This window comes from Lutjanus erythropterus, chromosome 2 (genome assembly GCF_056507025.1).
Source record: "Lutjanus erythropterus isolate fLutEry1 chromosome 2, fLutEry1.hap2, whole genome shotgun sequence".
In the NCBI taxonomy this organism is placed as follows: domain Eukaryota; kingdom Metazoa; phylum Chordata; class Actinopteri; order Lutjaniformes; family Lutjanidae; genus Lutjanus; species Lutjanus erythropterus.
This window is the reverse complement of record NC_139318.1, coordinates 3,219,986-3,364,164: the sequence shown is the minus strand read 5'-3', so window position 1 is coordinate 3,364,164 and position 144,179 is coordinate 3,219,986. Positions and strand designations below refer to the sequence as shown.

The following is a 144,179-nucleotide window of genomic DNA, read 5'->3' as shown; positions in this document are numbered from 1 at the left end:
AGATGAAGACGATGATGTTAAAAAAAATAAGGCAGAAAGAGGCAAACTGACACAGACACTGGAACTGTCTGTGATGCTGGAGTGCGTGTGTGTGTGTGTGTGTGTGTGTGTGTGTGTGTGTGTGTAGGTTGGTGGGTGACCTATATGTGTCAGCGCAGTGTGTAGGAGACCCCTGGGCTTGGGTTATATTTGGTCATCTCACATTTTAACTCAACCAGGAAGGAAACACACACAGACCAGGGGTCAGTGACTGATTACTGCCATCATATAAGTGCTTTAGTTTATATACTGAGGTTGAATACACCTGATTTAGTGATTCCTTCATTAGTCCAAACTGCTTATCAGTCCAGTCAGAAATGTTAATGTTGTGCACGTTATGTCATGTGGGACATACAACTATTCTCAATTCATTCAGTCAGTCAAGTTGTGAAGTTGAGAAGCATCAGCAACTATAGTTACCAAAATAACCCAGTACCAAGTCATATCCACAGCTTTATTTCTATTTCTACAAAACCTGCCTTCAATCCTATTTGTACCCAGATCTAGAAAAAGCTGACTACTGTTATGGTTTGCTCGCAGCCAATAACAGTGAGCATTATTCAATTTAATTCGATATGTGACTGGACCACAACAGCAGCTACAACACATGCAGTCGGTGGTGTGGTAAAGTTTGACGGCACGGCAGTTCAGCATGTGGAGTTGCCTGCAAAACGTCTGAAAGTATGGCTATAGTACACAAATGAAGTCGAAAAAGAAAGGTATCATATTAAGTACTCACTTTAAGGGTACTAGTATTGGTACTGGTATTGTAATTTTTAGGGAGGCACGATATGGATGTTTTTTTTTAGCCAATACCAATAACCAATAATCACCTTAATTTGTATTGAAGAAGAAGTTGATATAACATGTGGTTTATGCACACCTGAGACTAAAAAGGCTCAGATGTAGTGAGAGAAGATGGATGATTTAATATGCCACAGCTCTGACTGAACCACATCTAACTGTCATCACTATGACAACCAAAACAAAAAACAGTACTGACTCTTCAAATGTTCGCTTAGTTTTTCTACCAAAGTTTTGACAATCTGCCAAATCAGATATTATTATAGGCTAGGGCTGCAACTAACAATAATTTTCATTATGGATTAATCTTGGTCCATAAAGTGTCAAAAAATGGTGAAAAATGTTGATTACTGTTTTCCAAAGACCAAGATGACATCCTCAAATGTCTTGTTATGTCAAAAACACAAAGATGTTTCATTTACTGTCATAAGAGGACTAAAGAAACCAGAAAATATTCACATTTGAGAAGCTAAAATCAGAGACTTGGGGAATTTTATCGTAAAAAATGTCATTTACTAATTGATCAATCATTGCAGCTCTATTAGAAGCAATATTTATCAGCTAATATTTGCCCATACTGATACAGACTGATGTGCATACCAAGTAAATTTTGTTCATGATAGTTATCTGTAGCTTAATATACCTGAATTCCCTGATTTGAAATGGTGGTTAAACAATGTCTGAGTTGTCTGTTATGTAACTTTGTGAGACACCTGAGGGATACAGTAGAACCTCTGCTGGGTATATTATATGAACATTATATTGATTTTTTTCTCCAGGGTTCCATATACAGCAGTGCTCAACTGAGAGTTATGACATTTGAGGCCACAAAATGTTCTGTGTGCACAGTTGACTGAACTGTGGTCACCAGCAGACAGCACATATAGCCTGAGTGAGTGCTCTACAACACACAATTACATTACATGTGTTAGTCTGAATGGCATTAGGTGAAGGATCAGTCTATTAGGACTGACCTCCATCACTCACACACCGTTAACCTGTCAACACTGGGCCGTGGCTGACCGTCTGTGTGTGTGTGTGTGTGTGTGCGCGTGTGTGAGTGTGAGAGTGCTGAAGGTCACAAGCTGAAGTTATTGTATGGGTTTAATGTCCTTGACTCCTCTCTAATCCCTACCTTGGCATTCAATTTTGACCTGCCATGCTCCACTGACTTCAGATTACTGTACACACAGGACCACTGCACTACAAGCACACACACACACATATGCAATGAAGTTTGACACAAATTACCTTGTATGCACATTAGAGGTGTAGTCAAGTGTGTACTGGAAGCATGTATCTGTAGAAATCAGAAGAAAGAAACAGTCAGCTCACTCAGAAACACAGAAACAAGAGACACAGTTTTATATGAGAAATTCTGAAGAGCCTGATTGGTTCATTTCCAGTGGTTACCACAACAACTTCCCATATGTTTTTGGTTGAGAACTACCTGGTGAAGACACAAAGTGGAAACATGGCAGCAGATTTTTTTTTGTCTTTCATACCAAGACAACAACATTATTGAAGACAGGGTGTGTTTTTGATAATAACTGTTAAATAGTAAAATTACAAACTAAAAGCCAGATGAATGTCAAAGGAAAACCCAACACAAAGACAGTTTGTAAGGCGTTGTTCCACTGAGAGCCTTCAGAACAGTTTCTAGGTTCTCTAAGTGAGTGGAACTCACTGGAAGGATGAACAAAAGCTATTCCCTCATTTAACGTTTTGTGTGAATCCACCAATCAATTCATTTCCCTTCATTTCATAAATCAACTAAGGTAAACACTTATTTCCCCTGATCTACTTTGTTTGAACCAATCTGACAACATTCAGTCAACTTGCTGGAGACAATCATGAAGACATTACTGAGCTCCAGCTGATCCCAAAGATCATTTCATTCAGCATTTAAACCTGCACAAAATTAAGGAATTACACTTGGTGGAGAGTCCATAATGACTTGTTTAGGAGTAAAACTCAGAATTTAGGAGGACTTGTCAGGGATGATTTAGGACTAGGGTTGGGCGCTGTCTGTCAAACTGGCAACATCAGTGGTTCACCACTTACCAACACTTCCAGGGCTCAACAATATTAAAGTGAATACCACTGTGTTATAGACTAACAAAACAAAACATTTAAAGACATCACCATGGACTGGGATGGACATTTTTCACAAGTTCCTGATGTTTTATAGATATTGCTGCACTAGATTAAACATGACAATTAACTTAAGTCTTTGATGTTATTTGATATCTGCTAATACATTAAACAATCTGTACAGAGGAAATTAAAAATTGACTTCATTTCCAACTAACTAGTGAAAAAGAACATTCACGTTGAACCCTGGCCAGAACTTCCCCCATAACTCCTGCCTTATAGCACGTCTGAGGGGACACACTACCTCAAATTCAAAAGGCTTTTAAATCACAGTGTTACAATGCTAGAGGGCTCAGTGGTCTGTCAGCCATCGGGGATGGACGATGGCATCTGGGGACTGACTCGGGACTTGGCTGTCTTGGCTTGGCGTGCAAAGTATTGAGACTACTGACTTGTAAAACAGTGAACAGAACATGAAACATTTCATTCACATTCACATTTCATTAAAGCATTCAGTGAGCCCTCTTGGCCTGTATGGAAGCATTTGGATTCATCATGTTTCTCTGCTTATTTATTCAGTTTGGTACTCATACTGGACCGATAAGTCAGAGTTACTATAATGACTGTACATCGATCTATGACTGAACAGTAGTGCATTTGAAAACTGATAACTAAACATTCTGGCTGGACTCCTTTTATAGTATACCCACTCTTTTTTCTTTAGATAACACTCTAATATCTATCTTTAATTTAAACTCATTGCCCTTTAACATCATGGTGATGAACTTCAGTAAGGTTTTGTCATGATACAACAGTCTACCATGCCTTTATAAGCAGCTATAGTAACACATCAGTCAGTGTATGTTTCTTCATGCATGCATTCACCCCAGCTCATCTCGAGTATTCCTGTCTGTCTGTGTAGTCTAACGTTCCAATCAGCATCCAACCAAAGACAATTCTGAGTGCCCATTTTCCTCAGGAGTACGACCTTTGAGGTGATTGGCCGTGCACTCTGCCTAGGACAGGGCCCTGTCCAATCAAATTAGCGGATGGCCTGGGCCGACTAAATTAAGCGCATTCAGATAACGAGGTCCAGGGGATAATTGGTGGGCGAGGACCACAGGAACAGACGGGTGACCTCCGGACAACTCATCCGCTTTCATCTCTCATCTCTTCCTACATTCATCTCCCACTCTCTCTCTTTTCTTCCCTCTCTCCATCACTTGCTCTGCCATTCATTTGTCACGTTACATTTTTCAGTCTGTCTGTATATTGTCAGAGGAGAACACATTAGGTTGTGATTTATTTGGGTACAGGGTGACCAAGGATTCATACTTTTTAAAGACCATTTCAGTGCATTTTCCCATATCATTCATAAGGACTGCTCTAAACAAATAAAGGCTGCAATTTCCATGTCCCATATTTTCATGGTAAATGGGTGGTAATTTGTGGGTAATTTCCAGGAAATTTCAAATATGTTACTTGGTTATTACCACCCACTACATGAAAATGGTACTTGCTAATTATTCCATAATTAAGCATGAGACTTGGGGTAGTTTGGAGGTAATTTGTGGGTCATTTCTAAGAAATTTCAAATATATTACTTGCTAATTACCACCCATTTACCATGAAAATATGAACCTAGAAATCATATAAATCAAATAAATCATCTGCCTGTTTTTGTGTCTCTCTCAGCCAGACTTAATGTCAGTCGTTTGGGACAAGACTTACTTGGACTGCAGCAGGGACCATTACCGTTAAGTACTGCCCAACAAAGGCAGTTCAAAAAGAAACTGCTTGCTGGGAAACCATACAACCATACAGACTTACCAGTCAGTTGTGACTCACCCTGACCCTCAGCCTGGTGAGAGCAGATGATGACTGAATTTTAAATTTAAGATGAACAGTTCCTGTAAGACCAGTTCCCTCCTGAAAAATCTGCCTGAGGCAGCATCACATCAAATGACTGTACACACGAAAAGCAGCGTTTTAAGATCTCTGGAATCACTTTTTTTTAGAATCAACCCTCCATTCATCAATATTTTCATTATCAATGAATGTAAAAGCCTGACAAAGTAAAAGGGTAGTTCTTATGGTGTCAATGTCCAAAAAATGTCAGAAGCATGTCATAAAATAGTAAGATGTTAATCAATGTTTCCCCAAGTTTAAAATGATGTCCTCAAATGTCCTGTTTTCACCACAACACAATGATAAATCTAATATCAAAGAGGACTACAGGAATATGCACACTAGAAACACTGAAATCAAAGAATTTGGACATTATAACTTCAAACAATGGCTCAGACTGATTAAGCCATTATCAAAATAGTTGCCAATTAATTTGATCGCAGCTCTACTAAGAATTATCACCCAGTTCTGCAGGTCAGTGGAAATTGTTCACCTCTTTTGGCTCATTGTTTTGGTTTTGTGGCACATTTACTGTACGGTTGAATCTTAAATCTACCACTGTAGGCAGCCCCTTCCCAAAAAAAATAATCTCTCACAAAACCCACTGTGTATTACCTGCCCAGCACTAACAGTTAGCAACTATGGTGAAGAAAGTCAGAAGGTTGGTCAAGACCAAACCATGTTAGCCATAACAACTTTAGATGCTGGCATTATGTGGTGGCTCCGTACATGTCACAGGTTGTTTTAACGCCTTTATGCCCCTTGTGGCCAAAATTAATCAATGACGTTTTAAACTATTTTCTTAAACACACTTAAACAATTGTTAAGAAAGTGCTCCACTGATTTAGCATTGGACTGCAAAATTGTCATACACTGCACTACCCAAAATTCAACTTGACTATCGAGTCAACAGGCTGATCTCACGCACAGATTATTAGTGAGCTATAGAGGTGTGGTAAATTTTACCTCTCAAATGACACGACTTTTCCCATTTTTAATTTTGTGGTGACATCACTTCATCAGACTCCTCACAGCTCCCTCTTGAAGCACTAAAGGATTTATACAACTTTTTCACATATACAGTAATACTCCCCAACATCAGGAAAAAGACTCTGATGCATCAAACTGGCACACTACCTTTAATTTCTTGCGAGTGAACTACCCCAGAGACTATTTATTGCTCTTTAGATTATTCAACATGCTGACTGACTCTGACAAGTTAAGTACTAAATTCATAATCAATATTCTACATTTATTTGTATGTTAAAGTAAAAATCTATAGTGTTTATGTCTCACTACTTGCTACCACCTTCAATTTTGTTAGATTTAATTGTGTGTCGTTCTCTTAAAGCTTCCAATTGACATCTGCAGAAAACTGTTGAAGTGATAACATGTCCTTTGAAATATAAACAGAGGGAAACATGTAAAAGTTAAGGCAGATGAAATTACCACAAAAGCAGATTGTTGATCAAGTTTTACAGATTAGATTGACATAGATATCTGTGGTTGATTGTTTCTCTCTCAGATAATTCACTTTATAACATCATTAATAGCATTTCAAAGCATATAGGAATGTCCTTCTCATGTGCATACATTGCGAGTTACAAAACACTATGATGAGTTATTACAGTTTTCCCTAGTGTGGTCAGAATCTTTTATGTGACTAACATCTGCTTCACCAAGAGTCTAGTTTAGCATTTTTTATGATGGTTTGCCAATATAAATTAGAAATCGCGCTAATACATTTAAAAGTCATTATTCTTAGTTTACTGATGGAACTGTAGCCACTTCTCTAAACAGACAAAAGTGTCAGAATATCAGTGCTCTTCAGAAAGCAATAATATAACGTTTAACATATAAAATTGCGACAAAATACAAAAAAAATGCAAAGCAACAACCATTTAACAGTAAAGGAGGAGATAAAATAAAATCAAGTGGGACATGAGGATTACCAATTTGAGCATGTAACCCGGAGTCCATTCACACAGATTGCCATGACAGCTCACTGCCTGAGGCCAGACCGAACGTCTGTCACTCACAGCACTGATACACTCCCTGTGCACATATGAATACATAATGAAGAGGCATGAACACAACTAAGAGGGCTGACACGCACGCACACACACACACACACACACACACACACACACACACACACACTGTAGCCCCTTGTGACTGACAGCACATCAGCAGTGATAGACCAGGCTAACAGATTAGTCATCAGATTAGTTGCTGAGTGAATGAATCAACCCCACTTCAAATTAGCTCAATGGCCTCTTTACTGTGTAGGAGGCACTTCAGTAATTATGCACAAGGCTTAAACTGGGATTAAAACCTTAATTAATCATAGAATCATTGTTTGGCCTCCATGTAGAACTTGGTGATTATGGTTCTGTGGGGAACGCCGTGGTCGCTGTGGTTCAGATAAGACGTGTTCAGTCACAGTAATCAAAATTAATGCCCAACTCTGTAGTTCTCCATCAACACCTGCTCCTTCAATGTAGCTTTTGAGCTGGACTGAGAGGAGTCGAGCAATAATGCATACACTGGGGCTGCACAATTAATCACAATTGCAATAAAATCACCATATGGCCAAGTGCAATATCAAAATCGCAGAACCAGAACCAAATCAAATTTGTTGAAAATGGATAAATGTATGAGAAAACAGCATTACAATGAGGTACTGTAGCTCTGCAGAGATGACCTGACCTAAACATCTTCTTCTGCAGATGAAAGAAAACATCTTTGTTTGGTCCAGACCAAAGTAAATATCATATCATCACAATTTAAATAGAGTTTTTTTCAGTGAACATGAAAATTGTAATGCAAAACTGATCATTTCCACTAATCATATCACAATTTCAGTCAAAATAATTGTAATATGACTTTTTTACCGTGTCGTGCAGCCCTAGTATAAATGTTAGAATAGTTACTGTAAATGTTTTAATCTGTAAATCTGCAGCTTGAATCAACATTGAATCAAAGTATAATATTGTGTTGTGTACTTAGATTATTCCAAATGACAAATCTGTAATCCATTCAAAACACACCAAAACACAACTCTATAGAAAATGTCTGATATCACTGTGATGTCAATCTGAATGAATGAAATAAAATGTAAAATCATTTTGATTACAAAATTTAGTTACAAATTGGTTACAAAATAAGTTGTGCAGAGAACACAGGAAGGAAAACGGCGTAAACTGGATCAGTTTGTTTCAGTTAATGTCGACACTTTGAACCACTTTTGAACCAAAAACATAATACATATTAAAGAAAGCATTATACAGCTTCAAAGCAGCTGAGACAGTAAGAGGCATTCATACTGTAGAACAAAATGTGAAATATGTTCAAGCTTATGTGAATAATAAGTCCTATTTTCTATTTAAAAAAAAATCCTATACAAGGAATTATTGTTGCTAACAGTGAACAGCTTGTAACAGTTTTCCACTGACTAATGAATATCATTTCACTGCTGTGGAGCTCTCACATGCCTGTTTTAAAAGATACTATAGTATGATTCTCCACAGCTGAGCACACAGTAATCTAAGGAGCTTTCAAGCCCTTTTTCTAAAGGCAACCTTGAAATTAGTTGCGGAACAGCTGCGAAGCAGAGTGACAAAAATGCAGAAGACTATTAGACAAATCAATGGATGTAATTTTCTGACCAGAAATGACATTGACTCTAATAATGGGTAATTTACGCTTCAAATCAAAGCAGACAGACATGTCATTTAGGTTGGTTAAGTGTTGTATTATACAGCCTGAACGAAACTAAGACATGGGATACACACACACACAGATACACACACATTCACTGTGGTGCGAGTTAAATGAAAGGGAAATCAGGCAGACAAATCAGGTCTGTAGTGAAAAGGCATTCAGCCTCAAAAACACACTGAGAGCTAACGAGGACTGTAGAGATGTGTGTAGAGGTGTGTGTGTGTGTGTGTGTGTGTGTGTGTGTGTGTGTGTGTGTGTGTGTGTGTGTGTGTGTGTGTGTATGCTGGCATTTGTTCACAGAAAACAGTGTGAGCCGTAGTGAAGCCAGGATTTACAGTATCAGACAGATAATTCTTTTGTATCCCTAAAATGTCTAAATGGGGAAAATGTGAGCAGTGACTGCAGCTTCATGGCATGTTCATGCGTGTGTGCATGTGCTCCTCCACAGATGGAGCTTTGTTGAATTTGGCAGGGTTTCTTTCTTTTAAAATGTGAGCAAACTGCATCTGTGGCCCGGACCAAGCCTGACTCCTCATCCTGGAAACAACATCACACATGGCATCTTCTGCCAAGCTCCTGTGCAATCCAGCAGAACATGAGATGATGTTCAAAGCACGAGCATTGATCACACGCACAACTGTGTACAATAATTAATAAATAATAAAAACAAAAGGCCTGCATTGATGAAGACAAGTCTTTGTGACAAAATGAAGGCTTGTTCATCAAGATTAGGCTAATAGTGGTCTTGCATCTCAGACCGTTCTATACAGTTCTCAGCACTGAAGAAAGGTCTGGCTCCATGCACGCACATTTCGTTACAAGGAAAGATATGCTGCCTTGTTTGAATTTCTTTAAACCAATCACAAATGTGCTGTGTGGCACTAAGCCTAGGATGCAGCGACAGTGCTGATGCTAAATAGTGTCGAGGGGGAACTTGTTTTGGTGGAACATTGCACATCAGGAGGTGAACTCTGGCATTAAAATGACTACAACACTGCAAAAGAAACAGTAACGCTGCTAGCTGAATGTTATCTTACATGGCAGATTTTCCTCAGCAACTTAAATATTAGATTTTAGCTAAATTGGTTAACTATATGCCTATTCACAAATCCGGTAGCCCATTCTGACTGCTGATGCTTCACATTCTTTTTCCTTGTGAGATTGTGGTGCTCTTAATGTTGTGTTATAGAGTTTGAGGAACTCTTTTCATCACTCTCTACCTCCCATACTTGCATGTGTCACTTCTGGCTACTCATCATATACAACTGTTATGGCAGCACTTTGAAAAGTGAGTGGCAAACAAGGTCAGAGTTGATATAATTTGAACTTTGAGTGCACTGCTGAATTTGGGGAATGAAGTTAGCTATCATTAACTCACAAGGTGCATATCAGCAAGAACTATCTAATCACAGAGCTTAAAATTTTGTCATGTGCATCACTAACGGTGGCGCAAAGCTGACAATTACACTGAGAAATGATTAGATAATCTGCTGTTTAAATCAGTAAACTGTTCATTTTGGGGTCAATTTTGTTTGAATTCAGCAACTATGGTGCGAAGTATTTTGAATTAGCCGCTGAAATAAAAAAAAATGTTTCATTGTCATCATGATATGAACATACGTATGCTATATGAACATCTCAAAAGACTACTGTTTATACGTTTATACGCCCCTATATATGTGCACGCTTTCACAGTATTTAGCCAATCAAGCTAGCTGACAGCTAACCTCAGATTAATTGTTGTCAAATTGGTAGTGACTGTGGCCTGATGGCAGAGGAAGCAGAAAAGAGATTGATGAAGAGAAAGTTTTAGATTGAGGAGAGACGAGCTGTTACAAAGACAGGTGTGTGTGTCTGTGTGTAAAACAGTGTGAAACATACAGAACAGTTATCATAACTTCCAGAGGAAACAAGCTAATATGTGACCTACTAATATTAGTTTTTTTATTCATATTTATTGCAGGTCATATGGTCATCGCAGTGCTGAATGTTATCTTACATGGCAGATTTTCCTCATCTCATGCAGGTCGAATGGCCACAGCTGATTGGTACTGTAGTATTCAGAGCAAACCCATATCCCAAAATGACTGATGAAACAAAAATTTCACCTGCCCCTTTGACTGAAAACTGAAAATAACCCAGATGAAGATGGCTGAAAATGCTTGAATAAAGCTTGGTGAACTGGAGAGAAGATGTGTGACATGTATTAGCCTAGTCATTACATTTACCTGTACTACCCTTTGCCTCTGCAAGTGTCGGTGCCCTACCTTGTGGTGAGCAAAGAGCAAATTTCTTATGATTGAAGGCAGCTTAACTCTACTGCTTACACAACCTCTTAATGGCCTTTATGATGGGGCTGCAACTAACAACTATTTTGATAGTTGATTAATCATCATCAATCATGGAAGCAAGTAATCGAATGTTTGCTCAAAGAATAGCCTAGAACTCATGTTTTGATCTCTTTCACCTAAGTTTGTGAAAGACATAGAGAGAGTTGTATCTAGAAGGGAACCCCAGACCGTTGAAAGATCACGAGAGTCTTTCAAATCAAGAGTTACCTTCTAGACATGACCAAGAGAGGAGCACAGCTACAAAAACAGAAAGTCGATTTGTGGTGGCTCATGTTTTAATTGTGTCAGGTTGCCACAAATAAATTGACATATGGGAAACGCTGGCATTCAAGCCATATTTTTTGTTCTTGATTCTGGATTCCTGCATGCAGATATAGACAGAGTTGTCTTGGCTTAAAAGCAAACTAGTTAACAAGCTATCTTACTGAGGGGAGTCTGCATCATCCACATGTCCAACATGCCTCTTCTTCCAATGTACTCCCATGATAAGAAAGCTCTGCATTACAAATCACGCAGGTATTGAGGGTGAAATGCTCCCAGAATTTAACCATTCTGCTGTGGTTTGTTTACCTGCCGCTTCCTGGTGCTATTGCCCATGTGCACCTCTCAGCAGAGATGGGAAGGAACTGGAAGATTACGTCAACTAGTCAGTACACCCCTACTTTATAGAGCTGTAAAAATGTTCCTCATTGTACTATAAACCAGTGTAAAGTGTTTTGCTGTCTGATTAGCCTATAATATCAAGGATGTATTGCTCAAACTGGACTTTATGGATCATACTTCATCTTATATTGTGTGGATTAAAATGCCCACAAACACTTGGAACTTGCCAACCGTCTAAATTCATAAGTTCTCTGAATGACTTTTATACATATGTAATGAGGCCCATGAAATGACCAACAACCAGCACAAAGCATCTTCCTGGTGTCTGTTACAGCTCTGATCACTGATTTATAGACACAGCACCTGCTTCTTTTTACTTTTCACCAACTCCCTCTATCTTTCCATTAACCTCCCTCTGGTATCCATATCTCATCTCTTTCCCAATCTGTTTCTTTTTTTTTTTTTTTTTTTACAAATCAACCCCCCCCCTCCTCCTCTCCCCTCCCTTCCCCCATCATTTCATCATCTCCCTGTCTTGTATTCATATAATCACACACCTCCTCCCCTCCATCTTGATTTGGTCATTTTTCCTCTCCCTCTGTCTCTCGATCACTGCCCCCATCTTTCTCAGCCCTCTGTCCCTTCTGTCCGCTGCTGCTGTCTTTCTTAACCCACTTTCAAGGCGAAACAATAGAAACAAAGGGGAGTGAGCCCCCGAGGCGATGGGAGGGGATGTAGATCGCAGGGCCAGTACAAGTATCAAAAGGCTGCTCCCCACCGAGAGAGAGAAACACAGAGACACAGAGACAGAGAGGGAGAGAGGGAGCACTACTGCCCATCTGCTGAGGTGCTGAAAGGGAGGAAGGGGGGTTATAGAGGCTGGTGACAGACTGCAGAAACAGAGTGAGGTGATTGTGGTGTGTGTGTATGGACAGTGACACACTCCATTCTCCCTCTCCCCTCTGTCTCTTAGGGTCCACATTGATGCAGTAGGGGTGGGAAATGGGAGGAGCTGCTGCTTCCAGAAGTATTTATTACCACTGTAAATGACAACTCAGAGTTTTCTTTGAAAGATTACCCTCGATGTTCCTCGACATAGATACACAAGAGGACACAGTGGGTGGGTGAGTGGGGGGTATATGGTGCTTTTGTATATGCAAAAATGTCACAGAGGTGCCCTGTAGAGTAGGCTTCTAGTGGAGGAAACGTAGTGAATTGCCTCTAGGGCGCCTTTCCAGTTGACAAAACGTGATAAAGTGCTGAACTGGTGCCCTTCCAGTGGAGAAAACCTGAAAAATCTCCCTCTTGGGTGCTTTTCCATTGGAGAAAATGTCATTAAGTGCCTATAGGATGCTCTTCCACTGGACAAAATCTGAAAAAGAGCCTTCCTGGGTGCCAGTCCAGTGGAGAAAACATGAGGTGGTGCCATATAGGCTGCAATCTAGTTGTTTTACTAGTCTAAACCTGAGATTTCCTTCAGTTTGGTGTGGCAGCTTCCGAAGTCACACACTAACAAAGTAACCAATCAAGGCTAGCAACTTCTGTGTCCTGCAAAGTAAAATGACTGTTTTTGGCTTTGCAGAAACTGATACTTGGCTTATATAACGGCTGTTTCCTGTCAGAAAGGGTTGACTGACAGCAAGGTAAAGCTGTGAGAATATTCTAAATAGAGCCTGCACTCAAATACTTGATTGTTTCTAAAATGTGTGTTGCTGCTGACCCTGTCCACAGTAGTTCATTACACTTGTATTCCTGCTGCTGCTCCTCCAAACTGGACGTGTATCAACCACCTTCATAAGTACATCATACAACCTCACTTCAAATAATCAGAACTGTCCCTTTAAGTGCCGGCAAAACTCTGATTTTGGAATTTAGCCGCAGTGGTGTGAACATGGTCTGAGTTTCTCTTTTCACTTCCATGCCATTGTTACCCATGGAGCATTACACGCCAGTCTCTGTCAGATGGACACACACACACACATATACAATGCATTCACTGCTCACTTTTCTCTACATTATATGCTTCTTTCAAATCGCTGCATTGAACAGAAAGAAAGGACCACAGTATGTCTTTGGGTTCAGATGTATTGTCAGCAGTGCATTGTGCGTATCTCTGCATTGTGTGTGTGTGTGTACTGTGAGTGTATTGTATGTGTACTGTGGCGTATCAACACAGTGGAAGCTACAGTAGCACAGGCCTGCAGGCTACAGTGGATGTGGTGTTAATGTATGCCACAAGACTTTCATTGAATGTAGACACTGACAGTTTGTTGGCCTTCAAGGGAAACAGTAGAAAGATAGACGCAAGTGTTAATGTTGACCAGAGCTTTAAATTAAGACTGGGCCCTATTTGTGGAAGAGTTCTCCAGGCCATAGTTAGATTATTCACTGGGAATATTTAACTAATAATTATGGTCTGCCTCTCTTTAGGAAAAGAGGCTTTATAGCAGATCATACACACACACACATCTGCTCCATGCTAACATGTGGCTCCCTAATGGTGATGCAGATAACCTCTGAACTTACCCCATCAGTCGCCATTAAACTGCCTGCTAATGGCCTCTGTGTAGGGGGCTGTGATTCATGATTATCTCAGATGTAGTCCAAGAGAACAAATTAAACACACAAACATACACATACACTAAAAAAACTTGACCTTTTTTTAAATTAACATTAATAACATTACAGCAGCTTGTATGTGTGAAAGCTCCACAGTGGGACTAAAAGTAGAAATCATACTTTCTCTACCAGCATCATCAATGTTATTCTCTCCTTCCATCTCCACTAGTGTAATGCACCGTGTTCTAGCTCAGTCATGCAGCTGGAGTTAAAGCTGTAGTTCTGAATTCTGGAAGGCTGGTAAAAACTCATTCAGCCTGCATGTTAAAGGGATAGTTCATCCAAAAATGAAATTTCACTCAATATCTACTCACCTTTTTGCTGATGTGAGGAGCAGCCAAATCCAGTACCATTTAAGTGAATGGTGACCAGTTTTAAAATATACAAGAAGAACACAAACAGAACACAAAATGTCTCCATACTGTTTGTGTGGTGTAATCCAATCCATTAAAATTTGACCCAAAAAGACGCCATTTACACCATGTTTTTAGCCTAAATGTTACCTGTAGCCTCTCAGACTGGAGCCGCCTGCACACACCTGAAGCAGGTACACAAGTTGGGCCTTGTTTCCTCAATGTGGAAAGGACTTTGTGCAACCACACCACCAGGTTTCCATTGCTTCTACTCTGTATTCCGTGGCTACATGCAGGACTGTTTGAGCTGCAGCTGCCTTATCCATCTGAGTTCCTCGTCAGTATTTTCAAGCTCAAACAAATATGGCTGAGCAAAGAAATGATGTTCCTCTTCTGTCGCAGTCCTCTGACAGTTTCTTTTTTGTTGACAGTTGTGATACAGAGATGTTGACATTTAGGCTAAAAACATGGTGTAAATTTGGGGTCAAATTTTAATATCACAGCTTACAGACACTTGGATTACACCACACAAACAGTATGGAGACATTTTGTGTTTTTTTGTGTGTTTTTTTTTTACATTTTAAAACTGGTCACCATTCACTTCAATTGCACTGGATTTGGCTGCAATGCTGTTTTCTGCTGAAACTCTGGGAGTGTTTTGTGAACTGGAGATCTTCACCCATCCTCACATCAGCACAGGGGTGAGGAGATATTGAGGGAATTTTCATTTTTGCTTTAAACAATATGGGAGAATTCACCATCCCATGAGTTGCTGTAATGTTAACTATGCATGGTTGGTGAAGTGTCTGTAATATCCGCACATCCGAGGGCAACTATTTCAATAGACAGCTCAGCCGTGTGGCACTGAAATGAGGCGCCATGATCTGTTGTGATTCGGTTTGGTAGGTATTGTGATATATCTTAACCCTCAAATGTCAACTGCTCAACTGTTGTCCAGAAATCTTAAAACATATCAGTGAGCTACACTGTTGCACTGGGTGATATATTATTTACTTACCATGTATATGGTTGGGCCTATAAAAACAAGTTCTATACTAAGCCAAAAACTACCATACCATATATTACCACTAGGTGCCGCATGTCATTCAGATGCTAATAAGCACAACATAAGACAAGGCAATGAATGAGTAAATCTTTAAGTCAGAGAGCTTTCCACAAGTTCCTGCCAATGCTTCAATAAAAGTCTTGTAAAGAAATACAGTCTTTCTGTCCACTGAAACACCGGAGGCAGGCTTTCAGTGTCAAACAGATATGAGTGTTGACTTTGTATGAACAGTCTAATGCTGGAACTTTAACAGGTCCATCAAAACACGGCTTCATACTGACAAACTATAGCTGGCTAACTTGCTAACATAGCAAACAGAGGGACATGACAGTTGTCAGGTACAGGGTTATATTTAGTTTAACTAGAGGATACTGAAAAGACAAAATGATGGAGTCTTGCTTCTTAACCTTTCAGAGATGTACTTCACAAACTAGTTAGCAGCTTAGCATAAAGACAGTGCTTGACTTGACACCACCGTCTTCTCCGCTGTAACATAAACTCTGCTATATGTGCTCCAGATAGTGCTGTGAGTCTATTATGTTATGTCATGTCATGTCATGTCATGTCATGTTATGCTGCGAGTGACAGCCCACATTTCCCATCTTGCCCACTAGTGCTGGACTGAGTAGCTTGTTCAGTTCCTTTTAAATGTATATTTATTTCTCTTTTCTACTCATTCATTCATTTTTTCATTTATTATTATACAGGAAGAGATTAAAAGTAACATAATCAGTTATATTTAAACAGGCTTAAATCAGTTAAAACTGGCTTACAGCTGGTTCCTGGTCAACAGCTCATAAAAGACAAAATTACATCACAAAACAGAGACAGTCAACAAGAAACAAACACCAAAAGACAAACAGCAACACTGGCGGTTGCTAGGGTGTCCTTCCATCAGATAAGGTTTATATTCCTGTGTGAAAAATAACAGAGGCTATTATTCCAATATAATCTGAGATGTCATTCCAGAGTTTGGTTCCGTCTTGTGTTGTGTCCTGGAACAAGATCAGTGAGTACTGGACATGTGTAATTGTTTTCAATCTGATAATAAAATTTAATAGCTTGATTATTTGTGTAGTTCTGAAAAGTCATGATGTTAGAATGTGAAAGTTCAGTGCAGCGGTGAGTCCAAGGGGAAAGCTGCTGTGGATCTTGTGAGCTCTATTGTACAGTCTTGCTATTGGTTCAGTGATTTCCTTTGTGGTGAGGGACCGGATTGGGAGACAGTAAGACATTGTTGAAAGAATCATTGCATCCAGATATGTGTCAGTAAGATATGGTCTGATCGTGTTATAAACAGTTTCTAGTTGAGCATCTTCGTTATATTATAAATGTGATTTCCCAACAGTAGAGTGGCTCATAACCAGCTGAGCAGCTGACACATGAGCTTTTTCCCCTATTTTTGTCTTTATTTCTTTTCTATCAACAAAAGACTTGATGAGCTTTACTCACCCCAATAGCACCTTGTTGCATCTTAGGATTTGGGAAATAATGATTGATATTTTTCAAAACAAGCAATTATTAATTGATTAATCGAGACAATAATTGACCGATTAATTAATCATTAGTTGCGGCCCTAAACTCAAGGGCCTCAATAATGTTTTACATCCTGGCAACATCATCATCATCATCATCATCATCATCATCATCATCATCATCAGTGCGATCATCCATCTTTGTCTCCTTCTTGTTCTTGACCAGTAGCAACCTTCAGGTCACAATCATCAAGTTTCTCTTACTTTAACCCAGAGGTGCTGTTGTGTGTGTTTGTCTGTGTGACAAACCCCGCCCTTCCACTGCAGCTCTAAGGTGTCAAAGCCAATCATATCAGGTAACGGCTTGGATACAGTGTTATTGATCCAGCGATGGGTTAACCGTGATCAATAGAGCTGTGACGGCCAGTCAGAGTGGGAAAGCCCCGCAGGGTCACTGCAGTGTGGAAGGAAGACTGTCCTTTGTTAACAGGTTTAGGTGGTTCAGCTTCATCATGGAGAAAGGCTTTTGTTGCAGACACTCCTCACCTGCCTGCCAGACACACTCAATCAGACAGGGGAAGACACTGCAGTGCAGTGACAGATGGGATATATGGTGGGAAGAGCCCTTTAGGCATCCAGCTTTAGTTACACTCACACAAGTTAGAATTGGAAGATCAGATGAACTGTGTCCAACATACGGTGTCTTTTCAGGCTCATTTCTAGAGAAAGGATTAGCTGCAGCAGAGATTCAGGCCTAACTGAAGAATCATTATTTATTTAATGCCATTATTATTTATTCAACTCCATATTCTCATGACATATACACTATTTTTGTCTCCTTTTTTAAATACCTCTAATAGTGCTAATATAAATGACTGTGTCAGCTTTTACTTCTATGAAAAACTGAAACAGTGAATTTAACAACTTTTGCCAAAAACAGCAGCATGCCATCTAGTTAACCTAACACTGAGGAAACTAATGAAGAACAGCAAACAAATATAGAATGCAGAAACATAAGTATGCTAGAGGCAAAGAAGGAAAAAAATATCAAAACTAAAAGTGTAAAATACCACTAGTGACCCCTAAAGGCTGAAGTAATCAGAACGGCGGTTGTGGTTGTTTGAAGGATTTGGTGAATCTGTTGCCATTATTTTGTTCTTGTTTTGTCTGAATTGGTTGATATGTTTGAGCCGACTGAATTAAGATATGACCCACACTGATTATTTGAGTTGTGCAGTTGTTGCTTATATGTTTCTGATGATCTTGTTTGTTTTTGTCCTTGTTGCTTATATATTTTATCTTTTGCTTTGTGTGTTTTTTAACATGTTCAATAAATCGAGTAAACTAAAGTGGCTAGTACAAATTCAACAGAGAGTTTGCTTTTCTCAGAATCTTACCAGTGAAGCGTTAGTGCTACATTGTGAAAAAATAGTTGAGATGACTTAAAATTTAAAGTTTTGCTGACCTATAATCTTTAGTTGAGATAATTTACTTTTATTCTTTAGATAAACTTGAATCTTTGAGTTTTAGAAACAAAAACTTTTTAGAGCCTTTTTTAGTTTTGATTGAACATGTTCATTTTTTAACATTTACTTTCACTTCAATAAATGTACTCAATATTTTTTAAATACAATGTTTTGAATTTCTAAAATTCAAAGTATTGTGTTTTTCTAAAGAACAAAAGTAAATTATCTCAAAGATCAGTGCTTAGTAAAATGTTTTCCAAACTTAAGACTTTGAGTTGGGCTCAAAACTCAAAAAACTATTGCAGTGTGTTGCCTTGAAATTTAGGGTATTTTTTCATTTTTACAGTGTAGAGGAAGGATCTCATGAAATCAAAACACTCCATCAGAGTTCAGAGCATTTCATGACAGTCTGTTCTAGAATACACACCATGAAGGTCTTATCATCTCTTGACCATGAATAAAAATAAAATGTGATATAGACACATGCACTCTGAACAAAAAAAGAACATTGAGGGTATATGTAAACTGTTAGTACTGTGATTTATGACCCACTGCACACAGTGAGCAAAGAGAACAGAGACTGACTGATTAGCACAAAGTGGAACGGATTTGCACTCAACTAAAGGTGATAAAAGTGGATGGACTGAGTTAATGATTAACCATGGAGGCTTTTTAATGGGGCTCATTTCCTCTGCACAGCGCCAGCATCTGCTTCCTCTTTATAGCCAGAAGCTGTCTACAGGCCATCCTGTCACACAGTGAAAATGTTAGGTGTTTTTTTTTTTATTTTGTAACTTCAGCCTTGTCACGGTAACATCTGCCCTGTTTCAACGTTTCCCAGTGAAGACGTCCAAACTTGCTCTGTGCATCTGCAAACAGGCTAAGTGATGTGTTGCTAGTTTGAAAAAATGCTCTGTCTGAGTTGATTTTTGCCTAAATTTGCACTCTTGCTCCACCGTCGACCTGTTCTCATTTGTCAAAATTACATGGATATCCTTAAAAGGCTATTTGGAAGGAAAATGGCAAGATGTTGGGAGGTAGAGGTGAGCAGACTGAGAAACTTAAGAAAACTACATAAGTTGAGATTAACTGACTTACACATTTACTACTAGAAATTACTACTAGAAATCAGTAGTAGCATTGTTATGACATTGCTTGTAGTAGATCTAGAAAATTTAGCAAAATCCATCAGCTGGAGTGTGCTTGCTCGCTGTATGTTACACTGTACAACCTCAAATTAATTAATTTTAGTAAGTAGTGAAAACTTTCAATTTGTTTAGGGGACTACAGACTTGAAATGCTGAGAGCAAGAAGAATTTTCTGTCTTTCGTGTTTATTAAGCTCATGATTTTTGATTAATGAAGATAAACAGGTCCCTATAAAAGGTCCCTAAAACAAATATACACAACTATATACAGTACTATACTAATGTATTCAGATTCGTTAACTTATTGTAATGAGAGGAGTGAATGAAAATCTTGAGATGAATTTACTCAATCTAATATTTGAGTTGGTATAATCAGTCATTTATCTGCAATCAAAGAGTATTTGTAACACTAACTCCAAATATTTAAGCTCTGATAACCTCTGAATTTTATCAACTCAAGAAAACTGCAGCAACTGATTGCCTCGATTTTGCTGATTCATTTGGTTTTTCAGTGAAGAAAGCAGTGTAAAGGCCATTAAAGTGCTCATATTTCTGCTCTGAGGAGAGAGGAGGCCTTGTTGCACCATACCTTTAGACTATTTCATCACTTGTTTAAAAGTGAAAACAACAATGAATGTTATTCCCTATAAACAGGGCAAATGAACTACAAAGCTCCTGCTTAGCATGCATGTCAAGTTATGGAAACTTATCAGAGGAGAGTCTCTCCTAGTTTTTGTCCTCATCACAGCTGAAAAGGCCATGTGTCACTTCAGCGCTTGATGCATATGCATGACCTCATGTTGTACAATGCTGCAAGACACATGCTCAGACACATAGAGAAATAGAGGCAATACTGCAGTGTTAAAAACTGCAACAGTGCCACAAAACTGACAGACTCATCCTGGATTAAGGTTAAATTGGGCCCTCATAAGCAGCATTTATCAGAGTGATACAACACATAAACTGAGCCATTATTCTCCTGTTGTACATCCGCTCTGCCTCTGAATGGATGGGAAGAGAAAAAGCAAAGGGAAGTAAAGAGATGAGATATATGACAAGCTCGGTAACCCTAATGCACCACTTCAAACAAGCACATTTAAGGACACCATGATTACAGTGTCTGCACACAAAAGACTGTGACAAACAGCAGTATGAGAGAAAGTCAGCTCAAGCAATAAAGGAAGACACGTAAAGAAATGAAAGTGAGCCAAACAAAGCGGCCTAAACTTTAATTATCCTGATAACATGTCTGAATAGCAGCTTCTATCCAATCAGACGCTTTGTCTCAGAGGATCAGATGCACTGACTGTATTTTAATCTTAACCATGGAGCAGCAGCTACATTTGGAAAGTAGCCCGTGGCAAAGCTGTTAGAATATCGTCAGTGTGCATCGACTGAGCAGAGCCATGACCTTTGTCTTCCATCAGGCTTTCCTCACCACTCCTGTCTCTGTCTCCTCCAGCGTTACACTGATACAGGGCCAATACTCGGGTTTAAAAAAAGACGGATCTGGAACAGTCGGTGTGCTACACCTCTGATATGAAGCAGTCTGACTGATTCTGTGAATCATTTCACAACCGATCATCTGAAACTGGCTGTAGGGAATGATCACAACCGGAATTCAATGGAAAGATGCTTTAGGAAGAGACTCAACACATGCAGTCACAGCTGCAAATTCACAGTCTCCTTCAGATTTATCAATGATTTTGGGATGCGTCATGGCGCTTCTGGTGGAATTCCAAGCATTATCTAGGATGGCCGTGGATCACTCCAGCTGCCACACTGAAACCGTAATATGACACAGCCATGTCGGGTGGAAATTGCAGGTAAGAGACAAGACAGTGGACCCTAGCCAATTTGAATTTGAGAACCCTGATTTAAAAGTTTCACAGCTGTTAAGCTAACGTTTGCTAAGCATTAGCTTGCTAACTATGTTAATATTAGTTTCGACTTAATGTTCTTTGTTCAACTTCAAATGTCAAACGGAGTAGGAAGTTGTTGTGCCTCCGTCTGTAATTTTCAACCTGCAGGTTTTACACACTGCAATTTGATTTTTCTTGACCACCTTGTAGATTTTGTATGCATGTCTTTGGTATAATTTTTGTCCTGCTGGAAGTCAGTAATGTAATGTTAGTTCTTCATGGTTCTCTCCTGCAACTTGACTGGATGCTGTCAGATTGGTTCAAACAAAGTGGATCCGGTGAACTAAAAGCCCACTTGTTGAGAATGATAAGTGTTAACAGCTGATTCAGGAAATGAAAGGAAATTAATTGGTTCATGGACTTTACTTGTACTTTTAAATAACAGACTAAAATCCCTGGGTTCTTTTTTGATTTTGTCAAGTCAAGTCCAAAGTCATCAAATGTATGACTCGAATTTGACTTGAGTCCACACCAAGTTCTAATCATGATTAGAAAACTGGCTTTTTCAATCTCTAATAAATGGGACTTGCCTGAAATAACAAACCAAGATGACACCTCACATCAGTCAAAATCCATGATCAAAGCCAATACACACCAAGCACACACGCCTATTAGTTGTGACCAGTGTAAATATACTGTTTAACTCGAGATTATGGAGGATAAAATGATTGTTGCCTGGATAACTGAATTGTAACTCCAGTTATATACCACTGTGCTGTGTTTTGTTGTCTGACACAGGCTGAACTAAAAGATCTGTTACTTAAAGTGGACTTCCTGGATCACATTTCATCTTGTTACTGGGATGTGAAACAGACAGACAAACAGCCATGTCTGTTCTCTGTGGTGAGAACAATGATTACAATGGAACATTACTGAATTATTGCTTAATCTTTGAAACCTTATGGTCAGTGGTCTTGTTTTAATATCATTTAAAGCAGCAGTAATCCAACGATATCAGCAGTGGAATCATATCGGTCAGACACTCTCCTCCCCGTTCCCTGTTTTCTATTCATCCAGTCAGTGGTCTCTGTGGAGGCTGAGGCCTGGAGCAGTACCAGACTCCAGGACGCTTCCCTCCCTCCCTCTGTTCTCTCCATCCTCTATTTATCCTCTCCACCTGGCAGCCTGCCAGACAGCGCTGTGCCATCGGCCTTCACTCCAGACATTCACAATCTTTGTTTTTCTATTTTCATCCTTCCATCTTAGGATGTGCAACCGTCTCCCTTTTCCCTCTCTTACCACTATCTTTCCCATCCATCATCTATTCTCTCTCTCTCTCTCTCTCTCTCTGTCTCTCTCTGTGTCTCTCCTCTCATTCCTCCCTGCCCTCTAAGGAAACAGCAGCTTCTGTGAGGCGTTTAAAAATAGAAGCTGCTGAAAAGCAAAAAGTGATGGACACTTGAAGGCACAGCCCAGGTAACCTGAGAGGAACCGCAGACGGACGGGGGAGAGGGGAAATAAAAGGTTTTCCACTGAAGGACAGCTGTAGGGTGGGGTGATGTAGTGCATGCAGCAGGGACAAGCCACAGAGAAAAAGAAACACCTGTCTGACTGTCAAGACTATTTGGAATTATGTTTTGAAATGCAAGAAAAGATAAAGCTTAATTTTCTCACATCTGCATCACCTTACTGCACATAAAATCAAGCCCAAGAAGAGAAAGATGGGGCCCAAAGCTTTACATACAGACAGTATGTTAGACCAATCATTTCCACAGACTGGGTCGTGACCCACAGGTGGGTCACAGGAAATTATATTTGGGATATATCAATACATATTCATACTAAATATTTGAAATGCTTTCAATAGTTATTTTTCTCTCATATCGATACTCTCATACTGGCTGCACTTTGTTGCATTCTCTTCTCTTGGACAGCAAGTTGACACACACACACACCACTGCAGTGTCCACATAGTCCCGCCTCCTGTCACCTACCCACAGTGCTGTCTTCTGCCTTCTTGTCACTCGTGAATATTCTTTGTCATGTTATAGCCTTTTTCAAGTTATCTTTTTATAAAAAACTTAAATTTTATACCCTCACTGTTGAGTCAATTTTCCCCTGTGGTATCAAAAATGGTATCAAATATTGATATTTTTCAAGGTATTGTAACAAAATGAGAAATTCTAGTATCATGACAACACTATATGGGTTACCAAATAAATAATAAAAGACTATGGAAGAAATATTGCAAATTTATGATCTACAGTACATCTTTTACAAAGGATTTATTTGCTTTAGCAATAATGGGAAAAAAATACTGCCTAAATGCACTTATTTTGTCTCATTTATGAAGCATGTACTGCTTTTCTGATGAGAGAAGACCATATGGATTCTTATTCATAAAGTATTTAACATGTGGATATGTTTTCAATAACATGCATCAAGATAATATAAGGTGATGTGGAAATAGCAGTATAAATGGTCAGGAATATTCATTTATGCACAAATGAACTCTTCCCAAGGTTTAGTGATGATTCCTATTGTGAACTGGGTCACATTTAAGAAGTGGGTCCCCAGAAAAAAGTTTGGAAAATGCTGTGTTAGATAGCCTTTTAAATGTTAAGATTTCCAGAGCTCCCACACGCTAACACACCAAATTAAGAAGGTGATGGAATCAAAAAATATAGTTAATGATAACAACTCAGATCACCCATCAGAATGAGTGAATCGGGTATGAACTGGGTGCACTCTTTGGAATACAACACTTACAGCAAATGGGGCCATGTGATGCTTTAACTGGACTTTACATAGAGGGAAGTCCACACCAAGGACAGCTGTAACAAGAACTATAACAATAATGACATGAGCGCCTACACTGATGAACAATAATGCTCTGAAATCAGTGGCACCAAGTGCACACACCCCACATTTCAGCTGTGTCAGAAGCTTAGGAAAATGGACACTGACCTGTTACTGCTGTACACTGAACAGAGAAAGAAAAAGAAAACCAGAAGGATATGGGTTCATGAAAATCTTCAAAGAGAAGAGTTACAACAGGAGAATTCAACAATCTGTTTTCAGAGTTGTTGGCTTTTGCAGGCAAAAAATTGGTGGCAGTGCTGAGCGGCAAAGCCCTGTCTAGTTTTATAATAAGTCTAAGCTCAGTGGTTGATGACTGTCAGCAATCACTATGGACAATGGCATCATCCATCGGTCCAACCCAACTTTGCTGTCAGTATTTCTATCATTCCTCAAACCACTCTCAAAGTGATCCCAACAATATTTTTCATCACTGTTGTCGTCATGGTTGTGTTGTAGACTCCACCACCTACTTAAGTTGGGACAGTTTTAAAATGACATACAATTAAAATGACATGCAGACAGCTCTTGACTCTTATAAGAGAACTCTGTGGAAAAATATTTAACAAGCACCACTGAATTGGCAAACAGTAATGCAATTAAATCAGTGATCAGTGTGGAGAGCTGAAGCTAGATGCATAAAACTTTGTAGATCCACTTTTGTAGTGCATCTATGTGTACGCACAAAGGCAAAATATACATATGCATTCTTTTCTTTAGATTTATAAAGCCACACATATACCAGGCTCTGTTTTAAAAATTTCAGTCACTGTGAAACTGGGTGCACGTACACAAAACTTATGTCCAGTCTGAGAGTTCGTGATAAATGGACACTGATAATCTCATGTTTGCATGTCCACTCCACCACTCATTAGACCTGTCAGTGAGAAGAACAGCAAAGAAGAAGTGCAATACTACCGACGCATCACATCAACAAGGTTCTCTAACAGCATCAAAAACAGCTGACATTTCGCTATCATCACTGTCATATCTTAGTCATCATTATTCAACATCAGAAGGATGATCGATTATTGATTTATAGCACTCATATTGAAACAGACTTCACAAAGTGTTCCACAATTTAGAACCAAAGACAAACAGGGAAATGATGTCTCCAATATAAATAAGAATGATAGAATTAAACACTCATGAATGATTTAAAATTAAGTTTATAAATGTGCATGACATTTTGCAGACTGCAAAAATAATAATAAAATGAGTCAAACTGACAAACAACCTAAAAATACTATACTATAATTTATGTGTTAAATGGTATATGCATGGTCCATGAGGTCCTGACATCACCTCCAAGCTAGCTGCTGTTTCACTAGCCAATCTGAATTCTTAGAAGAATATTTACCACATATCTATTTGAAGTTGAGCCCCGTCAAGAAATTCAAGATCAACAACAATTTTGACAGCACTGAAAAGCTGCAGCTCATTGTCAGTGTTACTCTGCTCTGTTTCTCTGCTTATCCAGTATCCATGAAATCCACCCACACTTTTCTTCTACAATCCCCATCAATGGGACCCTGAAAAAAGGAGCAAACTGCATGACACACTGTTGAGAAAGCTTGTCACTGGTCTGGAGTTTTGGTAATTTCCCTTATTACAGATGTCAGTGTGATCTGAAACAGAGCTGGAAGTTTCAGTTACACTTTGGCTCTGTAAAGATGCTGGATTGAAGGATCAGCTCGGATGCAAGCCCGGCTAGTGGCAGCGACACAAAGAGGCACTTACAGAAGTTCACCTGGTTATACTTGTAAAACACAAAGTCATTCAGCAACTGTGGATTGAAGCTACACACCGTTGTCTGACTCCACAGCAGATCTGTCTCTCAGGCAGAGGCAGCCTGGATTGTGACCCGCGGTTCAGACCACATTTGATGCCAGGTGAAGAATTAAAACCCAGAACTGAACCCAGGAAGCCAGTCTTCTGCCAGGTGAGCAACACACACACAATACCTTCACAGACACACCATGCCAGGTGATCGGAGCGATGCCAGCGGGCTTCCCTAATGCAGAATTAATTTACCCATCACTGGGCACCGCCCCATCTTACCCACAATCCACCTGGCCTGGCTATGTCCCATCTGCACTGGCTGCTCCATTTAACCGAATGGGAGCCAGGAGAGGGGATCACTGGGAAGACAGCCACACATCCTGCTGCTGCTGCTGTGTACTACGTACTATGTACTCTGTGTTCTGTGCTTTCATTAATAAAGATTTTTAATAGGCTGATATTAATTTTTGAGCCAATATAAGATATTTCTTACATATTTATACTGATGTATTCTGTGTGTTCTTATCAGCCTCTGAAACAGCATGAACACCACCATGAGACACAAATGTTAATGTAATACTGGGGCTAACATGAATATGCATGGTTGTGTGAAATGAGGCCTCCCCTCTATTTTAACAACTCTTAACTGGGTTTAATCAGAGCAGTGTGTTGCTGCACACAAAATCGTTTTTGGCCCTACATGGAATAAAACTTGAGCAAGCAGGCAAGCCTTGTGGTTGAGCCCTGAGACGTTGTGTTTTTTTAATGTTACTTGGACAAAAGAAGAAGCAATTTAAAGATATCACTTTGGACTCTGGGAAACTGTGATGAGCAGGTTTTTCACAAAACTAAACATTTTATAGACTAAACGATTGATTGTGAAAATAATCAACAGATTAATTGATGATGAAAATAACTGTAAGCTGTAGCCTTAGTGGCAAGGTGCAGACTTCTGTTGTGGTTGTCCTTTATGTACTTTACTTGTACCCCACAGAAAACATCATTTCCAGTCATTAAGGAATGTGCAAACCTCTCCTGTCTGTTTCTAAAGCATTTGGGATGCACTGTTATGAGATGAAATGATGCAAAAAGGAACCAAAACAACTCCATGTAGCGGTGTAACTCCAGTGTAAATGTCCCACCTGTGTGTGTCTGTGTATGTGTGTGTGCACTCATGCCAGCATGCTTAATTGAAAGAAATAACCAACAAAATACTTTAACACGCAAAGCAACTTCACAAATGGACTGGACACACATGGGTGCACTCACTGAGTAACAGTGTGTCTGTGTGTCTGTGAGTGTCTGGAGGAAACAGTATTGTGTGTTACAACACTGGCATCTGCTGTCCAAACACCTGAACTGCAACATGGTTTGATTAAACAACTTCAAACAGGAGCCTAGCGTTCTCACAAAGAAGCTTTAGGGAAATTACTACAAGATTATGGCAACTTAGAAAAACAAAAAGCCCATGTTGATGTTAAATATGTTAAATGTTCTTTATCACAGGGTCCCAAACTTTGTCATGTAAGAGACCATTAAATGGATTTGGTTCAAAGGCCCAACTCAAAATTGTTCAATTCCCATTGGCAACCTAGAAAATTTAGAACTGTTTAATTCCAGCTTAACAGTCATCCTGTTATCCTGGTAAACTATTAGATTTTTTTAAAATAAAGTTTTTAATGTGAAATACAGTTATAGGCAGGTTGCTGTCTGCTACCACAGCGGCTGGCGGTGTTCTGTTCTGAACTGAAGTACAAACAGTAAAAAGACAAACAAGCAACTGACAGTGATGTGAAACTTTTCAATCCACATATACATGTACTGCACTGTGTCCAGGATCTGCAACAGCATAATAACTATGGCTGTGTATTGGCAACGACCTGCAGAGTACAAAGAACTACCACCAAATCTGAATTACAGGTTTGCTTGTTTATGCAATAACAGTGAATGTAGAGAACAATACTGCTATCTTGCAGTCTGGGCTTTAATCACAACACAAAATAAACCACTGCCATTAATCTTTGCATATATCATAATATCACAATACAGTGTTTTGATAATGAATACAGTATCACAAAACAAAATATTATGATACTGAATATTTTACTACTAATAATACTATATATTTTCTTACACTCCTGATAATAACTGATCAAGTTTGATCAACTTTTGGCACGTGTTAGAATAGATAAAGTAGTGTTGTGTCATCTTCAGATGTTTAGGATCCCTGACATGATGTAACACTGCCACATCAACCTAACCATCACATCATAGTTGAAACTGCCTGATCAGCATTCTAATGTACTCTAATTGTGCAGCTCTGCAACATTAAATATACACATGTGAGGATGTGCTGGAATGTGAATCCAAGCCATTAAAGCAACATTATGTAAGACTGATTGTGATTTTTACATTATTTATGTTCAAAAACTAAGGAATCGACAACTTTGCTAACAAAGCCAAACATCAAGCAAGTGCACTGTGACACAGGAAGCAGCTAATATTACTGACAGCAAGAAGGCCAGTTCATCACCTGTTTGTTAGTCTTTTATTTCCCAAAGCTCTCGCTAAGACTAAAAACCAGTCCCACATTTACTGTTGTCCTGCTATTTGCTCAGTCACTCTTTTTCTATTGTTAGCTTTCTCCATCAATATCCTCTTCACCTCTGCTGTGATGTCTATAGAGGCTGAGCCCAGGTACGTTCAACCTGGCTCTGGTTTGGACATAATACCAGAGCCACTCCCTGTCGGAATTCCCCCTGTCCTGCACCTGAAAACCCCCTCCTTCCACCAGTCTAAATCTAAACTAACTAGCTAAAAGTCGCTACATTTAGCAGGAGTTTGTTGTGGTGACCCAGCAACAAAAGTTATAAAGTGTCAAAACAGAAGCACCATTCACCCAAGTCAGTGTCGCATCAAAATGATTTTGAAGCTGTAATTAAGTCCAAAGACATGCATGCTAGGTTAATTGGTGACTCTAAATTGCCTGTAGGTGTGAATGTGAGTGTGAGTGGTAAGTGGTTGTCTGTCTATGTGTCAGCCCTGCAATGAACTGGCGACTTGTCCAGGGTGAACCCCGCCTCTCACCCAATGTCAGCTGGGATAGACTCCAGCCCCTTCAGGAATAAGCGGTTACAGAAAATGGATGAAAGTTTCGTCAGAGGAACCGACCATCAGACACAGTTTGAAAAACTTCCCCTGTGTTATAAAAGAGTAAACTACAGAGAATATTGGCAGGGTGAGCACCTTTATAGTTTGTATGTAGTGAGGTTGTCTGAAGTATTGATACTTCAACTTTTCAATACCAGATGGTTTACAACAATAAATAAGTTCAGTTTAGTTTCTTTTGTCTGGCCTGAAATTTGTCATGCAGTATAGCAAAACCAGGCTGTTTTCAGTACCAACACTGTGTGCATGTTCTTAAGTTAAAAAGAAAAGAAAAGAGGTCATCAGATTTAGACTGCCTATGACTATTTTTCCTTTTGTCATGGTATTGAAAGAGGTGTCGAGTTTCATTTTTTTAATACTAGTATTCGATCCAAGTTTAAAATTCTGATATCTTAACAACCCTAGTACGTAGTCATGTATTTGAGAAGCTGACTAGTTGCATGTTGAAATATGATGTCCTGTAGGCTGTAGGAGCCCCTGTTTTAATGTTTTCATAGAGGCAGTGGTGTCATATACATCTCACTGTTATATCATGAGGACAATATAGTCCGACTCACTGGATGCTGGTGTAGGTCCTGCCATTAGCCGCTCGCTTCAAGCAGCTTCCAGCAGCATCACACCATCCGCTATCTATGTTTTCCAAGTCCCCAGAAAATAAGAACAACCTCTGTGCTACAACCTGCATGCTACAAACAGCAAATTAGTGCCTGAGACGCTAATAGTACAAACATAAACAAGCTAATAGCTGTTAGCTTTTCTTTTGCGGTGATGTAGTCATTTTAATACAAGAGCACTTCTCCCGACGTGCAAATGTCCCACCACAATAAGTTTCCCCTTGACATTATTTTGCAGCAGCACTGTCGCTGCATCCTAGGCTTAGCTACACACAAGATGCCTGTGATTGGTTTAAAGAAATGCAAAAAAGGCAGGGTGTTTTGTACCCTATAGTAGAATGTGTAAGTGTGGAGCCAGACCTTTCTCCAGGCCTGAATGCTGTGGAGACACGTCTGGCTATGGCTTGGACAATATGACCAACATGCACAAGGAATCACAAAGAGTTTTCATTTTTGTTAATGCAAAAGTATCCTAACAAGTTAGCTTTCTGAGCATGTGACACTGTAATATAACAACATAACAAGATACTTTTAAAAGTAACCTTACCCAACAGTTAGGATGAGAAAGACATGCAAAACCATATTCTTGGAGAGACACTGTAGAGGCAGTGGGACACAACTAGGAGGGGGCTTTTGAAGCTGTGTGACCATTAAGAACAGGAAATGAACACTGCATTTATTCAGACTACACATTACAGAACATAGTTCTTCTGAAGCACACTGAGGCTTTAAGTGTCTGGCCTTAGGTCATTTAGAAAGTCGACATATTTGCAAGCAAGTGTCCAAAGCGTTCACATGCCTCTCTGCCTCCTCTCATGTCATTCATTAAAGGAAGTCAAACTGCTAACACCTCACACCCTCAGCTAGATCTCTCAGTGAAGGAACATGCACATATTGCCCTGCATCTGGATATGGGTTTGGCAAATTTTTAAGCTGGCCGTGTTCATCTTTCTTCTTAACCCACCAGATGGGTTTCAGTACGGAAACCACAGACCATGAAACCTCTGCTGACAGACGGCAGAAGCCCACTGGAGCCCACCAAACAAAGCCTGGCTCCAGGTCACGCTAACATGGAAGATGTTCTAACTGCCCTGACATCTTTAATTCATGGTGGAAAAAACATATTCCATTCAGAAGCAGGGCATGCTCTGGTAGATCTAGATCTGCAGCTCCCAGGGCGCTGTGGCCCATATTCTGTATGGAAGCCAAAAGCAGACAGGACAGAGGGGAATTCATCTCATTAAACTGCTTTAACATACTATATACAGTATATCTGCATCTGTACAGCTTTATTGTATGAAAATCTTCCCAGACAGTTTTTTTTGGGATTTCAAATGTAGTTTAGTTCTGTAATAAATAAAGGGAATGTATGCATCAACCTCCATATCACCTTGGGAGGAGAAAAGAAAGAAATAATCAACTTGTTAACTCCATATTGCACATGAATCCATATCCAGGAACTGGATCTTTTGAGGGACACAGTCTTCTCAGGATGGGTCCTTCAGAGGACCTGAAAGTCAGCCTCCTCTACAAATGGGACAGTCTACTTTATGGAAGTAAACTTTCAAAAATTTTCAAGTCTATCACCAGGAAGTTTCAGTGGGAAACTGATGGGCACACAGGGATAGTGAGAGCCACAAAAGATTCAGGCAAGGTAAGGCTGCATTTCTTGGTCACATGCGTTGAGGCAAGGATGGGAATCAAGAACCTGAACGCTTGAGAACCAGCTCCATCAGAATCATATGCCTTAGAGCGTATCAATTCCAGCATGTTTTTCTGACAGTTGCGCATTATAAAACATCGACATCAAGCTCATGCTTCTACACTGCTGGAAACCGCCAAGAAGATGGAGCCATGGTGGAGAGGAAGAAACAGTCCAAAGCGTGGTTTCATTTCATGAAGATGACAGCAGTGCTAGCCGTAATGTCTGTGAAGTGATCATTTCATTTCAAGGGTGAAAACACTAGCAATATGCTCCAACATCTTCCTACGCAACATGGGCTTAGATTCTACAAATGCCATGTATGACCCTCTACACAAGAGTGCCACTGCTTCCCAGGCGAGCAGCATGTCTGTTACAGAGGGTCAGTATACTGTGTAATAATATCAGCACCACACAGGCAGGCTGAGCAGATTTTTTTCTTTGACTAAGACAACCTAAATGAAAAAGAATGCTGGACAAATATTTTCTCATTTCATCCATTTTAGATGATGACAGACACACTGTTCCTACAGTTATCTCCCAGACGACAGCCAGCTGAATTAACTGATCAGGAATCAGTGAAGGAACAGATACAGAATCAGGCCGATAAGCAGAATGGCATTCATTGCAATAAAATAATTTCAATTCCCATTCCTACTCGCAACTAGCCACACTCCAGGCCCAGAAAATTGGTGTTTTGATTAATTTCCTTCAGTGTATTGCTATTATTTTTCAGCCACCCTTCCTTTCAACTGTGTCTGTCTGGAAATAAAGTTGGATGACTCACAAGAGAAAGATTGAAAAAACAATTGTCCAAATCTGTGCCGCAGAGGCAGAGATATCCTGACTTTTAATCCCTAGTATGCCCGAAAGCCCACTTCTTTCAAACTGCATTCCTTTGTTATTTAGGCTTTGTGAGACCAAGCCTGTTTTCACAGGAGCCTTTATTCATAAAACTGGTGAAGTGCACCATAGAGTTGTGTTTCCAAAACTGTCAGAAATTACCTATTCATTCAACGTTTCTGCCAAATGACAGATATGTTGCTGAATATAATTTTTAATATAGGAGACAGGTCAGCAAAACTACAGCATTACTCTTAGGCTATGGGTACACTACCATAAAGGTTTTTACCTTAATTTGCCAGAATTAACTTTAATGAATCCACATTACTGTGTTAAATTTACATCCGTAACAGGAAGCCAGTCTATGTAATTGAGCTGACACAACAATGACTTTGAATATAATGGGAAAATATGCTTTAATTCAAAGCAATGAAAGACAAAGCTCAGAACTACAGTATATCATATGTCATTACTGGAATCTGAGATCAGTCAGGAATCTCAGTGTTCTCGAGAGGCTGCTGCCTGGATAAAAAATGATCACTCCTCAAGTATCAACACAGGAAAATAAAGTTCAATCAGAGCTGGTAATGATCAGATGCATTTCAATGAATGGAACAGATCAAGTGAATATGTGCTGCAGCTCATTTCACTGATCAGTATCAGTTCAGCAGAAAAACTCTGCTTTAGAATCCAGAAACATCCTATTGGATCAATCTCATTAGAACTAAAGTGTTTCCACACTATGTTGATAATCATGATAATGGTGGTGTGTATTCATGTTTGTGTAGCCCTGCAGCCTCACACACAGCTATGCTGAGCAGATTCATGACTTGTCCCGTTATGTGAATAATGCTGACCTGCCAGCTTCGTCTTTACAGTCCTGTACAGCAGCAACCCCAGAGCTAACTCTCTGCCAAACTACTGCTCACATTAGATCAAGACCAAACTCACATCTCTACGTTCTGTACCTTCTTTGTTTGTGGTTAAGGCTCATTGCTTAACCAGTTTTCACCAAAAAATAACCAGATTTCTAAGAAAAAGTAGTATGATCGTATGTTCCCACATATCTGAAAGTTGGTGCATTTCCTTCAACAAGAACACATTGATAAAATACTACTGTTGGACAGAGACAAATGAGGCAAAACGCAAATGAATGTCCAGTTATCCCTCAGACTAAGTATGTAATGCAGGGCTCAACAACAAGGTTTGCCTGCATAAAAAAGAACACCATGACAGGCAAGTAAGTCTAGCAACTCACTTGCCCAACCAAGCAAGTGGTGAAAAAGAACTGAACTATGAAACTGCTTTGATTAATGATGGATAATTTATGGTTAAAGTCATTTTTAATGCAAAAATGTTGTTTTCAGCCCTATGGAGATTTCCTGCTTTCCTCCGTTGTTTATCATATTGAACTGAATATATATGGGTTTTAAACTGAGAAATCAAGACATTTTAAAACATCACCTTAAACATTTATTGACATTTCACAGACACTTCAGCCCTACATTAAACTTCACTTTGGGCTAGTAGATTTCTGACCAGTTCTGCCGACTGGGAAAGTGGAAAAAAAACAAACTTTAACTACAGTGTGTTGAACTGCCTGAGGCTTAATGCAATCAGATTTTCACCCAAATTTTTGAACTGCTGATTTTTTAAATGAACTTTCACCCACTTGGGTGAGTATCTTTTGATGAATGGAAAACATTTATAATAAAAAGTATTACATAAGGGGCACGATTAATGGTGCCTCTTGTCTACAGGTCTACAAACATATTAAACATATCATGTTTTGATGCCAATGTCCACAAAAAGCAACGGGTTACTCAAAATCTTGTGCATTGGCACATGACAATGGCAGAGTATGCCAAGCCTGGCATCACCAGACTAATTCATAAACATGTATCAAGTATCTGCCAGAGCAAAGGAAAACCTGAGCTCGACAGATCTGTCTGGTTACCAGGCCTGTGTGTCAATCTACTGTAAATTCAAGTGTGTATAATACTGTACGTACAGTTAGACTTTCATGTAAGAAACATTGTGAATGAAGTCAGTTCAAAAAGAAACGCTACCTGAGGTTAGGTTTAGTACTTGTTTTCAGAATAACTACCTAACAACTTTTACCACACTGGCAAAATAGAATTAAAGTCTGTGTTAATGTAAGGTTTAACTAAACAAGTTTGGCTGAGGTTAGTATTTAAGCTAAAAAATGCCTTTTAATAAAATTAGCTTGTAAAAACGTTCTGATTAGACCTAGAGTTGGTGTTGAATGTTATTACTAGATGAGGTTGGTGTTGAGATCAGCTAAACAGAACAGACCAGGCTGTACATGTGTGTGTGTGTCTATCTGTCTGTGTTTGTGTGTGTGTAGGTCCACCCTGTCCTATTCTTATGTAAGACCATTAAACTGAAATCCATCTAGTGTGGCCACACACACACACACACACACACACACACACACACACACACACACACACACACACACACACACACACACACACACACACACACAGTACTCAGTATGTTCTCTAACTTATGTAAAACAGGCATGTAAAAACTGACTGACATATACAGTATATATATGTAGATGAAAACCAAACTCAGATATAGTGCCACATTGGTTAACATTGGTTGGTTAGCTTCTGGGTGTTGCTTTTTTTGGTTTGTTTTTTTGTTTAACTCCTGCCAGTCAAAACTTAGTTAAAGGAGGAAGATGGGAGCTGACATCATGAAATCAATTTATCAATGATAACAATGCAACTATGTATTTCAGTATACAGTATTTAAAATAAAAATGCTACAATCAAATGTATATGAACTAAAAATAAGTTACAGGGAAAAGAAGAGAGAAAATTAAATATTTCCCAGTTTCATGGTTGATTCATGCATTTGAATATTATATATTATATTGTTCTAGATGTATTTATATAATATTGTCATTCATTTTTAGATTTATATTATATGTATATGTAATTCAACATTCTTTATTGTACATTTGTAAGATAAATTTGACACAAAAAAACCTTAGAGCCGTAGACATCCACAAACACACCATCAGTCAGTTAAGCACACACACACACACACACACACACACACACACACACACACACCATGATTCAATGGGAATCACCATATCATATTTAAGATGAATACACAAACTACTTAGGTAGCAACCTAAGTCAGATGAATAGCTGAGCTCAATAACTGTTCTGGATATTCAAACTCTTTAAGGGCATACCATGCAGACTTTTCCTTAAAACAATGTATAGACTGAGAGAGAAATAATCCCTTTCAGTGCACTCTGCCTGTAACCCCTCTGCCTGTGCTAATGGGCTGATGTTGTGATCCAACAAGGTGAAAAGCAGAAAGTGGGACAGATGACAAGAAATGAAAATGGAAAAATATAGGTTGTATGTAGGCTGATGTCAGAATAAAATGGCATATAACAACTTGACTGGAGCTATGCATAAGTACATTTAACACAGACGTGGATGTTAACCTGTGAGGAGAGTATGCTGCTGCTGCTAGCACTGCTAACGTTAGCCACACTGTGTGGCAGCTAAGGTTAGCCTCAGGTAAACAATGTCATATACAAAACTGTTGACCATGTTGCAGATGCTGTGATGTGACCTATGATGCTGTCATTTTTGTAGGATAATATGCAATGTCAAGTGCAAAGTGCCACACAACACAAATACTATTTGTTTTGACTGGTTTCTAAACTTTTAGACTAATCAAACAGCCTAAATTGAAATTTCTGTTTAATCAACAAGGAAGTAAGTCGCCAGGAACATCCCAGCAACCAGGCTGCATCACTGTCTCCAGCTCTCTTCTCTGCTGTTCTATGTCTGTTTCATGGATGTATAGACAGCTGCAGGTCTGAGTGTCTGTTTGACCGAGGGCGGGGCTGACTGACACACACACACACACACTAACAACTGCCAAACAGTGAGAAAATAACACTTTATTTCTCTGATTCACTGCTTTGTTCTCACTCATGCTGCTCCCTCTCTTCATTCCTTCTCTAGCTTTGAACAGTGTGTTGACACACAGCAACCAACAAAATCCTGCAAAGCAAAGAATGAATAAACTCTCAAAACTGATGCCTCAATCTACATCTCAAATGTCCTCTGCTAGTGTAGAAAATGGAGAGCCTGTCCTCCCTTTGCTGTATGATAAGCTTTATGGTGAACTGTTACTCAGCTGGGACACAAACATACAGACACTCACATGCACTCACATGCACTTTTCTCTTCCCATGGCTCGGTGCATGCATTAGGCTCTCATTACACAAGTCAATAAGAAAACCTTTCTATACAGTTACACAGTCACAGCAAAACACATGCAGGCCACAGCCCCTATATAAGAACACTATACATATCAAAGTCATATTAGAGAAGAAGAACTACTGCAAGTACAATAGGTCATCATGGAAAGTCACAACTGAGAACTACAGACAAGTTTTTATCTCATCAAGCTATTCAAGGTAGAACACTAAATTTAAAATGTCCCAGAATTTATTAAAATTTGATGTTTAAAATGAGTGAATCACATATTTCCTTTATCTATATCAACTCTGTACAGCATCAACAGTGGAAAGTAAATTTGAAAAGTAAATTTACTCAAAGTTGTGTGCAATATCTGTACTAGGGTTAGGACAATTGTTTTCTTTGAATATTAATCTGTTGACTATTTTCTTGATTAATCGATTAGCTGTTTGCTCTATTAAACATCAGAAAATGGGGAAAAATGTTGATAGGTGTTTCCTAAAGTCCAAGATGACATCCTTAAATGTCTTGTTTTGCCCACAACCCAAAGATATTGAGTTTACTATAATAAAGCAGTAAAAAACAGAAAATATTTACATGTAATAAGCCACAAGCAAATATTTTTGACTTTTTTTCCTTACTCAAACCATTTATCAATTGCCAAAATAATAATAATAATTGTACTTTACCAGAATGTTCCAATACTACACTTCTACCTCACTACATTTCAGAGGGAAATGTGATCTTTACTTCAAGAATGTATTTGACAGTTATAGTTACATGCCATTTGAAGATTAAGACTCACTGTAATAGATGAAACAATCATCAGTATATAAAGTAAAGTAAAATTAGCTTTGACTCAACATGAAAAATACGTTTTCCTTCTCCATGATTAGTAACTTTGATCCTTTGAGCACATTTTGCTGATTCTACTTTTGTACTTCTGCTTAAGTAAAACTGTGAATAAATAAGCACTACTTGTAATGGAGTGGTTAAATAGTGTGGCATTGGTAGTCTACCTAAATGTTCTGAATACACTATACATAAACTTGTCACTTAATACTATTTATTGTGATCATTTTAGATAATTACAAACACCAAGACACTTTGGTAGAAAATCTGAATGGTTTGCAGGGGATAAATCTGATGCATGACAGTACACACATCACAGATTAATATACCTACATGTAAAAGTATGGCTGCACAATTGATCACAATGTTATCAAAATCACAATATGGCCAAGTACAAAATCCAAATGGCACTGTAGTGCTGCAGAGATGACCTGGCCTAAAAATGTTGTTTGCCAGATAAAAGAAAACATGTTTGTTTGGTACAGACTGCAACAAATGTTACATCAACAGTTTTAATGCTTTTTATCATTGAAAATGAAAATTGTGGTGAAAAATGAATCAATCCCACTAATCGTACCACATATCGCACTTTCAGTCAATATAATCTCAATATAACTCTTTTTATCATATCGTTCAGCCCTACATAAAATAACTACTACAGTGGCTATAATATTACAGCAGTCAATATAAACATTAGGTTAGAAGAGAAGAAACACCATGAGGTAACATCCTTAAGGTCACTACAAGCTCACTAGTGATGACAAACGCCTTTGGAAACATTAGGACTGTAACACAGAGCTACTGTTGACACATATTACCTATCCATATTTAAGTGATTTAATAATGCAACTAAAGTGTCCGAGTGCAGACAGACTGTATGGTGCCATTAAGGGAATGATACAGGAATTATGTGATGACATAAGGTATTAAAATACCTCACAGTCCAACAAGGTCACCATGTAATGTACAGCAGTACAGAAACACATACAAGTCGCTATACTAATAGCACAGGAGTGGACTGTTTATGAGAGGCGTGTGTTGTTTTCAGGTGTGTGTCGTCCACTGGGTGACATGACATAACCGACTATAAATGCTCTGCTTTTTCTGGTCGCCTCCCTCCCTCACTTTCAGATGTGCTCTCATCCTCTTCCAGCGCTGAGACAGACCTGACTCACCCTGTGTGCAGCCCAGGCTGCAGCCCCGGGGCCTAACCAAACAAGCCCAACTTGACAGCCCTTTAAATGTCCCGTTCGCTCGTCCTCTGCAATGACACTTCTCCTCACACATCACACACACACACACACACACGGGCCTCTGCAGATGCAGACAGCGGGGCCGGGCCCGGTCATTTCCCCGGACTTTGGTACCTTTATGTGCGATTTGCGCAGAGCAGCAAAAATCCCACGAAACCGCAGCATCATCCAGAAGATGCGCAGAGAGAGGCGGGGGCCTGTGTGCACCGGCTGCCCGGAAAACACTGCAGAGACACGGGGCAATGCCGTTCCGATCCTCCTGCACGGAACCGGAGCCGCAGCGTTCCGTGCTGCTGTCATTTTCACATCCTCGGCTCTCATCACCACCCCGACCCGGCACCGCCAGAACCGGGACACCACCCGATGCGTCAGAGCGACAACAGCTCCAACTACAGCATCACAGCACAAAGTAGAAAGTATCCGCTTACCTGCGCCGCTCCGCCGCTCCGCTCCGCTCCTCTCCCCGCTGCTGCACCGGACACCGTCAACTCCGCAGCGGCATCAGAAACTCTCCTCCTCCTCCTCCTCCTCCTCCTGTGTCGGTGCTGTCGGCGGTACCGAAGCTCTGACTCCGTGTTTCCTGTCAATGCGGTGCAGCTCTCTCTCTTTCTCTCTCTCTCTCCCTCTCTCTCCTTCAGCTGTTTCTCTCTGCTCCGCAAGCGCGGCCCCGGCTGTTAGGCCGCGTGCACACGCTCCGCACGTAGCCAGGGGTGGCGGGCAGGTGGTGCGCGTGGAGGACATGTCATGAACAGGACCACTGTGGACAAAATATTAGCAAAATATTAGTCGTAAAGCTCTAGTTTGAGCTTATTTTAGGACAATTTTCTGATAGCAGGCATTAAACTAGACAGGAAAAACAGGTGTTTTTTAATTTTTAAAAATATTTTTCATTTTTTGTAGGTCTATAAAAAAGTCCAGACAGCCCAAAATTTCAAGCCAACATACTCCATACATAGTACATCAGTTTGAGCCCAAGTCAAATTCTTCAGGTTTGAAAAAGTTTTACCAACTACTGATCTTTTGTTGAGATAATTTACTTTTATTCTTTAGATACATTTAAATATTTGAATTTTAGAAACCCCCAAAATGTTGTATTTCAAAAATCATAGCGTAAACCATTTAATTTTAAGGCAACAAAATAATAACAAATAAAGTTCAGTTATGACCAAATTATGAAAAACCTACCTTAAAGTAGTTATGTCATATATTACTGTAAATTAGCGGTATATTAATGTAAAATTACTGTATTTAACTGTAACTTCACAGTAAATATCTATTAATTACTGTAAATTAGCGGTTTGTTGTAAAATTGCAGTGTCTCATAGATTACTGTAATTTAGTGGTATGCAATTACAGAATTGCTGTATAAACCGTAACCTCACAGTAACCTGTAGATGTTACACTTAAACTACTGAAAAATGGTGTAAATTTGATATTTTTACCATTTTTACCTCTTAACCCACCAGTAACCTAAAAACACTGAAAAATCCATTAATTCAAATAAAGACCAAAAACATGATCCATTTTACACATTTATTTATTTGATTTTTAAAATTAATTTCATCATTCATTTCATTTTCTTATTTTTTATTTATTAATTTATCGAGTGAAATTATTTTTGTTGTCAACACAGTTCATGATAAAAAATGCACTCACATAAGAGTAACCTTTCCCACTGCTCACCAGTGCAGCTTTTTTTGTTTTAACTTAAGACCAAAACTGAACAAAACTGAACAGTATGAAATTTCAAACATATTTTTTTAAACATTTAATATTCAGGTTGCAGTGTGCAATAAGCAGTGTGTCTTGCCTGTCACAATTCTACATTAAAATCCACTCGAAGTCAGTAAGTTTTCGAATGAATGTGCAAACTTGCTGGTTGATGGATCCTCGACACGTCTTTGACTTGGTGCCCCTCTTGGACGCCCAAGAAGCACCTAAAATCAAAAGAGACAAATAAAGCTGTTAGTTTCATTCAAGTAAGATGAAAAAGTTGTGTCAGCTCCCAAGCACATCTTATTAGTTTATTTATCCACTGCTGTCAGTGGGTCACTGCTCTTGCAGTGTGAGAAGCCATCCTTATATATTAGTTTACTTATCTTATTAGCTAATTTCACTGTTTATTACATTTCATTTCATTTCAGCCTTGATATACAATACAATACAACAATTATATTCAGTTTATTAAGGGCAGAATGGATTGTTGTTGGCCTGTACAAATCATTCCCACGGTTCTGCTCACGTGTTCTGCAAAATAAATGTAACTATAATAGTCTGACATACAGTTTTCCTGTAGCTGTTACTTTTTCAAGTTATAGTTCCTTGAAACTCAATGCAGAGTTGCAGTGAAAAGACACAACAGATGTGTGCTGTGTTTGACTCTGTAGTGCATGCACATTTTTCAGATTCTTCAATCTAAAAAAAAATAGTAGAGCGACTGATTTAAAAGTTGTCAGAACTGACCATGACTTGGGGCATTTTCAGCAGTGTAACTAGGAAAACTGGGCATTCTGCCATCATAGAAATCAATCATTACGTTGTGATGTTTATTCTAACTTTGGAGATATCTGCTGTAGAGATGTTCCTGATGACTACTTTCCATGTCGATTAAACATCTTTAATTTAGAGTAGTCAGCTAGTCTTACAGTAAGAAAACATCCAGAAAGCTGTTAAAATTGAACACCAATTGACATTGTTAAACATCTCCCGAAAAAAAAAAATACTGCATGTATGAAGATTTAAAATGTTGGCGGCGACATTTAACCATTTAGTTGGCTAATCGCACACATCCCTAATCTGCTGTCTTAACTTCTACACACAGCTCTGCTCTGCTCACCGGTGCAGATCTTTGTCTGTCTGCCTGTCTGTTTCACAGCCCTCAGTAGTGACTGGCCATTACTCATCTACTCTTCTAACCAATCAGATAGTGCTGTGACAACAGAGTGTAGTAGTGTACTGTACAGTGTATAATTTTATGTATGTGCTATAGTATAGTGTAACATAATACAGAATTTTGAGTATACTATATAGTAATATTATTATAGTGTGAACTTTGTTTTTAATAAAAATCAAGTGCATTTTCAAATTAATTTAACTCTAATCCCACCTTGTTTTCTTCTTTGTTGATCCAAAAAATGGTTTGATCCATGACTCAAAGCCATGATTCAATCTAAACTGTGAAGTTTATAAAGGCAGAGCAAATCGTATTGTAGTGCTGAGAGAAAGGACTGAAATGTCTAATGATGTATTGCAATGCAGAGCTGAAACAATTAATGAATTAATCACAAACTATTTTAACCATTCATTAATTGGGTCGAAAATTCTTTCCAAAAAAAAAAAAAGTAAAAATTCTGTGATTTCAACTTCTTAAATGCAAATATTTTCTGTTTTTTTTACTCCTCTCTGACAGTAAACTGAATATCTTTGAGTTATGGACAACAGACATTTGCGGATGTCATCTTTGGAAACACTGATTGACATTTTCTGACATTTATAGACCAAATAACTAATCAATTAGTCGAGAAAATACTCTACAGATTAATCGACAGTGAAAATAATAATTAGTTTCAGCTCTACTGTGGTGCCTGTATTTTGCAGAATGACCAGTTAAAGAAGAAAATAATCATCACACTTTAAGTGTGCAACAGCAGTCCCAAGCAAATCTTAAGGTAGCTCAGTTCAGACAAGGTGTCATAGGGCTGCGACTAACAATCATTTTCACAACCAAGTGGTCTATCAATTGTTTTCTTGATTAATCAATTAGTTTTTCTGTCCATTAAGTGTCAAAAATTGGTGAAAAATGTCAATGTGTATTTCCAAAAGCCCAAGATGAAATCCTCAAATGTTTTATTTTGGCCACAACCAAAACATATTCAGTTTTCTATTAGAAAGGAGGAAAGAAACCAGAACATGTTCAGATTTAAGAAGCTGACTTTTTTTTTTAAATGACTCAAACCGAATAATCAATTCTCAAAATATTTGGCGATTGATTTACAAATTAATAAATAATTGTTCCAGCTCTTGACATTACTGTGGTTCAGTTAACTGCTGCAATATATTTTCAACATGATGAAACTCTTCATGAAGTCAGTTTTAATTCATGTGGTAAGTTATAGTTGACTAACGAATGTAAAATTGCAACTGTAGGTAAAGTAGTTATATGACCTGAAACAAGCTGCACTTTAAGCATGCCTCTGAGTGCACACACGCATCATAGGTGCACTCCAACACTTTAACAAATAGTATTTAATAATAATTATTGTACTTAATAGGCCTTTTTAAAACAGTCCACAAGTTTGGAAAAGTAACGGCTATATAGGTCATAAAATAAATAAATAAAAAATTAGTGTAAACTCTGGTACTTTTTAAAAGTCTCTGTGTTCAGCCCAGTTTCCTCTCTGGCACAGACATACAATTTGAGCTTGCAACTGACCGGACACCATTTATTGCAGGGGGAGATGGGTGTTGTCGCTGGTTAGCTTCTGCTGTCCTGAACATTTTAATATCACAAGTCATCCAAACTCACTCAAACTCATTGCTGAAACCACCAAATAAAAAACAAGTGAAGTGATGAAGGCATTACCTTTGAATTCCAAAGTGCATGAGGCACCTTCATCATCATCAACATGGCACCCAAACCACTGGTGAAGTCATGGCGAGGTCCCAGAATAACTTGACCCTCAAAAGACAGCATCCAACCCCTGGTTTCATTTTGTCACATGAAACAAAATCAGAAAAGGAATCAAGAATACATTTAAAAAAGAAAATAGTATTATAACAGAAAAGAGCAAGAATAATGACCTATACTGTGAACTGGGTCTTAAATGATAATTACAATTAATTCTAAATGCTGAACCAATGGGTAAAAAGTAAATATAGTTAATTACAGACCAGTACAGTAAACATCATAGACCTAATCACTTATGACTTCACTCCCAGGTTTCAACTTACCTCCAAACTTACCATCTCCCCTCTTAAACTGTCTCTGCCATTGAGTTAAACACCTGTGTCTGAGGAAGTTGCACTAAAGTGTATTTCTACCAGATGGGTGTGCAACCTCAAAGAGACACTCACTACATCAGTACCAAAAGCACAACTTGATGCTATTAAATACATCAAAAATTAGGAACACATCAACATTACCTTAGACAATCAACCCAGGGGTGCTTGGCAGTTTCATAGTCCTCTCAGTGTCAACGGCTGTGGCACATGGATGCAAAAACATATTTTAATAAGACTCAGCTAATAACATTGTATACATGGTAGCACACTGTCAAGTCACAGAGCCTCATAGATTTATCGTAGATTGGGCAGTACATATTTGGTAAAGTTTAAATTGTGATCATGACTTGAATTATATATGAAGTAGTAAAAATATGTACACACAACTGGCGATACCACCATCAACCCACCTTCTCCCATCCTGTCCGGTTTCAGCTGGGAGATGTGTGCAAGCAGCGAATTCACTATGTTACACATGCTGCGTACGTTCACTACGTCCAGTGGACAAAATAAACTCACAAAGTGTCTACGAACTACATGTTTTCACACTTATTTTCCATTTTAAACGTAGAAATACAACTGTTCACTTTCTGAATTCAAGTTTCTCTCTTTTACCGAACTAATAAAAGCTTAACTGGCTCAAGGCCTCGGAAAACACACTTCATTTAAATTCGACAGAAAAACGTAAAACTCATCAAAACTGTCTTTGTTAGTCTGTCTGCTCTTCCAACAATCACCAACTCTGTTTTGGTCAAAATAAATCCTCACTTTACCGCGTGGAAAGAGTTTAGAGTCTGACTCTGCAGGCTGTTTTCCTCTCACTCGTCACCCAGCTCAGATCACTCATGGTCAGCTGAGTAGGTGTGAACTGCGCCACTGGATGAGAGCACGGTGCAGAGCACAGGCTGTCACTCTGCAGACTAGCTACATTAGCAAAATAAAATGACAAATACCGACCTAAGAATCGGGCAAAAACAAAAAAAAATCAGCGATGGATTAAGCCCATCATCGATAGACGATATAATTGTCCTGTCACCCAACCCTAATACAAACACTGTCACAGAAAAAAATTAAAAGTAAATTATTTTATGCATATACAGCTACAAATCACTGCAGTGCAGCTGTTGGTTCAATGGCGGGAAGACCGTTAACAAAGTAACAGTTAGCTATTTCTAAAAAATAGCACCATGCTGGTTATGGGGCAGACAAAGGTCATTGATGTCTCTCTCTCACATACACACACACCAAAGCAGGCCAGAAAAGTACATGCAAGCCTGGCTGATTTGAGATGAATTTTCTCTACCTTTGTCTAATCTATGACACTTTAACTTCTCTGGTTTATACAAACTGTTATCATGTCGATGTTTAGGCTACAACTCAACTTTTCACTCTATTTCCCACCCATCTTCACTTGCTGTATCATAAGTAAAGAAAGAGCTAACATTGATGCACTGCTACAAATATCAACCAAATCTTCCCAAGTGAGGTTCCAAAAACGTACCGACAGCGTAGCTAGCTGATGTCTAGCTAGTTACTAGCTAATTAACTTACACTTCAACCACCGTCCGTTAGGAGGTCGTTTAAACAGCGCGCTCAAAACGGCTTAAATGTCTGTACGCCAACCCCTCACTCCAACTGGCTTCAAAAATATTCAGATAGGACCTACAAGTAACGCTGTTTAGTTCATCTTATTAAATAACATTCACTATAATGTCGAAAAAGATGACAAAAGTAGTACATGTTTAAACATTTAGCTACTGTTACTTGATCAGTGGACGAGTCAAGTGAGTGACAGCTCCGGGAGAGAGACACAGCTCGAAAAAAAAAAATGCAGATTTCACAGTAGCTTCCTGTGATGGCCACACCTACAGTAATTTCACAATAAAATTCCGAACATGGTATTTTACTGTGAATATAACAGTTAGATCCTGTGAAATGATAATAATGTAATTTACTGTGAAATATCACAGTTACATATTGTAAAATCCTGGAAATTATTTACAGTGTATGGCTGCCAAAAAAGTCTTCAGGTAAAAGAGAGAATTTATTAGTCGTGGCTCCAGACAGATTTTTGTCCCCCTTTTTTGGCCAAAAATGGTTCTTTTGATGATAAAGGTTGCAGACCCCTGCTCTAGCGATTCCAATAGGGGCTCCAATAAGTTTGCAGCTAACATTAGTTGACTCTTTAGTTTGAATTGCAGCTGTTGAAAGGTTGGATGTTGTTACAAAAAACTGACTTAACCATGCTAGTTTCATGGTGTCAAAAAGCTCTCTTGGCTTTCCTTTGCTAAACTTATATCCAGCTGTTATATTTTAGGGGACATATGGTTAATAATATTACCTGTAACATTTCTTATTTGTCACTAAAGCAGTTAACTTAGCTGTTAACATCTCTACTAGCAACAAATATTGGTTTAGTTAGTTATATTAAACTTTAGTTTTTACTAGAAAAACTACAAGTAACCTGTCACCACAGAAAAAGCTGGGTCTTGAATGGAATGGAACCTTAATGATTATCACTGGTAGCACCTGTTTATTTTATGTCAAAATGGCTGCTGTCACAAAGGTCTAGTAGTATGTGTTACCCCAAAACTACTTGGCTTTACAAGGACATACAGCCTGATATACCATGGCCACAGATACAAGTATTTTCCACTCAGTCCCTCCAGGAAGTTGCAATGTTGCTGTGAATTCTGTGACCTTGCAATCTTGTCCAAACTACAACTTTTCTGCAAATTTAACCAAACATCTTTGCTTCTCGCGAGTTCCACCAATCATTGCAGACCCCTGTGCAAACATCATACATGTACGTCTAAACGAATAGACTCAGTGTTTCGTTTTATTATTCACTATTTTTTTATTTTCTCATGGATACTGAAAAGAACACATTTGTCATGGTTATTGACATTCATCAATGCTCTGTGCATTTTTAGCTTTATAATTCTGCACAAGTTTTTGTAATCCTGAAAATCCTGCAATCTGTTTTTGGTAAAGTTACTTAGAACACTCAGAATAGAATGTGGTTTTATTGTCCCTGGAACAAGTTGCCTTTAAATTTTACAAAATTTGTACTACTTTCATTTGCAATTTTCTTTTGCTCCTGCAATTTCATTGCAAAAAATGCCTAAAAACATTACAAAATGCATTGAAATTTTTTAGAAACACTGCTGTGAAATTAGGCTTTTTAGGTCACAACAATCCCAAAAACACATACTAGACACATTACATGGTTTGATGGTTTCTGCGGGGCTTAAAAAAACTTTGGATAATTTTTATTGCTTTAAATACATATATTGCTGACATGATGTTTGAATGTTAGATCAGAACCTGATCTGATTAAAAACTAAATTATAGGCCTAATAAAATTTGATGATACTTAATCTACAAAAAAATTACATAATCATCACGGGACAGCATCACAAAACTTTAACACAGGTTAAAGTCTACTCACAACCTTTCAGAGTCTACCAGCTTTAAACTGATGAGTCATGAGTCAGATTCATAGTAAGATGAAGGACTTAGTCACTTTCACAAAAAAAGCTCAAAATATATATTTTTAGCACAGTGTAAGTGTGATTCTCAAGTACTGACAGCAATGACTCAGTGTGGTAAAATAAGACCTAAAGTGATGTCTGACCAAAATGCCTTCACTCACTCACTCACTCACTCACTCACTCACACTGAATCAGTCAACAGTGAGCCTCCAGGAGAGGGCATGTGTCAGTGCTGCACACATCACATCGTTCATCTTTAAAGGGACACTTCACCCCAAAACCAAAATGACATATTTCTCCCCTGTCCTGTAGTGTCATTTATCCATTGTTTTGATGTGAGTTACAGAGTTTAGATTAGAGATGTCTGCCTTCTCTATAATATAATGGGACTAAATGGCACTCGGCTTGTGGTACTCAAAGCACTAAAAGAATACATTTGAAAAATTCAAAGTTAGTCTCTCCTTCTAAAAATCATGACCCAGTTACTCAAGATAATTCACAGACCTTGTTGTGAGCAGTTTCATGTAGGGACTACTTTCTTTCTGTTGTCAAATCTACTGGAACTACTTCAGGATCTACCAGAATTACTGTCCTTCTACTAGAAAGGAAATAGCTTCAACATAACACTGTGTACAACAAGGTCTGTGTATTATCATTAGCAGCAAGCCTGTTCAAAACTCCTTTGACCATATTACTGTACATGTCTCTGACTGTTAATACATTCAGAGCTTAAAAGATAGTTAACCATAAAAATAATCTGAGCATACTAGCTCTTTGGGGTACTCATGTCAATGAGAAATCTTAAATGTTAGGAGAATAGATTTTCAGTTTAAGCAATAATCATCTGTAGAGGTAGACAACATAAAAAAGAATCTTTCCTTCAGCTTTGAGAGACAGTGGCCAAACAATATATGTAGAAAAAATGTAGTTTTTGCTCTGAACATGTTTCCCTTTTGAAACTATCAAAAGTCTTGTATTTTATAATCCTCTCAATATATAAACATTATCGCAATTTTACCATTCATAGTTAAGTAGTTAATGACAAAATAAGGAAAAAGAACTTTAACATTGGAACATTTGATTAGCACTGAATCCAACATTTCAACTTGGTTAATGTATTTCTTTTTTTTTTTTTTTTTTTTTTGTTTGACAGAAATGGGACAGACCCAGTGTCTTTATATCTGTGAGCAGCTGAGAACAACCTTTCCATGCACGGAAATTTGTCCAACATAATGAAATTAAACAAAAACGCCTATTTCCTATACCACTATAGGCAAGACATTCACTATTAACAGAGAGCACAACTACATGTGATTGTGTACAGCCCAGTATCTCCAGGAATAATGTTAATTCTACAAGACTGTAATATAGTACATGATTTAGGTTCACCCCAAAGTCAAAAAGACACATTTGTCCTCTTGCCTGTAATGCTGTTTATCCTTGGGACCCCCTAAAAACTTGGTATTTCACCTGAGTTTGGTTTTGCAGGATGTAGCAGTGCACCTTTCAGAAAGCTCATAACCGAATTCTGTGATTGGCTCAGCCCACTCTCAGTACACAAATAATAGTTGGACTAAGTGGCAAAGCATTGGCTAATTTGATTGATTGATTGATTGATTGATTGATTGATTGACTGATTGATTGATTGATTTTTAAAGCTCAGACAATTAAGCAAACTAGATTGAATAATACACTCTACTGCACACTAACAATTATTTTCATCCTTGATTAATCTGTTGACTACTTTCTTGATTAATTGATTAGTTGTTTGGTCTATAGAATGTCAGAAAATGGTGAAAAATGTTGACCAGTGTTTGCAAAAGCCTAAAATGACGTCTTCAAATGTCTTGTTTCACTCACAACCCAAAGATTTTCAATTTACTGTAATAGAGGAGTAAAGAAGACAGAAAATATTCACACTTAAAAAGCTGTAATGTAGGAAAAAAGTGACTTTTTTCCTTTAAAAAAATGCTTAAACCAATTAATCAATTATCAAAAAAGTTGCCAATTAATTTAATAATTGATTATTCGATTAATTGTTGCAGCTCTAATGCACACATATAATATCAGACAATTATTTGATGTTTGTGAGCCTTGTAAACCTGGTTAGGTGAGATACACTGATATCAGAATACAGTACAAGTAATCTCAAGTTATCCCTCTCTTAAATATTACAGTTTACCCACCTCTGTATTTACCACTACAGTAATTATATTTTCCAGTATAAGATTATGATGAGCAGTTTAAGAATTCATCTACAGTCAGGTAAAAGTAATTTGAAAATCCGTTAGGACATCTGATGTTAATGAATATTGGCAGCCCTACAGTTACAGTTAGTGGAAATGATCAGTTTTGCATTATAATTTTCATTTTTAAACAAAAAATATCACAACTAAAATGGTGGTGATGTGATATTTATTGAAGCCTGTGCCAAATAAACATTTCTTCTTTCATCTGAAGAACAAGATTTTTAGGTCAGGTCATCTCTGCAGCACAACGGTACCTCATTATAATGCTGTTTTCCCACATATTTGTCCTTTTTCAAAAAATTATGATTCGGTTCTGGTTCTGCAATTTGGATATTGCACTCGGTCATATTGCAATATTAATGCAACAGCAATTAAGTGTGCGACCCTAATTGATGATCATGAAAATAAAAAAAAAATCCTCACTGCTTGAAGTTGCTGTTTGATGTGAGGTCTCCTGTAGGTTTGATCATAGGGTTAAGGTAATGTCTAGGTTAATAAGCAACTTTTTAGTTTATGATTGTGCCATCTTATCCAGAGAGTGATCAGACGACCTTAAGGGAGCTGACAAGAACACACGTCAGGTACACAACAGTCTGTGTAACACAGGATGTAAGGCACCACCCCTGAGAAAAATACCAAGTTTTTATGGAGTCCCGTTTATCCATGTAGATAGTTTTGGTGTGAGCAGCAGAGTTTTGGAGATATCAGTCGTAGAGATGTCTACTTTCTCTAAATGGATAATAATGGAACTAGATGGCTTTGGTGCTCAAAGCATCAAAATCCAATTGAAAAGTTCAGTAATGTCTCTCACCTCACAGAAGAAGCATGTATCTAGCCATAGAGAAGAGGCTTGTGCTGGTGGCAGTGCAGGATGTAAACAGTAATGGCCTCCTCCACCTCTTGTCCACGTGTAGATGCACGCTTCATTTCTGCACACTGATACGGTTGGTGGGTGTAATCCAGTAGAAAGAAAGCAGTTCCTACATAAAGCTGCTCACAACAAGGTGAGTGGATTATCTTGAGTGAATGGTTCATGATTTCTGTGAAGAGACATTGCATGTATGCAACATAATTTTTTTTTCCACTACAGGTAAGTAGAAAAATGTCCTTTTATTGTTGGCTGTGCACATAAATCATGTACTATGTTGCAGTATTTTAAAATTAACATTATCACGTTTCCCTCCTTATTCTGTAGGTCTGTAACATTTTCCTATAGACTCATTTAAACAGCTCTCTGCCTGTATTTCCTTATTTTTTCTAAAAAATGTTGGTATTTGATGTCCTGATGTGTTTAGGAACAGTTCAGAATAAATGACTGACTCTACCTTCATCATGTTTTGTTTGCCTTATTTTTAGTAGTTTTGTTTTGTTGACATTAATTTAGTTGCCCTTTAGTTAATTGCTTTGTTGAATCTTTTTTTTTTGGGGGGGGGGTAAACCCTTTTTTTAATTTATTTAAACCTTGTGTTTTCTTTATTTAGCTTTGAGTGTTTGGTCCACAGAAGAATGTGTCAGAAATTGAATCCAATATTCATAAAGATGTTCTCAGCAGTGTACCTTCACCCAGTGGCAGCTGGTGAATTTTTCTCCAGGGGGGGCTATAGCTTTTCATTTTCTAATAAGTAAGAATTGAGGCGAACCCTTTCCCTCAGTCAACACTTTGAAAAGTTCCATGCCTGCAGATCTCAACAATGTAAAAGACACGATTTTGGGGGGGGGGGGGGGGGGGTTGTACATTTATGTAAAAAATCCATGTGACCCCAACTTACCCTCAACTGTTGAAAACAGCAGAAGACCTTCTATACAGCAGGTCTGTAAAGTTGGCAGCCCATGGGCCCTTTTAACAACCTCAACCCACCTCTTTGATTATTTATAAATATGAAAAAAGTATATTATTTTGATTTTATTCTAATAACATGCTTACAACCTAAGTTTATGGGTGTTCACATTGTTTATTATGGCATCATCATTTTATTAGTTAGTTGTTCTGTATGAGCCCATTCGTTGGTTATTAAAACAACGAGCTACTTTTAATTTAAGATTACAAAGATGCATTTTTTCCTGTACTTTTGGACATGTTTCTTTTCCAATTTTGAAAACTACTAAAGTGGGAATAAACTAAGAAGTTTTACACTTTAAAAATCCTAACTTTACAGGTCAGATGGAGGAAATGTAAATGTCTGGCCCCTTGGCACTTTACTTTTTTCAACCCTGGCTCTTCTACAAAAGTAACTGAATAGATCTGCTCTATTGTATGTTTTTTTTTTCTTTTTGTTATTATTCATACAGGTGGTTCTATTTATAGTGTTCTTTATTTTCTAATTTGCGGTACCAGTAAATCTCCAGCAGATGACAGTGTTGCTAAATGACAGGGGTTGTAAAAAGAACAGTTATTTTCTCACCTTTCATGTGATGTATTCCATTTTCATATTTCTTTATTATCCTGCTCTTCAAGTTAGATATGCAAAAGAAATACAAATGCTGCCTCTGAGTGCGCACACATTTTGAAAAGAGGTGAAAAGACTTCTTTAACAATGACTCACTTCCATCAAGTCAGTGAGTCAGACTGCACCATAGATCCTTTTCACAGCAGCCATTCTGAAACAAAGTGGAAGAGAAAACACAGGTGTTACCAATGATATGAATTAAGGTTCCATTCCATTCAGGTTAAACAGAATCAGGGTGCTGCTGTTGCATTTTGACTCACTGAAAAGACTGCTACACTAAATGGAACTGGACCTTAATTAATATCACTGATAACACCTGTGTTTGTTCTACTATTCTGCTTCAATTTGGCAAACGTGAACAAGGGACCTGGCACTAGCTCACCTAAATGGAATGCAGCCATATATTAATTACATCTGTGCTTTTCCTGCTATGACACACCAAAAGTCAAAATGTCTGATGTGAAAATGGTCCACAGCCTTCCACTGTGCTGGAACTACCAGCCACTATTACTAATAGAAAATGTAATTAGTTGCCACTGAGTTTTAAAATGCTCTATTTTTCTATTTTAAGCTGCTACATACCAATGTTTCACTCACACATATGCTTTCACTTATTTTGTGTGTGTGTTTACAGCAGTAACTATCAACATACTGTGCACATCAACACATCAACACATCACACACACAGTTCAGACAGTGCGCATGTGAACGTTGCTCAAAGAGCGTCAACAGTGAAGTCTCAGGCTAAAAACATGACGTCTTTCAAGTCAGCTTGGCATGTCGGGGCTTTAGGAGACTTGGATTACACCAGACGAGCAGTATGGAGGCATTTTATGTGGGTCAGTTGTTTTTCCATTTGAAAACTGGTCACCATTCACTTCCATTGTTTGGGAGATTCTGCAACACTGTTTTTCTGTGAAACTCCAGCAGTGTTTTGTGGACTAAAAAACTAAACCTGACCTTCAGTCAGCGTGAGGGTGAGTAGATAATGACTGACTTTTCATTTTTGGGTGAACTTCCCTTTACCATGGCTAATACACCTGCAGCATCCCTCCTGCTCTGAGATCAGTGTGCTCTAGTCATCAGGCACAGCTGCTGAAGGTTACTAAAGGGCTCCAATAGGCCTCTTTCACAGCAGCCATACTGATGTGAAATAACAATGTAAACACGTGTCACCAATGATACTAACTAAGTCTCAAATTTAAAGTCTCATTCCATTTAGTGTAGCAGCTGTCTTTAACCCACTATTTCATGTCAAAATGGCAGCTGTGAAATACGTTTACACACACAGCTAACTGCTGCCTAAGCCATCATTTCTCTTCCTGTCTCTCAGATGGTAAACACACATACACTGATCAGCCACACCATTAAAACCAACTCTTGTAATATTGTGTAGGTCTCCCTTGTGCTGCCAAAACAGCTCTGACCCATCAAGCCGTGGACTCAATGGCCCAAACCAAATGTTTTGAGCCCTGAACCCTCACATGTCAGCATGTCTTACCTGCTTTATTATTAGTATTTATCTTTTTTATTATTTTTATTGCCTGATTTGTTTGCCTCCTTTGCCCTGAAATGTTTTAATCCTGGTCAACCATGTACAATACTCAAATAATAAATTTCCTAATTTTTGTCAAAACATCATACATTTACATGTCAGCTTTGTTTTTCTTGTACTGTCCTAGTTGCTCTTGTTCCCTTTTTTATGCTTCAGGGCTTCTCCTGTTTTTAATGTTACATCACTATGAACTGTGGTTAATTCCTTCAGGAAAAATCTGCAGAAATGTGGACTTTGTGGAAATTGTGTATACAAAGCTCAAAAGGTCCACAAGAGAGCCCTTGTGGATGATGATTTGACAGCAGGACAGCTCTAAACCCTTGCAGGCATACAGGGAGCACGCCTCAAAGTCTGTGAGGGTTGATATTGGGATTGGGCCCACGAGACTGCTGAAGGTGTCTTGTGGTATCTGGCACCAAGACGTTAGCAGCAGATCCTTTAAGTCCTGTCAGTTGTGAGGAGGGGCCTCCATGGATCAGAATTGTTGTTCCAGCACATCCCACAGATGCTGGATCAGATTGAGATCTGGGGAATCTGGAGGACAAGTCAACACCTCATCAACAACAGGCCAACTTCTTCCATCGCTCCGTGGTCCAGTTTCCATTATAAGCAGGGGACAGCATGAGCACTCTGACCAGTTTAGAGTTACACAGCTCCATATGCAGCAAGCTGTGATGCTCTCTGTGTGTTCTGACACCCTCCTATCACAGCAAACATTCATGTTTTCAGCAGTTTGTGCTACAGCAGCTCTTGTGTGGGATCAGACCAGATGGCACAGCCTTCACTCCCCACACATATTAATGAACCTTTTGCACCCATGACCCTGACACCGGTTCACCAGTTGTCCATCCTTGGACCACTTTCAGTAGGTACTAACCACAGCACAGCAGGAACACCTCACCACACTGTTTGGCCCTTGTCAAAGTTGCTCATATCCTTCCGCTGCCAGGGATGTTTTTAGCAGCACTGGCCAACCCTGAAATCTGATTGACCACCCTATTATCCTCAACTGTTTTTGATGATTATTTATATATGTGCATAACCTTCTTTTAATTTGTATAAGGTCAATTTACTGAATGGATCATTTTACAACACAAAGGTGTAAACTGTAAAAAAACTCAGTTGGGACAACTTAAAATTTCAATTCAACACACTGCAATAGAATTTTGAGCCCAACTCAAACTCTTAAGTGTTAAAATGAAATAAACTCAGTTTTGCTGACCTATAATCTTTAGTTAAGATAATTTACTTTTCTTCTTTAGATAAACTTGAATCTTTGAGTTTTTTCAAAATTAAATTTAAAAAAATGGTCACAGTGAGCTACAAACCTAATTTGTCCTTTTTTGTGTGTTTTTCAAGACTTGAGAATTTAAGTTGGGTTTAAAACTCCGAAATCTATTATAATGTGTGGACTTGAAAATTTGAGTTTTTTCAGCTTTCATTTTTACAGTGTGTAATGAGTGGACCTTTTTCCTGCTTGCAACACATTAACTTGAAGAACTGACTGTTCACTTGTGGCCTAATATATAATTAACACAGCCCATGGCAGGTTGCCATTGTAACAAAATAATCCATTAGATCCCAAACTTTTTCTGGCATGCCCCCCTTTCAGAGGCCGAAAAAAGTTTGTGCCCCTCCACCCCACAATTTCTGAAAATATTAACAATATTTGGGGATGCAACTGCTAAATAAAAAGGATTAACCAGACTCTTATTTGTTTGTTTCTCCTACATATATCATATTCATTTAACTTTTTTCCATTCTTTGTGACTCCCCTGGTCGTCTTCTCCAAACTGCCCCCCCACCCCCCAGTTTGGAAATCACTGAGATAATCAATAATATTACCCAATATTGTGGCTGATCAGTGTATACTAAATGAAAACACCTCAGTTAGAGTTTGATGCAGCTCACCTGTGTCCTTGCTTGTTATGAAGCAATGTCATGAAAAACATCACAAAGCTATATTTTTATTTTGAAGTCCATTATTAAAGTCTCCCCCCACTGAGAAATATGTTTCTCTTATTGTCACAGTGCAGAATGATGTTACCATATTATATCATCATCATGCAAACAGTTTTGTAGCCTCTCACTTGGTCAGATAATCTTTCATGTACATGTAATAGAGGGCTGGTGAAAGCTGCCCCAAATTGCACCAACACTAAAGAAAGCAGAGTCATTGCCCTGCTTGACCTGCATATTTTGGTTGCCAGGATTCTTATCACAGTGTCAGGTACGTCCCTTTGACCCAATTTCAGAAACAATTGGTCATTAACTCAATCAGAAGGCATCAATAAAGCAAATTAGATCAGATGAGTTTTGTCTTATCTACATTTCAGCTCATTCTTTCAAGGCATAGATACAGAGATCAGTCCCATGCTGAGCATTGAAGCCAGACTGGCTGTTTGGTGGTACCAGTACATTCACATAAACAGTCTGACAGAATCCTGTCCAGGACTTTACACACCACACAGGCTGGTGCAGTTGGCCTGTAATTATCCAGGCTCCCAACCTGGCCAGCTCTGTCCTTGATGACAGACACAAGAGTCTGGCCTCAGTCCATGAGTCATAAGGCCAGTAAAACAGACAGCAGGAAGAGCTGCAACCTTTGGGCTTATAAACCTCAGGTGCTCAGGAGTGAGTGCATCTGACCCATTTCTTTTATCATCATAAAGCATTTAAATGTGTATAAATGCAATAAAACACATTTATTTTGTCTTATCTATGAACTAGGCTAAAGTGTTCTAAATTATTTTCCTGATGAGAGGAAATAATACTGAGATGGTCTGTTAACTCAGCCTGAATTCATTAATTTATTATGATTTATTCAGTATTTAACATGTGTATGTTTTCAATAACATGCTTCTAGATAATATAAAGTAATGCAGAAATGACAGGAACATTCTTCCCGAGATTTATTGATAAGGTCAACTGTGAACTGGGTCGAGGTGGTTTGTAATTTTTAAAAAGTGGCTCCCCATTATTTTCTTTCTACAGTAGAACCTACCAAAACTACTTTTCCTTCTTCTAGAAAGAAAGTACTTCCTACATGAAACTGCTCACAACAAGGTCTGTGGATTATGTTGAGTAACCGTATCATAATTTCTGGAAAGACAGGCTGGTTTTGAATTTTTCAAATGTAGTTTTGGTGCCTCAAGCTCTACAAACTGAGAGCCATTTATTCCCTATCTAACTATCTAGATGGATAAAGAGCACTACAAGCAAGAGTAAAAATGTGTATTTTGGGTTTTGGGGTGAACTGTCCCTTTAAAGGACCAGTGTGTATGATTTAGTGGCATCTAGCCGTGGGTTTACAGCCTGAGAACACCTCATCTCACTCTCCCCTTCCTGGTGAACCTATAGTGGCTGCAAAACTTTCACAAAACACAAAAGGCTGCATCTCAAATCAGCATTTGGTTTTTCCTTTCTGTACATCTGTAGAAACATGGCAATGCAATATGGCTTGAGCTTCTTCTAACATAACAACTCTTATTTTCAGGTAATTATACACTAATGAGACCATACTTATGAATATTATGTTCCATTTTTGCCATATTGGGCCAATAAATCCCCCATAAATCATAAACACTGGACCTTTAAAAAACATCAACTTTACTTACAATGCCAAAAGTAAATGTATGAATTATGCAGAATGGAACATTTTATATTATTGAATTATAATTACCAGTGCACTGATGTGTTCCTCACTTCATTGTAATCACTTTATACACTGCTGAGTTATGTTGAGTATTTCCCCTGGGGATCAATAAAGTTTTATCTTAACCTATAATAATCCATTATCATTTATTTCTTTATTATATTTTGCATGAATAAGTGTGAATGTGCAAAGTAGCTTGTAACTAAAGTCAGCAAATTAATGTAGCGGAGTTGTATTATTATTAATATTTTCCTCTGAAATATAGTAGAAAAGTAGAAAATAGCAGAAAATGGAAATAGTCGAGTACAAGTACCTCAAAATTGTACTTTAAGGCATAGTTCACCCAAAAATAAAAATTCAGCCATTATCTACTCACCCTCATGCTGACTGAAGGTCAGGTTTAATTTTTTAGTCCACAAAATACTGCTGGAATTTCACAGGAAAACATTGTTGCAAGATTTCCCAAACAATGGAAGTGAATGGTGACCAGTTTTCAAACAGCAAAAACACTACAAAATAATAAAAAATAATAATAATAAAAAACACTACCACACTGCTGATCTGGTGTAATCCAAGTCTCCTAAAGCCCTGACATACCAAGATGACTTGAAAAATGTAATTTATACCATGTTTTTAGCCTGAATCTTCACTGTAGATCATTAGCTTGGAGCCATGTTCACATGTGCATGCACACTGTCTGAACTGGGTGTGTGTGGTGAAACAGTGTGGTGTATTGGGGCTTTAGGAGACTTGGATTACGCCAGACAATAAGTATGGAGGTATTTTATGGTTATTTGGCAGGTGAAATGTTGCACAAAATTTGTCTTTTAATTTGTGTTTGAGTGTTGAACAGCACACTGACTGGATAGGAAATGTTCATGAAGCACACTTTATTGCACAACAGACAAGACAAACAGTCAAACACCAGTATTATACACTGTTTGAACCTGCAATACAGCCACTGAAAGCAACAGATGTTTACAGATGTTCAGGTTGTTGGGAGTCTTAGTTCACTTGGAGTCGGCTCCAGCCGGCCCTCTCACTGGTGTGGAGCCTGAAGTGGGTGTTAAGGTGTGCTGACTGGTTGAAGCACTTCCCGCAGACGTGGCAGCGGAAGGGTTTCTCCCCAGTGTGGATGCGGTGGTGCCTCTTGAGCATGCTAGTGGTGGTGAAACTCTTTCGGCACACCGCGCAGCTGTACGGCTTCTCCTTGGTGTGCCAGCGCATGTGCACCTCCAGCTGGCAGGCGAAGCTGAAGCCCTTCCCGCACTCCTTACAGCTGTGCATCCTCTGGATGCTCTGGCTGGGGTGAGAGGAGCGAGGAAGAGGGAGCTTCAGGGATCTCACATTCTTGATCTGCAGTATGTGTGCGCTCTGTTTCCCGTTTGAGCGCAGTAACCCTTTAACCTGTTGCTCTGGTTTCTGAGTCCTGTGACTCTTTGCAGTGCTGGCACAGACAGTACTGCTCTGAGCTGCTCTGCAGTGGGGATAGACAGTCATGGAGGACGGTAAGCTGTTTGCTGGCTGCTGTTTGCTGCTGTCCTGTCTCTCACTCTCTGCCTTGATCTCCTGGGATGTGAGCGGAGGAGGAGAGCCGCTCTGTCTGCCACACACAGTCTGGGCTGGTGGAGGATGTGGCCTCTGTAGTGGTTCTACATGACTACAGTTTCCTTCCTCTGAGTCTCTGGCTTCATGTGAACAGTCTGTTTGAATGTTTCTCAGCTTTGGTTCCTCTTTAATCTGTGGCAGTGGCTCCACACTGCCTCTCCACTCCGACTCACAGGGAGGACCATCTTCTTGGGGCTGGACGGAGGCAGGCTCTGAAACGTGACAAACAGGACAGTCATGATATGGAGACAGAAAATCACTCTGTACCCACTAAACTCCATCCAGAAGTCCTCAGATGTAACCTTGCTTGTGAGAAATCATAAAGACTGCCATTAGATTTATGGCTTCGGTATTGAGGGAGACTGCTGCAGCCAGCAGAGGGAAAAAAGAGCTGCAATGTAATCATTAAAGACAGCTATGCACCACCAAAGAACGACCACTAAAACTTCTTGATTTGCCACTGACACACTACAGAGGCAGACCTTTTCGTGAAAGACTAAAATCTTTGATGCTATATCACTGTGTTCAAAGCCACCAGACTCCATTTACAGAAAGTGATTTTGCCTCTCTGGTCCAACGCTGCCTCAATAGGTTTTTAACCATTTAAAACAGCAAAAGTCATCAAAGTCATCAAAGTCACCAAAATCACACAATAACACAATAACACACAAACCAATCAAGCCAGTATTAGACGAGTTGGTGCAAAATAAGAACTTTTAGTGGATATAATTTGACAGTTTGCAATTGTCAGTGCAGTCAGTTCCACAGCTTACAGCTGCAGGAGTCTCCCTCAATACTTGATCTGTTTCACAAATTATTCTCTACATTAGCTGCTACAATATTCAAGTTGTAAAGGGAAAATTAACTACTTTTGTTTATTTCTGTCCAGTGTCCAGTGTTGATGGTAAATACAGTCAATTGAAGCAATAAATTAATCAGTGCTGCTATATTGAGCAAGAAAGCTGAGCTCTCCTGCTCCTAAGGCTGTGCTGGCAGTGCTTACATGTACCAGAATGCAACCAATCACAACACAGGTGGTTCTCAAACAGCCAACCACAACACAGATGATTTTTAAACAGCCCATCACAAAACAGGTGGGTTTTAAAACAACCAATCATAACATAGGTGTTTTTAAAAACAGCCAATCACAACATATGTGGTTGTAAAACAACCAATCACAACACTGGTGGTTTCAAAAACAGCCAATCACAACACAAGTAGTTGTAAAACAACCAATCACATCACAGGTGATTTTAAAAATAGCCAATCACAACACAAGTAGTTGTTAAACAACCATTCACAACACAGATGGTTTTAAAACAGCCAATCACAACACGTGTTTTTTTAAAAAGCCAGTCACAATTCAAGTGTTTAATAATTAATAATATTGCAATACTGAAGGATGTAAGAATATATCAATACATTTAAGAATTGCAGTATTATATTCTGTGATACTACACTGGTTCTCAAAAACACTATCACGATATCGTACTAGCATATAGTGGGGTGTTACTATGACAGATTAAGAAATAGCAATTTATCACTCTGTTTACACAGGCCACATCTGGCCCGCGATTCAGTTATATACGGCCCGCGAGATAATTTCACGTGTCTGTTATGAATGGCCCGTCGGTAAATAGCACTCCCACCACTCATACTACAAGTCCCACAATGCACTGCGTCAGCTGCCGCGCAACTCGAGAACTAAATCAGCTCGCAGTCGCGAAGACGCGAGTTTCTGTCAAACGACAATGTAAACAGTTTGTCTGTTCAGACAACTGACTCAGTGCAAAGAAACACAAGTATATGAGGAGGGAGATGAGCTGCAGCTCCACCTGAAACCAGGTAAAAATAAAAATAAGACTGACCCACAGCAGAGAGAGAGAGGGAGAGAGATAGAGAGAGAGAGAGAGAGAGAGAGAGAGAGAGAGAGAGAGAGAGAGAGAGAGCGAGCGTGTCAATATGGACAGATGTGTCGACTTGATATAAAAAACTTTTTATGATCATGAATCATAATATTAATGTACACTTCTGTGGTGCGCGATTTTTTTTTACTCCAAGTCTGATTTGTGTACTTTTAAATACTTAATTGCTGCATTATTGTAAGTGATGATGAAGAGTCCAGACTCTGCCTCTCCTCTTCATCTCCTCAGTGTGTGTCAGTGTGCAGTTTAACCTTTTTCTAAAATACTGCTGGTTCTGTGGTGTTACATTTTAAATCTGAAGCCTGCAGTGAACCATAGAAGCTACAGTTGACTTTTCTATTGAAGTTTTCAGTGTGTTTTGGCCTTAATGTTAAATTGAGCAGGTCAATATGTTCATCTGTACCTGATGGACTGATGGGTTTGTAATATTATTATATGAACATATTTTTATGTCAAATGCAGTGCCATTGAGGGTTTGCATGATTAAAGTGTGCGATATCTTGTGTGCAGACAAAAAGCAAGCAATTTCAAATGTAACCCCCACCTGGATATGTGAGCTGAAATATTCTCGTTTTCTTTTGTTATTGTTTAAATCTTATTTATTTTATTGAGGAAAAAGTTGTTGCAGTCTGGCTGTTCAAATTCATATTTCTGAATAAAACATAGTCAGTTTTAGACATTTAATAAATGTTAATCCTGTTTGGCCCACGACTTAGACTCTGTTTTAAATTTTGGCCCTTTCTGTGTTTGAGTTTGACACCCCTGGTCTACCACAAGTTATTATATACAAATACTTATCTGGCACACCCCCTGGGGCTCCCTAGAGGAGAAACTAGAAATTCAAGCCTGTAGTTCTTCTTTAACACTAAATACATCACTATGCCATGACTAAGACATCACTGGTGTAGAAGAACAGCAGATTTTGCAGCAGTAGACCTCAGTTTTCTCAGTCGATACAGCAGCACTGAGGAATTAATTACACTCATCATCAACACTGACTGGACATCCACATGAAAAAGTGGTGAATTTTCCCTTTAAAATATCTGTATCCGTCATGTAGAGGGCTATACAAATGTTAGTTAGTGTGAAATTATAACAACAGATTATAAACAAACACAGATACATGACAGTTTTCTTCCACTCTTGTTTCATGCTCTATGTTTATTATTACTACTGTTAATTCTGGTATTGATTTAATTCTCTGTTTTTATGGACTGTTTTATGTCTGCTTCTCTCCAGTGACATGATAGGATGTGACCATGTCGTTTAGCTAATGTATGACACGGGCTAAGCGTCACATCACAGTTCTACCCATGGGAACAGCCCCATTAAAAATGGACATATTTGAGTGAGGTTTGGTGTGACAGCGTCCATCAGCGGACAGAGGCTGTCAGCGGCACAGTGAGCAGCTGCTGTTCATCTCTCCTCACCTGGGTGCAGGAGGAGCCGCTGCACGGCTACATTGAGGAGCCGTTTGAGCCGCTCGTTCTCCTCCTTGGAGCGGAGGATTTCGCTCTGATACTCGGCCACCGTGTCTTTAACGGCGCGGAAAATCTCCTCCGCGGCCGCCGTCAGCCTGTCGTTCAGAAACACGTTCAGCAGCTCCAGTTTGGTCATGTTGTCTGCCGTGACTGCTGCCTGCTGTCTCCAGAGGAGGAACGTCCTTCTGTTTACATCCAACAACCCGGAACTACAACACTACCGGCTTCTGCGTGCTGTCACGGACCTGCAAAACATCTCGCGAGAGTGAACATTTTAATATGAATCATGCTCTTTTTCTGACTATAACCTAGTGTTTTTGTTCCTAAACGTATCCATATCTTAACCACAGCGTTGCCACATCATAAAACATAACTGATTTATACAACGTGCGCAAGGAAGGATCAATTAGTACAGATCTCGCGAGAGTTTTGCAAATATAGGGTTCCCATCTGAACACACGACCCTGTCAGTGTTCAGAAGGAGTCTCATGGTTTGTAACACCACCTGCTGAACAGGAGACCACACAGCACTTGACATTCAAATTCTGCTGGCTTATTTTGTTCATTTGTTTAGGACTGTTTATTACGATCCACATTACCTGCGCCCTAAAGTAGTGGTTTTCAACCTGGAGGTCGGGATCCCCAAAAGGTTCCGAAGATAATTTCCCACCGTCGCCAGGTGGTTGTAGAGAATAAAATAAAATATTGTGGCAAGCAGTACAGGTAAAATTAAACCAGCACAAAAATGACACTTAACAATATAAACCACCACATTCTGAACAGGCACACATTTTGCAAAGGATGACAGTCAGAGACTTATACTACTTATATAACAGAAAATCAGGAAATACAGGCAGAGGGCAGGGTCTGTGCAGAAACAGACACCACCACACAATTCTAGTGTTTAATGAGCAATGATTGAGAAAGATGATTTTTATGAGTCTATATTACAGTGTTTTTTGGAAAATCATGGATTTTGGTGCAGAAAATTGTCATTGTGAAAACAAACCCTGACTTGAGAAGTATGGAAGGGCATTGTTTTTACTTTATTTTGTTTTATGTATTTATTTATTTATGGCATTTTGAGAATGGCCAAAATGTCAAGCATGAAGTTAAAACATTACTTCGACGTCATTCTCAAAATGCAAAATAAGTAATAATTTGATTATCAGATTTTTTTTTCTTATACCTGGCACTTAAATTCAACTTTATTCTCAACATTTACTTCTTTATGTCTGGTCCTAATAGGAGCCAGTTGACTCACTAAGAGGTAAACTGTGGATCTAGTGTCAACCTCTTGTGTTAAGTTTGTACTAGAACTCTGTTTCAAATATTTGAATATTTGAACAGGTACATCTAACCCCACAAATATACACTTGTTGCTGTTTTATCTAGTGCACATAGCTAAAGACTGGTGCAGTCCAGTCCTGTAATAAATCCTCTCATCATTAAGGTTAACATGTTCAGTTTGGGTTGCAACTGTTTTAGTATTGGTTCAACTGTATGGAAACTTAACAAGTTGCAATTTGTGTTGTTGTTGAATTGTATTACATTATACAGAGTTGTTTCTATTATTTTGTCCACCGTATTTACATGTTGGTAATCTCATTTTAATTTACATGCTTTTACCTCATTGTATTTTTGTGTGATGTTTGTTACAAACTTTACAAGTTGAAAAATAAGCTACTGGCTAAACATTTCCTTCATGGGTTCTAATTGAAATCAGTCAATTATTAGTCCTGCTGGTCATTAAAAGCATTTTTTATTTACAGTCATTTGTACAAGTCACTTTGAAACACATTTGTGGGAAAGGATCGGGACAGAACCAACACATATTAAGACCAAAAAGAAGTTGATCTTCTCTCAGAGCACACTGATAACCAAGAGAAAAAGACAACTAAAGACAGCATCATTGAACTGAAATACAGTGTTTGTCAAAGAATTATATAAAGAACATAGAAAGGTCAGAAAGAGTCCCTGAGGAGTCCGTTAACAAATACCAGAGAGCACTTATCCCAGACTAGTTGTTTCAAAGTATGCCCACTGAATAAAAGAACTGGTTAAAAAAATACACACATTTGACTCAAACATTATAAAAACCACTTAAGGACAATCACAGGCAGAAGGTGCACTCCAGAAGATCTGAGTGGGAAATTTATAGACCACATACATAAACCTGATGGGTGACAGTAACATGAGTGATTAACTTTGAAAACGTCCTCTCAGGTTCTGACCTGAGTTTAGTTGACAGGGTCATCAATTAAGTAAAACTCAAACATTTGCACGTCATATTGTGGAGACTCGCTCGTCCAATCACAGATATATATAAGAAAAAACAACACATGTATTTGGGGGCAGGCGAATGTAAGTGCAGCAGTTTTCATTATTTCTATATATTCGGCTTGCTCTTCCCTTTGCATACACAGTATACACATATGACTTCTCTCTAAATGACACATTCATCATTCCCAACATTTCACTTCCAGGAGTTCCTGACAAACAGAATGTTCTTCAAGATGTTCCAGCATGAGAGCTTTTGTTTTTCTCTTTTCAGGACCTGAAAAGTTTGACAATGACCATGATAAAATAAAACTTCTGCCTGCAGAGTGACTGCTGGGCTGTCAGATGATCGTATGGGCAGGAAATGAAAAAGAGAAGATGTCTAAAATGTAACAAACAACAAAGCTTAAAGTAAGTCCAACTTTTAAGTAAAAGAAATGTTTTTAAAACACTTGATGGTAGATGTGTGATGGTATTCCTGTAAATACAGTCACAAGACAGGGACGTGGATGACGAGTTGGGGCAGGGTGTTGATTGTGCTCAGCTGTCAATCATCTCGGACAGTTCCTGCAGCAGGTCGTCCTCTCCGATGGCAGGGTCCACGTCTTCAGCCTCCATGTGCTCGTCTGTGAATTCACTGATCAGCTCCTCAAAGTCGTCCACGGCGGAGGTGGAGGCGGCGGCGCTGGAGGAGGAGGCAGTGCGTGATGCAGCTACGCTCGTTCTGCGTGACTTGGGCTGCGTGGGGGTCTTCAGGACTGGGCTGAAAGGTGCACAGAGGTTTGTTACTGATTTAGTAACTGAAATTTTTAATAGTTTTCAATGTTTGTTTTCAGTTCAGTTTAAGTTAGTTTCCAGAGAAGGTTTGCTCGTTTCAGTTTAGTATTTACTGTTTAAAAAACTGTACAATTTTTATTTTTCATTCTGTATATATTCTGTCATCATAATATGTGGGTATTTGTCAGAGGCAGAACAGGCATTACAATACAAGAACAACACTTCAGTCCTTCTCATGCCCGTTGTGTTGACATATTTGACCAAACTGACAAAGACTGACACCAAAGACTAGTTGTGTAAGTGCTTTAAAGCTGCAATGATTATTCAATGAATAAATTATTAAATGATTATTAAATTAAATGCCAACTATTTTGATTATTGATTATCAGTTTGGGTAATTTAGTTTAGTTTTTAGATAAGTTCACTATAATAAACTTGCTGACAATCTTGCTTGAATATAATATGTATAAAAAATATATATTTTTCACTAGGATTGTCTTGTTTTTCAAGAGACCACACTTGTTTGCCGAGTTGCATGGAAATGTATGGAAAAAGATGACATCAACCATTTGTGTATTTAAGATTTGTTGGTAAATAAAATGGTACATATCTGTAAGAAAGGCTGTTTCTAAATCAGAATTTCACAGTCCTCACTTGGGAAGTGATAAAATATTTGAATTCATATTCTATAGTCCGTCAGTCAACAGGAAAAACTCCTTTGGAGGTATGGTGATTGAAAAATAGGCCAGATACATGGATACGGATATTTTCTTGCTTAAGTCTGACATTACCAAGAAGGTCATGTTTAAATTCTAATATGAAGTTCGAAGCTGTGTGGAGCTTTACCTCTGAGGGACTGTCGGGGCCTCTCTGGCAGCAGCAACACTGACAGTGGGCTTGGTTTCTTGGCTCAGACTCTGTTTGAAGACAGGGACAGTCTGGAGGTCCTCTCTCAGTGGGCTGGAGCTGGAGCCCGAGTCCAACAAGGTGCTGGGACTCTGGGGAACAGCAGAGCTCAGCTGAGCCTCTGTGCTCGGAGACGGGAACACCTGACAACAGAAGAGATCAGGGGTCATTAACAGAATCAAACTGTTCAGATTAGATGACAATTGTGTTAATGTACATACTACAAATTTAATCTGAAATCTTACAAACCCAAAATCAAATCTGTGTTTTATGGACACATTGAGTAGATATAGATGAATGTAGTGTGAAGGACATAAAAAAAAACTACATGACTGGGAAAGTGTGCAAAATACTTATTGCAGAAATTCACACGTAGGAAATATAACGTCACCATGAGGGCCCCAGCATGTCGACCTACCTGTCTGTCTCTGCATGTGGTCTCCTGCAGAGGCTCGTCCAGCACTGTGGAGGTGCTGTTCAGAGGTTTAACAGCAGCCACAGCAGAACGCTCTGCTCCTCTCCTCTTCTGGCCTGGTTTCACCTGCACTGCAGGCTTCATCACAGACGGCTTCACATTCAGTTTGGGCCTCACTGAAAAGGGAACAGAGTTTCAATGAAATACAGTAAAATCAAAGAGTTCTTCATTATCTTTCAGTCTTTTCTGAGTAAAATGCAAGCACTTTAAAAGTAAGTAAATCAAAAATTTCCAGACTACTGGGGCATTTATCTTAGCTTTAATTGTTACTATAAATACAATTTTAAATTCATTTATAGAAAGGGAAATCATTGTAAACTGTCACTTTTTTATTTTACCAGCTCTTCATATTAACTTTAATCATGATTATTTAATTCTAGCAAATTACTTCTTCTGCTTAAACAGAACCATGGGTTGTAAGATGAAGAGTGAAGGACAGAGTTAAAGGTGTGGTCTGTACCTTTGGTGTCTGTAGTGTGTTCTGGGGATTTCTTCAGTGTTTTCTCTGCAGCGGGAGCCTGAGGAGCTGCTCTGGCCTGCTTGGCTGGTGACAGTGTGCTGGAGGTCCTTGTGTTTGTGGACGGGACCTCCTGTGAACTGCTGGGACTCTGTGAGCGAGTATCGGCCTCTGGTGGAGAGGAGTTCTGCTTCACAGGGACTGAGCTAACAGCAGCTCCTCTCATAGCAGGAGTACGACTGTTCAGGGGTGAAGCAGCCTTGGATTTGAGGGGGAGTTTGCGAATAGTGACCTTTTGGGTGGTAGTGTCAGGGGTCAGAGTGGTGGAGGATGGCGATGAAGAGCCTGGCGGTGTAACGGTGACTCTAACAGGAAGCTTCCTCTTCAGGGTTCCTTCAACAGTCGGTTTCTGACAGGTTTCTGCTTCAGCTGAGCCTTTGGCTTGCTCCTCCATTTCCTGCTTGCGAAGACGTTTCTCCCGCATGATCTCCTCGAAGGTCTTGACCTTGACGTTGTTACCATTGGCAACACTGGTCTACAGAGACACAAGAAAATGACCATCAACTAGAGCCAACAGACAGACCAACCTCAACCGATCTTAAGAATCTTATAGAACATACAAACCTCAGGAGCAGCAGACAGAGTTTTCACTGGCTTCTCTGTCACATCAGCACTCTTCTCTGCTGTGTTGTTGCCTGCTGAGATCAACAAAAAAATCATGTCAGAAAAGCTTACGTGTAAAAATATCCTGCCTCTATTACATATTTTTGTAACAAGTAGGGATGATAATGATCAATGATCGGTTAAGAATTTGATTAATTACATAAAATGTAATCAATCTACTATCAAATAAAAATCTGAAATATAGGTTGTATATAGGGGTGGTTAATCTATCTGATTTCCTGATCCGATTCGATTACAATTATTGAGGTCCCGATTCGATTACCAAGCTATTTTCGATTATTAACGATTCTCGATTAGTGATTATTGATTTTCCATTTGACAACAGTAACCCAAAATACACCACAAAGTTATTGCACCATTAAAAAAAACAGTTGCTGAATTACTTAACTCTTTTATTGAGTAACAACTCAAAGCACTTCCTGTGTAGTGCAAAAAAGAAAAAAGTGGTGGGATTAGGGTTACATTATTTTAAAAATGCACTTGTCTTTGATCTTTATCTGTCTGTAATTATCACCATAGTTATGTAACGTAATAATAATGATAATAGTAATGATAATGGTAATAATATTAAAAACTTCAAATTTAAACAGTGCTGTACTATGTATATACTATACATATATTAGATCATTATACACTGTACAGGATAATGCACAACTATGTTCTGTAGTCTGGCTCAATGTCCCGCCTACAGCACAGCACATCTGATTGGTTAGAAGTCATGATCAATCAGCAGACACACTGTGTCACAGACGGGGTGAGACAGAGCTGCAGCGGTGAGCAGAGAGGAGCTGTGTAGAAGTTAAAACAGCTGATATCACCAAAGTTTCAATGAACATCACAGTTTTATGATCTGTTTCTTTGGTGATAGCATAGTTACATCAGTGAAAAAAGTTATGGTCTGGATTTCACTCAAGACAATGTGACGGCTTTTAAATCAGTCGCTCTTCACAGAGATGAGCTGCACACAGCAGCATCTGTCCTGTCTGTTCACTGCAACTCTGCATTGAGATGTCGGGTATTATAACTTATACAAAAGTAACAGTGACAGTAAAACTATGATGCTCACATGTGGTTCGCGGATCATGTGTGCCGAACCGTAGAGGGCGATCTGTACGGGACACGGATCAACTGCGATCTGTTGCAGCCCTAGTTGGTTGGTCGTTGCTGGTTGATCCTCGTCCATTTTACACACCTGCTCGTACAGCTCACTCGCTCTGGCCGCTGCACACACTTGCGAATTGGAACTGGGCGTGCTCGCATGACGTTCAACTTCCGTTGACCGCGGGATAACATTTTTCAAAATAAAAAAATGCAAAAAATAATCGATTTTTGAAAATTTAATAATCGATTCATACTCGCCCACAACATAATCGCGATTAATTAATAATCGATTTTTTTCACCACCCCTAGTTGTATAGAGATTGTTTTTAGGAGCACACTCCACATGTTGGGCCTTAATTTGTGTTTCATATGTTTCATACACTGTCAGAGAATATCCAATATTTCATGGGTGGAAATGAGCTTCAATTGATGGGGGAAAGACATTTGATATTGTTTATATGTGTAAAACCTTTACGTTTTTGTAATAACAATTTGTAACACTAGTCATAAGTGTTAACCACTTTTCATGGATCATTGCAAAAATGTGTCTCTCTGTATATTCTATGTTCTCTATGATTTTATACTCATAATATCAGAATTTCCATCTAGGAGCAATTGATTAACAAATCAGAAATGATTAAAGTGGAATTACCAACAATTCTGCAAACATTCTGTGGGACAACACACAGGGAACTAAACTATATCCGTTATGACACGCTGTGTTACCTTGGGGAGTCACTTTTTTGAAGCGCAGGAGGCGGGGCTTCTTAGCAATGTTGTCCTCAGTATTGGAGCTCTTCTTGTTTTCAGCTTCCTGTGCCTGCTGAGCCTGAAGCCTCGCTGCCTTCTCCCTGCGGATCTCCTCCAGGGTCTTCACTCTAACCTCCCCAACGTTCACAGCCTCAGGAACAGGCCCTGCTGTGTCACTCTCCCCCTGGCTCTTGCCTGGAGCTTTCTCTACACCATGCTTGGCCTTCTTTGGGCTGGGTGCCTGCTCCTGCTCCTCCTCCTGCCTTTTCTTCTTGGCATGAAGGATCTCAGAGAAGGTTTTGACGTGGCTGATGGAGTCGTCTTTCCCAGTGGTGAGTCGCCTGCCGCCCTTGATGGATTTGGTACTGTTGATTTCTGGAACCACAGCTGAAGGGCCATCTTTTGACTGAGACTTTGCTGCCTTCTCCTGTCTGATCTCCTCCAGAGTTTTGATGCGGATCTCTTGAGGAGCTGTCTTTGGCTCTGTGATAGCCTCAGCTATTAAGAAAGACATGTGACAACAATACACAATGTGTTAATCAATATGCATGATAAACATCATTCCAGAGAAAATAATTAACTCTGTCAACCTCTCATATTCTTCAGATTTCTTACCTGGTTGTGTGGGTGCAAAAGTTCCAACAGACAATCCAAGTCTTTCCTTAATTGGCTTCAAAGCTGCAGAGCAAAGAAACTCATCATTAATTCTAGACTGTACATGATGATCCCATAAAATCAACAAATTTCAGAGTCACACTTTCTCTTTCCACCTTAAAATGCATCGTCGATCATCATATCATTAGCATTATTTGCTGTAAACGGCTACAGGTGGTCCCAATACTCACCTTTTTGAGGGGGCACTGACAGATCTTCCTCATCCACAACTTTGCCAAGACGCTCAGCCAGACTCCTTTTCAGCAGGAGACCTTCTCCATTGTTTACATCTAAAGCAAAGACAAGTCATGAGTTTCTACTCTGTACCCTTATACAGTAACTTTCATATTTTTCAACATGGATCCTATTTTCCATGTTTTTGTGTCAAAGTGACTAAAGCTGACACTGAGCTGCAGAGTAATCCCTCCAGGAAGCTGTACTGTCAAAGTATGTCCACTAAAAGTGTTTGTTTTTGCCACTGACAGGTTCAGATTGTTATTCTAAGAGTTGCAGAAGTCTGCAGAGTGACCTTATCTAAAGATCTTTTTTGTTTTACCAGAAACATCTGCAGTATTGCTCCGTTCAATGCAACTACACTTTACAGAAATTTAACCATCATAAAAGACACTTCATGTAAATTCAACAAAAACAAAATAACACAAACACTGGTTGTTTGTTCAAAATAAACCCTTACTTTGGCACATTAGAAGTCAAAATATTCTACCCATTGCTTCTCTGATGTCTGACCTGTCAGACAACAGAGAAGCAACAGGGAGTGGCAAAACTTTGTCGTGTCAGTGGTAAAACAAGAATTTCTGTTGGACGTACTTTGATGAGATAAGGACTACACTGCAGACTGTTTTATTTGCTGAGCACTCTCACTCAATATTAAACCAATTTCAAAACTTGTTGCCCCCATTAGTCACTTACACAAAGAAACATGATTTTCTCAAGTTAACCTTTAATGTATCATTATTAATACTGGAACAAACTCTGTTAATAAGTTGTAAGAAAAGAAAAGCAAAATTTACCAGTGCTGGGTATCTTCCTGCCAAGCCTTTCAGCCACACTGACTCTTGGTCTTCCAGATTCTTCAGAGACAACTGGGCCTGGGTTAAAAGAAGGACCACGTGTTGGTTGAGAACAGGATAATAATGATTTCACTTCTCCTTAGGACTGATAACAACTGTTACCATGCTATCAGTTCATGTCATTTTTTTTCCCTTTTTCCCAAATTTGACATTTATTTTTTGCTTTCAAGCAGGGAACATCCAGAGGTAATGGTAAATCCATGTTTCAGTCATCTAGTCATACACATCTATTCTAGTGTCCATAATGAGTTAATTCTGTCATCATTATGTCTATTTAACAGCCAAGAAATTCACATATAAGAAGATTTATGAGGTTTTACACAGAATTGAGTATGCAACTTCCTGAAAGCTGACAATCTCACAAACTGCTGCTCTTTACCGGCTCTTGCTTCGTGCAGCGCTGGTCGAAAAAATGATTGGATGTTTTCTTTTTCTCCGTTGGCTGAGGTATCTGCACTCTGGATGGGATAACCGGCCCTCTTCATGCTGGCCTTCAGGGCCTTCCTCAGACGGATCTCCTCCAGGGTGCTCACTCCAAAGTTCAGCGAGTCATCTGTCAACACACACCATCAGCCCATAAACACAGGATCTTTGAGTAGTACAACTTTGATCACAAACTATGATGGATTATGTTTCCAAAGTTTAGTCTGTGACCACGGTCTCACCTGATTTGGGGAGTTTTCTGGGAGAAGGGCCGACCTTGCCTTCCTCTCCCTCCTCTGAGAACTGGTCTGGAAACATAAAGACATCAATGGTAAAGACCACAACATCCTTTCTTAAAATGAGGATCAGAAAAGACAAAAAAAAAGTTATTGTGAGATCAAATCCAGCCCACCATCTTCATCCTCATCATCATCTGCTGGATTGATCACTACTGGTGGGTGGGTGGGGCTTGGTACTGGATCCTGAGCTTCAGTCTTGATGACGCCTCTGAGCTGGGGGTTGGCTGTGGTGGGGAGGGGGGCAGGTGGTGGGGGTGCTGGTTCTTCATGCTGCGGTTCCTCGTTCTTGCTTTGACCTAGGAAAATGACACTGATTATCATTACCGGCTCCCACAGGAGGATGTTAAAATCTCTACATTTCAATTCTCAATGTGTTTGCTTAAACAAAGCCCACTCACTTTTATCAGGTGGGACAAATATGCCATCGATGTAGCGGGGCTTTTCATGGAAGAAGGCACAGTGTGGCTTCTGGCAGCCGGCTGCTTGGTTCTCCCAGTAACACGAGATCTCCTTTCGGTTTTTCTGTTTGGGTGAAAAAAATAAACATGTAACAGCATGCGTGGATCACCTCTTAGTAAGATTTATTCCCACAAAACTTGCCCTAATACATGTGACAGCACAACTGATTTCAAAGGCATATAAAATAAAAAATAAAATGAGTATAAAAAAACTGTAAGATTATTTAAGCATTTTTCAGGCTGCACAATTCTAATTATATTTTCATTCTCATACACTGATCATGTTACTGTTACTTGTGTCAAGTAATTTTTTAATAACAAATATACAAATTCTCTGATTTCAGCTTCTCAAATGTGATTTTTTTTTTGGTTTCTTTAGTCCTCTTATAAGGGTAAACTGAATATCTTTGTGTTTTGTGGTCGTCAACTTGGGCTTTGGAAACACATTTTACAGACCAAACCACTAAGCGATTAATAATCAATTAATTGAGAAAATAATCAACAGATTAATCAATGATGAAAATGGCTACTTGCAGCCTTAGTATGACTGAAATCTGTGGTTTGCTTTGAGTAGAGCTGGGTATCAAAATTTGATACTTCTATGGAACCAATTAAATTACTTCAGTGCTATTGAACATTAAAAAATACCTCGTCATTCAGTACCAAAATTCAAGCTCTGTGTTATAGTGTTTACTGTGCAATAAGTGTTCCTCCCAACAGGTCCAGAGACAGGAGTGGAACTCCTGGCCCAGGTTTACAGGAAGACTTTTTCTACCCTTCGGTAATGGCCACTCAAGACACACACAGCCTCGAGTGGGCAAAGCTTGAAGGAGATATTTTTAGCTATCTTCAGTTTAAAATACATTTTACTTACTGTGATCTTCATGTGACGAAACTTGCAGACAGTGCGGAAACAGCGTCCCTCCTGCCAGAGGTTGCAGACTGTCTCATTGCCCATAGCTGCCTCACAGTGCCTAAAGGGGCAGCTGTCTCCCTGCACAATAAATCAAACACAATCAGACCCTTCCTTCTGGACACACTTTGTGTGAATATATGAGCTTTTGCGCTCAAACTTTGCTTACTTTAGTACAGGTAGAATAGTAAAAGAAGTAGCAGTCATCTCCATGGTTGGTCATAGTAATGCTGGTCTTGAGTGACGGAGGTGATGAGGTTACGACCTTTAAACCCAGCAGCTGGTTCTCTTCAGGGCCAACAGGACTCTCCCTGCCAACACATGAGAAAGAGAAACCATATTCAATTACATAACATCCCTGTCAGTTTTGTAACATGTCTGCACATGTAAAGCTAATACCAAGAACCCTAACTGTGATTTAGTTTTCTTTACTAAATAGAATGGCTTGCTTCAACCTGTACATTTAGGATTCTTAATGGAATTAAGTATCATTTTTGGTTTTATACAGCTTCTTGGGTTCCAATTAAGTTGTAGTTAGCTAATAAAACATGGAAGTTATTTCTGTACTCTGCATGCAATCATAAATGTAAAAGTCTCATGTAAAAACAATGTTTGCACAAGATGCAAGACTGAAGGCAGTGAGAGAAGGGAAGCGCTGTCATTTTAAGGCAGCAGTTCAGATGAAACAGACCATGTGCAAACTCCAGTCAACCATGGCACTGCAGACAAATGCCCATGTCCTCAGTGTGCCATAAACTCTGTTTCTAACTGGTTTTGTTTGACACATAGCACCGGATAGGGGAACTGTTCTTTAATAAGAACTTTCCTGCATTTATCTGTGGAAATAATTGGACCTAGATTTTTATTATATCATATGACTTGAAGTGGAGGATTTATTCAGGGTCAGTTCATGTTTTGTAAGTCCCTGTGTACATGGTATAAAAATCTCCATACTTCAGAATGTCTTACTTAAGACTGTTTCATCTGAGAAATTTGCAACACAGAAGAAAAGAATCAAACTGAGATGTTTTTCAAGGTCGAAATGGATTATTAATAACCAAGGAAACTGATAAGTGCTATTTGGAAAACATTCATTTGCAATAAGAATGAAAATTGTACTTGTCAGAATTAAGAATAACCAGTGGTGGAATGGTGGAAAGTACTACTTAGTTATGTCACTACTGGTTACTCTAGTATTGTACTTGCATACAATTCTACTTTATGCTTCTACTCCACTACATTTTGTAGGTAATTATTGTACTTTTTACTCCACTTCATTAATTTGGTACCTTTTAATTACTAGTTACATTGCAGATTCAGATTATTAATACAAACTTTAAATCAACTAATAAATTATGATGCAATTTTATTGAATAAGCCACACAGCAATATTTGAAACAATTAAAATGAGCCCAACCCTTTGGAGTGATGAGCATACTAATCAAATTATTTGATCTGCAATTAGAAAAAAAAAAAAAAAAATCCTATAATTGGCCAAACAGATAATTGATCACCCCTAAAAGAGATAGAACAGGAAAACATGTGGCACAAATAATTATGTGACCTGTTGACCAGTCAGTGATGGCTTTTCTTTGGGAATTAAATACAGTTTTTAAGAAATTTCAATTAAGATGACCAGTAAGCCTTCACACACATAATCTTCGCTACTAGTCATTTTATCTGTACAAACAAGACAATTCTGATTTTGTTTTTTTCATCGTACCACCTTTACCTGAGGTGGCTGAGAAGCTGTCTCCCTCTCAAGCGCACTGCTGGTAGGGTGTCTCCGTGGTGGTATGGAGTCCTGAAGGAACACTTGATCCATGAGATAAGAGGAAAAGGGGTGTGGGTCGCCCAGAGACACTTGTCTTCCTACGACATCCCTTTTCTGAGACTTTCTGTGACATCGTTATCTCCGGCAGACTGCTAAACATTACCGATGGTGGGTGACATAGAGTCCTTTGGGGATCTTTTTTATTATTTTTTATTAATTGGTGTAACCAATAAAAGAAAGAAACAGGGGGACATAAACAGCCAGAAAACCAAAAAAAAAAAAAAAAAAAAAAAAATCCAAAAATGCTTAAATTGATGTGGCAAAAACGGGGACAAAGGTGGGATGGTGGGTGGAAAAAAATCCTCAGCTTCTTCTTGGGTTTGGAGGCATTTTGCACACTTGCCGTAGAAAAAAAGGCAGGATAATCAAGCTTCTAGAGATTTTCAGCTGTTGATTACCAATACTGAAGAGAAAAAAAATCTTCTGCCAATGTATTCTCAAGGGGGGGCAAGCTATCCATATCCAGGGATTCCCCCAAAGGGCCAAGAGGATGGGATTAAACCTACAAATCAATGAAAAACACTCCCCACGGAACTGAAAAGAGGGTTATTAAGAGACAGACAGTTGTGCACAAATACAAAGGAGACAGTTGGACATTTCCACACAGACCACACATCGTGAGACAAGAATGCTCTCAATACTGACTCGAGAGCAAACTCGAATTTGGTCATAGCCAGATTCCGGATCGGCGAACAAACTCACTGTCACTATACTGCATTTTCAACCCATGTTTATATGTATCAGGTATCTAATCCAGAAAAAAATACAACTTTATTTGGAATTTTCAGGTGTGTCCTGGTTTGTTTATTTACACCTGACATGGAGGCCTCAGCTCGAGACTGATCATCAGCCTGAAGAACAACTCTGTCCTCCATCTTGATCAACAGGACTAATAAACTCTAAAGTAAACAAACAACAGCAATTTATAACAAGCAGCAAACAATTCAGTTATTAACTCGCATTAGAAATAGAACAAATACTTCTAGGGCCACAACCACAATAGCTGCTATTTTTAGTTAAGGAGACAGCTAGAATCGACATTTCCTGACAAATAATGTATGTTAAAGGTCACTTTCAGTGCTGGATCAAGAAAAGAATGGTGAAACTTTAAAACCAAGACAGTAGAAAACAATCGTATACTTACTGTATAGTAAAAAAGTAGCCCAAAGCTAGCTGGAACGAACTACGAGCGATTCCCAAAAAGACAATACTGTACAGAGATCGGCAAACATGACAATGTTAGCTAAATAAACAAGAAAACTTTGATTCCTAGTTAGCCTAGCTAACTAACAGCTGTTACCACAATACTGTATATATAATGTTACGTTCTCAACATGTGACATAGTAACCTCGTGCAGTTATTTTAGCTTCTGCTACATAGCAGAGGCCTACCTAACCTAGAACACCAATTTCTTGCGACCTTATCGCTAGCATTAGCTTTATGTTAAGACGGGTGTTTATTTTGTAATTACCGTGGTATAGACATTTTTATATTTTAAGATTACGGTGTAACAGCCAATTTAAATTATGTAAACAAAATATTCAGTGTTAATTACCAGTTTCAGATTTAAAAAGATTCTAAAAAATGTGTAGACAAGAAAGACTCCGTCCCAGCTCGATGACTGCCGCAGCGGCACTGAAGAATAAAGCAAAATGGCGGCCGAAGGAGAAAAATACGAGGGTGGGCCACTCAGCCTGTTGCATTCAGGTGTAATGGCAAGATTGTAAATTTGAGAACTCTACTGTACTTAAAATAGAGAGCCCGGTGGTGCTAGGCTTTCTTCTTTTCCTTTCTTTATTCTATCATATTTAAGCCATGTAATTATCTTCAAACACAACATTGTATTTGTTAATGCAGTATTTCCTATACAGAATTCAGAGATTCAAAATAAAAAACTCTTTAACTGTACAATCAATTTCATTCGTTTCATCAAACATTGCAGTGATTACCTTTACTCCACTACAATTAATGCAAAGGAAAAATGTACATTTTAGTCTACCAGTTACAAAATTATGCTAAAGCATTATTGCATCAATAATAATAATAATAAAACAATATAATATATAACAATATGCTATGATGCTCCTTTATGAATGAGTGCCTTCATTAATGATACTCTGTACATTTTGCTGACAAAATTGTGTAAGGTCACACAACTGAAACACTGCCTGCAAGAGATTATGATTCTGTAGTGTTTTTAGTGTTTCTTGGTCCAATTAAGCAAACTAATTCTGAGCTAAAATAAAAGCTAGACAATTCACATTGCATCAAATCATATACCCACAAGGGAGCAGTGTGAGCTCTTTTTTCATGTCTGAACGCCGCATGTGTGGAGTGGATGTTTTGTTTAGTTTTTTCTTTTTCATTTTTTATTTCAATAACATTGCAAACAGTATAAAAATACACACAGCAACAGGTAAATAATGACAACAACAAAAACAATGAAGAAGAAATAACAATATGGAGAGTATTACAAAGTAAATGATAATGAGAACACAAATCAGTTAAAGTGAGTAAATAAAAAAATAAGTAAGTAAATAAATAAATAAATAAATAACATATAATTATAAAATAAAATAAAATAAAATAAAATAAATAAATGCATCAAGTAGCGAGAGTGTGACAAAAGAATCACTTTAAGACACCAAAGTGATTACAAATATTGACAGTTTTGATAGCTTTTTTGTTTTTTGAGGACTCAATTAAAGATATATTGTTTCATTTCCTTCATTAAAACAATGGATTGTTGAGTTTTTGGTTTGTACATTTACATTTATGAATATGGAATTTACAAAGTAGTAATATTAGATTAATAAGAAAATAGGCATTGGCACCGTTTTCTTGATCCTTGAAACACCCTAATATAATATCCCTATACTAAAGAGCAAAATCTGTAAAAAAAAAAAAAAAAAAATGTAGTTATTAACATCTTTCCAGAATTCATGTGTACATTTACAGGACCAGAATAAATGAGAGCAGGTTTCAGGATGTAATTCACAGAAAGAGCGATTTATGTCTAAGTCTCTCTTCAACTTTTGCAAGAAATGTTTCACAGTCTACAAATCAACTTAAACGTCACCTCTACCTTATTTGTTATAAGGTACTTTTGTGGTAGAGACCAAACCTTCTTCCAAGCTACAGTGCTCACAAAATTACTCCAGTAACATGTTGCTGAGGGAATAGAGACCAGGTCATCCTGAAACAAAGCCCTAATTCTGGAGTTTATACCATTATTTTTAATGGACACTGACTTGGGTCAGGGGACATTATCGACAAGGGCTGAGGGTATTTAATATTCCTAAATAACATGCACATACCAGATGAAATAGCATCAAAAAATACAGAAAATTAATTTGGGGTTATAGGTAATTTATATCTGGCAAGAAATTAGAGTAATTATACAGTAGCCCTTCTTTCTTAAAGAGCTGACTCACAAATATGATACCATTGTTAAACCATTTATCATAAAATAATGATTTGTTCTTATATAAGATATTACACTTGTTCCAAATATAACATCTATGCAGAGGGAAGTTATGTTTGTAAATCAGTGCCCATGCCAAGAGAAGTTGCTGATGAAAATTGGAGAGTTTAAATAGGATTTTGGCGATATTATAATCACAAAGCAAAATGAATTTCTGGCCACCTAAATGCAAAAAAACATGATGAGAGATGAATTTCCAAATGAAATTAGGGTTTTTAAATACTGTCTGATCCATTTTATTTTGAATATATTGTTAAGGGAAGCGAAGTCTATAAAATTTAGTCCACCATTGTTGTATGTATTTAAAACAGTAGATTTTCGGGTATAGTGAGTCTTGTTTTTCCATAAGAAATTGCATAATATCCTGTCAACAGATTTACACGTTGAATTATCAACATATAATGACTGGGCAGCTTAGGTTAGACGAGATAAACCTTCTGCCTTTGTCAGCAGAGCTCTGCCCCTCAAAGACACGTCTCTTTGTAACCAGTGGTTTAGAACCTTTTGTGTCTTTTTAATAGTCGGATTAAAGTTTAAGGAACCTCTGGATTTTCTATCCTTGGAAATTTGAATCCCAAGATATCTACCAGAGCACCTGACAGGAATATTAAGGTTACTGTACAATTATTCACTGGTAACAGCTCACATTTATTAAGACTGAGGGAGAGCCTGAATGTGTTGGAGAAAGACTAGATAGTGCTGACTGCATTGGAACGTGTGTGGCATTCTTAAGAAACATAAGAACATATCATCTGCCAGCTGACTGATAATTATTTCCCGATTAGCAATAGTAATGCCTTTTAAAGAACTGGATTTGATGTGGAAATTAAGTAGTTGTGCATGTGGAGTGGATGTGTTTACTTGTATGTGGCTTTCTTTAAGTATAGGCATCAGTGAATAAAATTATTTTAGTATGTCTAAGTTATTATTTAGTACGCCATTGATAGACCCAAGTCAGGTCAGGGCGTTTTAATTTATACTGCACTACTGTACTGCTTGTGTGAAAAATCCCCGTGTTTCCCATCTAAGAGAGAATTAATTAATACACAAAGGCAGAACAGCACTTCCAACATTTTATGCAACATCCACAGCGTCTGCACATTCTCCACAGAAAAGAAATTGCTCTCTATTGTCTTAACCTTTGTAAAGGGACAGTTCACCCCAAAATCCAGACAACATATTTTTCCTCTTTCCTGTAGTGCTATTTATCCATTGGTGTGAGTTGCTGAATTTTGAAGATATTGGCCATAGCACTGCATTGTGTCTACCGTAGAGAGAAAATAGTTCCCACATGAAACTGCTCACAACAAGTCTGTGGCTTATGCTGAGTAACCAGGTCATATTGAGTGCCATAGTATTCAATGTTATTAGAGAGAAGGCAAACATGTCTACGGCCAATATCTCCAATACTTGGCAACTCACACCAAAACTTTCTAGATGAATAAACAGCACTACAGGCAGTGGGAAAATATGTCTTTTTGATTTGGGGGTGAACTGTCCCTTTAAGAATGTAGTAGAATAAACCTTAGTAATTTGAGGGTGATGTCTTTTATTTGACCACATTTTTAACTACACCCACAACCACAATAATAATACTAATAATAATACAAATTATTCTACTACTACTACTACTACTACTAATAATAATAATAATAACAACAACAACAACAACAACAACAACAACAACAATAATTATAATAATTATAATAATAATAATAATAATAATAATAATAATAATAATAATAATAATAATAATAATGATAATGATAATAATAATAATAATGAGTATTAATTTCTCTATTTTTATTTTACTTTTTTCCCTTTTTAAATTTTGAAAATTTGGAATTTAAATTAAATATGTGCTTTCCTCTGACGCACCTGTGACACATTCAGGTGTTTCCCAACAATTTGCTTTGACATCAAAACATACCAGATTGTAGATTGTAACTATCACTTCCGCATGGAATAAATCCAATAATATTCTGTGCGCCGAAGTAGGCCAACTATATAAACAAATGCTTCACGCTTTCTTTATTTTGGAGGGCAATGAGCGGAAGTAGTGTATTTTATTTTGCCGAGTGTGACAGACAGCGGTTGGCTCGGTTGGACGGGCTCTGACAGTAGCCTTATCAGTTGCTCGGCTGGCTTAACTCCGCCGCCCGCTGACAGCCAGTAGCAGTTGTACCGCTGCCACCTTACGAATGTGAAAGGAGTACAACTTAAAGTTAGTTTAAGAACCAAACTGACAACTTTAGGAGTGAGATACAAGCTGCTTTCTGGTTGTTGCACGTCTCAATGGACACTGTTCAGGTAGGTGTGTTAGTTAGCTGAGTAGACAGCAGGTTGATAAGAGTTAGCGTTAGCATGTCGCTAGCAGGGGTTGGCTAACAAGGGCAGGGCCAGTTAGCTGCAAGGTGACAAACAGGTAACGAGAGTTGTTGGGGTGCTAATGTGAACGCTAAATCGTTTACACCTGCCTAACCAGCCTGTTTGTCTTTGTACACACCTTGTTTGTTGTCCCCAGAAACTCGTGTCTGGGTTTTCTCTGGACCTAGGACCACTGAAAGAACCTCTTGGATTTATTCGTGTTCTAGAATGGGTAAGTAAAGTCCGAAAGTACTGAAATGTCTCTAAAATAGATACAAAGCCACGTTAAAGCTAGTTATTCTTGTGTGTTCAGCCACCATATCTAACATTACTCTGCATTCCTCTCATTTGTCCTCGTGATGTTGACATTTCTTAGTTGTCCATTCCACTAATTCCAAACCCCATGCGTGTGTCTGTCAGACAGAAAAAAGGTTCCTTGGCTGCAGGTTCTCTGTTTTGTTCATTTGTAACTTTGGAGTCTTGGCTTTTGACCTGGTTCACTCAGTTAAATTATGCCAAAGCTTGAGGATTTTCGGTGCATTTGGCTACTCATTTCCTCAGTGAAATGTTAACCTAAACGAGGATGCCAGCCTGCTGTTGTTAACCCTTACAGAGCTGGTGCTCCTGTGAACTAGAACTGTCATGTTAGAGGAATTTTATAAAAAAAAATATATCACAGCAAAAAGAAAAAAGTAGTATTAGGCACACAAATAAGATAATTGCTTACTTTTTTTTCACGACTGGCTCACAGTGCAGGTACAAAAAACCTCACTAAGCACTTTATGCTTTTTCTGCAAGCCAAATTTTAGGCAAGACTGTTAAGGCTGAACTGAACTTAGGTCTTGAATAAACACTTCTATGCCATAGATTTTTTTAATAGCTTCACTACTTTCGACACCATAGATCATCATTTTAAACATGTGGTATTGAAAAAGTATTGCAGTTTCAATACAGCCTTAGTTTGAAAAACTTTTATGTAGCTGTTGTGAGGAGGGCCAGCTGTTGAGAATCAGTTACCTTGGATATACTGTATATGCTCCAGAGTAGAACATGCTCTAAATATCACTGCCACATGAGTCGGTGTGACTGACTTCTTACTGATTAATCTGAATGGATGTATACTAAAACAAAGAAAATAGTTAAGCAGTGCCGTATTTTAGTGATTTGACTGCTAATATTGCCTGTACTCTATTTCTGGTTGCTGCAGACTGTGGTGCTAAGTGCTCCTTGACAGCAGTCAGTGCTGTGTGTATTTAAGGCGTGGGCTTTCCTTGTGGAGCAGCCATGTCCTGTTGGTAATTAACATATACAGCAGGCGTTATCTGCTGCTGTGCTGCAGAGTTTCACTTCTATTCCACTATTAAAGTATACTGCACAATGCTCACTGTTAGGGGGTTGGGCATCATACAAATTGTGACCAATATGTATTATTTTCTGAGGCTATTAAAATAGTCTCAGATAAATCAATATATAAACCACCTTATTTGGAGTTGAAATTGAAAGTGATGACACACTGTTTTCTTTTGCAATGATTATAATAATCTGTCATTCTGAAATTAAACCCATTCCAACCAGTACAGTAGGTGTAAGTTGAAACAGAAAGTTGGTCTGTTTGCATAATAAAAGTGATACTGATAAGAGTTTTTAGATACCAGTACTTTTATTATTTCAGCTTATTGATCTGTTTCTTTATTAATTTTCTGTGTGGAAAAATGAACATCTACACAGTTTTTCAGCATCAACCCAACTGTTTTATTATCTGAACACAAGCTAGTAAAATAGTATGAAAAAGGCATGTATGTGTGGTGTGCAGAAGTTCCACTGTCTGTCTGTCATCATCTAAAATGGGTTAAATGAGAGAATATTTGTATAGGATTTGTTTTTATTTAGGCTTTCTTAGAAAACATCTGCTCAGTCAGTCTTTCTATTGGTTATGTTAATATGGATACTTTACTAGGATATTTAGCCTCCGTAACAGATGTGCTGCGCAGTTGGGAAGCAGCGGCACATGTGTGTGAAGTGTCAAATACAAGGCATTCCTGGCATTCAAGCTCATGTTGCAGAGAAAAATGTTTCAGCATATTGTTAGTGTTCCTTTCCTTAGATGAAATTGTCATGTTACAGACATTACAACTAGCTCTGCTGTCATCTTTCTTTGTGAAGTGAAGCCATGAATGAGTTTGAAGTCACTGTTTTGCAAAGAGCAGCTGTCAGAAAAACATGCTGGCCTCGATAAAGGGAATTGATACACTTGGAAGGACATAGTTTTGATGGATCATACAATTTGGAACCTGTTCCAGTTGAGAACTGGTTTCAAATTGGCTTGATTCCCTCCTGTACTAATTACTTGTGTTTCTAGTCTGTCCTGGCTCCTTTTTGTGATGCTGCTGCGTTCAGTTTCAGCAATAGACCTTTTTCACAGCAGACACTTTGACTTGTCATAGCACGAAAAGCACAGGTGTGCTTCCATTAAGTGTCCCACTAAGGCATTAGAGGTGCTTCTTTTGGTCCTGTACTCTTTTGTCAGTTTCTTGGGTTTGTCTATGATCTGTTCAATGCTTCTGCTGTACCCTGCTGTGGCCAGTTTGCTCTGTATCTGTTCAAACTCTGGTTTGATTCTTGAAGCCCCCTCAAGTTTATCTCCTCCACAGACCAGTGCTACTTCAATTTCACGTCCATGCTGAATCTCTGTTTTTTTCTTCTTCTTCTTTGAATTACACAGACTAGATGCATATGTCATCTCTGTTTTATTTAAAAATGGTGGTCCAGAGTTTTAGTTGGTCTCACTGTTTATGAGAACCCCACCCACATGCCTGACTTAAGTGGGTCTTGGTTCTAGACTAGCAAAGTGTTGGTGCCACTCTTGAACCAGGCCAAGAGCCAGTTCTTATGCTGTCAAAACGGGAAGAAGTGGCTCAAGATTAAGCACTGGCTCTGAACCGGCCAACCAGTTGAAAAGGGGTACGAGTAAGCCAGTACACACAAAACCAGGACCTCATTTAAGCAGAATGCAGCCATCATTAATGTTATTAATTACACCTTTGCTTCTCATTTCATGATATGTCAAAATGTCTGTTATAAAAAGTTCTGCTATCTTGATGAGAACAAAGTTATTATTACTAAAATGACTGCCAAAACCAGCTGAATTATCCATTATTGCAGATCATACTGGATGCTTGCATACAGTGTTAGAGTGAAAATTGCAGGTCTATAATTTTAGAACAGAAAAAGCCTGTTTGAACAGAAGCAGTTAGGCAGCACTAAGTTTTGTTATTTCTCACTTTGGACTGTTGGATGTGGAGCTGACAAGGTGTCTGGGTCTCTCTGGGCAGCGCTCATTTCCCTGGAAACTGACTGTAAATCCTGCTGTCTGCTGCAGCGCAGCATTCTCTGAGCATCTCCCTGGGGAATGTGGGTGTAATAGTATAAGTATACTGCACACATACCACTGGGGTAAATCAGCATTCATGCACTTGATTGTATAAAGTACATTGTATACTTGATGCAGGAACTGGTTTCAGCTGCTTTGTATAGACAGAAGGACACGCTTTACCTTTTCTCAAATGAACAAGAGGGCTATCTTTTTTCACACAAGGTTGACGTTGGCCTGAAGACACCCCAAAACACAGGGATAGGTATAGTTTGAAATTTTTTGATCGCTGTAGTGTTGATCCATTGCTTCAGATTTGCTACCAATAGCAACATAACAACTTGATGGAAACTTTATTTTTAGGAATGCAAACATGTTTTTGTATTTTTTCATTTGACAAAAATAGCCAAGATTTCAAAAGGGAAATGCTTTCCAACACAAGCAGTGGTATAACAATATTGCTAAGTAATGGTACTAAATAAAAATAATGTTTTCAATCGGAGTGTTCCATGCCAGCTGTTGGTACTTTTGGCTGTTGATGCCTGGTGCTATGGACACATTTGGCCAGTGCCAAAGAAGTACTGAGTTTGATACATGGCCATTCACATGTCCCTCTGGAAAACAGAAATGTTGAGGTTACAAATGCTGCATCCATGTTGTTCTGCAGTCTGTGGGCAGTAGTTTACAACTGTTATTAGTGTATGATTTTTCTAAAAATATCACAGTTGGTTCTTTTGGCAGAACATTAACTTCTTTATCTTCTTTCTGTTTCAGTTTATCCTCTAAGTGCTAACAGTTGTTAGTGTCTGAATCTTGTGACGGAACAGGGCTGCTGCTGTCAATATGGAAATGTGGTTGTCAGTTTAGTGGCTCTGCTTTTTGAGTTTGAGGATCTTTGCTGCTTTAGGACTGTTACTTGGCTTTCAAATCTGATTGTCACAGCTGAAAATATTGTTCAGTTTTTAACCCTTGCTATTTCAGATTTCTTCAGGCAGTTCAACAAGTTCATTTTGTTGTTGGTCTGCTTCAGTCTCAAGGTTGGAATAGACAGAATTCTTGCAGGGTGAGAGAGTCTTAGTATTCTAGCGCTTGGAGAAACTGTTTAAATCCCTCCTCCGTGTTCTTGGAAGATGTTTATAATTGAGATTACTGGATGTCAAACTGGCCTGTATGCCACTATCTGTAAACATGGACAGTAGCCAGTAGGCTAACAGCAGTTATTCACAATGTCAGGTGGAGGGTGACCACCACTAAGGGATGTGGTGGTCTATGTATTTTTGGAATCATGGTCTGTTTTTGCCATTTTGTTTTGAGCCAGACAGATATATTGGTCCTCTTACACTATTGGCCCGATATTGTCCTACCACCGCTAGCCTATATCAGCCTATGTCAGATTGGTGTAGATGTTGTCTGATATATATGATATGAAAACTTTTTTGCACTCTATGTCTATGTCATGTGCTGTGTACAACATGGTTCAAGTCAGTTGGTCAATTTGGTCAGATATCTGCCTCCCCAAAGTCAATATTTACTTGCCCCTGTACACTTTTATTAGCTGTTATTAAACAACAATGACTAGAGTTATTTTTCATGTTGCTATCTGTGGTTGCAATGACAACATGTCCATCACAATTTTTCAAAGTCCAAGGTGGTGTCTTTAAATGTCTCTTTCTGTCAGTCTAAAACACAAAGATATTCTGTTTAATATGATAATAAACAAAGAAAAACAGGAATTCTACATATTTGAGAGGCTAAAAAAACTCATTTTCTGTTGATGAACCTAAGTGGTTATCATCTATAGTCTAATTGTTTAGTTCTTTACTGGTTTACTAGCCCAACATGACATTTTACAAGCGTGCAATCCTTATTGATGATCCTTGTACAAGTAAAGGTTGTTGTATAAAAATCTAAATTGCTATGTCAGGACCTTGTGACTGGCTGCTGCTGTCTCTTATCTGACCTGCCACTCCCTGAACAGGAAAGCTAGTGGGGAATGCAATGGTCAGTCTGCGGGAGGCTGGGTGGGACGCTGGACTCTGGACAGGGAACCCCTGCCCTATGTGGAGGGTTTATTTGGGGTGCTGTCAGAGTGGCCTGGGTGGGGTGGGTCAAACAAGGCTGAGATGAAAGCTGAGAAATGTTGTGGAGATCCAGAGACACCTGAAAGATGAAACCCATTCCTGAAAATCCTCAGTGGGCCTGAAGCTTGCTAAATACTGCACTACATTTGTCTATGTGTGTTTCTTGCTGTTCCTACACTACTGCAGCCTACAGACTGCTCACCTCAGTGCCTGTGCTCACTCTGTGCTTCAACCCATTGTGTACAACTGCTGTGTAGTTGAAAAGGATCCTGATGATTTGGGAATGTGCATTGGTAGATGTGGGTGTAAGTGAACAAAGGACATTATTCTTGAAAGAAAGTACGGAAGCAAGAATCACATGCCCTAATCAGAAGCTTTTCATTGGAGGAAGGATGTCCTGGGAAGAGGGAGAGGTGTGTGCAAGGGGGTGCCCTTTGTCACTCAGTACTCCATATTGGTGTACTTTATTCATATACGTTTTACAACACAGTGATTGCAACACCACCATTTGGTTATAAGAAAAGAGCAAGTTCCTTGTGACCATATTAACTTAAATTGTTATTGTCATATGAAAACCACAAATCTCCTTTTTGTTTGCCTGTAATTAAGTTAAAGGATTAGATTACAACCCCTTTTGACTGATCAGAAACTGTCAAAACACTTTGCATAATGCAAAATATGCAATATCACTGTCTTGTAGGATGATTTTAGCTTATCGCAGATGTAGTCGCATACATCCCGGCTGATAAATAATAGGAAATTTCAGTAATTGTGTGAGGTAATTTAGAGAGTAATTTATTGATGAAGTTTTATTTTTAGTTTTGAATATTGGTGAAATATGATTAAGGATCTTCATGGTGCCATGGATCTACTGTCTTTAAAGGACATCTCCATCTGTGTTCTTTCTATAGTCAGATAGATATATTGGTCAGCAGATATTAGTGGCCTGATATTGGTCTGTTACAGCTATATTAGTCTATGGTTGGGCGATATCTTCCAAATTGTCATAGCAAAAAACAGTGATGTTGAGATGCCCTCCCCTCCCTTCCCTCAGGTGTATATGTAACAACATCATCACACAATAACCCATGTCAGGTCATGCAAACATTTTTAGAAGGGCTTGGGAAAAATTATTATTTTGATGCTAAAACATGCATACTTAAACTAAAGTTTGGATGTTTGGATTTAATACATAAGGAATACTACTGGACCTGCCCTTTAATCGCACATTCTGACATGCCTCCAAATGAATAAAATGCAGTCTAACAGAATACGCAACAAAGATTTTACAAGAGTATTTTGCGAGATCATTGTTATCAGTAGTGTACAAGGGCATTTATATAAGAGCTGTTTAATCTAGGGCTGCAATGTCTATAACATGTCAGAAAATAGTGACCAAAGTCCAACACAGTTTTCCAAGGTGATGTGTTTAAATGTCTTATTTTGTCAGTTTAAAACACAAACATATTCCTTTTAACATATAATGAATAAAGAAAATCTGCATTTTCTGCCATTTTACATACAGAATTACTTAAATGATTAATCTGTTATCAATTGTTGTACAGAAAAAGTCAATGAACATGATACAAACTGAGCATTTAGATCATTTTTGTAATAGCTATGGTACTTTTGATACCACCAAATGTTATTATGTAATGCTTTTAAATGTGGTATTGAAAAAGTGTCAATACTTTAATACTGTAAACAACCTTACTAAACTGTTTGATAATGTGTAGAAAGCTTAAAGACTGTATACATTTCCCCAAACAGCAGTCATGTATCACAGCCTTAATGAAACACTTCACATATTTTCTTCCATTTTTCCAAGTATTATTTACATGGATGTTATGTCTATAATGTGTGCCAGTGTTGGCTGTATGACAGAGAGCTGCTGTATGAAATCCCACTCTGTCTTGCTGCCTTTAAAAATAGTATGAAACGACAGCAGTCAGGATCTCATCAGCATTGTAGTTGAGTTGTACTCTGTTTACAGATATAGTACCTTAACAAGGTTTTTCCTGGCTCAGAAAAGACCGCCAGTGCTACTCAAGGGTGTAAGAGGTTTTTGGGAAGGCTCGGTTGTGTAGTGTCACTAGGATGGTCATCACGGGATGGGCTTATAAATTTTTTCATATGATTTCTACACAGTGCACCTAGAGTACTGCACAAGCCTGACATTTTGGCCTGAGCCTGACCCCGCCAGATTCGTTCAGGTCTGAGCCCAGGCCATGTCCTACAGCCAACAACATTAAACCTGAGCCGAATGCCAGCATGAGGTGTGCCTGCTGCAGCGACGATTCAAATCTTGTCCAAACCTTGCTGCTAATTTCACCCACCTGAGAAATTTGTCAGCAACGGGTGCAAACTGGACCTTTCTTAACCCAGCCCTGAAAATGAAAGTCTTGACTGCCCTTGGTACTGCAGCACAGTTGACTCTCTGGCGACCCTGGAGAGGCATCACAGTTTTTCTGCACAGTCAGTTCATGTTAAAGGTTAGAGGAAATGTTCTGGGTTCCCGTCTGCTTTCCGTTCTTCCTGCTGGTGTCTGCTCTTTGTCAGCAAAGTTGAAGATCTCAGCTTGTTTTTCTCCCTTGAAGCAACTTTTTGCTGACATTGATTCTTCCCTGCAATATGAAAAACAGCATACACAGAGTAAAATACTCAATCACAGTATTCACAGTTGGTGTAAAGAATTAAAAAAAAAAATCTTATTTGTCCTTTGTTTTGCCCAGGTTTATCATTGTCAACTCAGCACTGCATTACAAATATGTTACAGTTGTAGCAGTATAGACAGATAAAGTCATTGGAAGGGGCATGACTTCACCTCTCTATAGCCTGCTTGTCATCACCTCACACACACAAGACAATTCTTAGAGTTTTGTTGTTAAATCTATGTGATGTGTGACTTTTTTTAAGCACCTTTTATTAAGCAAAGTAAATCCATTGTATAGCTCCTTTAAAACACAGCAGCAGTTCCATGTACTTTTACATAAGGCAAAGAATGCATTAGAATATCATGAAAAAGGATAAATTTAAATTTATTTTATAAGGACAATGCACATTAACATTTCTGTGAATGTGCCAATATTAGCAAGCTGGCTAGTTTTCATCTGAAGTCCTTTTGCAAGATGCTTTGGAATGAAATGTTAAAATGATCAAATTCACAACATGAAAATAATAGGACAACATAAAATAGAGAGAAAAAAAAATAAGAATAAGAATAAAATCAATGTAAGTAGAAATATACAAAAATAACTGACAAGACATGCATTTTTTTCTGCACCTATAGCACAATGAATTTCCCCAAATGTAATAAATGTATGTATGTTTAATAAAAGGGCAATCAAGAAAATCAGTCAGTGGCACAGGTTTGGTTCGGACTCTGGATACTATCATCTGACTCCTGAAGGGAGAAGGGACCTACTACGATTTTTTTTGGGACATTGGGATAACAGCAATATAGTAGTCCACCCTTTTTGAGATAAAGGCATGAATGAGTTTCTCAAAGTATTTTATCTACGTAAAAGGTCTAATTCTTGCTATTATCCAGTGTTATCTGGATTAGTAGTTCATTTCAACATTTAAGAGAGGTGAAGCATCAATTAAACAACATTTCAGCTTAAGCAAATATGATGTAACCATTAAGATTAATGCCCATGTTGTCCTTTAAAGGATAAGGCTGGTGTTATTTTATATTTTTCTAATTACAGTGGAAACCTCTTATAGTCATTGTGCCTGCCAGGGTTGACTTGACTACGTGCAGATGATTACTGTAACCAAATTTTTATCTGCAGATCATCATCTAATTGACATTTATATATTTATAACATGAATATAAAGTAATAAAACAGACAGATTCACAGATTTTTCCATCACTGTAGTTTTTAGCAAACATTACTCAAACAGGAGGAAATAATTTGTTGGATTGACTCTAACACTCTCTCTCTCTCTCTCTCTCTCTCTCTCTCTCTCTCTCTCTCTCTCTCTCTCTCTCTCTCTCTCTCTCTCTCACTCTCTCACTCTCTCACTCTCTCACTCTCTCAAAGGATAGCAGTGACGCTCTAATGTGCCAAGATTACTATATAATAGTAATTCTTCAGTCAAAATGGGATCAAAACATTAAATCAGATGTTGACAGATGTCTTTTTATAGAAGGCTGTCAGCCCAGTGTATGTTTATCTAATCCTACCTGGAAGGATGCAGTAGTCCAGCAGAAACAATTGCTTTATTGTCTAAGAATATGACATTTAACTACATGTAAACTATGGAGAAATGACTTTTTGTAAGAGCTGGACTGGTTGAACAGAATGTTTGGTTTGTCAGCTTCGTGTTAAAGGGTTTGACATTTTTGTTTTCAGCTCTCTGAGGGAAAGGGAGCCAGGGAGGGGAGGGGGTTTCCTGTGTGGAAAAAGGATGTAACAACTGCAGGGAGACGTGATAGTGAAGTTAGTTCAGGAGGTGAAAAAAAATTACACTTGTTACTTGTGTGAAGGGAGAAGGCATCATGGTATCAATTTAATATGAACTTAAATCCTAAAAGACAGTACTGATCAAAAGTACAGATCAAGAGTGAATTAAATTTTTACAAACATGAGGACTTAAAGGAGCAATATGTAGCAATTACACATGTAAAAATGAGCACCGCAGTCTAAATAGTGAGTTGGAGCTATAGACTGTGTATAAATAGGTTAAAATCCTGTTTAATATACGATCAATGGTTTCCCCCCTGCCCCCTCCTCTCCAGACACGGCTGAGACAGGCAGGCTGCAGGAGCTCCACAGTTGCACATGATGCACGCAACCTCATAAATTGACAATAACAACTGAGGACGAGTCCTCCACTGTAACTTGATCAGCTGTTTATAACCGTCAGTTGTCTGTCAATGTAAAGTTAAGCCTGTTATCCTGAAAACAAAAGTCCACTGCTCTGAAATATCACTTGAGGATGAGTTAAGTGGTTTCCTGTCTCACTACCTGCCAAACTCCATTAACATTTTGCTCAATTTAACAGTTAGAAAAATCTGCACCTTCTACAAGATTATTCTGCGAAAATTCTGCATTAATTTGAACTCTGATTAAGGTGAAATGGAACCACCTTGCCTCTTTATAAAACCTCAAACTTCTTTTAACCCTGACATGTTTCTTTGCTTCTACAGGTGTTCACCATATTTACCTTTGCTACCACTGGAGGTTACTCTGGGACAACCAAATTTACAGTCACCTGTAAAGGTGGTACGGAGGAAGGCGTAGAGGCTGTATTTGGCTATCCTTTCAGGTACTGTAAAACACTAGAGTGCTCCCAGTCATAGCAGCCTTTGCTGGTTATTGCATTGTATGTGTAAAACTGAATTTTCTGAGTATTTTTTTTAAGTTTGTTATCCACACTAAAATACCAGGACACATGCCCGGTCTTTCTCCTCTTTCCGTAAATAACAGTATTGTGTGTTACTGCCATCATCTGGTGAAAAGTATGATTACTCCACTTGGTCTCAGCAAGATAAACCTCAATTCTGACCCCTGCAACTCTCTTTTTAGTTGCTTATTTTGTTGCTCAGTGAAGGAGAACATAAAGTACTGATGTTTCAATGAAAAATTGACATCTGGCAGGTGTAGAATCTGTAGTGGCCATGTGGCAGTGTTTGGTTTGGTGGTTTGTTCTGGGCTACTGTAAGAGCCAATACCATTTTGTCTTTCCTGATACTGATTCAGATACCTGAATTTATCATATTGCAGAAATATTTTATGCATGGTCTATTTCAGTACTTTCACTTTCAAAGTCTACCTTTAATACACTCTATGAGCTACTGAGTCCTAACTGTGCCCTCTTAACATCTGTCAGATTAGGTTCAATTTGAGGAAAAGAAAATCTGTCCAAACTGTCTGATTCTGGCTTCTTAAATGTGAATATTTCCTGGTTTCTTTACTCCTCTCTGACAGTAAACTGAATATCTTTGGGTTGTGGACAAAACAAGACATTTGAGGACATCCACTTGAGTTTTAGGAAACACTGATCAACATTTTATAGTCTATTTCAGTTAATCAAGAAAATAATTGACCAATTACTCAACTATGAAAATAACTGTTGGCAAGTGTCACAGGGATTACATTCTGTCATAAATGCCAGTACTATTAAGATAAAGTTGGTCATTTTGGTGGACAAATTTCACAATTAAATGTGTAAGTGAAATGTAGAGCTGCAACAATTAATTGGTTAATTGATTATTCAATTAATCAGCAACTGTTTTGATAATCAATTAACTGGTTTCAGAAAGAAAGTCAAAATTCTCTGATCTAGCTTTTTAAATGCAGATGACTGAATATCTTCTTTGGGTTGACATTTGAGGACAGTAATCAACATACACAATACACAATTATATTACATTTTATAGACCAAACAATTAATCGATTAACTGAGAAAATAACTGGCAGATTAATTGATGTTGAAAATAGTTGTTAGTTGCATCCCTAATGAAATAGAAAAGCCACCACAAGAAAAAAGCGCTGTATGGTTTAGGAGAAAAGGAGGTTTCAGGAAAAACTGATCAATTCTTCCTTTCTCTGACCTTCAGGGACATATGCAGTGATCTGCCTTGTATGCAAACAGATGAATCTGATGTTTTATGTTAAACTCTATTATGAGATCAACCCCAAATACCTTGTAGAACCCCAATAGCCTATCACAATGGTTCACTGTGGATGTGGTCATGTGTCAATTTGGTAGACATTGCCCAACCCTAATGCATATTTACACACCGTCATGGTGTTTAAAATAGTGTTTTGCTGTGAGAGAAAGTGGTATAGGGCAATGGGAATTTACATACATACAATCTGACACAGATCTGCATTTGCATTGCAGTTTGCTATGTTGAAACGGATTGTGACCAGTGAACACTTACAACTTTAATTCAGATATAAGTGCAGGGAACACATAGAGAAACTTCGAACCAGAGTGAGTCAATGAAGTGATGGGAGTTTCTGAAACCAAGTTAATAAACTGTTAATTTTGTTAAAAATTAAAAAAGAAGAAGAAGAAAAAAACTGTTTGGCACAGTGGTTATTAAGTCTGGGACAGCTGAAAGCAGAACACAGGACAGTTGTGGTACACTGAGGAAAAAAGTAAATTTTGAGCCCTGACTCTTCAATAACAGATTCTGTATTTTAGGCAGTATCCGAGGCATTGTCTGACACTGGTATCTTAACAACTTTCATCTAAATGGGTCACTCTAGATTAACAAGAACACGATTATTCTTATTTTCAGGTGATTATACACAAATGAAAACATTTATTTAAATATTATATTTAATTTCTGCTGTATTGTGCCAAAAATACCCCTAAATCTTATACACTGGACCTTAAAGTGATGACAGCAAATTAAAAAATGAATGATAAACTTACTTTTTTCTAGTTCTCCTCCATTTAGCACTGTTTTCAAAGAGTTTTACTTCCCATTATTATGTAGTGCAATCTTTATTTAAACAAATAATTGGAAGGAAGTGTTGAATCCTTGTTAAATTTTGTTATGATGAAGCTAATCTACAACCATACAGATGAGTTGAAGGTTCTGTTTAATCTGTGCCCAAGGTCTCTCTTAATCCTTTCATATGTTCTCTTATCGCCTTCCGTGGATAGAACAGTAACCCAGGTGAGGCCTTGTTTTCTCTGAAATCACACAACAAGAGACTAAAAACAGGAGTCATTTGAGCGGCTGTTGAAAGTGCCCTCTCCCTCTTTTTCTCCCCTCAGGTTGGGAGCACACCCATATCTGCGTCTGGACTGTAACACTGGTACAAAGAATGAAACCTTCCTGCAGGGTGACTTCTCCTCCTCGGCAGAATTCTTTGTGTGTGTCGCAGTGTTTGGGTTCCTTTATTGCACTGCCACACTGATCCTCTACCTGGGCTACCAGAATGTCTACCGCCAGACCAGCCGTGGTCCCATCATAGTGAGTACACGTCCTCTAGTCAGCAGTGAGTTTTCTTCAGAACACTAACCCCCCTCACATGCTCCAGGTCTGGGTATGAGAAGAGCTGAGCTTGTTGTTTACATCTCAGGCATTCAAACCAATATCAGCCTTGTGTTACAACATCACAGGGGGCTGCATTTATCTGTTATTTAATTTATATGTTACTTTCTTTCTATGACAAAGTAGTTTCTGTAGATTCTACTGCATAAAGAAAGTAGGTCCTTCATTAAAACTAATTATAACAAAGGCTGTTGATTATTTTGAGCAACGCTGCCATGATTTCATGATTTCTAAGAGACGCTGGTTTCGAATTTTTCAAACAATTTCTTTTGGCGCTTTGAGCACCACCAGCCAAATGCCATCTAGTACCATTATACTGGAGAGAAAGCAGACATGTTTTTGCAGATATTGCCAAAGTCTGCAACTCACACCAAAAAAATCTAGATGGATAAATAACGCAACAGGCCAGGGGGAAAATGTAAGTATTTTTGATTTTGGTGTGAACTGTCCCATTAAATTTCGCTGTGTTTCCTACAAAACAGTCGGGCTGCCCCCTGATAGTCAAAGATTCAACTCTTCAGTCAACTGAGATTCTTAAGTCGAGCATTCAGTTTTGTTTCCCTTGTCAGTCAGTTTTAGATTTTCTGGCACACTTATTTAAAAATCCTGACAACATGTGCCAGTGGGTAACTGATGAGAGAAGGTGAAAGGACTGGTTGGTAAACAAGTTGCAGTTCTTGTTTTTTTTAGCTGTGTCATTGTAAACAGAGCAATGCAACAGCACAACAGGCTGTAAACTTAATCTCTAATTCACCACAAACCACAAATTACCTGTGATGGAAGCAAAGAAAAGTGATAGAAATCAAGTGCAGGTGACACACTGCAGCAGCCACTTCACCACAGCGCACCAGCAGAGCGTCCACGGCAGGTGATGCTTGTTTGCTTGTGCTTGTTTTTGCCACTGACAGGCTCAGATTGGTATTAGAAGTGTGTGACAACATTATGGAAAGGATCCCTTCAGTGGGAGACCTTTTTTTAGAAAGTAAGATATGTTTTGCTTAACTAGACACAGCTTTGTCACTCTTGCCAAACTCCAATGAATAACCAGGTCATGAGTTTTTTTGCAGTGGAGTGGAACTTTTCTGCCAGACAAATGTGTTTTTTTTTTGGTTTGGTTTGATTTTCTTTTTTCCATGAATGAATAAATGAAGGGGCTGCCTTTTTTCATGCAGAGCTAAAGTCTGTTTGAACTTGTCAGTACATCACAATTCTCTCGGAGAGTTCATCCATACATTCAAGCTCTCTGCATCTTAATCCTCTGTTTTCATGGGACAACTTGCATCCACATAGCATTTCCAGGTCTCCTTTGTAGATGTCTGCCCACAGCAAAACACCTGAACAAAAGAAAATGACAAAATATCCTCTGAAGACATTTGTAAGTTGAAACTAAAGTTGAGCCTTTCTCATTGCGACCAGAGCCAAAGAGATTAACAATCTCCTTGTACAACCATTAAAGTTTCTTTGCACACAACATGTGAGCAAACATATGATGACCAGTAAGACTGTCTTAAAGATTTTAGAGGTTTGGATGTACTTTTAGGAAGTTAAAGATAATCTATGCGGTATTCTTTTCTATGGCATTCATAGAGGGTTTTTTTGTTTTTGCTACCATCCAGACAGCAACTGATTTGTCTTCTCTCCAGAATTAACAGATTTCTTTCAGTCACAGCGGTGATATTGTTGAGTACATATTTAGCCATTTAACAGGTTTAGCCATCTCAAAGTAATTTTGTGCTCTGAAAATATACCTGATGTTTTGTCACCCACCCACCACTCCGAAATTATAACACAGAATCCAAACTTTTATTAAATTACATAATCATTCTTCACTTTAATATGGCCCTAATCACATTTTACAGTGTCTCCAGTTCACTGAGATCTCAATCTTTGTATCTCAGGCAGAAAAAGCACATGTGTATAGAAAAGAATCATAAAAATGTTCAGACCTTCTTAATGAGGGGCTCCAGCCCCTGTGTAATCCTGAAAATCAATATGAAAATATAGTATATAGTGTAGTACATTATCCAAAGATTATCCAGTATGGTTTGTGAACTTTTTAATGATATTTATTAATTCTGAAGTTTTATGATTGGAGCCTGCACATGGATCCATGCAGTAGCCAAAACATTAGTGTATGTCTTGAATTCAAAATTAAAAAAAGTCCTCAGTAAATAGGAACTGTTAGAGGTCTGAAAACTAGTTTTATATAGTAAATAAGGCTTACATGCAGTGGGAACTGAGACCCTTCTGTTTCAGTCCTGGGATATTAATGTGTATGTGTTTACTGTGAACACCCTGCCAGGACCTGGTGGTGACTGCTGCCTTTGCCTTCCTGTGGCTTGTGTCGTCCTCTGCCTGGGGCAAAGGCCTGACTGATGTGAAATGGGCCACTAACCCAGACCACCTTGTGGAGTCGTGTGTGGACGTCTGTAAAGCAGAGGAGTTTCCTTCCATGGGCCGCCTCAATGCCTCTGTGGTAAGTTGTGGTATTATAGCGCTAAAGGCCATATTACCTTCTCTTTTAAAGGGATAGTTCACCCGAAAAATGAAAATTCAGTAATTTTCTACTCACCCTCATGCTGATTGAAGGTCAGGTTCAGATTTTCAGTTCACAAAACACTGCTGGAGTTTCACAGTGTTGCAGAATCTCACAAACAATGGAAGTGAATGGTGACCAATTTTCAAATGTTAATTACACTAGGGTTTTAGGTTGAATCTTCACTGTAGATCCTTAGCTTGGAGCCACATTCATGTGCGCATGCACACTGTCTGAACTGGGTGTGTGTGGTGTGCACAAGTGAGCATTGAGGCTTTAAGAGAGTTGGTTTTCACCAGATGAACAGTATGGAGGCATATTCTGTTTTTGTTTGTTTTCCAGTTTTGTTTGTTTTTTATTGCCCGGGCAGCAAGGCAGTGAAATAAAACAATAATTTAAAGTCCATGGAAATAATGCATTTATCTTAAAGGTCAGGATGAGTTTATTTTTATTCCGTTTTTTTCCCAATTAGTTAATGCTAAGTCCTGGGAAACTGGAAGGAGGTCAATCTGTATAATAAATAGTAATAACATAATGAGAAAGTTTCTCAGCATAGTCACTGATGAATAATAATAACAACAATAGAGCTGCAACGATTAATCAATTATCAGTCGATTATGAAATTAATCAACTATTTTGGTAATCAGTTAATTGGTTTGAATTATTTTTAAAATAAAAAAAGTCAAAACTCTGATTTCAGCTTCCTAAATGTGAATATTTTCTGGTTTCTTTACTCCTCTCTGACAGTAAACTGAATATATTTGGGTAGTGGACAAAACAAGACATTTGAGGACGTCAGCTTGGACGTTGGGAAACGCTGATCAACAGTTTCTAGCATTTTCTGACATTTTAAAACAAACTGCTATAAATTAATCATGGAAACAATTGACCAACTAATTGACTCAGCCTGAATAATAATAATAATAATTCATTTTATTGTTAAATACAGTTACACCACAACATAGTGTGTCATTCTTATGAATAGGAGAATTCTGCATCGCTTCTGTTCCTTGCTGATGCTGTGTGTAGGATGCTTCATAAATAACTGTGCTTCATCCATACCGGAGATGGCATACACTACATCTGTGTTAAGAGAAAAAAAGTATTTTGATCGGATAAGTGAAGCCAACATGCTTCGTACCAATGCCTTCACCAGCAGGATGATCACAGTTCTAACCTTTTTACAATTTGCATTTTGTAACAGATCAGGAACACAGTATTCCACACACTAATGGAGGGAGTACAGTCTATTGGAATTGTGTATCAGTGGTCTAGTGCTGGCAGTGCCCTCTGGTGTTCAAAATACAAATGGCCAGTCCCTTCCATTGCTAGGATGTCTTCATTATTTGCTACAGCAGTGTAGTGTTATGTATGTGTAAGCCGAATGCGTTTTTTTTTAGAATGAAAATGTAGTATTGCAGTATTTGTTTTCCAGTTTTGGATGCACTATTTGAGTCAAAATAAATGTGTAAATCCAATTATTGTTCAAATTTTCACGTCTTCGTATCTGTATTTATTAACAAGAGGGTAATAAAAGTGTTGATGTGCAGGTCAAACCCATTTTTAAAGCCACTAGAAACCCAAATCATCAAGAGCCCTCTGTCTGTGTAATTTAGAGTCTCATGTACACAGTAGTAAGCATCTAGAAATTAGTTTTAATCTAAATTTGAAATAGTGTCCTTTCTTGCCTGTAGTGCTATTTATCCAATCTAATGAAACTAGATGGCACTAGTCCTGTGGTGCTCAAAGTGCAAAAAAATGCATTTGATAAACTCAACAGCAATGTCTCTTTACTGAAATCATGACACGATTGCTCAAAATAATCCACAGATCTTATTGTGATTAGTTTCATGTAGGAACTATTTTCTTTCTGCAGTAGAATCTACCAGAACCACATAAAACCTACCACAGCTGCTTTAAGCTCCACAAGTTGAGTCATTTACTCCCATTATATTGAAATGAAGGCAGACATCTCTGTGGCTGATATCTTCATAACTCTACAATTCACACCAAAACTATCTAGCAGGAAAAATGGCCAGCGGAAACTATAGATGGAAACTACAGACCAGAGGAAAAGTAGTAGAACTGCCCCCTAATAAAGATTTGAATCATTAGGCAGACTTCTCACTCGACTGAGATTTTTCCAGTCGAGCAGTCATTTCTATTTTTCCCTTGTCAGTTAGTGTGCATTACACTTACAAGATAAAATGGGCATCATAAAAATATATTTTATAAATATACTGGCACACAAAATCCTTGTGACAACATGTGCTGGTGGTTAACTAATGAGATATGGTAACAGGAGTGCTTAGTAAACAAGATCCAGTTCTTGTTTTTTTTAGCTGCATCATTCTACACAGAGCAATACAACAGCATCACAGGCTGTAAACTTACGCAGAGACGCAGAGAAGAGTGATAGAAATGGAGCCACCTCACCATGGCGCGCCGTCTGATTGTGCAGGGCAGGTGGTGCTTGTTTACGTGTGCCTGTTTTTGTCACTGACAGGCTCAGATTGTTAATAATGTCTGACAACATTATGGAAAGGATCGCTACAGTGACAGATCTTTTCAGAGTAAGGTATGTTTTGTTGAACCAGAAACAGCTGTTTTATCGCTCTTGCCAAACTGGCATTTTGACATTGTCATCATAAGCTTCATTCAAACTCAATAGAAACAAAATGAAATTCACCAAAAACCTCAGTTCATCTTACTTCTGTTCCAACACTAACTCTGGTTGGTCAAAATAAACCCTCAATTCATTGTGTGACGGAACAGTGTGCAGGCTGCTCAGGTTTGCTGATTTTTTTACCTGAGCTATCAGAGGATGCACACTTTTACTTCCTCTGACTGTGTGAATATGTGATGCTTTCACATCACAGGCATTAAAACACAACTCTTAATTATATAATTTAGTGTGGCCCACTGAACTGAAAAAAAGCTCAATTGTCCATTATACATATTGGATGGCCAAATCTGATCTGAATCAGGACAGCCTATCAAAACAGTGATTCATCTCGTGTTTTCCTGTCTTTCTACAGATTTTTGGCTTTTTGAACTTGATCCTGTGGGCAGGTAACTGCTGGTTCATTTACAAGGAGACTCCGTTCCACAATGATTCCAAGCCACCAGCCACCATGGATGAAGGAGGGGCCCCTGAGCCCTAGCTGCATCACTGAGGCTCCTCAAGCATAGCCCTGTACCCACAGCAGAAATGCTTTGTGCCCAACACTGGTCTCTGATGTTAACCTGCAGAAATGGAAACAAAACGAAGCAATTACTCTAAATATCTCCCAGTACCTCTTAGCACTTGCCATTGTTGGGAAGTTAACTCAATCCCCAATGACTGAGCAACACTGTGTCCTTTATTTTTCCCCAAATCTGTCAACTCCCGATTCCCTCGCGCCTTGAAAACACTAAGTGCAAATATAAACTAAAATGCTTACACACTACTGTATGAACAATACGAGCTACTGTGAATGTAGCATGAGCTGAAACCTGAGGCTGTGTATATTTGGTGAGGAGAACAGCAGGCCTGCAGTGCATTTGCTTCCACATTAGAACATTGTCCTCCCTTGATGTCTGCCCTGCAGGGAGTCACCTAGTGATGAAATTGTGATGTAAAAACCCAGAATTTCTACTGGTGCTCAGCCAGGGAAAGGCAAAGGACTAACAGCAGTTGAAATCAAACAGCCAAGTGTGGCCGTAAGAAGTAAGTTCCAGAATCAGACTTTGTAGGTGGTAGCAAATGCACATGAGGGCTTCTCCCTTGAGCCAGTCTAGCACAGGCCTGCTCTTCTTCCATCATGTAATCTGTAAGAGGAGGTGCTACAGTACAGGTTCCAAGTACTGCAATTCTATACATGTCACTAATTTCAGTTCCAATAGATGAGCCTGAAGGTAAAATTTTATTAGGTGCTCTTTTTTTCCTCCAACAGCTGATACAAGAACCCAGTTCAGACTATGACATGGTTATAGAATGCTCCCGCCTTTTCTGAACTCCGAGACCATCTAATGATTGAATTAAAGGTATAGTTAGGATTATTTGAACTGGGCTTGTATGAGGCAGCCAATTTATCCAGTCAGTGTTGTCAGTGTATTATCTACAGTATATGATGGTTGACACGCCCCCAGTTTGAGAAGCAGCAGGAGTACCGATTTAGGAACCTAAGCACTGTAGTGCCATGGACAGAGTCAGCAGCAAAACATGTTTTAGACACCTAAAAAAACAATATCAGTTATTAGAATATTGTCACAGCTTTACTTTGTTGTCAGATAGCCTTTTCCGATGGGAAACTGAAGCTGTTATGTCCATCTATGATCTCTCCAAAGCCACCAGACTCCTTTGGCAAAAAACTTTATTTTACCTCGCAGAACATGCGAGTTGCTACTGCTGTCTTGATTGTTTAGTTTGTATGTGTTATTGTGTGACTTTGGTGAATTAGATCTAACCTTTTTAAAACCCAGAACCCAGTCACACAATGACAGAGACAAACTAACCAATCCAGGCACAGTAGACCAGCAGTTCCAGTGCTCTGTGAGGTAAAATGACACAGACCCTAGCAGTACTTGCAGGCTGCCCACAGCACATTGCTTAGCCTCCTACACCGGTACTCCTGCTGCTTCTCCAAACTGGGAGCGTGTCAACTAGGGGTGGGGGAAATTTCCGATTCTTAGATGCATCGCGATTCGGACGTGGACGAATCTGAATCGATTCACAAACGTCCAAATTTCAATTATTTAAATCTGTTAATTAAAGTGATACAGAAGCTTCTAAATAATGTGGAACTAAGAAGCGCGGTACGCGTCATCGCCTGGACACTTTGGGACGCGCACCTGGAGCGACACGCGCACAGCGGAAAACAAACATGGCCGACCGGCAGCCACCTCGCCATGAGGTCCGAACAGCTCCTTCTAATTTAAAAGCAGCCGTGTGGAAACACTTCGGCTTCTACAACGTCGATGGCGGAAGCGAACTGGACAAGAGCCACGTTATATGTAAGCTGTGTCGAGCTAAAATAAAATCCTTTGGCAACACAACAAACATGAGAAGCCGTAACTCGATTCCACCCGACGGAGGAGTCGGGGAGATGGCAGGCTGCTGTTGCTGCGGCTACTAGTGGCTACTGTTGGTACTTTCCAGTTTGCACATATTTCCAATAGTTTAATAAAATATAATCGAAATGAATTCTTATTACAAATGCGCTGTTTTTAAAAATTGCAAGTGACGAATGCTTATTCAGTGAGACAAAAAGAAATGTGTTTGTGAAAAAGTGCATCAATATACATAAAGATGCATCAATAATCGTTTTATAATCGAATCGTAGCCCCTGAATCGTAATCGTAATCGAATCGGCAGGTGCCTAAAGATTCCCACCCCTAGTGTCAACCACCATATCCTGTAGTTAATGCACTGACTGAATAAGTACCTCATACAACCACACTTCAAAAACTCCAAACTCTACCTTGAACAGCCATGTAATTCCCTCACCAATGTTCTAATCTACTGACACACACACTACTTCATTTATGTTTGACACACTTTGATTTTCTTGCGCTTTATTGTTGATGATGAATACAATACACACTGTAAGAAAAAAGAAAAATCACACTGCACTTCTCTGTACTTAAAGTGGGTAAGCAGAGACTTTTATTGTCTGTCTTCAGGTTTCTGTTCAGCCTGTGTCCAGACCACAGCAGGCTCTCTCCATGTTTACTCCAGTAGCTGTTGTACATGACTTCACAGTGGAAGTTACTGACAGATATCAGGCCAAACCATGTTTCCTCTTTGATCAAAATGTTACGTTCACACTACTCAATAACACTAAGACTAATCCTCTTTGAATGATCTTTTGCAAAAGGTGACGTGCAGTGACACTATTTATATGTATTTTTATCGACAGTAATTGGTCCATTTACATATTTTTAAAACCAATGTTGGGTTTCTGTTTGTATTTCCCAATGGAAATGTGTCAGTGAGCAGCCTCTCTTTGATTTTTTTTTTTTTTTTTTGTAATGTTGTCAGACTTGTTAAATTTGTTGTACCACTAAGTTGCCTTAGGCTTAATCCTGTGATGACAAATGGTTCAGGTAACAAAAGTAGCCAAATGTGGTTGCCAGATTGATGTAATCCTGCTGTATTTCTTTATGACTCCTGCCCATAGTTCTGCTCTACTCTGTAAACTGACAGCCAGTGCCTTACATAAGGGTCTGAACTCAACTTCTACAGTTGTTCTGAGTCACTGCTGGTGATCACTCGTCAACACATTGACTCTTTGCATTGCACTAAGACTTTCTATGAAGTAACTGTTATGATTTGGGCCATCTGGGCAGCTGTTGTATTTCATCACCATAGCCTCTGTAGGGAATACACGAGGGGCTGGTTGAGTAAAGTAATATATTTTCCACATCATATTGAAATTAGACACGTATTTAGACAGATGCTTTATCAATTTTAAAAGATAAATTCTAGTTTAAATAGAGCACAGTGATATGTGGATGTTTATGTAACAAATTATGGACATTGGACTTTATGTATTTTATGCCTTATTTGTGCAAAAGGAAAAATGGTGTATTGGTATTGACGTGTGTAAAACAAGAGAGCTGCAACTGCTGGATTCTGCCTCCTTTTTTAATTACATCACAAAGTGAGTTTATAAATTAGCATGTCTGTGTTTGTTCAGTAACTAAAGTGGAATATCTCTCCCACCCCAGAAAAAAACAGTTCAGTGTTACATTTTAGGGTGAATAATTTATTGTTGTAAAAATGTGTTCACATCACATAATCATATAACATGCAAATTCATCACATTATAACAAGAAACTCTTTTTATAACGTATTGTTCTACTATCTTGTTATAATGTACATGATTTCATGTTGTGCCATGATAGTTATCGTTATAACAAAAGTTGCTCACCATAATGTTCAAACAATACATGAAAGGTTTTTATGTTATAACAATATAAATAGTATCTTTTTTCTTTCATTTTTAAGTAAAATATGCCAGCACCAATACCCCTAAAGTGATTCGCAGTAGAGTACAATATCTTCAAAACTTAATTCGGTACCCATTATGTGAAACTTTTTGGCGGCAACTCAGCACACTGAGCAGCCAACACTGTGCTTGACTTCACCACACCTAAAACTTTATGGATTGTAGCTGCTGTGGTAGTGGACCAGTAGCATGTCTCATTAAATCAAACATTTGTGGCGATTGGCTGTAAGCAAAACCATACAAATAATCTTTTTTTTTTTCTAGATCTGGATGTAGGAATTGTCTGAGTGGAGAAGTTTTGATACTATATTCTGGGTTATTTTGGATGATATTCAGCCCTAACTACAACCGTTAAATATGAAAAGTATAATATTTCCCTATGAATTGTAGTGGGGTTAGTTACGATCAACTATTGCGACTTATGTATGTTCATGCATACACACACACACAACCACTTGGCCTCTATGGCTAAAGTACAAGGAGTGGGATTAAGTCACAGCAATAAAGAAAAGAACTGTGCTAAATCCAATTACACCTGCCATGAGGATCTATGACATGAGGATCATAAGTTATGACAGGGCGTGAAAGTACAGGGCGTGAAAGTACAGGGGGTCAAGACAAACTCACCAATGAAAAAGGAACTGCTGAGTCCAGTGACACCACCCACAAGTGCCTAAAACAAATGGTTCATATTCGATCTGAAAACAGTGCGCCCAGTGTGCTACGGTGTCTGGACATCTGTCCTCACAAGTGTGCACAATGGTGTGCAGCGGGATTTGAGCTACTTTTTGCGTTGTTTGCTAGGTGTATCACAGGTGTTACCCAATGAGTAGCAATGTGTATGTAAACACTACCATATTTTAAAAAAAGCGTTGGAGTGCCGTGCACTTAAGCACACAACAGGGTGTTAAACACAGCAGCATTTCTCTTTAAATAAATGTTTTGCTACGTTTTGTCAGGGCTGAACGCAGCCCAAAAGTTATGAATGGGGTATATCTTATACACAGTTGAACTAGGAACTCTGCTGATGTTAAGATGAAGACTCTATGAAAGACAGCTTATTTAGTTATGAAAGAGGGTGTGACCAAACCGTAAGGGCAGGGGATACATCACTAATGATCAAGCAACTCATCCTTTCCATCAAATCTTGTGTGAGTCTGTGACCCTATTTGAAAGTTATTTGCCTTTGTGTGATAGACCACTCCTATTGCTGCGCTCCCTTCTAGCCATTGGCATGAACACACGCACACTTGACCCCATACCAAATTTCAACCTCTTTGGGCGAAAACTGTAGACACCAAAGGGTGGGAAACTCTGGAAAATAGAAGGAAACCCCACTAAAGTTCTTGCAAAAAAGGATAATTTGAACCCCTCCCCACTTCCTCCTGGATCAGTCTTTCCTTCTCCTCCCCCTTACTTACTTCATACCATGATGTTTGAAACGTTCTCAAGCCTGCTCTCTGACACATCACTACTCCCACCAGAGCTCTGTGGCTCAGTCGTGACTCTTCTTCCAGCATCCTCAGCTCTCCACTTCCCTCACGCCACTCCTGCCTGGGCCCCCTTCAGGTCACTTGAGTTCCTGTACATCATCACCTCTGTTGTCCATGTCACCTTGACCACCTCTTGCAAGGACGTTAAGGGCAACTGGAGCTTCTTGCTATTCCTGTAGAGGGCGATGTTGCTGAGGCTTCTGGTCAAACCCAGTCATCTCCTGAGATGGCCATTTTCTTCCTTTTCAAGGTTTCTATAGTAGAGATAGTGACTTCCTAGACAAGCAGCGGCCAGATAATCCTTGGTAATATGTCATGCTGGTATATTCACACCCTGAACTTACCTGGGACCCCTGACCTACTTAGTTACATCCCACCACTAATATTTTGACGGGTGCATTTATCATCCAACATACAAGCAACTCAAGAGACTTCTCAAGGGAGCAATACATGTACCATTTGTACTCTTGCTATTAGGTCTAGGTGATGTCTACCAAACTGCTGATGGACGATGACATTGTTTTTTGAGGGAGAGTCAGGGGTCAGCTGTCACATAACAGAAAAGCCAACTTAACCAGCTTATTGTAGTCACCGCTGCTTTCCACTGTTGCTCCAGTGAAGGGAGGTGGCAGATCATCTCTGACGTCCCTGCCAGGCAAGCATCTGACATGCGTCCCTCACAAGTCAAAAACACAACAACACTCCTGCCTTACAGCAACTCTGAGGGACACACTACCTTTTTTTCTTGTTTCTGTGGCCACTTGCTTGGGCACAGCGTTAACACCACCCTACACTACCTCAAATAAAGTTGGCTTATAAATCATGGCGTTATAGTAGGGGGTTCAGTGGGCAATAACTGTCAGTTGTCTGTGATGGACAACAGCAGCGACCATCGGCCTTCAACATCTTATGTCCTTTTTGTCTTGTTATGTGTCTTTTGTCTTGTTATGTCTATCATGCCTGATATGCATTGATGGATATACCAAGGAATCGTCTTTTCTATGTGGTATTGCTTCATCCATTTAGGTTGAAATTGGCCTTAATTTTGGGAAGGTGGCTGAAAATGATGCAAAGTAAATATAATTAATATTTCCCCTCAAACAAAGTCAAACTAAAGTAAGGAGCCTATTTTGAAAAGTAAGGGAGGAAAAGTAAAAAGTTATCAGAAAAATAAATATTCAATAAAGTACAGATATGTGGAAACACTATGTAAGTACAGTAACAAAGTTACATAGTTTAGAGTAACTATCAAATAAATCCAAAATTATTTAATCTGTAATGGAACATTGTTTATCAGCATTTTTAGGAAGTACAGTTCTTTTCAGACAGGTTAATTGACAGGTAATTCCCATTGATAGATGCAGACATATTTATCCTGAGTTTGATGTCTGATGATGTGATTTATTTATTGACAGCACCAGAGCGCAGACACACACAGTGTATGTGGCTACAGTTACATGACGTCTTCACAGTAAATCGTGTTTGTGTTGCAGCGTGACTCTAACTAGCTGTGTGAGGCTTAACCACTTACAGGGATTAACAAAGGGGAAGGTGTGTTCACGTGTGTGGACCTATGACTTCTGATCACCATTTAAGTAAAAGCTCTGTCTGTGCCTCACTCTAACACCGAACACTGGTGAGCTTGTCCAGAATAACCTAACTTGAAAAAAGTCTGAGGATTTCAATCAAAGGAAGTCCTTTACTTATTCCAATCTAGAGTCCCACAGTTCTAGTGGAGCCTCAACATAGGTTTTGAGCTGAATTACCAACAGCAACTCCTCTGGGGTCCTAGGCAACAGAGGCCCCCAAACAAATCACACATCCACTGTGTGTCAGTTGATCTTATTTGATTGTTAGCTAATGCTAAGGCCCTGTCTTATATAAGGGCCCTGTCTCAGCATTTTGTTTTAAAGGGACACTTAACCCCAAAATCAAAAATACATATTTTTCCTCTGGCCTATAGTTCTGTTTATGCATTTAAATAGTTTTGGTGTGAGTTGCAGTCCATAGAGATGAATGCCTTCTCTCAAATATAATGGGACCAAATGGCACTCGGCATGTGGTGCTTTAAGTACCAAAAAAAAAAAACATTTGAAAAACTCAGCAGTAGTGTCTCTTTCCAAAAATCCTGTCCCGGTTACTCAAGATAATCCACAGATAATCTATTATGAGCAATTTCATGTAGGAACTGCTTTCTTTTGACTGGAAAGATTCTAAAGTAATTCCTGTAGGTTTTACTGCAAAAGGAAAGTAGTTCCTACATGAAAGTGCTCACAATAGCATGGATTATTTTGACCAACCAGCCATGACTGGGTATTTTTTTGCGCTTTGAGCTCCACAAGCCAAGTGCCATATAGTTCCATTATATTGGAGAGAAGACAGACATCTCTGTGCCTGATGTCTCCATAACTCTGCAACTCACCAAACAATTTAGATGGATAAACAGCACTACGGGCCAGAAATATACGTATTTTTGATTTTGGAGGTGAACTGTCCCTTTAAAACCTCAACTGTTTTATTTTAAAGGATATTGTGCTGATGTGGTTCCCATGTATGGAGCCTGTCAGTCCTCTATTGAACCAGTGGTTCAACTCCTGCCTGTGGCCCTTTGCTGTGTGTCATCCCCTCTCTCTTCACCCCCTTTCCTGTCTGCTCTTCAGCTGGCCTATCTAATAAAGGCAAACCCCCCCCAAAGAACTTAACTTAAAAAACAAACAAAATTTACAAGACATGAAATTCTCAGTTTGTGATAGGTTTGTTATAGTTTGATTTAGTTTTTACGTCAAACTGCTCTACACTACATTCTACATCTGTCATCTTGCAGAATATGTCATCAACACCAATATCACTGTCCTTTGTAATGTTATCTTACCTGAAGTGTTTTATCTAATGATTCATGGTCCTTTTATTAGCTGTAAATAGAAAGAACAAGTAAGACCTGTTCACTTTTGGAGGGAGAAAATCATGACGTCATTTACATGACTTCTGGGCGTGTAGCACAGACGTGTTTGAGTACTTTTTTAAAGAAAGAAAAGACAAAATGATCTGATTCCAGCTTCTTAAATGCTCTGGTTTTGTTACCCCTTTATGACAGTAATCTGAATATCTTTGAGTTATGGGGAAAACAACACATTTAAAGATATCATCATGGGCTTAGAGGAACACATAACAAATATATAACATAAATATGTAAAGGTGCATGTGCCTTATCTACAATATATAATGGCAATAAATAAATCTAAAACTACAATATATAGAAAATAATGAATAGAAATATGAGAATGAATGTAAAATTATGAACAAAATATATATATTGATTATAACTGTTATAATCCTTTGACCAGCTACTAAAGCGGTTTTGCCTCCTGAATGGGCATGGACCCTGTAACATTTGTAAACAAAAACCTGTCTATGGCCCCGTGGTCCCCCTACTTCTGGCGCGACTTATTTACGCCCCTGCACAGAGCGAACGCGGGGCCAAGGATTCCAGTGCAAAAATGGGGCTTGTTTTTGTTCACATCCTTGTGTCTTAAGTACCACGCTAGGCTGGTAACGCTTTAAACAGTGGCTGGAAAAAAAAAAAAACAGACTTCATGTCCAGTCCACTCTGTGTGTGTGTGTGGGTGTCCCAAGAACGCGCACGCAGGAAGTTCCTATCCTGTCGAGAGCGCGAGATATGACGTAAGTTGCTTGCCGCGCAGTGATGATGGCGGTGCGTGAACGCGCAGTAAAAGTAATGGCTGCTCTGGATCGGCGGGTGCCTAGCCTCGATGATTTCGTGGGTCAAAGCTGGACTGCCTGGGCCGAGTGGGCCGGTGTGACCGCGGCGGAGGGTAAGGAAGCACATTGACGCAAACACCGGCGGCTGCGAAGCCGTTTGAGCGCAGCAGCGGGCTTTATTCTCGTGGAAACGGAGCGCAGAGCTAACCATGTTACCCAAACAAAGACCCTGCCGGGTCCTAGCGCTGGGTGGGTAACATGTTGCTCTCTCCCTGCTCCCACTGCATACGCTGTCTTCAAGAACAAATAAGTGTTAGTTACTCAGATACAGCCAGTATGGTGTGTGTATGACGGCTGCGGCCCTGAAACAAGCTGCCAGTGGTTGAAAGACGCGGCTCATTTGACTGAAGTGAGCCGGGCAGCGGTGGCATCAGAACGGAAGGAGGCTAGTGTGAATGGTCGGGCGAGCAACTTCTTGCCGTGGAAAGCTAGGCTAGCTAGCTAGCAAGCGAGCCAGACTAGCCGTTGACGACGAGGCAGTTAGCTTTAGCATGCTAATGCTAGCAGTAGCAGCAGCAGGAGGATTGAGAGTAGACACCGGTGACGGAGGAGGAGTCTGATGCTGTTGCCACCATGTAAACGCTGGCCCAGCCTTTGATACAGGCTAACGTTACTCTGTGTTCTTTTCGCTTCAGCTCAGTGTTCCCCTCTGACTGCCAGCACCACCGCCTCCATCTATCTCATATGATCATTCCTATATGCGACAGACAATCTCATATGTGTGGCTTGAGCCTAAAAAAGTGCTCCTGCCCTTCCCAGCTCTGAGTCTGTGCGTTCACTCATTGTCTGGCATCCCTCCAAGTGCTACTTTGTCCATAACTATCAAATAAAGTCCTCTTCCCGCACTCAATGCATATAGCTACTTATTGTTGTGATGACTGAAATGAGTAGAAGAAGACTGAACAGCAGCAGCAGCAGTCAGTGGAAGAGCAGTTGACCTGCAAATCAGTCCTTTATATAACACAGCTTAAGGGCCTGTGTATGGGCTGAATTTGTAGAGTAAGGTCAGGCTTTGTCTTGCTCATGAAGCGGATATACAACTTTTTGGAAAACATCTGACCTCTCAAAGGGCCTGTTGAACATGCTTGTCATGTGTGATGTTTCAGGGCCTGATGTGGACGACTGCAGCAAGAATGGCAAGAAGGCTGCAGAGGCCATGTCCCTCAGTAAGGAGGGTAAGTGTTTATACTGTCATCTACAAGATATATGTAAAAACACGAGACTTGATTGATCATCTTTACTTGAAATTCTCAGCATACATACTGACCGTACATCCTCAATCAACTGTACCTCAGCTTTGCTCTTGCCCAGAGACACTGAGTAAATGGAGGTACTCTCTCATGGATACTAGGGTGAATATCAAAATGATAGTTTGGATTATTTAAAGTGGAGTTGCATGAGGCACTTATTCAAGTAGATAGTGATCGGCACGCCTCCAGTTTGGAGAAAGAGAGGAGTGCCAGCACAGAAACTAAGCAATGAACTGCTGTGAACAGGGTCAGGAGCAAAATTGATGTTAGCCACCTAAAAAAAAATCAATATTAAGTAATAAGTGTATGCTATATTTCAAATATTCTCACTGCTTTACCTTGCAATCACCCAACCTTTTCTGATGTGAAACTGCCATCATATAAGCCAAATTTCACTCTCTCCAAAGCAACCAGACTCCACTGGTGAAATCAGTAATCTTACCTTGCAGAACATGAGAGTTGCTGGTCTACCACTGCCCTGATCTGTTAGTTAGTTAGTTTGTGTTGTTGTATGACTTTGGTGTTTTAAAAGGATTGTTTAGATTCACGAAAGTCGCACAATAACACATAAAAACAACCACTCCCATGTTCTGCAAGGTAAAACAAAAAATTTCTTTCAATGACTCTGGTTAATGAGGAGAGAGCCACATTTGCCTGATATAATGGCAGTTTCCTGTCAAAAAGGCTGTTTGATCTCAAAGTAAAGTGGTGAATATATTCTAAATATAGCCTGCACTTAAACTTTTTGATTTTTTTTAAGGTGCTTAAATTCCGTTTTCCTGCTGACTCTGTCCACCACAGTACATTGCTTAGCTTCTATGCATTAACAGCACAACAAATTGAGGGTACATAAATGTTTGCACAGATCCTACATATACACCCCCAGATCATGAAATCTGTCATTCAGACCTTAGCAGACCCTCGTGCACTCACAGCCATTCAAAGCAAAATACCCACTGTACATTGCTTAGCTTCATAGACCAGTACTCCTGCTGGTTCTTCAAACTCGGGGTATGCCAAACGCCATCCACTGTAAGTAATACACTGACTATGGAGAAGTACCTCATACAACCACACTTAAAATAAAATCTGAACTGTCCTTTTAAAGCTTGGCTGTATTTTGCTTCAGCTCCTTCTGGCACCTGGCCTGGCTGTGTGTAGTAGCAGCAGCTCTTTTTGTCTGTGCATGTCAGAGCATGACATGATAAATCAAAGACAGTACCTTCATAGTATGTGTGTCTGTGTGTAAGTATGTTCACCTTCTCACAGTGATACTGCCTCTACATCACATGGGAATATCTTAGTTTACTTTACTCTTTGTTTTGTGCCAGTTCATTTTTTTAGAGAAATCCAGAAATTGCTAGATCAATATCCATTCATCCCATCCCATCCTATCCCATCCCATCCATTACCTATACCTGTTCATTCTGTTCAGGGTCATGAAGAGAGGGGTCTAACACATGGGGCAGGAGGTGGGGTACACCATGAACAGGCCACAAGTCTATCACATTCTGAAGTTGTCCTAGCCTGCAGGTCTTTGGACTATGGGAGATAGGGATGCCACAATACCGGAAATGTAGTAGTTGCTTCTCGATACTCATTTTGATACCATGGTAAGAAAAAAATGTAAAAATCCCACATACATATTTTGATGACTGGGTTACAGACTGAATGGTAAGGAGACAGGACGTTCTTCTACTATTACAACAATGTTACATTATGTTAGCCTAAACACAGTAGCTTTTAGTCATTGCAGAAGTCATGGAACATATATATATATATGCGTGTGTGTGTGTGTGTATATATATATATATATATATATATATATATATATATATATATACATATATATAAAGTTTGCAACTTTGTTAAGGAAGTGAAAGTCATGCACCAGCTGGATGTCTGTCTTTGAGTAGCTTTGCTAAGTTGGAAGTGTTCATCCCTTTATCTTGAAAGTTCAAAGGCAGGTTAGTGATCCCAGATGATCTGCCTAAAATGCAAAGTGCTTCCATACACGACTCTTACGAATTGATTCCACCAGACACGACAGCATCATGTTGTGACTGCGCCATGTGCATGCAGGTGATCACAACCTGTTCATGCAACGTTTTTGATTCCACCAGCAATGCTGCAGCGCCTCCACTCAGCTCCACTTTAAAAGTCTGTTCTTGACAGATGCCTTGTCAGTCTGCACAGAGCAGATCAAGCAGCTAGGCAGGATGTCAGACAAAAATAACATGGGAGACTTTTGTCAATTTTCAAAATGAAAGACCCTGTGCAGACTAGCAATCATAAAAACAGGCTGAAATTAAATAAACTATTTAACTACGTAACTATTATCCATGGTAGATGCACTCAGAACAAGGAAAGAGGGCCAAATCAACAAAATATGAGTAAGGCAACATAATCAGGCGGGAAAATCCCTCTCCTCTGAAACGCTGCTGGTTGGACTTGCAGCTGTATAGAGGACCGATCAAAACTGTTGCGCTGACGTGCAGCACCCAGTGGAATCATTGGGTCACTGTTTTTCATTTTGATGAGTCAAGGAGGAGCTGTTACTGCAGCTGCTCTCGCCACATTCTTCAGCGCATCATTGCTCTTCTTCTTTGTCAGTGTTTAATGGCAGACTAGAACACTAGTAAGTGTATATGCTAACCTCTCCCGGTCCAAAAGAATTACATCTCCAGTGCACACAGTACCTGTGGTATTGTAGGAGATCGAGCACCGTCATGTTTGCAGAATTTTGGCATCAACTTGGTATGTTAACATTGGTTGTCATGACGTCTCTATGTGACAGCGTTGGCGTGTGTAAGGATGTTCACCTTCTCACACTCATGTTGCATCTACATCACATGGGAATAACTGCCAAATCAAGATGATGATTAAGAAGAATGAGCTGTATGCTTTTTTGTACTTAACACATATATACAGAGGGATTTGTGTCAGTTCATGTTTTACAGAAATCCAAAATTTGCCTGATCAATATCCATCCATTACCTATACATGCTTATTCTGTGCAGGGGACACAAAGTCACAAATTGACCTCACCCCTCAGCCTGTTGACTGAGGGAGGAAAACCAGTCAGACAGTGAGCTTGTTACCGATCACAAGTGGACAGCTGAGTGCAAGTGTGAATGCACCCAAGATGTACTGAGATCGGACTGCGCAAACCGCATTCAAACATAGTCTTGGGTACATGTGACCACAATCTTTCAGCAGTGTTTGGACTCTCTTACTTCCCAGGATAAACAGTGCATGTTTGTAATCACACAAATAACCACAATATCCCCAGACTGCTTAAAAGAAATCACACGATTTAGAGATTTGTTGAGTTAGGAGAAACTTTATTAACTAATGAAATGCTGTCTGTGACAGATTGATATTTTAGACCTTCTTGTAAATTCAGCAAATGCGACACATTAAATTATTTATTTCTTTGTGTAAAAAACATTGTGTCCATTTGTCCCAGTGTGTTGGATATTGCGATTGAGCTGCCAGTTAAACACAACATGTTTTGGAAGTGTTTATTTGCACGTAGAGCAGAGAAGTGAAACTGCTCAGGCAGATTCTTAATCGCTTGTGCCTTCTTGTTAATTCTGCATTAAATGCAACACATTAAGTTGTTTGTTTCTTTCTAAAAAAAAAACAGTGTGTTGCTGTGTAGAGCAGACAGGTGATATGCTCTCTCCTTACTCTCTCTGTTATTAATACTCTTCATCATCATCTGATGTGAAAACTGACAGCACAGGTAAAATATGAGGCTCATGTAGGCTGAAAGACAAGTTTGGTGTGGCGCTTAACCAAAAAAAAAAAAAAGAATCTTTGTATTGAACGTCCAAACAGACAGTAGTGGAGATTCATGTTATTCATATGACAAACAAGACGCATCTCAAGATACACTATTTTTGAAGGATGCCAAATCAGTTTGCACACAGCAGATCGAGCGTGCAGGAAGTCAGACACAGGAAAAAGTAGAGAGAGTACTGTCAATTTTCAAAATAAAAGACCCTGTACAGACTCGTGATCATAAGGACAGGCACTTACTTTACTATGTAGTGCCATTAAAAAGCACAAAGAGCAAGGAAAGAGAACCAAATCAACACAATCTGAGCAAGTAAACATAATCAGGTGGTCAGAATGCTCTGCCACTGAAACGCTACTGGTGGGGGCTGCAGACGTGTGGAGGATGGATCAAAACCGTGGTGCCGATATGCTGTGCCCAGTGGAATCAACCAGTAAGGCCTCATTCAGATAAAATCTGGCTTTTAGCCGCACAACTGCAGCCAGAGCCAGATGTTGAAGCTGCGTACACGAAATACATCAGGACAAAACTAAAGAGGACGATCATGAACTTTGCCTTGATACTGTCTGTTTCAGCTAGATTTCTGGCTGACTGTAGAGAAATTCTGATTGCTGGACAGTATTTGGTCACCATATCCGCCTCTGATGCTTGTTTATCAAAAATCTTGTTGTCTTAATACTTTGTGAAAGCACCAGTAGTTGTCCCTACAGTATTATGGTCAAAAATATTTGACTTGTCCACAATGCCTAGCCCTCCAGTTGGGTAGTTTAAGTTAGAGCAAAACACAATTTTCTATAAGATCATCATACATTTGCACTATTTACAGTATGTTGTTTTAGAAATGTGTATATCAAGTTATATATCATATTGCAGTGTTGACTAAAAATATTTAGTAGGTTGCCCAGCCTAACAACTGTCCACTTATGATTGGATTACCAAAGATGTATGTAAATACCAGTTCTGACCAGCCACAGTGTGAAAGCATCCAAACTCCAAGACACGGCGAGAGGGAGATGGCCCCACGGCTAACTGCTGCACCTACACACACACACCAAAACACAATGGCTTGTGTAGTGAAAATTGTTCAATTTAAATATATATACACACATACATATATATATATATATATATATATATATTTTTTTTTTTTTTTCCATTCATTTGAGGTAACAATTCATATGAAAGTGTCATAACAGAACTTGGATTTAGATAGCTCATCTATTCAGTTGAGTAATCCCCTAAAACTTCTGTATGTTGCTTTCTATTAGGGGTGTCCCGATCCGATATCAGCCAAAAAACGAGTATCGGATTTTATCGGACTGCATCTAAAATCTCCGATAAGCAGTCCATTTTCCGCTCCAGCACTTCTATCCATAGGTGACTCTGGTTGCTGCCTGTTGTTCTCTGTTTGAGTAACATCACTTGATCAAGCCTTTTCTAACATTCCACACTACAAAATAAGTAATAAAAGTATGTATGATTCGTGTTGATATCGTATCGGATCGATCGGTATCGGCCAAGGCTGCAATATCGGTATCGTATCGGAAGTGAAAAAGTTGTATCGACTTTCTATCCACATATTATTGTAAATAAAGTGAAGTAATCAAATAAATAAGTACAACTAAATAGGACATGTAGGCATATTCTCAGGATCAGACCCAAAATAAAAACAATATGTCAACACATTAGTAAAAGAGAAGAAAAACAAAAATGAAATAATAAAATAAAATTCTAACTTCCATCTATACTACATAAATCATAAATTTTACTTTGTGAATTTTCACCTTGTGTGTTTCCTAGTTGATGATGTCAGATTCTGGGAGGTTGGGAACACTGTAGGTTATTAAATGACATTTTCCTGCAGAAAACTGATGTCACAGGTATTTTCTACCAGTGTTGACCAGCTGTGACATCTTTCCACAATGCAGCAATCATCCCTGCCTTTGTCACAAATTGACATTGCCATGTTACTTCCCCTGTATGTCCCCTCATTACTCCTCATCTCCCCTCTCCTGCCAGACATGTCCATCTTCGGCCTCTACCCCGGCCACGATGACTTCTACCTGGTGGTGTGCAGCCACTGTGGCCAGGTGGTGAAGCCGCAGGCGTTTGAAAAGCACTGCGAGCGAAGGCACGGCCCCCTGGCCAAGCTGTACGCCCGACTGCGCTCTCCCACCCCTGCACCCCAGCCCCAGCAGAGGCCCCACCACGGCCACTCTCCTTCCCATGGGACCAACGCTGCTTCCGCTTCATCCTGGGAGGGCCGCGGCCAGGGGGTCGGGCAGCTGCGGGCAGCCCCACCTTCGCCTTCCACCCCACCCCAGTACAGGCACTCCAAGAACTCCAAGGATGGAGTACGGTAAGGACAGAGTTGAACTTTGCAAGAAAATAGATTGAAACTTTGAAGAATGGAGTGTTTTCTGTGTTCTGATGCACCTAATGCAGTACATCTTTCAGTTTTCTTACATTTAAAACCTTTAGTTTGATTGGTTGTAGCGCTGAGAGATGTTTTTATAAAATGTAAAGAATAAAGGGCTGAATTTGATTAAATTATTAGTTCAACATTTTATTTAGAGTCTGATACCAATCATATGTCGGTCCAGTAAACTTGCTCTGTGCCAGAAAACACCTTTGTCTCAGGCAAGAATTCACAACTTCAAACAGTTTAAAAATGTGTTAGAAACCTACAAAATTACCTTAGATTTTTACAAAAACATTTAATCAGGCATGAAAAGGGTTAGCTATACCCTAAGGACCCTCTCTCTGATATATCATTGTATAAATTGCTGATATCAAGCACCCAAATTTAGGTGAAAAATTTTACTGCTTTTCATCTCAAAGAGATTTAATGGTCTGCAACTGAGATCATGTCATTACTATCATTTTTAAACAAGTTTTGGTGGCATTAGTTTGCAACTTTATGTATTACCTTTGTTGAATTTACAAGAGGGGAAAACTCAAACTCTTTTTTCAAAGTAAGTCTGGAGCCTATTTGCTGGCACCTCAAATTTCTTGCATAGGAATTACGCTTTGGAGGACAGAGATCGATCGAAATGAGTCTAATAATGAACACCTTTAAAAACAGCAGCTGTAAATGAGAGGCAAAGATCAGATCATGTATTGTCTGGATAATGGGGATGTCACGATTCTCCAAATTCACAATTCAATTTAAGATTGTCACAATTTGATTTGATTTTTTGATTCAAACATTTCTTGTGCTCTGATGATTATGCCATTGTTAGAATATCAAGTCTTTATTTTTAAAGATGAACAGAAAACTGTGGTTTACATATAGATCATTTAAAAAACTTGGGAAAAAAATTGGGAAATGTAGTCTTTATGGTATGGAGTGTGATATAACAGCTGGTAAGCTACTCTGTCGTCTTAAGTGGTGGTGGTGTATCTTTTTCTTCAGACACTCACTGGATGTTGCCAGTAGGTGGGGTGGAGAGAAAGAAAATACTGTGAAAATTTCCGATTCTGCCTTTGACATCAGTTACTGAAATTAAAAAGTCATTTCATTGATTGTTGATTTAATATCGAAAATTGTGACACCCCTACTGGTTAATGTATCTAGATACAGATCCCTTTTTAACACTGGGTGTAAATGGAGTGAGAGTCCAGCCTCAAAGGTCTTCACTTGTTTTAATTCACTAAATTAGAATGGAAAGACTGTCTGCAGAGAAAAGAACAAATACAAAGAAAGAAATATTAATACTGGTGACATGAACAGATTGCACTGAATTAATTTATATGAACAATTTCTTTACTGACCAATACATGCGGTCTCTGACTGATCTCGACCAATCATATCAAAGACAAAAAACTAAAAGAGGCAGGCTCATGGAACACAGTTAGGATAATATTTGCTTTAAAAAGTAAATTTTGTTTTGAAGCCATAAAGCTAACTTTGGTCTCGCCCTCTCTCTTCATTGCCCAGACATTCCCCACTGGAGAAGTCGTCCCACAGCAGCCACACAGAGTCATCAGTATTCAAGCAGCCACCACCTCTGGAGCCTCCCATGAGCTCTCCACCTCCATCACTCAGAGATCCGCCCTGGCCGCACGGAGGCACCCCGCCTGGTAGACCTTCACCCAGTGACAGGCCCCCCACCCAGAGCCAGAGGAAGGACTCCTCTCTGGCCTCTGCGGTGCCAGGCCACCGGATCCCAAGACCCTACAACAAAGTGGCCTCCAGTGAGTACGAATAGATGATTAAAGGTTGGGTGCTTGTCATGTTATCATGTTTACCTGCTAAATATTCATGGTTCTCTTTCTCCACACTGAAAGTCTTTAAGAGGAAGTTATAATATTTAATTAAAACTGTACATTATCATGATAGTAACACTTGTGCAAGAATTAGAGTTTATGGTCTTGACAATAAGAGTATTTAACCCTGATTTCCCTGAAGCGGAGTATTAATTTCAGATTATGTGTGGCTCTGTAGTAGTTATATGGAAGTCTACTGGTTTGACTTGTTTCTGCTCAGTAAGAGTCAAAGAACCACAGCACATGACAAGTTTTGTTTGCTATGATCATACGTGTGAACCACCCAGCAAAATGGGCCTCTACCAACTTTACTAGGTGTTGAGACCAGAATGACTGTGGAAGCTGCATTAATATAGAGGTGTAACAATTAGTGTTCGATCTGTGAGTTTGAAGGCTTCTCATCTGCCAAAACATTGCAGTGCAGTTTATAATACCATGAGACAGGATTTTAGAACTTGTAAAGGTATAAATCTTTTTATTTTCATTTCATAATGACAAAGTAAACGGTGGACTTGACATGTTTAATAGTCATTCTACCAGAAATGGGCATGTGCTTGTATTTGATTGGTTCATTCAGGTTCAACTGACCCTGTGGTTTGCTGGTCTGCATCTGCATCCCTGCGGTACAGCAGAGTAAACTCACTGAAATAATGACAGTGGGTTGTGTTTGTGTTTTTTCAGGTAGAGTTAAAGGGAAAATTCACCACATTTCATGTGAATGCCCAGTCACTGTTGATGGGTAATGTAGTCAGTTGAAGCAGTCTGCTATACTGATCAAGAAAACTTAGTTATCCTGCTGCAAAATCAGTTGTTCTTCCTGAATCCAGTGATGTCACAGTAGTGTTGTTGGCATCAACAGGGTCTGACATTAACAATGATCTGTGGCCAAATATTCCATATAGGTGGTACCCTGTGGCCACCAAGTTTTATCTCCATACTGTGAGTTCACCAACACAAGGTTCCAGTTCCACAAACATCCCATCTCCCTCCCGCCTTTAGTTCAACATTCTGTGAAAATGGAGAACAGTACTTGTTGCTGGATAGCCCCTGATATGGTGGGGCTAGGCCTACACAATTTGGTACAAAAGTCATACTGTAATTATTCACTGAAATTGCAATGTGCAGCATGATTAGTAGAAATGATCATGCATTACAATTTTCATGTACACTGAAAGGAAACTATTTGTGATGATGTGATATTTATTGAGGTCTGTACCAAGCAAACATGTTTTCTTTGACCTGGAGAACAAGATTTGAAGGCCAGGGCATCTCTATGGCACTTTAATACCTTGTATTATAATGTTTATATGTATATTTTCACATACAATTTTCCTTTTTTAAAAAAAATTGCAATTTGTTTCTCTGATTTGATATTGCACTTGGCCATATTGCGATTTAATTGCAATTAAAATTAGTTGTGCAGCCCTAGTTGGAGCTATTGGAGTCTGGGTTTACAACGCCTACTCAAACTGCTAACACCATCCTTACAAAAGAACCACAAACATTAGAGGCTTGGTGGCCTTGGTATTAGCATTTATCCAAGATCTAGGAAGAACTACAGACTATTTCAACTTGGATTTGTCATCTCCTCCTCTGGCAGGGGGCATGCTTGATGAGTATTTTTGTTGTTGCTGTGGTCAAAGTTGGCATGCTATGCATCCTGGTACATGTAGGCACTGCTGCCACTGCTTCACGAGCATGAGAACTCAGTTTTCCTGGACAATATATCCGCACTGACATCAACACTGACTGGACATCCACATTAAAATTTGGCAAATTTCCCTTTAATGTCTATCTGAGCGCAGGCTGAGCACGTTGGCAGTGTAGTAGCATCGGTTTTCAGTCTATACATGATGCATTCAGGGACTGAGGGAGAGTACTGCTGCCTACATTTTTGCAGCACTCAGAGCCTAATACACAATCATTGTAGTTCTGTGCATAAAACAGAGGAGAATAGATTTGAAGCCAAAGAGACGCTTCAGGATTATGGGTGTGAACTGTGACTGTAAACAGCTTGTGTAGATGGCTGTATTGATTAAAGAAGCAGCGTATCTTCACCGAAGGGCAGCTGAAAATCAAGTGATCAAAAACACAGAGGATTCTTGAATTCCGTCTTGTAGAAGACGCTCTGCTGTAAATCTATAAAATCTGTAAATGTTAGTTGTTTTTTTTTTAAAACAATCCCAGTGTTTTTTTTGTTTGCATTACTGGCAGCATTGTGTGGGAGTATAGAGATATTGACATGTTTTTATTTTTGGTTGACTGTGTGATGATGTCACTGAGATGCTCTGTGTGTGTGTCCTCAGAGAGGGAGTGTGACTTGGACAAACACTGCGGCGTCCTTGACCCCGACAGGAAGAAAGTGTGCACTCGCCTCCTGACATGCAATGTAAGCTCCAAACGCACACACACACACTCAGCTTCACAAGGCTAATGGCCCACCTCCTCTGTCTCAGTCTCCTTTCTTTGCGGTTTTTCTGTCTCATTTCTCTCTTTTTCTCTCTCTGTTTTCTCTGTGTGGTTCGCCAAAAGGTTGAGAGGCTTAATTTCAGCATCTGTTTCTGTCCCTTTTGCTTTTGACCCAATTAGTATACATCAGAGCAGGAAAGTAGGTTGTGAGTTTGTGGTCTCGTCATTACTCAGACAACAGCAAACAAGTCAGATAACATCTTTGATGTTGTGCCTGCATCAGATACTTGACAGCAAGCAGATTTTTTTCTTTGTTAGAAAGCTTTTTAAAAATACACGAAGTGCAGATTCTAGACGACTAACTGTGGTTTACATAAATGGCAAGTGAGACAGATTTTTAGAAAAATATCATTTTTATTTTGTTACTAATTCGATAGTTGTTTGAGGTACTACAAATGTGTGACAAATTACTGTAAAATCCAACATTAAGTGTCACTGTAAGGTGTTGTTGCACCACCAGCCTCCAGAACAGCTCCACTGCTCCTTGTGTTTGATTCTCTGAGTCTCTGGAAATCTAACGGAGGGATCAGTGTTATGCTTTTAAATAATATCCACTCATTTAGTCTTGTGATGATGATGGTGGGAGAATGCTGTCTAACATGTTGCTCCAAAGCCTCCTGTAGGTGTGTATAGCATCATTTCACACAGTTTTCTTCCTCTTAAAACCATTTGGTGAACCATCATATCCTGTATGGAGTTTGATACTGTCACAATACCTGGATGCTGAGTCAATGTGTATTGCAATTCTTATGAACTGCGATTCAATATTACAATTTTTGTTTGCTTTTTTAGAACTAGACAATGAAAAATTTGAATCACACACTGAATATCACAATTCATATTTCTAAAAAGCTGCGCATCACACGTAGGTCAGTCTCTTTTTATGTTGATGTCAGCAGCATCCTTGCTACACTGCTTATGAAAGTGGTAAATAAAATACTGTTTTTCCTTATCTGTTCCTGCTCATCAAGCTGGTGCCATCAGAAAATAAAAACAAGATGTTATGCCAAATTGAATAGAACTGCAAAACCACACAAAAAGCATTTAAAATGAACATCCTTCACATCTGAAATTGCACTTTGAAACTGCACTTTTAAGTCTGAGTTTTGACCCTTTGAGGTTGCTGTAGTTGGTCAGTGTGGAGTATTGAAGTCAGAGTAACAGATTGAGTTAGCAATGTGAAATCAGCATCTACTTCTTTGCTTCCACAGATCTTATGTTAAGCATTTAAAGTCAAATGGATTAGTGTAAGATAATATTACTACGGTCATGATGCTAATTTCCATTTCTGTGTCAATGGGAATTCCCATTACATGTTAGCATCATGCTAATGGATTAAGTGCTAGTTATTTATCAATTTAGGAATGGTTAAAAAAAAGGATACTTAAAATAATCTTTTTTTTTTCCTCCCTGCCCTCCTATCTAATTTTTGGTGGTTTTGATACGATGACTCTACAGAGGATTGTGATCTTATTGGCTGTTGAGGAATTTTTGTAATAAGCCAAGAAAAAATCACTCACAGTTTCTGTTGGATCTGCTGTCACATCAGTATTAAACAAACCGGACAGTATATTTTCTCTATTTTCTTTTGTAAGTCTATCTGTTCGTGTCCAAAGGCATTTTGATCTGAGCCCATTAATACGACCCCTTGGCATTCAGAAATGAACTGAGAGACTCCAGACTAATTCACATTTGTAACTTGGTTTGGTGATGCAGGGCTTTGTATGGGAGGAAAATCTCACCAAAATGTAATTTCAACAATTATTGACATATTGACTTTTTAAAGAGACATTTAACCCCTAAATATAACAGATAAAAATACATATTTACATAAAATATATAAAATACACAATTTTCCTCTGGCATGTAGTGCTATTTATCCATCTATATTGCTTTGGTGTGAGTTGCCTCATTTTGAAGATGCTTGTTGTGCTCAAAGCAGCCAATAAATACATTTGAAAAACTCAACGGTTGGGCTGTACAATTTGGTAAAAAAATTAAAGATTTTATTCAAACAAACATGTTTCCTTACATCTGGAGAAAAAAGATCTGCTGCCTAGAGCATCTCTACAGGACTACAGTACCTCATTATAATGCAGTTTTTGCACACACTTTTCCTTTTTCAGAAAATTGCAATTAGTTTCTGGTTCTGTGAGTTGGATATTGAACTTGGCCATATTGCAGGTTCGCTAATTACGCAATTAACTGTGCAGCCCTACTCAAGAGCAATGTCTCTTTCCAAAAATCATGACGAAGTTGCTCAAAATAATCCACAGACTTGTTATGATCAGTTTCATGTAGGAAGTACTTTCTTTCTGCAGTAGAATCTACTGGAAACACCAGTGCCTGTTCTTCCTCTTCCTAACAGAAAGTAGTTCCTATATGAAACATCTCACAACAAGGTCTGTGAATTAGTAATGGGGTCATGATTTTTGGAAAGAGACACTGGTTTTGAATTTTTCAGATGTATTTTTTGGGGTTTTTTTGGGCAACTAGAAGCCAAGTGCCATTTTGTACTGTTATATTGGAGAGAATATGCATTGTTGATTTTTGGGGGTCAACTGTCCCTTTAAAGCTCCATTTGGTCAATACCAATAATGTGACAGTAGTATATCAATCCAAGCCAAACACTTTCATTGATTCACAGGCAAAAATCTGATGCCAGCAATTTACTTTAAAATTCACTCTTGTTGAGTCGGTGCCAGTTGATGAGTTCCTCTGTGTATTTTTCTCTATGATCATGTAATACTTCATGTGCCAAGTGAAACATTTCCACAGATGCTTAGTATTATGTAAAGGAGTTTGATTTATTTCATATTTTACATTTGTGACAGTCACCACTCTGGATAAATTGGAAAAAATCATGATAACAGTTTGTTATGAGAGTAAATGTTTTCAAATGAATCAAACCACTGCCAGTGCTCCTGGTTACTGATCAGCACTGGCTGATACTGAGTGGTGAAAATGGCTCCCAGCACAGGAAGAGTCCTTATATGGTGGCTGGTGTGTGAAGTGAAGGAGGAAGTGAGTGTGAGAGGCCACATCCAGCCGAGCACAGACAGGATGACCTGATTAACAGGAAATGACAGGAGTGACGGGAAAGACATGCAGGAAAACAGGCTGCATCTTCTACCTGCTCTGTAGGTGAACATGCTCTCCATGGGGGGACGTGTTCCCTCCTCCACCTGCTGCGTGCAAGGAAATATGTAATGTAGTCATTTTATCTCTTCATTTAGAATGATTGAAATGGAAATATGTTGTTTAAAAGCAACACTGATGCATAAGATCAGTGAAAACCACAGCTGTGCTACTTAATAAAAGCCTCTTGAATGTGCTCCCACAGTATTTAATAAACAATTAAAGGAGAAATCTGTAATATATTTACTGTAATAAAATATAAAATTACCATCAGAAATTAAGCAGACATGTTAAATTTAAATACTTGCTACTGACAACAACTCTACAGCCACAGTATCCTCCTTTTGAAATTTCCAATCCATAACTTGTCTGTTCAAATTGATGCTGAATGTTTGCCAAATGAATAAGTGTCTGTTTATGTGTTGTAAAAAATAATTATTAATCTTGTAGGAGAAGTAGATGTTTATAACAGTGAAACTGAGCAAAATATTATGGAGTTTGGCAGGCAGTGAGACAGGCAGCCACTGAACTCATCATCCAGATTGTGTTATTTCAGAGCAGTTGGCTTTTGTTTTCAGCATAACAGGCTTAACTTTACTTTGACAGATAATTGATAATTATAAACAGCTGATCAACTTACAGTGGAGGACTTGTCCCCACTTGTTATTGCCAGTTTACAATGTTGTCCACCTCCAAATGTGGCTTGGATGCAGAGCAAAAATTGCATTTCATGTTTTTTTTTCCTGTCCAGACTTTCTAATCAATCTGGATATGCCAAAAAATGGATTTGTACTGGCAGTCTGAACATGATGGGCATGTCATTCGTGTTGTTGTTAGGTTAATAAATAAACTCTGAGATTTTCTCAGCACAATCAGATCCAGACATTGTTGATGACACAGGATCAACAGTTTAAAACCTGATTCATTTCTGATCCTTTGTTTGTTTGCTGTGGGTAAAGTCTCATAAAGCAGTGGGATGTCTCCTAATGCACAGAGCTGTGACCTGCAAGCAAACTATAGAGCTGAAATAAACAGCAGCAACAAGTTTCATTTCACCTAATGACATGATCATAGCAGAAATCTGAGGTTGAAATATTTTGCACAGTAGAATTTTCTTTTAAATATTTTCCATTGTTTGGCAAGACTCTCCTGCCTGCCTTAATTTTGTGTTTACCACAAATTTCCCCAACTAAGTTAGTTTCCGTTATTATTTGTTTTTATTTTGTGTTTAATGTTGTTGACCTGATACCTAATTTTAATCCAGTTTCACACATTCTTATGGATCCCACCACAGATAAACTGTACAAGATTTTTGGTAACAATAACTCTCTCAATAATTGCATAATACTGTATACCATGATATTTACTAATATAGAACAAATTCTTTATATGCTAAAAACTTATTTGGCAATAAACCACAAGTCTGATCATTTATAATGACCCTTAAAGGAATGAAGCAGAACGTTGTATTACAATTTTACAAAGATTGTGTCCTGACAGACATGAAACTTGATATAAACTGTAGAATTCCATACTGTAGATAAAAGGTCTGCTGAAGTTTTGTATGAATCGATATCGATAATTATTGATTATGTGGGTTGTGACTGGTGACATATTACATACTCTGTGTGTGTAAGTGGCAAAAGTGATGAAATTAATTACTAGTTCGCAGTGGTAGTAGTCCGAGCCTGAGATTTCTGTTGTCTCATGTTGTGTCACTCCAAGCTGTTCCTCACTTTTCAGTGGGGCAATCGAACAACACACCTTAAATTATCGGCTGTTGACATGTCACCCCCCCCCTTGAACTGCCACCTTATCATGGTGGAGGGGTTTGAGAACCTGAATGATCTTAGCAGCTATGTTGTTGGGGGCTTGTTGCCCCTGGTAGGGTCTCCCAAGGCAAACAGGTCCTAGGTGATGGGTCAGACTAAGAGCGGTTCCAACGCCCCCAATGAATAGTTCAACATCAGGGATGTTCACGTCGCCCGGATTGACGTTACCGGGGCCCCACCCTGGAGCCAGGCCTGGGGTCGGGGCTCGCAGGCGAGCGCCTGGTGGCCGGGCCCAGCCCGAAGGAGCAACGTGGGCCCGCCTTCCCGTAGGCCCATTACCCGCGGCAGGGTTCAGAAGGGGCCGATGCAATGTGGTTTGGGTGGCAGTCGTGGGCGGGGGCCCCGACGACCCAATCCCAGGACATGGAATCTCACAGTGGGGACATGGAATGTCACCTCACTGGGGGGGAAGGAGCCTGAGCTAGTGCGGGAGGTTGAGCGGTACCAGCTAGAGAGTCGGGCTCACCTCCACGCACAGTCGGGGCTCTGGAACACAACTCCTTGAGAGAGGCTGGACTCTTTTCTACTCTGGAGTTGCCCACGGTGAGAGGCGGCAGGCTGGTGTGGGCTTGCTTATAGCCCCCAGCTCAGCCGCCATGTGTTGGAGTTTTCCCCGGTGAACGAGAGGATCGCTGCCCTGCACCTTCTGGTCGGGTATAGGTGCCTCACTGTTGTTTCGGCCTATGGGCCAAACAGCAGTGCAGAGTACCCGGCCTTCTTGGAGACCTTGGGAGGGGTGCTGGAAAGTGCTCCGACTGGGGACTCCGTCGTTCTGCTGGGGGACTTCAACGCTCACGTGGGTGGCGACAGTGTTACCTGGAGGGGCGTGATTGGGAGGAACGGCCCCCCCCCAATCTGAACCAGAGTGGTGTTCTGTTATTGGACTTCTGTGCTAGTCACAGTTTGTCCATAACGAACACCATGTTCAAGCATGTGGGTGTCCACCAGTGCACGTGGCACGGGGACGCCCTAGGTTGGAGGTCATTGATCGACTTTGTGGTCGTGTCAACTGACCTCCGGCCGTTTGTCTTGGACACTCGGGTGAAGAGAGGGGCTGAGCTGTCAACTGATCACCACCTGGTGGTGAGTTGGATCTGCTGGCAGGGGAGGAAGCTGGACAGACTTGGCAGGCCGAAACGTACTGTGAGGGTCTGTTGGGAACGTCTGGTGGAACCATCTGTCAGAGGGGTCTTCAACTCTCACCTCCAGGAGAGCTTTGACCAGATCCCGAGGGAGGCTGGAGACATGGAGTCCGAATGGACCATGTTCTCTGCCTCTATTGTTGACGTGGCCATTCGGAGCTGTGGCCGTAAGGTCTCCAGTGCCTGTCCCGGCGGCAATCCCTGAACCCGGTGGTGGACACCGGAGGTGTGGGGTTTCATCAGACTGAAGAAGGAGTCTTATCGAGCTTGGTTGGCTTGTGGGACTCCTGAGGCAGCCGACGGTTACCGGCAGGCCAAGTGCACTGCTGCCCGGGTGGTTGCGGAAGCAAAAACTCGGGTATGGGAAAAGTTCGGGGAGGCCATGGAAGAGGACTACCGGTCGGCCTCGAGGAGATTCTGGCAAACTGTCCGGCGCCTCAGAAGGGGGAAGCAGTACCCTGCCAACACTGTTTACAGTGGTGGTGGGGAGCTGTTGACTTCGACTGGGGATATTGTCGGACGGTGGAAGGAATACTTCGAGGATCTCCTCAATCCCACTGACAAGCCTTGCGTAGAGGAAGCAGAGGCTGGGGACCCAGAGGCTGACTCATTCATCACCCAAGCTGAAGTCACTGAGGTAGTTCGGAAGCTCCTCAGTGGCAAGGCACCGGGGGTGGGTGAGATCCGCCCTGAGTACCTCAAGTCTTTGGATGTTGTAGGGCTGTCTTGGTTGACACGCCTCTGCAATGTTGCGTGGCAGTTGGGGACCGGGGTAGTGGTCCCTCTATTTAAGAAGTGGTACCGGAGGGTGTGCTCCAACTACAGGGGGATCACACTCCTCAGCCTCCCTGGTAAAGTCTATTCCAGGGTACTGGAGAGGAGAATTCGGCTGATAGTTGAACCTCGGATCCAGGAGGAACAATGCGGTTTTCGTCCTGGTCATGGAACACTGGACCAGCTCTATACCCTCTACAGGGTGCTTGAGGGTTCATGGGAGTTTGCCCAACCAGTCCACATGTGTTTTGTGGACTTGGAGAAGGCATTCGACCGTGTCCCTCGTGGCATTCTGTGGGAGGTGCTTCGGGAGTATGGAGTTCGGAGCCCTCTGCTAAGGGCCGTATGGTCTCTGTATGACTGGAGCAGGAGCTTGGTTCGCATTGCCGGCAGTAAGTCAGACCTGTTCCCGGTGCATGTTGGACTCCAGCAGGGCTGCCCTTTGTCACCGGTTCTGCTCATTATTTTTATGGACAGAATTTCTAGGTGCAGCCAGGGGCCGGAGGGAGTCTGGTTCGGGGACCACAGGATTTCATCTCTGCTTTTTGCAGATGATGTTGTCCTGTTGGCTCCTTCGAACCAGGACCTTCAGCATGTACTGGGGCGGTTTGCAGCCGAGTGCGAAGCGGCTGGGATGAGAATCAGCACCTCCAAGTCCAAGGCCATGGTTCTCGACCGGAAAAAGGTGGCTTGCTCCCTCCGTGTCTTGGGGTCTTGTTTACGAGTGAGGGGAGGATGGAACACGAGATTGACAGATGGATTGGTGCGGCGGCAGCAGTAATGCGGTATATGTATATATATATGTATTATGGAGTTACTATGTCACTCAGCTGGCCTGGGAATGCCTTGGGGTCCCTCCACACACCTGGAGGAAGTGTCCAGGGAGAGGGAAGTCTGGGTGTCCCTGCTCAGACTGCTGCCCCCGCGACCTGGCCCCGGATAAGTGGAAGACAATGGATGGATGGATGGACATGTCACCCCAGCTTGCTCCATTATTAAGGGATATGACAGGCTGTTTATGAACTGGGATCTATTCATTATTGTTTTTCATAGTGGGTTGCATTCAATGCACTTACATGAAACTAGTGGAAACTTTTTATCAAACTACTTTTTTATTGCTCTTGATGACATGTCTGTATCTATATATATATCATGTCTATATTGCTTTTGATTTTTGGCCTGGACTAGTAGATATGGAAATGTACATGGTACGGTTATGTTAATTTTCATACCACAATACACAGTTGCAACCCTAATTTGGGCCAGTTAACAATGTTTATGATTAGAGCTGCACAATTAGTCGAAGTTCTATGACTTAGAAGGCTTTCTGCAATTTTCAAATTGCAGGATGTACAATATTTGTTAAAGGCAAAAGACATTTAAATGAAGAAATGTAATGAGGCAGGGCGGTCCTGACCTACACATCAGGTGTAGGTTCAGATTCCTGCAAAAAAAACGTTTTTCAATCAAAATAAGAATAATGATGTGAAAATAATCATTACCTCTAATATCGCAATTGCCTGATCAACCAAAATAATTAGATATTTTTTCAAAATTGTGCAGCCCTAGTATGATATTAGATAGTCAGACTTATTGTGTCATACTGATTTCGTCTGTTTTAACCCACTATATTTGATTGATGAGATTTGAGTGGCTTGTGTACATGTAGCCTGTGGTAGGTGCTGTCTGAAAGCAGCAGCTTTACACCTAAAGTGAGACATCTTAATAAAAAAACAAAAAAAACAATCACATTGCGGTTTTAGCCAGCCTTCTCGCTTGGCAGGCCACTCCACAGTTTTGCGACACCCACCTGGTACAAGTTTGAGTCATTTACATCCTAACTGACTGCCTCTGTCCTGTGTCCTCCTCCTCAGATCCACTCCATCCACCAGCGAAGGAAGGTGGTGGGCCGCAGCAAGAACTTTGACCAGCTGGTGGCAGAACTCAAGACCAAGGTCCGTGAGAAAGGGGCCCAATCCCTTGAGGGAGGCTCCTCCACTGGACGTTCCCCCAGCCCAGAGGCCCCAAGGGAGCAGGCTGGGGCCCCACACTGCAGGAGACCTCTGGCCAGCCTCCCTGCATTCAGGTTAGTGAGCTTTACTGAAGCGTGTGCAGCGAGGGTGTTTCTACACGTTAAGTGTAAATTTATCTGCACATAAATCAGGTTAAAAAAAAGACTCTAAATATTTTGTTGTGTTTAACTAATATAATCTTTTCTTCAGTTTTTTTAACAGCCGCACTTTTACTGCCCACACACACACACACACACACACACACACACACACACACGCACACACACACACACAGTAACAAGTTTGTTTAAACCACTTTAGTTGATCAAACAAATAACTTGGCTTGCAGCAGTGAAGCGTGGTCAGCATGTACTCAACATTAGACAGGGAGATCATTTTTTGCCAAGCTTACTTCCACTCTTCACATACAGTGGAAGTTTCAGATATATTGAGCAAATGTTCAGTCCACACTTGACCTGCTGACTGTCTGGGTTAAACTGTTGCTGTAGTCACCAAATATATCCTCTTTCACTTTCACTTCTCTATGGTTCTCGCTCATATTGTCCTGTGCTCTGTATCTCTTTATCTGAATAAAGAAGAATAAATAAACAATACAATACAACAGTCTTGAAGGTTAGAACGGTTCAAATAGTTTAATCTGTATAAAGCAGTGCAGTTAAGCAGCACTACAGACTGCATCCTCCTAAATGATGTTAAATCAACTCTAAAACAGTTTCAACACAAACAGAGTACTAAAACCTTCATGAATGTAGGATTCATTGATGGCTGAACCTAATGAACTGCCACTCGGGTGTATAATTAATAATTAATATACACACATTCCTTATCCTAAAACCCTGGTAGAAAAAAAGGAAATTGAATAAAACTCGACAAGTGATGCTGACAGTGAGAAGGAACTAGAAAATTCGAATGGAAGCATGGAGAACTAGAAGGGCACAATGCACAGACCTCTGCCAAGGCAAACAGTGCTGTCTTCTATGATATGCAAATCTGTAACCACAACCTCTATATATGTCTGGATATATGTAAATAGGCTTATTTTGGTTTTATAACACAGCTTTGTTAAATACTGGATTCTTATTGTTCAATTAGGGCATTCTAAGGTCTGCTTAGTTACAGCACACGCAGCACACAGTCCATTTATTCATACACACCAGTGTTACAATCGATCTATCTCACAATATTAACAAAAGTGAAAAATAATTTGTGTATCCACCCTGTGATTCAGATCAGCATCAAACTTAAGTGGGTTCTTCTTTGGTCCATCAGGCCATTCGTTTTTCTGTCGTTCTGCTGACACAGATAAACCAACCAAACCAAAAAACAGAACCTCTTGTTCTTCTAGTGAAGGGCTCGTTGCATGGATGAAACAGTCTCTATAAAAATGAAAAATGCAAATCTCTTTCAAAAAAAATCCAAGGGACATTTTAAGGTTTGTACAAAATTGAAATGCTTTCATTTTACATGACAAAAAGAGAAAAAAAATGACCATCGTGTATCGAGGGTAGGTCCCTGTCAATGTGCAAGCTTATTGGTCAAACACCAAGGAAGTAAAAATAATGGGGGAAAAAAGGAGGAGGAGGGGGAAAAAAGGGGGGAAGGGAGGGGAATGCAAGGAAGAGGAGATGAGAGTAGGGGTAAATCCAAAGAGCACCTGTATGTGACCAACAGACTGACCTAGCAGCACTTCCACTCTATTGTTTTCAAAAACAGAACCACCCTGGCAGATGTAATAAGTGTTTGAGCTTAATTTAGATCATCATCCTGGAAGTTGTATATTTTAAAAAAATGAGTTGAATTTGTTTGTTTTTTCCAGTCGGTCTACGGCGGTGTCAGAGAGCACCCCAGAGGAGGAGAAGCAGCGGCAGGATGAGGGAAGTGTCCGTGCTCCCTCGCCTCTCGTCCACGGGCGAATCTCCAGTGATGAAAGTGACGCAGAAGGACCAGAGGAGCCTGTTGAGTTCCCATCGTCTGCTGCACATCCCAAACCACTCGCGGTGAGCAGTTTGTACTTGGGTTTGAGAGTGAGAAAATATTTTATTTAGTTATGTTTTCTCAATGTTTAAAGTAGCAATAAGCATTTTTTTTACATCCAGAGGCACTAACTGTCTCTGAGCTACTTTTTGTTTTATTAATTTTAATTTATTTATAAAAGGACTGCTACTGACTGCATTGTTTTTGTTGTGCAGTTGAACATAATTCAAATATTTGTTAAAGACAATTTTTTTTAGCACATTCTTAAGTAATGGCTGCTACTTAATTCTATATTAAAGAGAAGGAAAGCTGAAGTGCTTTAGGTTAAAAGCAGTAACTAATTTTATACAAACAAAAAAATGTTGCACACATCAGGTTTATTGACTGTTTTTCAAGTTGTCATTTTTCTTTGTTTCATAATATCATGATAAATGTCATACTGTGATTTTTCTTTTATCCTGGTTTTATCGTGCCATGAGTTTATGGTGTCATGAAATACCTTATCACTTTTTTTTAAATAATTAGATAATAATCCACATTGATGCAACATGATGAAACATACTAGGTCCATCGCCATGTTGTTTTTGCAGAATTTCTCCAGTTTCCAATATTGTGTCCTCAGATTGCAGCACTGTTGTTCTGAAAAGAAGACAATGTCTGTTGTGATGAAACCACGGGTAACCGTTCCCTGTGAGGACTGATGGTGGTAAATCATGTTTGTGCACGCAGTGCTGCTCAGTGGACCGCTACATCTTCCTGCATGTCTTTGTGGGAGGTAGCTTTCCATACCTGACTGAAAATGATGGCTGTATTGGAGATTTATCTTGATCATCCTGATCTTGTCTTATATTTCAGCACTTCCTCATTACTCCCATATCATAGTGAAGGTGGACAATAGAAATGTCATACTGGTAATAAGTTGATCTGCTGTTTTCACAGCAATCCATCGCTCTTTATTTATTTTATTATTTTCACATGCTCAGGCAGAGGATAAAAGTGTCAAAGTATTGTGGTTTTATGTGTACCCAGAAGAAGGCCTAAGTTATTCTCACCACATGTATTGTTTTATTAAGTTGATATAAGGAGATGGAGGGTAATGTGCAGTCCAGTTTGTAGAACTGTTTGTTTTGAGCTGTTCCTACAGAGCTCTGTTTTTTATCCTGTTTTACCCAGAAATACAACAAAACAAGACACAAATCAAATGTGATTTGACTGCAGCTATGAGCCACCAACAAGAAGAGACCGTTAACCTATAACACATTCACAACAAATGTTCTTTCTCTAGGTATGCTCATTTGGCAGCCATGCGTTGGGTCACGGCATCTACACGTTTGACAGGAGACTTCATCACCTGAGGTCGGCTCTCAGCAGCATGCTGGAGCAGCACATCAGCGCCCATCTCTGGAAGTAAGAAACATAATCCTGCTCTGCCACTTTGACTGTGTTCTGCTTGTATGGTACTAATCATTAAGATCTTATCAGGAAAAAAAACTTGACTACTTTTCTCACTGATATTTATATAGTAAAAACTTTATGTAAACTGTTTTATAGGATTTTAGTGATGGTCCGAATACACAGTGTTCCACTGATACTTTTTCATAACCTGTCTTTGAGAACTAGGAATATATTTTTCAACACAAACCTTTAGTATAACAAAAAAATATTAGTACCAACACTGTAACTCAATTTTATTTAGTGAAAATGTTTTCTTTAAGGATTTCTATGTATATGAAATATGTGCATTTTTTAACAACTATATTTATTGTCTTTTTGAACACATAACATATTACCATTCATACAAATATCTACATCCATACATGCGCACACATATATAAAGTACCATTCTCTTAATAATGTAAACAACATAAGATCAATTGAGAATAAGTAAAAGAAAAAAGAAGAGAAGAAAATAAATGAATAAAAAAGTATGGGGGGAATAAAATTAAGTCATAAAAAGGACTTACAAATGGGGTTCATAGCACACCATTATATATACTGTACACTTGACCTGTAGTTATCTATTATTTTTAGTAACCATATAGTCTTTTAAATGTATATTTAAGACATTAAAAAATATATGCATATGCATCGCAAAATCTGTTCATGAAATATGTGCAAATTATGTAATATTTTGCTTTGCTTTAATTTTTTAATGTCAAAAGTGCCAGAAAACAGGCTTGTCCCAGATAAGAATTCACAACTTAAAGCCTTCAAAATCTAAAACTTAAAACCTTCCGAAACATACATATAAAAATGTGCTATTATAATCCTCTTTGTTTTAAATAGATTTTTTTAATGAAAATATTAGGCTTTAAAGTTGTGTCCCAGATTTTCTGTCAGATTTTTATAAAAACATGATTTAATCAGGCATAAAAAGGGTTAGCTGTACCCTAAGGTCTCAATTCCTTGTTTAAAAAAGGCAGGAATACTGCTCAAAACACTGGTAAACTTTTTTTCCCCCACAAATCCATTCAATAAAATTTCTATCAGATGTGTCTCAGCCATAACATGTCAACTCTGTAGCCCTTCTAAATCAAAGCTAAATAAGAATTGTGGTTTAAAAATGTGTATTTTGATTAACATTAAGAGAACTCTGAGACACTTTAAAAAATAAAATAGCTGCTCACCAAGACTATGCTGAGAAATGAAAAATGCAACATTTTGTCATCTCCCTGCATTTAATAAAAAATGTAATCACTAAGAAGTTGGTCCGTCACAAGGTTTAAGAGCCAAGACTTTGATCTTTTAAAATATATTTTCCAGCATAATTGAAGAGTAAAAATCAAAATACAGTTTTGCCCCAATTCTCAAGAATAAATGACGTATCAGTTGAATAAAATCAGCCTAAAGCAATGCTCCAACATTACAGAATTGGCTCTGCCTGCTCTCCAGTATACTGAGCTGGTTCTAATCTGTGATAGAAATGAGCTGTCAGTGTTGGATGGCTGACTTGCCTACACTACAAATGTTCAGCCCACTGATGCAAATTGGCTGCTTCTTTAAATGACATACACTCCACCACCATCCTGATCACGCAGTTGAAATCTTCTAGCCCACAGTGACATGTTCAACATGCTCGCTGCTGAATGATAATTGGTGGATTGTACCAGATGGAGCGCACCACTCCCTGTCCACCTCCATCCAGTCTCAGTTTCTTTGTTTCTGTGATTCTTCCTGTAAATAGATGAGGGTTTGTTACATCAGATCCTCTGTATTGGTAACACTAACAGATAAACTTGAGTGTAACCCACCGCTTAGTCACTAATAGATGAAGCAGATGGTGCTTTCTGCTGCCCAGAATAGCAGTGGTGAAGAGTCTGTGATGTTGGCAGGAAGATTAAGACTGGCTTCCCTGAATATCAGCTGATATCGACTGAATTTACATGCATGCAAGACGAGGCTCATTGGAAGAATTTGTCTTCTGAACATCACAACCCTGCAGAAGCCTAGTTAGTGGCAGATCTGTGCTTCAGCGTGCATATACAACATTTTTTAAACCAAGACTAGCATGCTTAATTGTAGGGCTGAACGATTTTAGGAAAAGATCTAATTGCGATTTTTCTGGCAGATATTGCGATTTCAATTCGATTCACGATTTTTTCTTCAAATCAAGTTTCAGTGCAATATTCACAATGTATAGTAACATTTACAATCATTATTAATTATTCAAACTAGGTATTTGTGAGGGCTTAAAGAAAAATAACATTAAGAGAAAAACTACTGACTATACTGAAGACAATTCGCACACATCACATTAAATCCGTATAAATAAATAAATTAATAAACAAACAAACACACACACACACACACACACACACAGGTCTGGTCCATTCATTAAGTTCCATATGACGTTCGTTGCATTGTTGGTTATGATGCACGTCAGAGGAGTGTAACTACGAAGCGAGATTAATGTGTTAGCGAGCTATGTTGAGTCTAAATCCAGGGTTTTCAGTGTCACGAAAGTGGCTCTCTTTTAACCTGCTAGATCACCATGGTAACTTATGCTAAACTCATGACCTGGTCGGCAGCAGGTTATGTTAAGAGTTTCAGATTAAATCGTCAGTAAAACGCGCCGTTCTTTAACTTATAATTGTCCTAACAAGGTTGTTTATGAGCGATATAGCTTTTAAACTGAGAGAAGACATTAAAAATGAAAAGTTGCTGAGCTGTATGTTCGTTATATCACCGAACGAATTCGTATAATGTAAAAATTAAACAGCGGTACAAACTGTATGCATCACGCTGTCATGACGGTAACCTCCGTTTGGTGATGCAGAGTCATTTTCCCCGTTTGCTCCAGATCATATTAACACTTTAAATTTACATCGTATATAATCCACACAGTAAAATAATGATGAAGCAACTACAGACACTTTGAATACTTTTTACTGTTATCTGTTTTGTCTTGGTGATTTTGCAGCTCAGATCACTGATTAGAAAATTCATCATCATTTATCACAGACAATCTTAAATCAGTAACACTCATTTTACATTCGTTTAGCCAAAAACTTCAGTGATGTCCACGTCTCTGTCATCATAGGACAGTGTCAGACAGACTTCATCATGTTTAAATCTGCTGGATGGAGTTTTATTGTTTAATGTGCAGTTTTCATGTTAGAATAAACGGCAGTATTAAGACCACATTTAGTGGATCAGTAATTTTCTGACATCATTCTTCTTCTCCTGCTTTATTTGCAGCAACAATGTTGTTTTTTGCCGTAATGTATTTAGTATACTTTCCACAGCTCATAATTATAACAACTTGATCATTTTGACTTAAGTAAGTGGCTCGCGATCACTTCATTTCATGGAAGAAGAGTGAAATGACGCAACAAACGCCCCTTTTATGTGAGCGCGCACAGAGTCTGAAGACGAAAGCCTGGATTAAGAAAGTGAGTTGATAACCACCGTCGTGATACCCGTTATCTCTGATTGCGGTTTTAGGCTTTGTCGATCCAGATCATACAAAGAAAGCCTGGCTGTGTTGAGCTTGCTTCGTAGTACAGCCCTCAGGAGCACTGCAAAAAAACGCAGCTTTGGCGATCACTTGATCGCGTTGTCTGAAATCGCAATTTCGATTAATTGTCACATGTTGGGAGCAAGATAATTTTGAGATAATGCAGCCCTTATTTGAACTTGGTTCTTGAACTTGGTGTAATTGTTTTTTAAATCAAACAAAAGAAGAACAGCAGGAACACAAGGGCAGTGTGAAAACAAGAATAAGAACAGCAGATTAGTTACAACAGATAACTTTTTCACATAAACATAATTGTCCACAGAAAATCTATGTTTTGTGTCATTTCGAAATGTGGCTTTGAAAGGTTTGTGGCTTGTAGGGCAGCATTTGTAGTCAGTTTGGATTCACAGCAGTTACACTGAATTCCAATGGAGACGCATCAGAAAAGTTTCAAAGTCAGTGGAAAATTCAACAGATGAATAGACAATGAAAATAATTATGCAGCCATAGTATCAGTACAATAAGAGTTCTGGGGTGCAACCAAAAATCTGTCAAGTGTGACTAAGCAATTTCCAGGGTTCTTATGGGTGCTGGAAATCCTTTAACACTTGAATGTTACTGTAATATTTTCAAGGATTGAAAGGATTTTGGATTAGGTGCTTCAAACTGCTTGAAATTGTCATGCATTACTTTCATAATAAATCACTCTCTGACTGAATAGTTTGCTTTTTAGATAAAGAAATAAAATAAGTCTGAGAGCCTGGGTGCTTTTGCCTTCTGCAAGATGACTCCACTCAAGCCTCACTTGAAAAGGATTTGATTGAAATTGAAGTTATTTGTCTGGTGATCGTTGGAATTAATTTTATATTTAGATGTTCCAATTAGGGCTGGGTGATATGGAAAAAAATATTATCACGATGATTTTTCCCATATTGATCGATATCAATATTTATCACAATATGTAATTTGATAATGCTGTGAGTTTGAAAAGTATCCTGATAAAGTCTGACACCTGAAGAAACCAAATGATTCATTAGATGAACTTAGAATATAGTTTATTAACATAAAATTGGGTAATATAATGTAAAGAATTGTGCAAACAGTTTGTAATAACACTTTAAACAAGCAAACATGCTTTGTTCATTGCCCTCTAGTGTAAAAGGAAAATAAAGTGAAGCCGTACACCTTGTATCACCTAGTGCAAACATTCTCCAGTTTTGTTTTGTTTTTTAAGCCTGAGCCGCCAGTTTTGGCTACATTTTTGGGAAGTGGTACCTCCTCTAACTTTGTTTTTCAAACAACTAATTAAAACAACCTAAAACATGCAAAAAATGTAAATAAAAGTAAAATCTGTGACTTTCTATCACATCAAATTCCCAGGGCAGCAAAAATTTCAACCTCAGATGTTTGTAGTGGTACAACCTAATACAAAAAAACAAACTGACAGAGAAGTAGAGAGAAGTAAAGAGAAATATTTCCTGCCTGGGAGCTCGTACCTGCGGTCTAGCGTTTTAATTAATTTCTTGAATCTGTCTTGCTCCACGGTGCTCATGGGCATTTTATAGGCAGTATCTGAGGCCTTTATCAATACTGATAATCAGAACAATCCTATTCATACTGACTCATCTGTGTTATATAGGACTTACTTACAGACAGGTGACACATTTTGAAACCTGAAACTTAAGTGTTTTCTTTTAATTTCTCATTCTTCTGTAAAATGCTACCACAAACATAACTTTGGTTGTTTATATCACAGTAACATCTGATTTGATGTGATGAAGAAATTAAATGAAAATGCAGTGTCAGGCAAGTAAATCTGGCAGTTTGCGTGTTGGACTGGACTAGGGGTAAAAAAGAATTGAACAGTGTAACTATTTTCATCAGTGGTTGAAGTAATTTTTCATGCGGAATGGCAGAAAACAGTTTTCCCACATTTTCTTAATTTATTGTCATATTCAACTGAATATCTTTGTGTTTTAGTAAAACAAGATATTTAAAGACATCACCTTGGACGTTTTTCACTGTTTTCTGACGTTTTACAGACATTCCAGCCCCAGATTTAATATAACTTTAGTATGTATACCGGGGCAAATAAAAATTGACTTTGGGCAAAGAGATTTCTGACCCACTTGTCTGACTGGGCAAGTGGGGAAAAAAAAGAAAAAAACAAAGCTGAACCCTGAAGGTGCTGGAAAAGCTGTAGGATCATTGAGCTTCACAATGTTCACAATGAAATGGAATTCAGCAGGTCTGTACATGTTAGTTACTGTACCCCTGAACCCCCACATATAATTTATAATCAAGAACCAAAATCTCACATCATCTTCCTCTTACCTCTACAAATTGCCCATAAGTGTCACTGGACACTGAATGCCATTCAGGTCATATATGTAGTTTAAAGTTTAGATCTGATCTAATGTCTGTTTGGTTTATTGATTGTTGATTTATTTTCCCTTATTCCAGGAAAATACCTCAAGCCACAGACCTTCAGTCTCCACCTCCCTCAGCCAAGACCATCACTTCCTCATCTCCCTCCTCCATCGGCGCCTCTTCTTCCTCTTCATTACATTCTAAGGTCCGCACAGGAAGTCATATCAGCTCCTCCCTCAAAACTGCATCATCCTCCTCCTCCTCCTCTTCTTCTTCCAGTCGTGGTCCGGGGAGACCCCCGACAGCCATACAATCAGAGAACTCTGGGGGCAGTGGCAGCAGCATCGCCGGCGGCCACCTTGTGTCTCCCAGTAAGCCTGCAGCGGTGCGTCAGGTGGGTTCCGGGCGACCCAAGAATCCCGTGGGGCGTCCCAGCAAGCAGATGCTGAAGCTGCGGGAGGAGGCCGCTGCCGCCGCTGCCCAACGCAAACGCAAAGCCCCGTCCCAGGAAGGGGAGCACTCAGGCCCCGACAGGAACTGCATCATCCTCCAGGACCGGGGCCGCCCACCTTCTGCTGCCTCTTCCTCCTCCTCCTCATCTTCCTCGTCTAAACCCCCCATCCCTTCACCTCTCCCACATGGACAAACCAATGGCACGCTTTCCCCTAGCAGCAAACCCCGCCCCCAGCCCTCCCCCTCAGAGTCCCACTCACCAGCCGCCAAGGCAGTCTGGACCTACAGACGAACACACACCCCTCTGGGCCATTCATCACCCCCAGACCCCTCCTCCTCCTCCGCCACCAACAACTCCCACAGCCGGGCCGGCGTGGGGGACTCAGGACTGCACGGGCAGGGCAGCGGGAGGGGCTTTGAGCACCAGGGACTGGTGAAGAAACGCAAGGGGGGCGGCATGGAGGAGCACTCGCCCTCCTCCAAACCCTCAGCGCACCGCCTGCCCTCCTCCTCCTCTTCCAGCTCTGCCACCTCCTCCTCTCCACGCTCTAACTTCTACCCCTGGAAGGACAGTAAAGGCGGGGGGCTGGCTGGGGGCGTGGAGAAGAAACTGGGCACACAGAAGGTGAGTTTAGAGGAGCAAAAACAGAACACAGGGTGACAGGGAAAATGATTTCATAATTAAAGTTACAACCTGCAACTTTTTTCAATTAAGCTACAGTGTTAGTGACCTTGTTCCTAAGTAGTAAAAAAGCCACACCCCAACACTCACCTTGATTTGTGGTTAAGTTGTATAGTTGACATTAAAAGGATTATTCATATAATTTGAGGTACTTATCCATAGTCAGTGTGTATTACCTATAGTAGATGATGGTCGACATGGCCACAGTTTGGAGAAGCAGCAGGAGTACCGACGTAGGAAGCTAAGTGATGGCTGTCTGACAGCAATGTAAAGTGGTGAAGATACTCTAAATATAGTGTTCACTTAAACAGATACCTCGCAGAGCACAGAAGTTGTTGGTCTACCGCTGCCTCGATCTGTCGCATTGTTTATTTTGTGACTATGGTGAATCTGAACTAACCCTTTAAAACACCAAAGTCACACTATAATACAAAGTAACTAACTGATGGATCAAGTGGTAGACCAGCAAGTCCTGTGCTCTGTGAGGTAAAATTACTGATTTGGCAAGTGGAGTCTTGTTTGTTTGGAGAAAGTGATATGTGCAGAACATGGCAGTCGCAGGTCTACCACTACCTCAATCAGTTAGTTTATTTGTGTTATTATGTGACTAAAGTGAGTGAAAAGGTTAGTTCAGATTCACAGATGTCACACAATAACACAAACAAGTTAAAGTGTACGCTATATTTAGAATGTTTTCACAGCTTTCAGACAACCTTTTCTCATCAGGAAACTACCTTTGTATAATCCAACATTGCTCTCTCTCACACACAGCAGTAATTTTACCTTTACACAGGAGTTGCTGCTCTATCGCTTCCTCAGTTGGTTAGTTTTTGTTATTGTGTGACTTTGGTGAATCCAAACTGACCCTTTAAAACATAGAACACCAGACCTCCTGTGCTCCGTGAGGTAAAATTACTGTTTATTCCAAAGGTGTGTGGTGGCTTTGAAGAGAGTGTTATCTGGTTTATATAACTGAGTTTTCCACCATCTACTGTAGGTAATACACTGACTATGAATAAGTACCTCATAAATAATCAGAAAACCATTAACAACGTCTGTAAAGCTTCTACAGGCCATGATGAAACAGATGGTTAAATACTGCCAATCTGACAAACAAAACTGATTCTGATTTCTTTGATTGTTTTTTCTTTTTCTTACCATCCCTTCATGACCTGTGGCTGCTTCTTTTATCTTGTTAAAGAAACAACTAGCTAACTGCTGCCCATGTCATATGACACTGCTTTATTGTATGTAAGCAAAAACATCCTTGAAGAGTCAAATTTAGGCAAATTTATATTTTACAACTGACTTGTGTTAAAGGTCTAAACGGTTTGTCACCTTGCCCTGAGGGTATCTCTCAGATAAGAGCTGCATTTTCTTGGCAACGATCAGTGACAGAACCAGCAGTATTTTTATATTTTCTTCAGTAAAAGTACAATTTAAAACCTATAATTCCCACTAAAATCGTAACTCATATTGTAATATCTATCAAAATAATTGCAGTATGATTTTTTTCTGCATATCATTCAGCGCTAATTATATTTAAAGGTACAGTGACAAATAGTGTCCCCAAAACTGAAAAGAGTTTAGTAGAGCTGCAACAATTAATCGATAATAATCAATGTTAAATTTCATCACCCGCTATTAATTGTTTTGAGACACTTGCAGCTTCTTAAATGTGAATATTTTCTGGTTTGTTTACTCCTCTCTGACAGTAAACCAAATCTCTTTGCTTATGGACAAAACAAGACACTCAGACATCATCTTGGGATTTGGAAAACACATTTGGACAACATTTTTCACCATTGTCTGACATTTTGTAAACCAAATAATTAATCAGTTAAACAAGAAAATAATCCACAGATTGATTGAATGAAAATAATCGAGAGTTGCTGGCCAGAGTTAAGTTTTAAATATCAGCTCAATATAAAGAGTTGTCTTCTCCAGCCACCAGATTCTTTCTCTCTTCTTATTCTGACTTAAATGACACCATGTATGTCAGTTTGTTTTATTCCACCACAGTTTGTACAGTTGTGAAGTGAATATACAAACTAGTTGTCAAGATGTAACTAAGTTTAATTTTTTTTCTTCTGTCCTGCAGCCAAAACTGCACCATTAAGTGTGCCTGCCTTACAAGCCACTATGAGGGAGCCAGCTCTGCTCAGTCCAAGACTGAGGCAACAGGACTCAAATGTATGAGTGTGTGAGTGTGTGTGTGCGCCTGTCTGCCTGCCTTTTGTCTATTGAGCAAATGCTCAAGTATGAGTGTGTCAGGTCGTCTGTATGTGCAGCGTTCGTGCAGTATGGATGTGTCGGTGTGTGAATCTGTTGTCTGGATGAATGTCTGAGGGAGAACTGGGAGTGGGAGGGTGGGATAAAATTCAGAGTATGGATTTAGAAATACCTCAAGACCATCCGGTTATGCTGCTAAATTAAATATGTTGGTTTATAAAAATGGATTAAAAATGTCCTTTACACTTGGTTTTGGTGACTGCTTTTCTTTTTTTAACTCTTCTATCTTAAATTTTCTCTTGAATTCTTTGTTTTCTTCACATTCAGTAAACTATCCACAACGTCTGACTGTATCTAGTTTTGACACCTCTACATGAATTTATATGATGCTCACAGTGAGTCAGCTGGGCATCACTTTATTTCAGATTTCCATATCTGGTATCTTTAGAAACTTTTGGGTCCCCTGTAGATCTTAAAATACATTTGCATGTTAGGTTTGAACAGCACCTGGTCAGGAGCACAACATGAGCACAGAATAATGGAGCCAGTGTCTGCTTTAGTGTCTGGGATGTTAAGATAATTACATTATTACTGCTGTGGTGTTACAGCAAAGGTCACTTTAATTTGGTAAATTAACTAGACTCTGTTGAAGTAGAGTTTGAAACTTTGCGGTCACATACAGTGCGCTCCATAACATGCTGATTGGTTTTATCAGAAAGTGGTGGTGGTGTCTGCAGGAACAGAGTCCCTCTTTGTTCCCTGTGATGAACTGAATTATGCAGCTGCCACCAGCTGCAACAGTAGTCATTATCTTCAAAAGAGAGAGAGAGAAAAAATTAAAACTTTCATCTCTGCTTTTATGACTACTGTAGCTTTGACAGTGTTAAAATGATGAAATGACAACCGATAAAATAAAGGAAACCACTGCAGGACTATGTTCAACATTAAGATGCATTTTTTTAAACAAGGGAAATGTGACATTTATTACAAAAATGGTAACTGACTAACAGAGTCAATCATCATAATAACCACTGAGATTTTATATACAGTCTCTGATAAAAATTAACAATTCAAAACAGTTCAGCAATCAGAAGTTACTAAAGAAACCAGGGAGTGTTTACTGAAGAGAGTAGTGATGGTGACATGGAGAGTTTTTATGAAGCCCTTTAATGTATGTGAAAATTCAGAAAAAACAGCATCAGACTAGTTTATCACATCATGTTATGATTTATCACAAAAAACTTCGTTACATTTTTATCTTGTTATGATGTGAAATGTTCATGTCATGACATTACGTGATGTTAAAACAA

At 39.2% G+C, this 144,179-nt stretch overlaps 4 protein-coding genes across 8 annotated transcripts; 2 read left to right on the top strand and 2 right to left on the bottom strand.

Moving 5' to 3' along the window:
* Nucleotides 1-58,122: 58,122 nt before the first annotated feature.
* On the bottom strand, nucleotides 58,123-62,461 carry LOC146331025 (uncharacterized). Its single transcript, XM_084726205.1, has 2 exons — nucleotides 62,213-62,461; nucleotides 58,123-59,069 (listed from the first exon to the last, which is right to left on the bottom strand). The coding sequence occupies exons 1-2, from the start codon at nucleotides 62,397-62,399 to the stop codon at nucleotides 58,255-58,257; spliced, it is 1,002 nt and encodes a 333-aa protein (XP_084582331.1). The 5' UTR covers nucleotides 62,400-62,461; the 3' UTR covers nucleotides 58,123-58,254.
* A 1,545-nt stretch (nucleotides 62,462-64,006) lies between these two features.
* On the bottom strand, nucleotides 64,007-77,016 carry zc3h11a (zinc finger CCCH-type containing 11A). 5 transcript variants are annotated; one of them, XM_084726162.1, is made up of 18 exons: nucleotides 76,922-76,995; nucleotides 76,510-76,575; nucleotides 75,264-75,335; nucleotides 73,701-73,842; nucleotides 73,493-73,612; nucleotides 72,559-72,682; nucleotides 72,274-72,456; nucleotides 72,104-72,169; nucleotides 71,818-71,991; nucleotides 71,379-71,456; nucleotides 70,539-70,637; nucleotides 70,309-70,371; nucleotides 69,670-70,191; nucleotides 67,783-67,856; nucleotides 67,162-67,693; nucleotides 66,645-66,817; nucleotides 66,167-66,369; nucleotides 64,007-65,306 (listed from the first exon to the last, which is right to left on the bottom strand). In XM_084726162.1, exons 4-18 carry the CDS (start codon nucleotides 73,752-73,754, stop codon nucleotides 65,084-65,086), a joined length of 2,688 nt encoding a protein of 895 aa, XP_084582288.1. In that variant the 5' UTR covers nucleotides 73,755-73,842; nucleotides 75,264-75,335; nucleotides 76,510-76,575; nucleotides 76,922-76,995; the 3' UTR covers nucleotides 64,007-65,083. The 5 variants fall into 5 exon arrangements, with proteins under 5 accessions (XP_084582288.1, XP_084582280.1, XP_084582298.1 ...); XM_084726154.1 differs by having other exon boundaries at nucleotides 76,510-77,016; XM_084726172.1 differs by lacking the exon at nucleotides 76,510-76,575 and having other exon boundaries at nucleotides 76,922-76,990.
* Nucleotides 77,017-80,940: 3,924 nt separating this feature from the next.
* On the top strand, nucleotides 80,941-101,490 carry sypl2a (synaptophysin-like 2a). The gene is made up of 6 exons (XM_084726218.1): nucleotides 80,941-81,160; nucleotides 81,375-81,449; nucleotides 91,824-91,942; nucleotides 94,412-94,610; nucleotides 96,994-97,167; nucleotides 100,266-101,490. Exons 1-6 carry the CDS (start codon nucleotides 81,146-81,148, stop codon nucleotides 100,389-100,391), a joined length of 708 nt encoding a protein of 235 aa, XP_084582344.1. The 5' UTR covers nucleotides 80,941-81,145; the 3' UTR covers nucleotides 100,392-101,490.
* Nucleotides 101,491-109,388: 7,898 nt separating this feature from the next.
* On the top strand, nucleotides 109,389-143,813 carry atxn7l2a (ataxin 7-like 2a). Its single transcript, XM_084726192.1, has 10 exons — nucleotides 109,389-109,545; nucleotides 110,599-110,667; nucleotides 116,564-116,903; nucleotides 118,485-118,741; nucleotides 121,120-121,202; nucleotides 130,043-130,254; nucleotides 132,018-132,198; nucleotides 133,461-133,582; nucleotides 139,596-140,580; nucleotides 142,739-143,813. Exons 1-10 carry the CDS (start codon nucleotides 109,416-109,418, stop codon nucleotides 142,754-142,756), a joined length of 2,397 nt encoding a protein of 798 aa, XP_084582318.1. The 5' UTR covers nucleotides 109,389-109,415; the 3' UTR covers nucleotides 142,757-143,813.
* The last annotated feature ends 366 nt before the right edge of the window (nucleotides 143,814-144,179 follow it).

Bases quoted from the DNA above. Each gene is read 5' to 3' on its own strand.
- LOC146331025 (XM_084726205.1), bottom strand. From the start codon at position 62,399: ATGACCAAACTGGAGCTGCTGAACGTGTTTCTGAACGACAGGCTGACG. The intron at 59,070-62,212 runs GTGAGGAGAGAT...GTCACGTTTCAG, and splicing joins GCGGCTCCTCCTGCACCCAG to AGCCTGCCTCCGTCCAGCCC.
- atxn7l2a (XM_084726192.1), top strand. From the start codon at position 109,416: ATGATGGCGGTGCGTGAACGCGCAGTAAAAGTAATGGCTGCTCTGGAT. The intron at 110,668-116,563 runs GTAAGTGTTTAT...CTCTCCTGCCAG, and splicing joins CATGTCCCTCAGTAAGGAGG to ACATGTCCATCTTCGGCCTC. The intron at 130,255-132,017 runs GTTAGTGAGCTT...TGTTTTTTCCAG, and splicing joins GCCAGCCTCCCTGCATTCAG to TCGGTCTACGGCGGTGTCAG.
- sypl2a (XM_084726218.1), top strand. The intron at 81,450-91,823 runs GTAAGTAAAGTC...TTGCTTCTACAG, and splicing joins TTATTCGTGTTCTAGAATGG to GTGTTCACCATATTTACCTT. The intron at 97,168-100,265 runs GTAAGTTGTGGT...GTCTTTCTACAG, and splicing joins GCCGCCTCAATGCCTCTGTG to ATTTTTGGCTTTTTGAACTT.
- zc3h11a (XM_084726147.1), bottom strand. From the start codon at position 73,754: ATGACCAACCATGGAGATGACTGCTACTTCTTTTACTATTCTACCTGT. The intron at 71,457-71,817 runs GTAAAGAGCAGC...CTTTTAACCCAG, and splicing joins GCTGCACGAAGCAAGAGCCG to GCCCAGTTGTCTCTGAAGAA. The intron at 66,370-66,644 runs GTAGGTCGACAT...TTCTGTTGTCAG, and splicing joins CCACATGCAGAGACAGACAG to GTGTTCCCGTCTCCGAGCAC.